Below are 118,888 nucleotides of genomic sequence, written 5' to 3' on the forward strand. Positions count from 1 at the left end.
GCAATCTGTGTTAAGACCACTCCAGTGTGCTGCGGTTGCTTCTCTGCATTTACCATGCTGTGCTTAACGCTCCACCGGACACATAGTGGGTGCTCAGTAAATGAACAGGCAACCTCGAGTCATTTCTTTCCTTCACTCACTCAACACTTACACAGAAATAACTCCGAGGAGCCTTCTTTACCCATTGTCAAGCATTATCTAAGAGCTTTTGATACATTATCTCTTTAATCCTCCCAACAACCGTGTGAGGAGATGCTTTTATTGTCCACATAGTAAAGATAAGGAAAATGAAACACAGAGTCACACAGTTACAGGGAGCCCAACCAGAGGCAAGTGCTCCTGCACAGCAGGCGGAGCCTCAGATGGCTCTCAAAACACCTGGCTCTGGGCTGAAATGAATTACCCAAGAACCCGGGATGGCTTTCCCTGAACTGCAGAGGAGGCTGGCAGGTCACTGGCCTGACTTTTTCATTCACTAAATATTTATTGGCATTGCTGCTAGGCACTGAAATATAAAGATAAATGTCACAAAAGCTCTCCCTTCAAAGGGTCTTCAGTGGAAACAGACATGTTTAATCATGACAATACAGTGAGATAAGTGTTTCAGTGTCTAATGGAGATTGCAGTAGGTTGCCTGGAAGAAGATTAGGTTAACATTGCCTGTTGGATTGGAGTTGGAAACTGGAGATGGGAGATCAAGGAAGGCTTCTGGTGGAGGTGATACTTTCATTTTTTTTTTTTGAAGAACAAGTGAGAGTTCTTTAGGCAGAAAGACTAGAAGATGGGCTTCCCTGGTGGCGCAGTGGATGAGAGTCCGCCTGCCGATGCAGGGGACTCGGGCTCGTGCCCCGGTCCGGGAAGATCCCACATGCCGCGGAGCGGCTGGGCCCGTGAACCATGGCCGCTGAGCCTGCGCGTCCGCAGCCTGTGCTCCGCAACGGGAGAGGCCACAGCAGTGAGAGGCACGCATACCGCAAAAAAAAGAGAAGACCCAGATGCATGGCACTGTGTGGGCCCTCCAGAGAATCATGGATGGCTTGAGCAGCAGAGTTCAGATAGAAGATGTTCAAGGGATGACAACAAAAGGAAAGGAAGGGTCTTATATACCTGGCAGAGCGCCTCCTGAGAGAATCCTCTACCCTTATTATCGTTGGGATAATGTAAATGAATGAACATGGAACATTGTAAAGCTCAGTAGAAATACAGGATACTGTGACCATGGCTTCTGTGTGCTCCCTGAGTTAGAATGTGACAATAATGGAGTCAGAGGCCAGAGTCAGCCCCCAAAGACTTGCCCCTATTTCAGAGCCTCAGATGTACTTTCTAACCCAGTGGTTGTCTTGCTGGTGGGGTTTGTTGGTTAACAGACTTGAAGCCATCATGATTCAAGGATCATAGTTTGAGGTCAGAGCCCCAACGATCAGAAAAGGAGCACAGGGGACTTCCCTGGTGGCACGGTGGATAAGACTCTAAGCTCCCAATGCAGGGGGCCAGGGTTCGATCCCTGGTCAGGGAACTAGATCCCACATGCATGCCGCAACTAAGGAGCCCACGTGCTGCGACTAAGACCAGGTGCAACCAAATAAATAAATAAATAAATATTAAAAAAAGAAAAAGGAGCACAACATTTTGTTCCTTTTTAAGTTTTTACTTTGCAATAATTACAGACTCACAGGGAGTTGCAAAAGTAGTACATAGAGACCTGTGCACCTTCACTCAGTTTCCCCCAATGGTAACATCTTACATAGCTATAGTATAATATCAAAATCAGGAAATCGATATTGGTACAGTGCACAAAGGCTTTTTGAAGACATCCTAGAAACTTCTTACAAAACTGAGTGAAGGCTCTACAGACCCTGCATTTTAAAAAGTCCTCATTGGCTATTTTATTACAAAAGTTATAGCTCATAGTTCAAAAAACCAATTCATACCACTGGACAAATGACAGAAAGCTTACAGAAAAAATCAAGATGGCTTTTTACACTGTAAAAAAATAGTGTCATTTATAACTTTTAAAATATGCAAATTAAACTTGCAATCAGATAACATGTTTTCTTCTCAAATTTAAAAGTCTGATAATACTGTTGATCTGACATTGGGTAACAGGCACTGGAAAATGTTTCTGCAGAAAGTAAATCAGTACAATCTTGTTGCAGGGCAATTTGAAAAGACCCAGCATTTATCCTTCTGGGAATTTATTATAATACATGCATGTGTGCAGAATGACATATTTATAAGGATATTCATTGCAGTGACGCTAATTGTAGTGAAAAGACAGGAATAGTCTACATTCTATCTGTAGGAGACTGACTCAAAAAAGCCACAGAAGGAAGTATTGTGCAGCCATAAAAGTGGAAGAAGCTCTTTATGTAGTGACATGTTAGAAAATTCAAGATACATTGTTAAAGAAAAAGGTGAGGCTCAGAACAGTATATAATGTTTGCTACCATTTGTGTTTAAAAAGTTGGAGGGGGCTTCCCTGGTGGCGCAGTGGTTGAAGAGTCCACCTGCCGATGCAGGGGACACGGGTTCGTGCCCCGGTCTGGGAAGATCCCACATGCCGCGGAGCGGCTGGGCCCGTGAGCCATGGCCGCTGAGCCTCTGCGTCCGGAGCCTGTACTCCGCAACGGGAGAGGCCACAACAGGGAGAGGCCCGCGTACTGAAATAAATAAATAAATAAGAAAGCTTAAAAAAAAAAAAAAAGTTGGAGGGATGGGGAGAAATACACCACATATCTGACCTGGCATGTGCATAAAATATCTCTGGAAAGATGCACAAGGGAATGTGAAGATGGTCGTCGCTGAGGAGGAGAACTCAGGGAGACTAATTTTAAAACATATTGTTTTAAAAGTATGAGCTATTTGTTATATTAATTTACCTTGCATCTTTCTAAAATATTTTTGGCTGCATGGGGTCTTTGTTGCTGCGTGTGGGCTTTCTCTAGTTGCGGCGAGTGAGGACTACTCTTCATTGTGGTGCGTGGGCTTCGCATTGTGGTGGCTCCTCTTGTTGCGGAGCACGGGCTCCAGGCATGAGGGCTTCAGTAGTCATGGCTTGCGGGTTCTAGAAGGCAAGCTTAGTAGTTGTGGCGCACGGGCTTACCTGCTCTGCGGCATGTGGGATCTTTCCGGACCAGAGATTGAACCTGTGTCCCCTGCATTGGCAGGCGGATTCTTAACCACTGCGCCACCAGGGAAGCCCCATCTTTTTGTTTTAAAGAAATAATGCCTCCAATCTCCTTTGCTTCCTACCCTACCAAGAGGTAACCTCTATTCCTGAATTTGGTATTTGTCCTCCTCTTGAATGTTTTTAAACATAGTACATACGTAATACATATTATAACATATGTGTGTATGTATCCATAAACAATATATCACATTGTTTTGCATGTTAGACTTTTCATTCTGCAGTATGCTTTTTTCACTTAAGATCTTGAAAATATTTACCCATGTTGATACATGTAGCTCTTATCGTGGAAAGGTTTCTCTAGGCCAGCGAGCATCAAACATATTTTTGCCACATCCTCTTAGCAGGAAAAATATTTTTGCTATGCACCCCTAAAATATGAATATGTATTTATTTATGAATTACATATGTGAACCACTATTCCAAATTAGTGTGTCCATCATAAGATATACAAAAAGATTACTGTAAAAAGGGCAATTGAAAAGAGAAGGAAATAATATACTACAAATATTTATTTATTTATAGTACAAAAATCATTAGTGAGGGACTTCCCTGGTGGTCCAGTGGCTAAGGCTCCACGCTCCCGATACAGGGGGCCCAGGTTTGATCCCTGGTCAGGGAACTAGATCCCACATGCCACAACTAAGACCCGGTGCAGCCAAATAAATAAGTAAATATTCTTTTTTTTTTGCAGTACGCAGGCCTCTCACTGTTGTGGCCTCTCCCGTTGCAGAGCACAGGCTCCAGACACGCAGGCTCAGCAGCCATGGCTCCTGGGCCCAGCTGCTCCGCGGCATGTGGGATCTTCCCGGACCGGGGCACGAACCCATGTCCCCTGCATCGGCAGGCGGACTCTCAACCACTGCGCCACCAGGGAAGCCAAGTAAATATTCTTTTTAAAAAATCTTTAGTGAAAATAATGTGACTGAATATGCTTCATTACTTTCCCACCTTATTATTTATTATTTTTAAAATTTTTTAATTGTGGCAAAATGCCCATGATATAAAATTTACCATCTGAACCACTTTTAAATGTACAGTTCAGTAGTGTTAAGGATTCATTACTGGCAAGAGTTTCTCTTGAACTTCAGTGATATTCTCACCCATTGACCAGCTGACTCTCTCACTGAACCTGAGTCATTAGGATTTTTGTGTGTGAGTCATTAGGATTTTTTGTAATCTTAATCTTGCTTCTTTGGAGGAATCTTGTTAAGCCTCTTGTTCACTTTTGGGGGCTAGGAAAATCCAAATAGTATAATTTGTAATTCCATTTATCTGAGGATATGTAAACTGTGGAGAACAGTGAAAAACACGCCACCAAACCCTGAAAAGAGAACACAGACAGCCCCTCCAAATATAAAGCTCCCTTACCCTTTACCCAGATAACTCACTTGCTTTACTTCATGACCCAGGATCTCTGACGAGCACAGGGAGGGCACCAGCATCAGTCTGTTTCCTAAAGATTAGTAAAACTTACTTGTTTTTCTTTTGGATAAAAAAATATATTTAAATACTAATGCTTCCTTTTGGCACCTCTGTGATTATCTTGTGTCTGAGGGGTGCCCACCTCTCTTTGGAGACCAGGACATACCTAGAAACAGAATTGCTGAGTTCAAGGGCATAAACCTTGTGGATGTCACCATATTGCTCTCCCAAGGGCTTGTCCCAGTTTGCATTCCCACCCTTGCCTTCACATTTTTACTAAAACTTGCTTTTGATATACTTTAATTTTTGCCAGTCAAAGGGGTGTGAAAGAGCATCTAATTTAATTTGCATTACTCGTTTAATTTGCATTTAACTACTAGTGAGTCTGAGCACTTTTAATACATTTATCTGCCATTAAAATTTCCTCATCTTTGGGCTTCCCTGGTGGCGCAGTGGTTGAGAGTCCGCCTGCCGATGCAGGGGACACGGGTTTGTGCCCCGGTCCGGGAAGATCCCACATGCCGCGGAGCGGCTTGGCCCGTGAGCAATGGCCGCTGAGCCTGCGTGTCCGGAGCCTGTGCTCCTCAACGGGAGAGGCCACAACAGTGAGAAGCCTGCGTACCGCAAAAAAAAAAAAAAAAAAAAAATTCCTCATCTTTGATCAGCTTGATGCTTTGTGACAATCTAGAGGGGTGGGATAGGGAAGGTGGGAGGGAGGCTCAAGAGAGAGGGGATATAGGGATGTATATATACATATAGCTGATTTACTTTGTTTTTTTGTTTATTTCTTAATTTTTATTTATTTATTTATGCCTGTGTTGGGTCTTCATTGCTGCGCACAGGTTTTCTCTAGTTGCAGCGGGCGGGGGCTACTCTTCCTTGCGGTGCACGGGCTTCTCACTGCGGTGGCTTCTCTTGTTGTGGAGCACGGGCTTTAGGCACACGGGCTTCAGTAGTTTTGGCACACGGGCTTAGTTGCTCTGCGACATGTGGGGTCTTCCCGGACCAGGGATCAAACTCGTGTCCCCCGCATTGGCAGGCGTATTCTTAACCACTGCACCACCAGGGAGGTCGCAGCTGATTTACATTGTTGTACAGCAGAAACTAACACAACATTGTAAAGCAGTTATACTCCAATAAAGATACAAAAAAAAAAAAAGAAAATGAGCAAAAGACATGAAGATATTATACCAAATAAGATATACAAGTGGCAAATAAGCACATAACAAGGTGTTCAACATCATTAGCCATAAAAGAAATGCAAATAAAAACCACTCTGAGTGAAAAAAGTCAAAAAAAATTTCCTCATCTTTGAATTGCCTGTTTATATCCCTTGTGGGTTTTTCTATTGGATCATTTGTTTGTCTTTGCCATGCTAATTTGTAGGAGTGTACTGTTTTCTTTTTTCTTAATTTTTTCATTAATTTCATTAATTTTTCTTAATTTCATTAATTTCTATCCTTTATTATTTCTGACCATCTGTAATCTTTGGGTGTACTCTTCATTTTCTGACCTCTCAAGGTGAACACTTAGCTGATTCATTTTCAGTCTGTCTTATTTTCTAATATAGCATATACATTTAAGGTCATACATTTCTCTCTGGTTACTTAGCTGAATTTTACAACTTTTTAAAAGGAATCTCACAGCTTTTGATATATCGTTTTTCATTGTTGCAGTTCTAGATATATTACAATTTCCATTGTAATTGTTTTATTCTCCTATCATGAATTATTTAGAAATGTGGTTTTTTTAATTCCAGAGTAGTGCATTTTGTTTTATCTTTAACAACAACAAAAAAAAACTTACCTTTTTGTTTTTGATTTCTAACTTCATCATACTGTGGTCATAGGATGTGTTCTGTATGATGTCGATTTTTTGGTATTGGTTGATACTTTAGTGGCATAGTATGTCAATTTTTATAATGTTCCATGTGTACTTGAACATATTTTCTAATATTTATATATTAATGTTTGTTAGTTATATCATTGAATCTTTTATATGTTGCTAATGTCATTTTATTTTTGTTTCATCTGTCATCTGTTTTTTGGAGAAAAGTATATTAAAATGTCCAGTATATTTGTAGATTTTACAGTCTTCCCTTGTATTTCTGACTTAAATATTTTGATGTTGTTAGAGTCATATAACTATTAGGTTACTTCGTCCCTGGCAAATTGTTTATCATCAAGGAATGACACCTGTATTCCTAATAATCCTTTATCTCTTGAAATCTATCCTGTCAGATTTTAGTATCACCGTATCAGTTTTCCATTTTGCCCTACACTGAGAGGCAGCAGAGAGCAACGTGAAGAGCATGGACTCTGAAGTCAGGCTGCTGGGGTTCAAATCCCAGCACTGACATCTTCTAGCTGTGTGACCTCAAGCAGGTTTTTAACCTCAGTGTTCCCATGTATAAAATGGGTGCAGTTACCACCTACCTCAAAGGATTATTATGAGGATTAAACTAATTACTATTTTTAAAGCACTTTGAACATCATAGTAAGCACTCCATATGTATTTGTAAAATTAAATAATTAAATATATATCTGTGCAGCCCTTTTCTGTGTCACTATTTTATAGGTATTTGTCTGACAAACACCATATAGCTGCTAGATACTGTAATGCTGCAGTAGATACCTTTATTACATAAGTCATATCCCATATGTCTGAGTGTATCTGTAGAATAACTCCTAGAAATGGGATTGCTGGGTGGAAAGATATGTGCATTTGTAATTTTCCTAGATAGTGCCAAATTGCCTTACATAGGAGTCTGGTGCAACCCCAGTGTAAGGCAATTTGGCACTATCTAGCAAAATTGATCTTTGCCAGGCTGTTAAGTGAAAAATGGTATCTAGTATAGATATAATTTGCATTTCTCTTATTTTAAGTGAGGTTGAGCATATTTGAATGCTCTTTGTATTTCCTTTTCTGTGAATGTTCCTTTACCCATTTTCAATTCGGTGGTTGATCTTTTCTGGATCTATTTGTTAAAGTTTTTTACATATTGGGAAATCAGTCCTTGTTCTATGATATAAGCTGATTTTTTTTTCTAAGCACTTCCTCTCAGGAATCAAGAAAAACAATGAGAGAGAACAACTTGAATTATTATCTCAAAATATTTTTGCCGGGTGGTAAATGCTACCTTTTTCTGTTCACAGACTTTGTGCTAAACATATCTTTAATCTTTAAAACCTCACTTCCTGGTAGATAATATTATCTTCACGTTACAAATGAAAAAACTGAAGATCAGAGAGATTCATTTTTTTTTCACTCATTCAACAAATATTCATTAAGAACCTACTAAATTCTTGGGGCTTCCCTGGTGGCACAGTGGTTAAGAATCTGCCTGCCAATGCAGGGGATACAGGTTTGAGCCCTGGTCTGGGAAGATCCCACATGCCGCGGAGCAACTAAGCCCGTGCGCCACGACTACTGAACCTGTGCTATAGAGCCCGTGAGCCACAACTACTGAGTCCGTGTGCCACAACTACTGAAGCCCACGCATGAAGAGCCCGTGCTCCATAACAAGAGAAGCCACTGCAATGAGAAGCCTGTGCACTGCAGCAAAGAGTAGCCCCTGCTCGCTGCAGCTAGAGATATCCCACGCGCATCAAAGAAGACCCAATGCAGCCAAAAAGAAAATAAATAAATTTTTTTTTAAATTAAAAAAAAAGAACATACTAAATTCTTTACTTAGGGGATATAGCAGTGAGTAAAACAGAAAAGGTCCTTGTTCTATGGACTTACATTCTAGGGCGGAAATATAGACCACAAACAAGAAAACAAATTATATACTTTCTGATAGTGGTAAGTGCTGTGAAGAAAATAAACCGAAATGGTGTAACTGGCAAGGAATGGGGGCGCTACTGTTAGGTTGGGTGGTCTCAGAAGTCCTAGCTGGAAAAAAAATGAGATTTGATCTGATGCCTAAAAGGAAAGATAAGATCTGGGAAATGGAACTGTTAGTGCAAAGGCCCTAAGGCAGGAACGAGCTAGGCTTGTTCAAGACTCAGAGAGGTTTGGTCTGAGGAGCAAACTGGGAAAGCCGCTCAGAGTTTTTGAAAAGGAGGGTAATATGATGTGATTTTGTCAGTGAGGATAAGGTAGGTTCTGGTTTTAGGCCCTTTTCCATTTTTTAAAATGGAGAATGCCAAACAGCTTTTTTGCTTATGTGTGTATTTGTTATCTATTGCTGTGTAACAAATCACCCCAAAATTTAATGACTTAAAACAACACTAATCATTTATTTTCTCTGGGTTTCTGTGGGCCTGCAATTTGGGAGCAGCTTGGCTGGGATTTTATGACTTGGGATCTCTTGGGAGGTCGTAGTCATCTGAACGCTAGACTAAGGATGAAGGATCTGCTTGCCAGATGGCTCAGTCACAGGATGGGTAAGTTGGGGCCAGCTATTAGCAGGAAGCCTCCATTCCTCTCCACGCGAGCCTCTCCACAGGCATACTTGAGCGTCCTCATGTCATGGCTGCTGGCTTCCCCCATATCAGGTGATCTAAGAAACAGCACTACAGATATTGAAATATCTTTTATGACCTAGCCTCAGAAGCCACACATTATTATTTCCTCAATACTCTCTTGGTACCTAGCCCTGTTGGATGTGGGCATGCTATCAGGAGTCGAGGATAGTCAACGCAGGCCATCTTGGAGACCAGCTACCACAATGTGGGTATCTTTAAATTTATACTAATAAATATATTTTATGTATTTGTGTGTATATATATTCTTATAAAATCATATTTCATATTTACCATCTTAGGAATTAAACCAAAACTTTAAAATACTAGTTTGTTCATTTAAAAATAACCCTCTTGGTCTTCCCTGGTGGCGCAGTGGTTGAGAGTCCGCCTGCTGATGCAGGGGATGTGGGTTTGTGCCCCGGTCCGGGAGGATCCCACATGCCGCATAGCGGCTGGGCCCATGAGCCATGGCCGCTGGGCCTGCGCGTCCGGAGGCTGTGCTCTGCAACGGGAGAGGCCACAACAGTGAGAGGCCCGCGTACCGCAAATAAATAAATAAATATAACTATAAATAAGTGCTCTGAGATGGGATAGGGAGGGTGGGAGGGAGGCTCAAGAGGGAGGAGATATACATATAGCTGATTCACTTTGTTGTACAGCAGAAACTAACACAACATTGTAAAGTAATTATACTCCAATAAAGATGTGAAAAAAAATAAAAATAAAAAATAAGATGGACGTAGAGTCTGTCATACAGAGTGAAGTAAGTCAGAAAGAGAAAGACAAATACTGTATGCTGACACATATATATGGAATTTAAGAAAAAAATGTCATCAAGAACATAGGGGTAAGACAGGAATAAAGACACAGACCTACTAGAGCATGGACATGAGGATATGGGGAGGGGGAAGGGTAAGCTGTGACAAAGTGAAAGAGCGGCATGGACATATATACACTACCAAACGTAAGGTAGATAGCTAGTGGGAAGCAGCCGCATAGTACAGGGAGATCAGCTCGGTTCTTTGTGACCGCCTGGAGGGGTGGGATAGGGAGGGTGGGAGGGAGACGCAAAAGGGAGGGGATATGGGAACATATGTATATGTATAACTGATTAAATTTGTAAAAAAAAAAAAAAAAAAATAAGGTGGGGGGCTTCCCTGGTGGCGCAGTGGTTGGGAGTGCGCCTGCCGATGCAGGGGACGCGGGTTCATGCCCTGCTCCGGGAGGATCCCACGTGCCGCGGAGCGGCTGGGCCCGTGGGCCATGGCTGCTGAGCCTGCGCGTCCGGAGCCTGTGCTCCACAGTGGGAGAGGCCACAGCAGTGAGAGGCCCGCGTACCGCAAAAAAAAAAAATTAAAAAAAAAAATAAGGGGGGCTTCCCTGGCGGCACAGTGGTTGAGAGTCTGCCTGCCGATGCAGGGGACATGGGTTCGTGCCCTGGTTCAGGAAGATCCCACATGCCGCAGAGCGGCTGGGCCCGTGAGCCATGGCCGCTGAGCCTGCGCGTCCAGAGCCTGTGCTCCTCAACGGGAGAGGCCACAACAGTGAGAGGCCTGCGTACTGAAGAAAAAAAAAAAAAAAAAAGTACTTACCTGGTGGCGCAGTGGTTAAGAATCTGCCTGCCAGTGCAGGGGACACGGGTTCAATCCCTGGTCTGGGAAGATCCCACATGCCGCAGAGCAGCTAAGCCCATGCGCCACAGCTACTGATTCTGTGTGCCACAGCTACTGAAGCCCGTGCGCCTAGAGCCCGTGCGCCACAACAAGAGAAGCCACCGCAATGAGAAGCCAACGCACAGCAACGAAGACCCAACGCAGCCATAAATAAATAAATAAATAATTTGAAAATAAATAAATAAAAATAAGCCCTCTGTGTGTTAACATAAATGATGCATTTTTAATGGAAATAGAAGAATGGCATTATTGTACATTTCTGCAAATCTCTTTCATACCTGACTTAACAGAAGAGTGTTGGATTCTCATGTTTGCCTCTGCATACTCCACTGAACATTCATGAGAGAAAGAGAGCAAAAATGGATAATGAGCATTTGGTGCCCTAAGAGTGAAGCTGCAGGAGTGGACCTTTCTTGGGATAACCAAACCTACACCAAGAGAACAGGCTGGAGACAGGTTCTGTGGTGTTCTTGGTCACCCATTTATGGAATTTCAGAAGGGCAGTGGAGATTACTGCCAGGCACAGCATGACCTCTGTGCAGACAAGTGAACTGTAGAAATTCATTACTACTCCACCAAGAAGCCCCCATAAAAGTGGTTAACCTGGACACAGAAGTGTGGAACTGAAATCCTCAGAGCATTGTACTTCCTTTCTACTGCCTGAGTATTACTGGATTGAAGAATTGCTGCTTTTTGTTAGGAGGTTCATTTCATTTCCCATTACTCCCAATTTCATACTCAAAAGCACTGAGAATTTCAAGTGGAGTATATTGAAGTAGACTCAGTTTCTTTGCATCATTTCTGTACTCAATTTTTAAAATTCTTTCATAACCCTATTGAGTGTTTTTTAACTAAATTAACATGGCTCAAATGATCCACACAGCTCCTGTGGAAGTCACTTACAAGAACATGAGATTTATTATTACACACAATCCAACAAATGTGACCTTAAACAAATTTATAGAGGACCTTAAGAAGTATGGAGTTACCACAATAGTAAGACTATGTGAAGCAACTTATGACACCACTCTCGTGGAGAAAGAAGGCCTCCATGTTCTCGACTGGCCTTTTGATGATGGCACACCACCATCTAACCAGATTGTTGATGATTGGTTAAGTCTTGTGAAAATTAAGTTCCATGAAGACCCTGGTTGTTGTATTGCCGTTCATTGTGTTGCAGGCCTTGGGAGAGCTCCAGTGCTTGTCGCCCTAGCATTAATTGAAGGTGGAATGAAATATGAAGATGCAGTACAGTTCATAAGACAAAAGCGGCTTGGAGCTTTTAACAGCAAGCAACTTTTGTATTTGGAGAAGCATTGTCCTAAAATGTGGCTGTGCTTCAAAGACTCCAATGGTCATAGAAACAACTGTTGCCTTCAGTAAAACTGGGGTGCCTGATGCCATTGCTTGGAAGTGGAAACTAGATGGGATGGAATTTGTCATATGTGTTAGCCAGCACGTTGTCTTGGTGAAGTCCGATGAAGCTTCCATAGGAGTGTTGAAAAGCAGTTTTACCAGGCCAGAAACCTGGCAGAATTGTAACCTCTGTGTTTGGGTTATGATCAACCTACTTGGACACTTAGCAAAGGATTCTTGCTGTTCAGCATTTAAAATGTGCTTATCATTTGTACCAATTGACCTTTCCTGAAATCATGCAGTATTGAGTCATGTCTTTAAATCTGTTTCCATGCCAGAATCTTATCAATATATAAGAAATTTAGAAAGACTAGGTGCCAAAATACCCAGGACAATACTTGTATATTTTTCATATCATATAGGACTAAAATCCCAGGAACTATGAACACTCTGGACCTTGTGTGGTTTATTCCTTCCATCATTTCAAACATAGAAAAGTAGGGCCTGTAAGGCTCTTTGCTCACAATTCCCACATTCATACCAGTATACATCAGATTTGCTCCTTTTGTTCTTTTTTTAATTAACCAAGTCTTACAGTGATTATCTAATGTCTTTCTGAAATCTCATTTTGTGCTGTTATAGGAGACCTCCATTTTGAAAATCTACATTGTACAGAAGCACATGTTTTTAATGTCTCCAGACAAAAAAGCCTTACAGTTAGTTTTAATGTTTGCACTTTGGGGTGCAACTTACAGGGGGGGCCTGATGAAAGAATGGGAGGGGGCTATTAAGTACTTTTAGTAAAGTGTTGCCTTTGTCTTGTGCAGGACATATAGAACATGCCCTTTAACTTAGTAAATATTTTTTAAAAGGTAGAAATACTTTGTTATTGTAGCTAAAACAATTCTTAATCATAAAATTTCTGAAATTCTTGTAATTATTCTTCAAACTTATCTGAAGTTGTTTACCAACTTAGTTTTGTTTGAAGTGTGATTCCCAACCTCTCTTGCAAAAAAAAAAAAAAAAAGAAGTGGGTTTACATTTAATACTTTATATGCCTTTTGAGCTGTGTAGCTTAATATTTGGATACTTGACAATTTGTTTTATTATGTAATTGATAAAATGGTGATGTGTATTAACATTAGCTCAACCATATATTTATACTGTCCGGGAACATGTGGTTATAGTTCTGTGGGAGAAATAATTTGTCAGTGTTCACCAGCTTGTAAAAATCTAGTGCGAGGGCTTAAACCTTAAATAAATGATGAAATGCATTTATCGTCATTGAAAAAAATGGGTAATGATGTTAATATCACTGTAAAAAGTTTCGACCTCATGGAACCTTCTGAAAGGGCTGAACCACACTTTGACAATCTTGAGCTAGATTCTGATATGGTAACAAATGATGCCCAAATCTCAGTAGGTTACAACAACAAAGGTTTATTTCTTTTTTTCTTCTTTTTTTTTTTTAAGGTGAATGGCTTTTTTTTTTAAAATTTATTTTATTTCTGGCTGCGTTGAGTCTTCGTTGCTGCGTGCAGGCTTTTCTCTAGCTGCGGCGAGCGGGGGCTACTCTTACTTGTGATGCGCAGGCTTCTCATTGCGGTGGCTCTCTTGTTGTGGAGCACAGGCTCTAGGAGCAAGGGCTTCAGTAGTTTTGGTTCATAGGCTCAGTAGTTGTGGCTTGCGGCTCTAGAGCGCAGGCTCAGTAGTTGTGGTGCACGGGCTTAATTGCTCCGCGGCATGTGGGGTCTTCCCGGACCAGGGCTGGAACTCGTGTCCCCTGCGTTGGCAGGTGGATTCTTAACCACTGTGCCACCAGGGAAGCCCTATTTCTTGCTCATGCTACACATCCATTATGGCTTGCCCATGGTTCTGTTCCAGGTACTCTTCACCAAAGAACCCATGTTGACAGGGCACCCTTTGGCTGGACATCACTAGATAGGGGAAGAGAGAACTTGGTAAACCAGCCTGCCTTTTAAAACTTATTCTTGGAAATGATGTGTCACTTTTTTCCTTTTTTCATAGCCAAAGCAAGTCACATGGCCAAGCTGGATTCTTCAGAGCTGAGATGTATACTCTTCTGCAGGGAGAGGCCCCATGGGAAGGGATACCAAGTATATGTGGTATATAGACTTCTACCATGGTGCTTAAAGAATATCACTGGTTGCTCATGGAGAATGGATTATACTGGGAAGAGGTAGGAAGCTATTCAAGAGTAGAAGTATCTTAGGAATTGACTGCAGTACTTCAGGCAAGAAATAACAGTGGGTTGGACTACAGTGGTGGCAGTGGTCTGATTCAAGATGTACTTTGGAATTGGTAGAATTTGTTCTGGGAGTGGGTGGGGATAAGGGAAAGTACTGAAAGATAACTTCTAGGTTTGAACAACTGAGTGGATGGTGTGACATTTACTGAGATGGGATAGGCTGAGAAAAGGATAGGTGAGTTTTTTGGGGGGCTGGAACAAGGGTTAAACATGTTAAGCCTGAGATGCCTATTTTACACCTAAATGGAAATGTCTAGTAGGTACTTGAATATATGTCTGGAGATTTGGGGAGATGTCAGAACTTGGGCGTTAGCATAGAGCTGAATTGTAAGGCCATGGAGTTGGAAGAGATCTCCTTGGGAGAAAGTGTTAATAGGGAAGAGAAGAGGGCTGAGGGTTAAGGGCTAAAGCCTTGGCCTACACCCACATTTTTAAATGGAAGTGGCTTTGGATCCAGCAAAGGAGGTTGAGGAGGAGCCATTGAGGTAAGATGAAAATGGGTAGAAATGGAAGCAAAAGGAAGAAAGTGTTTCAAGCAGGAGGGAGTAGTCTGTTTCAATGTTCTATAAGTCAGATAGGATTGGGGAAAATGCAAGTCACAGTTGGTAAGTGGAGGGGTGAGGATCAAACTCTAATTGGGTGAGTTGAAGAAAAGATGGGAAGTGAGGAATGGAGACACCACTTTTGAGAATTTTTTTTTTGGGTGGGGGTGGATAAGTGGAAAAAGGGAGACAAAAGATGTGAAGATGAAATTGTGTGTACGTGAAATCCTTATGTAAACTATAAGCGTTAGGCTTATTTTGTTATTTATTATTGAACTCCTAGGAATTTCAAACTAGCTTAGTGTGAAGAATCACTAAGATGCTACTGCTAGTCTCCAGCTTGCTGGCTATTAAGACTCAAAATATCTCCAGCCTATGAAAAGCCGAGGCATGAAGAGACAGAAATAGAGAACAGAGCGGAAAACGAAGGGGAAGGGGTGGGGGGTGGGGGGGGGGGAGGTTTGCTGAGTTAAATTGTCCTCCCAGGGCCCCCGTAGGGCAGTCTCGCAGCTCTTACGTAATTTTAGAGGCGGAGACGACAGGAAATTTAAACCGAAGCCGCGGCCCAGGGCGCGTAGAGAATGATGTTATAGTTGCAGAGGAACAGCCGGTGCACGGGAAGCTGAAAGAGCTCATGGAACCCGCGAATGTGATACGGCGGCGGAGTACGGAGGCCGAGAAAGAGCCGAGAATTTGAAGAGGGAGCCGGGAAAGGGTACGGATGCCGGGAAGGGGAAGCAGGGGTGAGAAGCAAGCGGAAAGGGTCCGAAGAGTTAAAGAAGGGTACGGGGTTGGGAAGTGGGCACAGGAATTGGGGAGCAGATAGGTCCGGGAGCTGGGGAGAGTAGAGGGACCGGGAAGGGGTCACGGGAATAGAGGGGATAGAGGTCTAGAGGGGGCAGAGGGACTGGGGGGACAAGAGCCTGGAGGGAGGCACGGGAATTGAAATGTAAGGCAAGGGGTAGCCAAGAGGCCACGGGAGTTGAGGGAGCAGAGTGTGAAAGGGGGCGGAGGGACTGAGGGATAAGAGCCTAGAAGGAGGCGCGGGAGTGGAGAGGGGACATGGGTTGGGATGGAGTTGAGTCTTGGGGTTCCCGGGACCCTCGGTGGGAATTGTGCGGGGTTTGGGAGGCGGGAGGAGGGGATGATGGAAGGTCGAAGGCTAGTGAAGGTGGTTCAGCTGCTGTTTTGTCCTTCTTTTTCAGGCAACGATTGCCTTGAACTGGAGAGTTCAATGGCTGAGAGTAAGCTCCGGGCTCCGGACCTAGGTGGGTAACAAACAGGTCAAACCTAGGGATGCGAGGTCACAGTTGCAACTCCTGCCCCAGAGTGTCTTGGGAAGAAAAGGCCGAGAAATGTTAGCTCTCTTAGGGTTTTCTAACTACTTTATGTGGTGGAGGGGGAGTGGGGGAGTGGAGTATGTGTTGAGAGATGTCATGGATCATTTAGGAATTCATGATAAAGGTCAAACAAGAGCTTTCAGTCAGATATTATGAATAAGATTAGAAGACTTGCTAATTATTAACTTATAAAACCCGTATTCATGGTTATTTTTACCATAAAATTCTTAAAGTTATAGATAAACGTAAACGGCCCCACCCAATTAGATATATTTTAGCATGTAGTCACTTCCCTCAGTACTGCCTTCTCCCCTCTTAGCATCACCTAGTTTGAGTTCTGGATTGTTACAGATATGCCATTTGTTTGTTGCCTTTTAAACAGTGATACACCTCACTAAATTATTTACTCTCCCTTCCCATGTCTTGTTGCTTTCTTCTGGATCCATTTCTCTTTTTGCTGATGAACTTTCTCCAAGAGTGTTTTCAAAAGGGGGCTTTATGTGATAAACTTTCTGAGGCTTGTATGCCTGAGAACATGTTTATTTCACCCTTGTATTAAAATTCTTGAGTCAAAGTTTTTTTTCCTTCAACACATTGAAAAATGACAGTGGTTTCTTCTTGCAAGAAGTAGGTGCTGTTGAAAATTGATGTCAGTCCGATTCTTGTTCCTTAGTTTGTGACCTGCTTTTTTCTGTAGAAGATTTTAGATTATTCTCTTTATATTTGTTCTTAAAATTCACTATACCATAACCATGTGTGAATTTTGGAGGGTTTTAGTTTTCATAAAAATAAAATGATGAGAAATGAAAGCAAAAATTACAGTTTTATGCTTACACAGTTTATTTTTATTTTTTTAAATTTATTTAGTTATTATTTATATTTGGCTGCATTGGGTCTTTGTTGCTGCACGCAGGCTCTCTCTAGTTGGGACGAGCAGGGGCTACTCTTCATTGTGGTGCGAGGGCTTCTCACTGCAGTGGCTTCTCTTGTTGCGGATCACGGGCACTAGGTGCACAGGCTTCAGTAGTTGTGGCTCGCGGGCTCTGGAGCGCAGGCTCAATAGTTGTGGCATGCGGGCTTAGTTGCTCCGCGGCATGTGGGATCTTCCCGGACCAGGGCTCGTACCCATGTCCCCTGCATTGGCAGGCGGACTCTTAAGCACCGCACCACCAGGGAAGTCCCTATGCTTGCACAGTTTAAAAGGCCAAGGTATCTCTCTCTCTCTCTCTCTCTCTCTCTCTCTCTCTCTCTCTCTCTCTCTCACACACACACACACTCACACACACACACACACACACACACACACACACACACACACAAGAATGGGAGTTGCTCCTCCTTTCATAACTCCTGATTCCCACTCCCTAGGCTACAACCATTTATGCTCTTTTAGCTATTTCTTCTAGTATTTACCTTCTTATTTCTAAATAGCATGCTCATACTGCTTTTGTTGTTTTCAATTTAAATTATATCTATTGACTTTCTGACATAGAGGATAAAGAGGTTTTTCTAGGCCCCTCTCCTCTACACCACACATAAACACATACACATTTCCCTCCTCCCATTCCCCCAATATATATGTAGTAATTTTTGTTGTCATTTTTGTATTTACATTATGATGATATTAGCTGAGCCATGTAGCAAACTGAAATAAGCTTTGTTTTCTGTGTATGGATCACTAATTCATGTCTAAACTCTTTGCCAAAAATATAAACCTTCTCTCAATACTTTCAAGCTCATCAGAGAATCAGTTACTTCTTTGTCTGGGGGACATACCTCCTGAGACCATTTGTCTTAGTACTACAGTCTGGTCCAGCTGTGCACTAGGCCTGTTGCACTGATTCCATCCTAGGATCTCCCTTCATCATTCTGTGGAATTCCCTTTGCCGCTTTCCTCTGTAGGGTTCCCTGTGTTCTAAATTCCGTGTTTTCCTCTCTGTTTGTTTACGTCCTCATTTTGGTCGAGTACATCTTCTAGTATAGCTTCCTGAGAAAGGGTATGTGACAAATAAATTTTTTGAGACCTTGTAGGTATGACAGTTCTTTATGCCACATAAAGGTCTAGGCTGGAAATAGTTTTCTCTCGGAGTTTTGAAGACATTTCATCTTTTAGCTTCCACTGTGCTGTGGCAAAGTCTGATGTTGTCAGTATTTCCACCCTCCTCCTGAACACTTGACTGCAAGGGCCTAGACCCCATGTGCTCCGAACCACCCCTGCCCCATCCAGCATGATTGCTGTCCAGCAACAACACTGTTGTTATTGTCTCTCCTTTTTACCTCCGAATTAGTCGTCATGATTGTTTTACACAATCAGTGATTGTTTAGATTTATACATATTTTTACCAGTTTGGGGACATTTCAGTCCTTCCTTCTGGGTTCAGTTTCCTGCTTTCCAAAGTATACCTTTTAGAAGTCCTTTAGTAATAATTGGTTGATGATAAACTGTTTGGGCTTTTGTTTAAAAAATGTGTTTAGTTTACCCTCATTCTTTATTTAATCAGATGTAAAATTCAAAGTTGACGTTTATTTTCCCCCAGCATTGTAAATACTTATTTTAATAAAATTAAAGTATTTAATAATTTAAATACTTATTTTATAGTCTATGTCTGATCATTCTGTTTGAAGCTCTTGGGGATCCAATCTTGCTGTCTTTAATTTCTGCTGATTCTTTTTTTTTTTTTTGCTGTACGCGGGCCTCTCACTGCTGTGGCCTCTCCCGTTGCGGAGCACAGGCTCCGGACACACAGGCTCCGCGGCCATGGCTCGCGGGCCCAGCCGCTCCGCGGCATGTGGGATCTTCCGGGATCGGGGCACGAACCCGTGTCCCCTGCATCGGCAGGCGGACTCTCAACCACTGCGCCACCAGGGAAGCCCTCTGCTGATTCTTATCCATGATGGTCTGTTTTCTTTGTGTGTTTTTTAATGTTGGAGTGTGAGCTAATGTTTGATGATGCTTTTTTTTTTTTTTTTTTGCGGTACGCGGGCCTCTCACTGTTGTGGCCTCTCCCGTTGCGGAGCACAGCCTCCTGACGCGCAGCCTCAGCGGCCATGGCTCACAGGCCCAGCCGCTCCACGGCGTGTGGGATCTTCCCGGACCGGGGCACGACCCCGTGTCCCCTGCATCGACAGGCGGACTCTCAAGCACTGCGCGCTACCAGGGAAGCCCACCATTGACATTTTATTTGTTGTGTGTGTGTGTATGTGTTTTGGGTTTTTGTTTGTTTGTTTTGTCTTGTTGTTTTTTTGGCCACACCACGCGGGTCTTGGGATCTTAGTTCCCTGACCAGGGAATGAACCTGGGCCCTGGCAGTGAAAGCACCGAGTCCTAACCACTGGGAATTCCCTATGACTGACATTTTAATACATTTGTTTTATCACATATTTATCCATCTTATTTTGATACACTTCAAATAATTTGTAGACATTATAATAACTCAGCATGCATTTCATTGACCAGAATTCCATATTTGTTTGTATTTTTTTTCCTTTTAATGTAAAATGTGTATACAATGAAATGCACAATTCTCAAAGGTATGTTCATTGAGGTGGGGTTTTTTTTAGCTTTATTGAGTTATAATTTACATACTGTAAAATTCATTTGTTGTAAATGTACACTTGCAATGCTTTTTAGGTAATTTACAGAGTTGTGCAATGAACACAACAATCTAATTGCAGAACATTTCCATCACCCCAGAAAGAACCTCATGCCAGTTTGCAAACACTCCTCATCCCCACCCCCAGCCCTAAGCAGCCACTAATCTAACTTCTGTCTCTATATATTTTCCTTTTCTGAACATTTCATAAAAATGTAATTTACAGTATGTGGTCTTTTGTGTCAGGCTTTTCTCACTCAGCGTATTTCTGAGGTTCAGAACTGTAGCCTGTTGCTGTAGCCTGTGTCCATAGTTCATTCGTTTTTATTGCCAAATAATATTCCATTGTATGGATAGACCACATTTTGCTTACCATTTTATTTACATTTGAATTGTTTCCACTTTGGGGCCAAAATGAATAATGCTGCTGTGAACATTCTTGCGCAAGTTTTATTTGGAAGTATGTTTTCATTTCTCCTGGGGGTATGCCTAGGAGTGGAATTGCTGGGTTTTGTGTTAACTCTATACTTAACCTTTTGAGAAACTGCCACACTGTTTTCTAAAGTGGCTGCACCATTTTACATTCCCACCATCCATGTATGAGGGTTGGGTTTCTCCGCATCTGGGCTTCCCGAGGACAGGAACACAAATCTCGCGTCCACCTTGGTGGACGGTTGCCCGAGGCCTGGCCAGGTGCCATGCAGGAGCTGTTTGTGAGGGCTGATTGACCTGCAGGACTCTCTCTTACCTCAGGCTTCTCACTTTGCTCCCCTTTGTTGTTGTTTTCTAGGGGTTCAGCTAGGAGTTTCCAGTTGTCTGGGAAAATGCCAGAAGAGCTCACCAGATGCTGGGAGGCAGCCCTTTTCTGGAAAGTCCTTTTACTTGGATCTGCCCGCTGGCAAGAACCTCCAGTTTTTGACGGGGGCCATCCAGCAGCTGGGTGGGGTATGTAACCTGCTTCTCTCCTGTGGTACCATGTGCCTTTGCGCGTTGTAGGGCAAGAGCTGGAGAGGGATTATATCTGTGACCTCCAGGTATTTTCAGGGGTATCACTACATTTTCCAAAGCAATTTAAGTATAAACCATTTTTTAAAAATAAAGTTAAATTTGTTCCCTAATTGGAAAAGTAATATCTGTTCATTCTAGAGACTTTGGAGAACATGGAACTGTTCAAGTAACAACCATCACTGTGATAGATTTATTTTCTTGTGGATTCTTTTCTTCTTTCCCTTCCCTCCCCTTCCCTTCCCTCCCCTCCCCTCCCCTCCCCTTCCCTTCCCTTCCCCTTTCTTTCTCTCTTTCTCGTGGCTTTATTGAGATATAATTCACATACCATACAATTCACCCATTTAAAATATACAGTTCAGTGGTTCTTAGTATATTCACAGAGATGTGCAAATTGTGTGATTACACAGTCAATTCTAGAACATTTTCATCAGCCCCCCCAAAAAACCCACGCCTATCATCAGTCACTCCCCATTTCCCTCAACACTCCCAGCCCTGTATAACCACTCATCTACTTTATTTTATTTAATGCTTATTTTCTGTGTAGCTATGATCATGAATACATTTTTGATTGCCAACTTTTTGCCCATAACCTTAAAGCATTAGCACTTTCCTATCATTCTTACCCCTCATGGACATTTGTAATGAGTATATAATATCCTTTTGAGTGGATTATGAATTTATTTAACAGTTAACCCATGGGCATTTAGATTATTTCTAAACTTTAGCTCTTATAAATAGTACTGTGATGAACAACTTTGGGAAAAAAGCATTTGCTGTATCTGAGTCCATTACAATATTTTCTAGAGCACATCATACAGTACTTTTCGTAAGGGGTTGACAGGGCTATTTCTGTGTTTAGAAAATAGGATGGTAACACTTGGCCCAAAAGAGGCAGGTAACTGGGGAAATTGCATGAATAGGAACAGAATGCAGAGGCTCTTTGCCATCAAACGAATGGAAACTCAGGGATGTAGAAACTCAGCAATGGGGATGGACAGGATGAGGATTATACACCCAAACCGGCCCAAAATTACATGTTGAACTTTCAGTCTGTTCTTTCATTTAGGCTTTGCTGTGTAAGAAACCACCCCAGAACTTGGGCTTAAAACAATTTATTGTTTCTCTCTGTTCTGTGTACTGGCTGAGTGGTTTCTCTGCTGCTTTCATAAGGGCTCACACCTGCAGCTGCATTCGGCTGCAGGGTCAGCTGGGCTGGAAGGACCAAAGATGACCTCACTCACACAGCTGGCAGTTGGTGCTGGCTGCCTCTATGTGACTTCTCATATATTGTATGAGAAGTGTCTTACATACATCATATGTATATACACCATCATATGTACATACAGTGAGCTAGACCAGCTAATTTACAAGGTGGTCTTAGGGCAACTTTCCCAGAAGATGAAGGGAGAAGCTATAAGGTCTCTTGAGGCCTAGGCTGTAGAACTCACACGTATTACTTTCATCACATTCTGTTGGTCAAAAGGAGTCCAATTCAAGGGAGTGGACAAATAGGCTCCATCTCCTGATGGGAGGAACAGCAAAGTCAAAGGAGTGGGTTTGTTGGGATGGGAGGAATGTGTGGCCCTGAAATCATCTATCTTTTTGCCATATTACAGAAGATAGACACACTCCTTCAAGCCATAGCTTTAAAGATTTTTTAAAATTGTGATAAAATGTATATGACATAAAATATGCCTTTTTAACCATTTATAAATTCATTCTTTTAGGTTCATTGGCATTAATTACATTCATCCTGTTGTATAACCATCACTATCTGTTTCCAAAACTTTTTTCACCCCAAACAGAAACTCTGTAACCTTTAAGCAGTAACTTCCCATTGCACCTCCCCCTAGCCCCCGTAATGCAAATCTACATTATGTTTCTGCATTTGCCCATTCTAGATACCTCATATCAGTGGAATGACTGATGTTTGTCCTTTTGTGTCTGGCTTATTACACTTTAGCATAAAGTTTTCCAGGTTCACCCATGTTGTAGAATAGATCAGAGCTTCATATCTTTCTCATGGCTGAATAATGCTCATTGTATGGATAGACCACATTTTGCTTATCCATTCATCCATTGATGGACACTCGGGTTGTTTCTGCTTTTTAGCTATTATGAATAATGCTGCAGTGAACATTGGTGAACAAGCATCCATTCGAGTCCCTGTTTTCAATTCTGTTGAAATTGGAATTGGAATTGGAATCGGAGCGGAATTGCCGGGTCATGTGGTAATCCATGTTTAGCTTTTTGAGGAACATAAACTTTTTTTTCTAAACCTAAGTGTCAGTTTTCTCATCCGGTCACACTTCAGAGAGACCATCCATCCTTACTTTCGCAGGTGTGCTGGCGCTGGCAGCTACTGGCTCCCGAGAACCAACTGTTACCATCTCTTTCCAGTCCCACATTCATTGATGTCATCTGGCTAACTTGAAATCAGCCACAGTAGTATTTTACCCCACAGAAATCGGCAAATGCTACAAAGCAGGTTTTTTCACCCAGAGAGTTAGTCAGTAAGCATTTGCCAGCTCACTACTGCTTATTTCCATCTTTTCTTCTTCCCACAGACCTGAGTTTTGTCATTGTGTTTCCGGCACTGTGTTGGGTTCTTGGGATGCAAGATGAGTCAGACCCTCTTAGTGCCATGATGGGCTCACAGGTAGGATGAGCAGATACTTAGGCAGCTGAGTCATAGCCAAAACCCATTTTTGTTTCAGGCTCCTTTTGGTAGGGTGGTCAAGATTACCGATGCAGCGTCTGGATGTCCCAGTGTATCTTTACAGCAAAATCATGGCTTAGCCAAGCTCTAATCTTCTCCGATCACTTTGGTGTGCTCTCACGCCATGCAAACTCAAACTAGTCAGATACTCAGAGCCTCCGGGCTTCTGCTGCTGGGTCAGGAGGAGCTGCAGTTCTGGAGACAAGAACCTGTGTTATAAACCCTGTTGTATTTCAGGATGATGCTTCTTGGGGGCCTGGCACTGAACTACATTTGGTCTATTTAAAGACATTGATTCTAGAACTTCTGGCAGCCAAGATTTCCTTCCCCTACCTCTCGATATTGATGATTCTACTTCTGCCTTTTGGGTTTTAGCCACCTCTGTGATCTGGTTTCAGGTAATTGAGGGGTTTCTGAGCAAAGAAGTAAGTTACATCGTGTCCAGCCGCAGGGAGGCGAAGGCCGAGAGCAGCGGGACAAGTCACAGAGGCTGCCCCAGCCCCAGCGAGGTCACAGTGGAAACACTGTCCGTAGCCAACCCAAAAGGCAGCCGTGCCAGCCCCGCACAGAAAGCTGTGGACTCGGTAAGAACCCATGGGGCAGGAAGTGTGTGTCCGATAAACGAAGGAAGTAGGCCTTGGCGAGCCCGCTTCGGCAGTTTCTGGTTTTAGTTTCATCTAGGTTTATTTTAATCTCATATTTGAATTCGGGGGCTGAAACTATCTTATCATAGCTCTGGATCCACACACCTCAGCGACATGCTATCCCCACACCCTCCCTTCTGTGATAAACGTTCACTTTTTCTGGGACTTCAGAGTCTGAGGTTTAGAAACAGTAAGAGAGTCCTCTGTAAACCAGAGAGGGCTTGTTGGGTTGGCTGAAGCTTGTCTGCTGGGGAGCACGGGCTCTTCAGGCGAGGTCTCAGGACATTTGTAACTCTTGATCTTGGGTGAATTCAGAATGCCCTTCACCAGGCTCCAAGCTGCCTGGGCTGCAGCTCCCTGTGGGTGACCTGAACTTGAGTGTGGCTTTACCTTTACCTCTGAAAGGTTCTCCGGGCTCTCACTTCTGCCACTCCTCAGCTGTCACTGCTCTCACCTCTCCGAGGGATGTGACTCCCAGACGTCCTTGCCAGCTCCCGTGGAAACATCTGTTTGTGCACAGGTGGTCTCCACAGCTGCCCCCATTGCTCTTCTCTTCCGCCAGGTGCCTCTGAGCAGAGGGAAGGAGCTCCTGCAGAAGGCTATCAGAAACCAGGTGAGCTGAGAGGGACGGGCTGGAGGCCAGTGTCTCTGGCACAGGGACAGAGTTAGCCTTGCCTCCGGAGGCTCTTCTGAAGCACTAACACAAAAGGCACACCCGGGCAGACGTGTAGAATTGTCGAGATTTTCTCCTTACAAACGAGGAAATGGGGCTCAGAGAAGTTCAGTAATCTGCCCAGAGTCACCCAGGGTGGAGGTGGTGGAGCCAGGATTTGACTCCATGGTCTTTCCAACTCCAGGGCCTCCCAAGAGAACTTGGGAGAAACGCTGTGGCACATGTCAGACTTTGTACGGCTTTCACAAGTAGCTGTTTATCCTTTTTGTGGGAATCCAGGGCCATCACAGTGAAGTGGCAGGAGGAGGAGTTAAGGTGACCTTGCAATGGAGTAGATCAGGTGCCATCAATGGGCGCCTTGGCTGTGGCTGCGACGCGGGAGGGTGGTGTCGCCGGACTCGGGCAGCCAGCGTAGTTTCCTGCTCGATGATGGTGACTGTCACCGGTGTTTATTGTGTCCTTCTGGTCCCAAGGTGGCCGGAGCAGAGTCTATAGGCAGATCAGCAGTCCGTGCCCTCCCGATGTGGCCAGCCCGTGCGGAGGACAGGGTCTTCCCAGGGGTTGGGGTCAATTGTCCAGGCTCTGTGCTCTCGCCCCTGTCCGCCCCCCCAGCAACAACCCTGCACATGGATGACCCGGAGCTCCCAGAAGCCAGGCTGGCCTGTCCCCTGATGGTCAGGCCTTGGGGGGTTGCATGCTCCTGCCTGACCTGGCTTGTCTTTCTAGGGCAGCAGCGGCGGAGGCGGTGGCGGGCGCGGCAGCAGCCTCCTGAGCAACGCCCGCTCCTGGGGGGTGCGGATTCTCCACGTGGATGGTACCTTTCCTGCCCGGGGCCTGCGGAGGGGAGGGTTGCCGACTTTGTCTGGGAACCTCGGCTGTGATAGGGACCAGAGTCGTGTACTAGTTGAAGCCAAATGTACTCAGTTACTTACTGTGTTGCTCTGCTAAGGTGGGGGGCGTGGAGAGCAGCACTAGCAATAGCAGAGTGTGGGTGCTGGGAGATGCTGCTTTGTTTAACCCGCGCGACAGCTCTCCTCAGCTGGAGGGACGATCCTGTTTTACAAATAAGAAACAAATCCTAATATCCATGACCCCTTATCAGGTATTTACGCTGTGCTAGGAATCGCCTTATTTAATCCTCACCGCAGTCTTTTGCCCATTGTACAGATGAAGAAATTGAGCCTCAGAGAATGGATTAAGTAAATTATCCATAGTCTCACCAGGAGTGAATAGTGTGGCTCACATTCCCACCTATTTTGGCTCAACTAAATTTCATGTTCTTTCTTTCCTCTACCGTTGCCTCACACTATAACCCCCTGTTTGCAGGTTATAATAAATTTACATGAGAACAGCTGTCTTGAATCGGCAGCTGCACTTTGAGTCTGGGGTTTTTTCTCTGACCCATTGAAGGGGGATGGTCCAGATCCAGCCCTAGATCTGTGGTCAGTGCGGGGGTGCGGGTGGTAGGGAACTGTGCTGGGCAAGATCCTGGTCTGGGATGCTGGGGGGTTCCATCGCCACTGGAAAACCAGTCATTTCTGACCTGACCTAATTTCCTGCCTCTTCCGTGTGTTAGAGAAGCTGCAGCATGTGTAGCCCGTGCTGGGTCTGCCACCTAAGGGTGCATCTGAGTAACTGCCACGGCTTGGTCTCCCCCACAGAAGCCGCTCTTCAGTAGTACCTTAAAGCTCTTTATGGGTCATAAGGCACCTCCTGTTCAAGACTTGTATTCAATGCTCCAAAGGAGCCTGAAGCCAGCTTAGGTACTTTTCCAGGGATAGGGGACCCAGTCCTCTCTTTTATTATCAGCAGGTGCAGAGATGACACGTAGCCAGAAGGTGGCAGGCAAGGCTGGTGTGATCCAGTGAGCCAGGCCGGGTGAGAAGCTTAGTCCCCCAGCCCCAAGATGGGGCTGTGCTGGGGAAACGAGGAGAGGAAGCCTTTGGCCGCAGCCCTCTGTTTCCTCCCCAGAAATGATGATGCATGTGCAGCAGCTGTCCCTTGATGCGCCATGTGTGAAGAAACAAGGGCCAAAGAAGCCCGAGGTAGGTCATTCCCCTGCACTGAAGGGCAAGAGTAAAGTCTGCGACAACGCTGGTAAACCCATGACCCACTCCAGCCACCTCCTTCTGGCCTTGACCGAGGGGAGCTCGGCCTCGGTCAGCTCGTCCCTGGTGCTCACAGCCCTGCGTTGCCCTGTCTTCTCTCCTGCCTGTGCTACCTGCGCATCCCCCATGCTACACTGAGGCATTCGTTGCGGCCTGGGCTGTGGACTGCCTGCGGGTAGTCCTGGCCTGGATAAAACAAACACTCATGGCCTGCTGGCCAGGCTGCCCTTCTGGGGATGGCTCTTGGCCGGGGGATGAGCCTACAGATTGCACGGGTGGCGGCAGCGGGGTGATGGTGTTGGAAATAGCTGCCATATTCCAAATTCTTGTTTGGCTTTTCCTCCCTTTGCTGGAGTTAGAAATTGATGTGTACCACATCAAGAGAGCCGGGCTGATTTAAAGCCATGGTGTATTCACCCAGCCTGAATCCGAGGAAAAATTAAGCCCTACAGGTCCATCCAGGGCCTGATACCCAGGAGCAGAACCACATCCAAACCAGATGGCGCGCTCAGCCTCGACACCCCTCGCCCCACCCCCTCTGGTTTGGGCATCTTTAGGGTCTTGCTGCCGCTGCTAAATAGATTTACATTGCTCGCATTTGGGAAAAGTATACAATGAAAGTCTCGTTCCCCTCCAACTTCTGCTCCCCAGCCACCGAGCTCCCTGCCTGAGGTCCACAATGTGCACAGTTTCTCAAGTGTCCTTCCAGGACTCCAAGCATCTACAAGCAGATACGTCAAAATTCCCCCCTTTTACGCAAATACACAGTATTTTTACTTTGCTTTGTTCGCTTAATAATCTCTTTTGTAGTTACTTGGGATTCTTTCGGAGCAAGTTCTGGGTGCAATCTGCTAATAGTTGAGGGCAGGTGGCAGGCTTCTTCGGGCTGTGTTTGCCCCGGCAGTGTGGCCTGGAGGAGAATCTGGAACCTCCTCAGGCCCAGAGGCGCAGACAGTCATGGAGCCGTTGGATCTCTCATCCTATCTGCACCCTCCCAACTCTTTAACTGATTTTTAAAAATTTGTTCCATTTGGTTTGTTTTTTTTTTTTTTTTTTTTTTTTGCGGTACGCGGGCCTCTCACTGTTGTGGCCTCTCCCGTTGTGGAGCACAGGCTCTGGATGCGCAGGCTCAGCGGCCATGGCTCACGGGCCCAGCCGCTCCGCGGCATATGGGATCCTCCCGGACCGGGGCACGAACCCGTATCCCCTGCATCGGCAGGCGGACTCTCAACCACTGCGCCACCAGGGAGGCCCTCCATTTGGTTTTTAATATTATCTTTGTTTGACCTTGGCCTAAAAGTTGGGTTTTTTTGAGTTTAGTTTATTTATTTATTTTTGGCTGCGTGGGCCTTCGTTGCTGCATGCAGGTTTTCTCTAGTTGCAGCAAACGGGGGCTATTCTTCATAGTGGTGCACAGGCTTCTCATCGCAGTGGCTTCTCTTGTTGTGGAGCACGGGCTCTAGGCTCACGGGCTTCAGTAGTTGTGGCACATGGGCTCAGTAGTTGTGACTTGAGGGTTCTAGAGCACAGGCTCAGTAGTTGTGGCGCACGGCCTTAGTTGCTCCTCAGCATGTGGGATCTTCCCGGACCAGGGCTCAAACCTGTGTCCCCTGCATCGGCAGGCGGATTCTTAACCACTGCGCCACCACGGAAGTCCCCTAAAAGTTGGTTTTGACAAACACAGTCAGGGTATGCAAGATAGGGCACCGTAAGCAAGAGGCGCTGTCTTCACCCTTTTCCTATCAGCTTCCCTGAAATGGCAGCCATGCCTAGAAACTACAGGCTGCCGTTAGCAAGCACCTACTCTGCATCAGGACGTTACCTGCTGGAATTTCATCTGTGCCACATCCAGAGAGTTAAGTGGGAACTCCGCACGTCGGCCCCCTAGCCCTTGCTCTTTGCTCTGCCTTGCATTCCCTGTACAAAGTCAGCTGCCGTTGAGACTCAACGCACAGTGTTCACCACACTTCAAGTCCCCGGGGAGGTGGAGGGAGCCGTGGTGCTCAGGTCTGCTCCAGCTCACAGTCCAGCCGTGGGCAGGAAGCTAAGTGGGGCAGACTGGTGGCAACTCGGCTCACTGGGCCCAGTTCCTCGACCCCCCCCTCCCCCTGGCTGCCTCACATCCTTAACCTATTTTCCCTTTCCATTTAGGGAACGTGTCCAGCAGAGTCAAGAACGCGGAAAGGTCAGTGTGATAGCTCTTCCTCGTTTAATTGCCATCCCTCCCTCCCTAAATGCTTCCCCACGACTCCCTCTGTGGCAGCATCTGCTCACTTTTCTGCGGCAGGAAGCAAGTCCAGATTGTATTGCCCCATCCTGTTTCCGGGGCCTGAGCTTTGGAGAGGAGAGTGGTGGGAGAGAGGCCTCCACGAGCAAGTCCCGGGCTGCTGGGCCGGGCCTTCTCTTTAGAGCCAAGACCTCAGGCGGTCGCTCTGGCTCCTGCATCCTCTGGCTGTTCCTGGTCATTGATCGAAGTTCAGCATCCTTTTCCTTCTGATTCAGGAGCGGTTTGGGGTGGGCACTTTGACAGCTGCCTACCACTTTCAGAAATGCCAGACTCCCTGAAATTGACAAACAGGCAGATTGATAGGCCCGGCTCCCAGCTCCTCTTGGACAGCAGGAGAGTTTCTCCCCCTGGATGTTTCTCCCAAAGATGCTCTTTAAGTGGCATTTATTCGTGCACAAACAGGAGCTAAGAAAAGTCACTTGGCACCTCTCACGTTTGAAATTCAAGGAAATCTGTAGGGGAATTGATTTTAATTACTGTCTCAGTTAATTAGAAAGACGAGAAGTTGCCCCAAAAAGTAATTAATGGGAGCTGCTGCTGCACAAGGAGAAAGGCTGCATCTGTTTGGGCACTGGCGGCCTGGAGCGGGTCTGGGAGCTGAGAGGGGCCAGCCTCTTTGGGGATTTGGTGGCTGCTAGTTCTTCCCAGGCTTCCAGTGCCTTGGCTGACCCTTTGACAGGACTTCTGGTCATTGTGGAAGCGTGGAAGTGGTTTATAATGCCTAAGAGAGTCTGTAAACTGTGCAGATAGGCAGCTAGTAGGGGATGAACCTCTTGATTAATTGACTCCAAATTTGTCTTCTCAGCACCCCTTTGCCCTGTTTTTTCAGGAACCAGATTTCACTTCTGATATTTTTTTACTGTCCTTCTGCCAAGACCTCGAAACACTCTTCAGCTCCCTTCCTCACTGCTCCTCCCCTTAAAGAAAAACCAGGATCCTCGTGGAGAATTCTGTCTAGGAGCTGTTCTCAGGCCCCCTGGGATTCTGAGACACCAGGAGTAAAGGAGCTGAAGGAGCTGAGGCTTTTAGCAGAAACCAACAGGGGCTAGGTTTCTCCCACGCAGCCAAGTTTCTGGTGGTCGAGGTTGACAGCCGCCAGCCCCCGCACGCAGGAGGCTGCGGGCGGGCACACCTAGGACCCCGGGCACCCCGCAGCCTCTCCCCCCACGAGTTGCTGCCTCTCTCCCAGGTAGAGGCTGGAGGAATTAGGAGTGGGTGCCTCGCTCTGCAAATGGAAAGGTGCACCTCGGGGCGGCGAGTGTTCCAGCTCCAAGAGCCTTTTAGGCTTTGGCAGAGCCTCACCTCCCTGAACATTTCCTGCACGTAGAGCTCAGGCCCCGCACCGGAGCAGACAGATGGCTAACGGGCGCACTCTTCCTTCCAGTGGCCAGACTGAAGGCACCGTTCCTCAAAGTCGAAGATGAGAGCAGGTGAGTGGGCTACCAGACGCACATGGAGGAGAGGTACTCGGGGGCCCCAAGCTGCCATGGGGACATGGAGCCCCTCAGCCCTGAACTTTTGTCTTCCCCGGAAGCCCCTTTGTCCCCTCTGTCATGGAAAAGTCTCACACCGTGCCTCTCAGGAGGCACCGTGCCTCTCAGGCACTCCTCTTGGTCATGAGTCAGAGGTTAATGATCCTGTGTGTGAATTCCCTCCTTTTAATGCTCTGCTTTTATGAGTCCATGGTGTCCCATCCAGGCTCAGTTTTGCTCCTTGTTTCCCCCCACATGTACACTGACACTTAACACCGAATCGTTGCTGGTATTAGTGCTCGTACAGTCTTGGATGAAGTTAAGATCTCTGGGGTGATATTGGCGTTCCCTTGTCAGACCACCTTGTACTTGATGAAGCCTTTCTGTTTGGCTGTGTAAAACCCTTTCCTGGTACATGTTATCTTGTGACAGCCCTGGGTAAAACTGGCATGAGGAGAGTCCATCCTCTTCCCAGTGGGGAAACTGAGGTCAGAGAAATTAAGGGACGTGAACACGGCCACTTTCCTAATGAATCTTAGCCCAAAGCTAGAATCCACATCCAGCCTGGCGCCCTCTCCACTCTGCCCTGTTTGTCCCCGATGAGGGCCCCTTCTTACCTAGAGCAGGAAGGTCACATCGATGATAACCTGATGAGCTGTTAGCCACCTGGGTTACCACTGACTCTTCCGTAGAAACTAGATCAGAGTCTGTGAGAATCTAGAATTAACCCAAGAAGTTTTTTAAAAGAGAAAAAGCCCACATGTACCCAGCAGCGACTCCTGCACCAGAATTCTCTGTGTCCCTCAGCTCAGGTGGGCCAGCTAAAGACCCAGCCCCAGGGCTTCCCCGGTGGCGCAGTGGTTGAGAATCTACCTGACAGTGCAGGGGACATGGGTTCGAGCCCTGGTCTGGGAGGATCCCACATGCTGCGGAGCAACTAGGCCCATGAGCCACAACTACTGAGCCTGCGTGTCCGGAGCCTGTGCTCCGCAACAAGAGAGGCCGCGACAGTGAGAGGCCCGCGCACTGCGATGAAGAGCGGCCCCCGCTCGCCACAACTAGAGAAAGCCCTCGCACAGAAATGAAGACCCAACACAGCGAAAATAAATAAATTAATTAATAAACTCCTACCCCCAACATCTTCTTTAAAAATAATAATAATAATAATAATAATAATAATTACCTTTAAAAAAAAAAAGACCCAGCCCCAGGAGCCTGGCCTGCCTGCCCTTCCTCCAGATGGCACTGGCACACAGTACAGAGTTGGCTCTGGCAGCTCGAAAGCCAGTAGAAAGAACACAGGGATGGAAGGAGGCCTCTCGTCTGCTGTTCCAGTGGGCCAGGAGGCACGTCCTTCACACTCAGCCCCTTCAGAACCAGCTAAGTCAAGTAGTCATGACTCCAACGCAGTGGCTGAGACACCGCCAGGGCCTCAGTATCTCTGCACATGGCATGCACAGGCCGTGTCCCTGTTAACCGGAGCAGGGTACATGGGTTTGTGTGCCTCTGGCATCGTAGGCAAGATCCAAGTGGAGCTGAGCTTTCTCACAATCCTTTTTTACGTGTGGTTCTAAAGCAGGCGGTCTTCAAAGCCCAACGTAGCCACACCAAACTCAACTTTCCAGGCTCCTAAGCAGGAACAAAGAAACATGGAGGAGGCGAAAGGCGGGTACCAGGGCTGTGAAGGGCGCCTCCTTCTCCTTCAGGGTCCAAGAAGACTTTTTTTTTTGGCTGTGCCGCATGGCTTGTGGGATCTTAGTTCCCCGACCAGGGATCGAACCCGAGCCCCCTGCAGTGGAAGCACCGGGTCTTAACCACTGGACCACCAGGGAAGTCCCCGAGAAGACTCATTTGTTAATTCACTCCTGAGGCCATGGGGCTCTTACTGTGCCACCCAGCAACCCAGGGCCTGCTCTCCTCTGGCGCACTGGCCACGGCAACCCAACACGGTGAGCCCAGGGTTTGCTGAGTATCCACAGATCACCACATCTGGCTCTGAAAGTCTCCTGAATCTGAGCAACTTGAAGCCAACCCCCCAAACCACTCAGTATAGGTCTGACTATCCAGAACCTTCACTGTGCCTGTCTTTTCCTTTCAGAGCACCACCCCTCAGATAGTACAAAGGACCAGCCCAGAGCAAAGATGTTGCTCTTCGTGGAACAGGAAGATCACTGTTCTGGTTTAACCGTCCTTGCATTTAGATTCTGCCAGGCTAGAGTCCTCAGAGGTCACTTGAAGATCGAGAAACAAAATGGAAAGATGGGAGGAACTAGATCAGGAGTTGGGAGACGTGGCTTCCCGTCTGGACTTGGCCACTTACAGGTCGTGAGCCCTTGGGCAAGTCACAAAACCTTTTGGGCTTCGTTTCCTCTTGTGTAAAACAGGGTAACACCACTGTCCCGCTCAGCTCAGAGGTTACAGGATTCAGGGGAGGCAGTACGTGTAAACAGTCTTGGAAAGTCGACAGGAAGAGTGTTACTTTAAAATATGAATCTAACCTAGTAAGGCAGATGAGAGCGTTGTTCTAGAATTTAAAAGTTGGGCAGGTGAGAGTGGAATTCTTGGGAGCTGGGCCCAGCCCCCCTTCCCCACCCTTTCCACTTGCCCACTGTAGTCAAAGTGGAAGTTTTCTGTGTTTCAGGAAGTTTCGTCCTTTCCACCATCAGTTTAAATCCTTTCCTGAAATTTCTTTTCTGGGACCCAAAGACGCAAGTCCCTTTGAGGCCCCGACGACTCCGGGCAGCTCGCACCATACCAGGTGGGTCTTTCTGGTTTCTGAGTACCAAGAGCTGGTTCCAGGCCAAAGTCCTCCCCGTCAGGGGCCTGCTGGTCAGGTTTGGGAATGGCCATGTGTTAGCTCCTTAGGTGAGGTCTATTCCGGGAACTTAGCCCAGAGGAGAGAGACACCAGGAGTGTTCATCCGTTTTATTTGGTGCTCTCCATCCATACTGAAGAATTTGACTTGTGTCCAGAGGGCAAGAGGCCGGTTTCTGAAACTCGGATTATAGACCACCTTCATCAGAGTCCCCTGGGATCCCTTTAAAAATGCAGGGTCCTGGACTCTACACTCATAGAATCACAGTCTCTGGTGATGGAGCCTCCAAACCTGCATGTTCATGGGCTCCCCATGTGATTTTAGTGCACATCAAAGTTCGAGGCCTTTTGGGCTAAACATGGGGGCAGGGGATCTGGGGGACCTGCCTCACCATGTGGTCCAGGGTGGCTTGTAGGCTGGTCAGTATTCCTACTCTGCAGATGGGTGAGAGTTTGACCCTTCACTGACCAAATCACAGAAGGAAGGCGGTTCGGGTGATGGCCTGGACACCTTCTCAGCCCCTTTCTAACCTGTGGGCCACAGGGTTAGTTTACAGACCAGGAGAATAGAAGGCAGATGTTCAGCCCGAGGGTCCCCAGGGCCAAGGAGGACCCGTGGCTTCCACCAGCAGACAAGGGCCACGTGGTCAGGAAACAGTGCTAATGGTAAGAAAAACAGAAAGGGAACGTGGCAGTAGGTGGAAAGCAGAGGAAGGCAGGAACAGGCTGGGGTGAAGTCCAGGTGCCTTTCATCCCTTTCCCAGAAGGTGCAGGGGACAGCAGAGAGGAAGTCATGAGGCCGCCCGGGCTGGGCCTGGGCGGGGTGCTCGGCCTGAGACGGCCTGGGGATGGCAGAGGAGCCGACAGGTTGTAAAGGGAAGACAGTGAAGCAGTGAAGCTTTGGTGACCAGATGTGAGGAACAGAGAGGGGGTAGCCCAGCGTTCTGGGGGTGAGCATAGAAAATCTGTGGGAGGAAATGTGAATTTTTTTTAAAATTTTAAAATTGTTATATTTTGGTTCAAAATTCAAGAGTTACAAAGGGTTTAAAGTGAAAAACCTATATTCTACACCAATCTCCAGACTGTGAGTCTCTCTCCAGAGAGAGTTTATGGGAAGAAGCACATTGTGACCCTTTGTTCCCTCTTGTCACAGTATTCTTCCCTGTGCTGGATCTTGCTTCTCCACTTAATATATCTTAGATTAATTTCTATTAGTACCTAAAAAGCATCTTCATTCCCTTTAATGGCTGCAGGGTATCCCATGGTATGGATTTACCGTATTTTATTTAACAGACACGTAGATGATTTCCAGTCTTTGGCTATCATAAACAGTGCTGCGGTGAGTAGTCTTGTTCAGAGTAAATTTATGACTGTTCAAGTATATTTGCAGGATAAATTCCTAAAAGTGGAAATGCCAGGTCAAAGGGTGCTTACATTTGTAATTTTGAGAAGTGCGGCCAAATTGCTTTTCGTGGAGGTGATGCCAGGGTACGCTGTCACCCGCACTGGACCAGAGCCCGTTTCCCCATCCCCTTGGCTAATACTGTGAGCTGTCAGACCTGTTGACTTCGGCCAATCTTATAGATTAAAAACCGTATCTCAGTGTAATTGTAATTTTAATTTTTTTTCTTTTTATGAATGAGCTTAAGTATGTTTTCCTATGTTTGATCATTTGAATTTCTTTTTGTGTAAACCTTTTTCATATCCTTTGCCCATTTTTCTATTCAGTTATTGATCACTTACTGATTTGTAAGGAGCCCTTTGTGTTTCAGGGAAATGAGCCCCTTGCTATGTTATTAGTTATAAATATCCTCCCCAGTTTATGGTTTGTGTTTTAACATTTCTTATGTTTTCTGCCATGCATATCTTTTTTTAAATTGCATGTAGTTTTTCAGCTTTTTTTCTGTTTCCTGGGTTTTGTGTCATACTTAGAAAGTCCTTAGGGGAATATTTTGGACCCGTTGAGTTTGCTGAGACAGCCAAATACCAATACCCTACAGGCTGTTAAAAATGCAGGACTGACTACAGATAGTAAATGCTGGAGAGGGTGTGGCGGGAAGGGAACCCTCCTACACTGCTGGTGGGAATGTAAATTGGTGCAGCCACTGTGGAGAACAGTATGGAGGCTCCTTAAAAACCAAAAATAGAGTTTTAGTTTTGATGCCACATATGATCCATCAGTCCCAAGACATGGAAGCAACCTAAATGGCCATCGACAGATGAATGGCTAAAGATGTGGTGTGTACACACACACACACACACACACACACACACACACACACGAATACTGCTCAGCCATAAAAGACACTGAAATAATGCCATTTGCAGCAACATAGGCGGACCTAGAGATTATCATACAAGTGAAGTCAATCAGGTAGAGAAAGACAAATACCATATGATAACACTTATATACTGAGTCTAAAAGATAATACAAATGAATTTATTTACAAAATAGAAACAGACTCACAGACATAGAAAACAAACTTACGGTTACCAAAGGGGGAAGGGGGTGGAGGAGGGATAATTTAGGAGTTTGGGATTAACAGATACAAACTACTGTGTATAAAATAGATAAACAAGAAGGTCCTACTGTATAGCACAGGCAACTATATTCACTATCCTATAATAAACCATAATGGAAAAGAGTATGAAAAAGAAAAAATACACATATATATATAAACTGAATCACTTTGCTATACAGCAGAAACTAACACAACATTGCAAATGAACTATACTTCAATTAAAAAAAAAATTCAAAAAAAAATAGAGGACTGAAATTCAGAGGAGAAGTCAGGTTCGAGAAAGATGTGGAAGTCCTCAGCGAAGGTGCAACCGTGCGGGTCAAACGAGCGTGGGTTTGGCTGTGCGCGCAGAGCTGGAACGTCCTCAGGGCTCCTTGCTGCCACTCATCAGTCGTCCTCACGTGTGGTTTGAGATGTGTGGGCAGGGACAGGACAGAGCTCAGAACGGGTACTCACAGGGGGGCCTCGCCTTCCTTGCTGCCTCTCCTGATGCCAAGTGTAGGCTAGGCCAGCCCGTGCCTGCCCGGCTCTGGCCATTTTGGTCCATCCCCGCCCTGGTCTGGGCTCCAGGCCCCGGAGCAGCAGTTCCCGCTCTGGGGGCCCCAGCAGTGACCGCTTTCCCCCACCCTGTCCCCTCCCCAGAGAAGCCAGGGACCAGGAGCCAAGCCGGCGATCGGCCGCCTGCACGGTGCCCAGGAGGAGGAAGGGGTACTGCGAGTGCTGCCAAGAGGCCTTCGAGGAGCTGCGCGGGGTGAGCTCCTTCCCCACCACACGCAGCAGCTCCCAGCCTGTCCTGAGGCCGCCCGCCCCACCCGGTCTCTCCCGCCTGGTCCGCTTGTCTCCTGCCCTGGTCTGGTCTAATGCCCCTGCCTCCTCTCACCCTGGGCAGCATCTTCAGAGCCCCCAGCACCGGGGCTTTGCCCTGGAAGCCCACCCGTACGCCGAAGTGGATCAGATCATCGCCCAGCTGAGCCACAGCTTTGCGGACATCCCCTTCCAGGCCAGCCTCCCCGGGTGAGCGCCACCGTGCCGCCCTGCCACGGGTGGCGGGCACGACCGCCCTGAGGTGGAAAGGACCCTCAGGTTGGCGGCAGCAGGGACCAGGCTATGGCGTCCCTTCCCTTTCTTACTCCTTCCTTCCCTCTCTTTCCCACCATCTTCTGTCCTGTTTGTTCAGGGGGGTTGGGATGGGGGAAGACCTCCATTTGTGACCTCCAGCTGATCAGGTCAGGATGGGCCCTGATCAGAGTGTGGCTCCCTTTTTAATGCCCGGACATCGCCACCGTTGGGGGCACAGGAGGAGCAGTTCAGCTGCTGTTTCCTGGCATGTGCCTGGTCCTGTGCCTTTCTGGCCTTCTAGAAGTGGGGAGGGGGATTCCTGGGTCCTTCCCAGGTGGGTGAAGCAGCGGATCTTTCTGCTGCTCTAGACGTTTACCCCCAGGAAGGACTGCAGGGGCTTCAGCAGGATCCCAGGGCCCTCTGAGCCCCAGCTTCCCCCTGCTGCCCACCAAGGAGCTGTGGCTTCACCTCCCACCCCAAGTCTCCACCCCGGGCAGCCTCCCTGTGCTCAGGTTGGACAGCCAGGACCTGTGCTGCTTTCTCCCAACCACCAAAGGGCACAGCCTCCTGTGTGAAGTTAATAAATGGAACAGCCTCTAACCTGTTCCTCTGGCCAGCCCCGAGCACAGGCCACAGAGCCAAGAACAGGCCTCTCACAGGGACCCAGAATGGCCAGCTGTCTTCAGCACAAGCAAAACACAGAAGGCCCCCACTCTGCCCTCAGCCCCAGCCTCAGCCAGGGAGGACCCCAGCTTGCCACTTGCTCTGGAGTTGAACGCTATGGCCCGCTGGGTTCTTTTATCCCCACAGGCAGCCAGGCTCCTTGGCTTCCGATTGTGACCCTCTGTGTCCTGAGATTCCGCCTCCCAGCCAGCCCTCCTGTCTCAGGGCAGCATCTCCCAGGAGGAGGAAAGAAGAGGATCACCAGGCCCCAGGTGCCTCAGAGCACGACGGGACAGTGGGCGGCATGAAAGCACCAGCTGAACCTGTGGAGGCTGGCAAGATACCTGGACCAATAGCAAGCCACCAGGAGCCGGGAGGGTCGGCTGATGTCTTTGTGGACCCCCGAGAGACACCAGTGTCCAGGAGCCCTGCCTGCCAGTGCCTGCTGACCAGCTCTGGCTTTGCTGAACTCTCCTCTGGCCCAGACCTGGCACTTGTTGGCCACAAGCGGAAGGTTCAGTTCCCCAGTGGCAATGCCGAGAAGAGGCCAGGGGTGTCCTGGCCACAGGCCTCATGCTTCGTCCCGAGAGCCCCCAGCCCCTGTGGCACCCGGGCAACCAGTGGCAAGCATCTTCTCTCCCTTGCCCTTCCAGGCCATGAGCCCAGGCCTCTGGCCTCCCTCCAGCCCGTGTGCCACCAGGAGACCTGCCTCTCCCTCCCGGGCCCCTTTCCCGGGCAGCCCACAGACAGGCCAGCAGAGTTCTGGGCCACACAGGCCCCCTGGCCTGGGGGAGGATGGCCCCCAGGATCTAAGGATTCTGAGTGCGCAGCCTCTGGCCCTGTCTCCCAGCAGGCTGAGCAGCTCCCCAGCAGCCCCGCAGCTCCAGGCCAGCTGCCAGCCCAACTGCACTCAGCTGCGGGCCCACAGACCCCAGGAGGACCTGCCGAGAGCCAGGCTACCTCTCTGCCCCCGCCCCGTCCAGCCAGCGGGGGGGCCGGCCACTCCCGATGGTTCTGGACCCCCCAGCCTCTCCCTGTCTCCCAGTCCCAACCCCAGCCCCGTGCCAACAGAGAACTACTCCTGTGAGTCCCCCCGGGTGCGCAGCTCTGGGGCCAGACAGCTCCCGACTCAGGGCAAATTCCACGTCTGCTGAGTGCTGCACACCCAGCCCAAGCTGACCAAGCACACGAGGAGGAGCTGCGCCTGGGGCCTGGCCCTTGAAGTCCACGTGAACAGCTGTGGTCATGGCCAAGCTCGGGGGGGTTGACGGGGCCAGTCCTCCCACCCGCCAGGTGTTCAGGTGGGACCAAGAGGGTCTGGGCTGGGGGCTGCCCTCTCCCCTTCCTCCAGCCATGGCTCGTGCAGCCATGGCCGGCTGCCCAGGGCAGGGGGCAGAGGCACAGTTGGGGCAGGGAGGGCCCACAGAGAAGCTAGAGCAGCAGGCGCCCTGGCCTGGCTCACCGTCCCTCTGCAGGCACTTGCTCTGCAGAGCTGAGAGGGTTAGTTGTCGGTGTTCACACCCCCCAGCCTCCTTTCCCACAAGCCTGTGGCTCTCCTGCTCTCTGAGATGCCTGCGTGTTGTCCCCTCCCCCAGCCCCCCACGCTGGTGCACACAGATCCTCGGGAGCATATGAAGCAGAGGAGGGGCGCGGCTGCGCCACTTCCAGAGCCCCCTCCCTGCTGCACTTCGTGGGGGCCCGGCACGGACCTCTCCCCTGAGCCCAGGATGGAGCCAGAGCCCCCTCTGGGGACCCCTCTCGGCTCTTGCCTGCCGCTCAGCTCTGGCTGCCCACCCAGAGTTCGGTTGGCTCACCTGCCAACTGCTGCAATCACCCTCCTCCCTCTCTCCTTCCCCAAGGACCCCCCCCCCCATTTCTTTCAGTCAAGCCATTAATCTGGAGACAGATGAGTTTGCTATCGATTCTTTGGCCACTTTTTTTTTTTTTTTACATTTTGTACTGTGGTTCTCACCCTTCTCTGCCTCTGTGTGTTTGTCTCTTTAAATGTGGAAGCTACCAGAAGGCTGGTGCTATTCTGTATCTCATTTTGGAGGAAGAAAGGGGTGCCTACCTGCGGGTGAGGACCTGAGTTGTTAGTTTGGAAATAGAACAACTATGTGTACAACCCTCATAGAGGTCATGTTTGTCCCTTTTATGCCATCCTGTTAAATTTCACAATTAATCTTGGTTCAGGAGATGTAAAATAAATTTGTTAATAACAAAGAGCAAAGAGAGGGGGGCTGGAGAATGTGTGTCGGGCCTTGATCTCTCCTCCAGGGACCTGAGCAGGCTGACAGCCCAGCAGATACAGACAGAACAACTGGTAAAAAGGACGGGTGCCTCCTGCAAGTGGGAGAGCATGTGTGGGTGCCACCACCCTCCTGAGGGCTGTGGGGAGGTGGGGCCGTGCCTGTCCAGTCTCCTCGGGTCACTCACTGGCCCTGCTGCCCACTGAGTGGTCGCCTGCCGAGGGCATGCTCGCTGCCCACTCCCAAAGAAACTCCTTTGCCCTGATGAGCGTTCTGCTCCAGGCCCTCTCCCCTTCCCTGGGGCCCAGACAGTAGCTTCCTTCTGAGCTCCCTGATGGGTGCATCCCTTTCCTTTTGTGACACATGGGCATGCCTCATCCCCCACTGCTTTTCCCATGACACTGCCACTCTGGGTGGGGAGCTCCCCTGCCCCTTTCTGAGACCTCTGATAGCCTCACATGCTACTCACTCGAAGACCGATGCACCAGGTCCTAATGCCCTCATCACCATCTGCCCAGGACCTCACATCCAACTGTATGGAATTCTCCTCCCATTTCAACAACTTCACGTGACCTTGGACATCACATCTCTGCCAGGTCAAGCCCCAAGGTAACATCTCTCCACAGCCATGTCTCTGTTCTGGCCTCCAGGGTATAAGTTGAGAGGAACCCAGGACGTCTGAGATCCGAGCCAAGACAGGTAGGTGCTGCTTGACATAAATTAGGCCCCTTGGTGGCTCCTCCACACGGGGACTGTTCAAACCTCCTTCCACTCCCTCCCTCTCAGCAGATGACCTTGGCCCAGACTCAGCAGCCACTGCCTCGTCCTGCTCGGCCTCCCCCTTCAACATCTGACTCTCAAAGGATGCAGTGTCCCTCCCCGCGCTCTCCAGCCCACCTCGCCAGCCTTGGCAGTTTCCTCCTCCAGCTCGCCACCTCTCCTCTCTGCCCAAACATTCCAGCCTGGAAAACACTTGCATTGATTCAGCAGCTGAAAGAAAGCTCCCTCCTGTTCTCCGGCTACTTCCTGCGGTCTACAGCCACGGCCGCCACGCCCGAACCTCCTTCCCTAGCCAACCTCTGTGTTGGCTCTGCTTGATGCACTCCACTGGGATCTAACGTTCCAAGGTCACCGGATAACCTGATAATGACCAAAGTCAGGTTCCTTCTCTCTTTTTCCACCTTGTTGAAACCGGGCTCCCCCGCCTCTGCTGACTGCGCTTTAGCCTGGATCCCCTCCCTCCCCAGCCTCTGCCCTCTCTACCATGTGCACTGGTTCCCTGAGCGGCACAAGCCTCCAGCCCTCACTGCCTCCCCAGATGTGAGCCTAGGACCTTGTCCTCGCCTCCGAGCTCTGGTTCTTTCGGGCGAATTGGTAGCTCCACCCCTGACTCGCTTCTGAGTTCCAGTCTTCACCTGTGCCGGGTGGGAAGGCAGGAGATTTAGCCGCATTCAACACAAGTCCCTTTACTACTCTGGGCCTCGGTTTCCTCATCTTTAAGTGAGGGGGCTTGTTTGAGATGATTTCAAGGGTCCTTCCTCCGATAATAAAATACCATAACCTCCTAGGAATCCCTGCGTCCCTCCTGTCCTGCTGCACCACAGAGGGACTCTGGTCCGAGCCTGGATCCCCTGCCCACTTAGTCATACGTCTCTCCTGTTTCCTCTGCCAGCCCCAAGGCCCTCCTGTGTGCTCTCCCTGCTGACCGTGCTCCCCTTAACCCACCCTGCCTCCCTGTCCTCTCCGCCCCCTCCTGCTCGGACCCCGTCCAGCCAGACCGTTGCGGGCAATCCAGCCCCGCGTCCTCACTCTTGGGCCCTGACCTAGAATGACCCTTCAAAACAGCCGGAATGCCCACTCTTCAAGGCACAGCTTCCATATTTTCCACGAACCCTGCAGCCTTCAGGCCGCGCAGGCCTGAGTTTAAATCCAGGTCCTGCCACTTTGTGACCTTGGGCAAACTCCTGAAAGTCAGTTTTCTTAATCTGAAAAATGGAAGTCATTGTCATTGCCACGTCACCAGGAAGTAAGAATTAAATCTTATGTCAGCGAGGTGCTTGGCATGTTGTAAACACTCAGCAAACTAACTTATTATTACATCCCCCCACCAACACACACACCTGCGAGGCCTCCCTTCTAGACATTTCACCAGAGATGAATTTCACTCCTCTCCCACCTCATGATGGCTCTCTGACCCACAGCCCCATCTCCAGTGTAAATTTGTGGATGAAGCTGCTAAGGGGCTCTGTGAGACACCCCATCCCTGGGCGCCCCACTTTCCAACAGCCGGTTCCCCAGAACTCCAGGAGGATCCCTTGCATGGGACAGGAGGGGCAGTGAGGTGGGCATACTGTTGGCCCCCTGGGGGCACGACTGCATTTGTGCACTGTGAACCTCTCAAAGGATGGGTGTCCCCAGGATTCTGGCACCCCAGGCACCTCCAACTCCTCCCTGAGGCGAGGCCTCAGAGCTTCAGAGATTAAAGGAGGGGGCCACCCAGACAACCAAGAGGGAGGAGCATGAGGCTTCCCTCGGAGGGATATTCAGGTGACAAGAACCGTCCTCTCCTGGTGGAAAGGACAGGGCACTGGGTGGGACCTGGGAGAAAGCAGAACGAACTTCTTATTCCACCCCCCAAGCCATAAAGGAGTCCCTTGGGTCCTGGACAACGGCCAGGAGCTGGTTTCCTCCTTGGCACTGTAAGGGCAACATGAACAGTGTGAGCCCAGGGTGAGTGAGCCCTTCTGTCACCAGGCACTGCTCTGAGCACCTGAGGCTCATCCACTCATTTATCTCCCCCGCAACACCACGGGGAAGACTTTTTACCCCCCATTTCACAGATGAGGAAACCGAGGCTCAGAGAGGTTGCGGGACTTGCTCAAGGTCACACAACGGTTAACCAGGATTGGGACCCCAGTGGGTTACCTGGAGCCCTGAGCCCTACTCTTACCCAGCTCACCACCCTGCCCCCTTGCCTGGCGTGGTCTCTGCTGCAGGCCTCGCAGACTAGGCAGGGGGCCTAGACTGCCTCTGTTGGCAGGAATCCCTGCCCACCATGCCACCCCTGGGCACGGGCAGCAGACACCCCTCCCTTACCTGCACCTGCTGCTGGGACTAGGTCTTGGTCCCACATAAGCCCAGCTTCGCCCCTGTGCAGGAAAATTTGAGGGGAAAATTGGCTGAAGGGCAGGAAGAATGTACAGGGAAGGCGGCCCCAGCCTCCTGATGGTAGGGGGGCTCCTGAGAGAGGCCTGGGGGTGGGGACCAGAGCCTAGCAGCTCCCCAGAGGGTGGCCCGAGGATGGCATCAAGACAGCAGTGGCCACCAACCTCTGATTTCTTCCACGTGGGGAAACAAGTGATGGGCAGAGGGTCCAAAGGAGCCCACCATAGCCGTGGGGTTAGGGTGGGCATTCCCCCAGGGAAACCAACCCCTGTTTGAGGGGGAGACACAGGCCCCGCCCTCAGGGGCCCCATCTAAGGAGAAAACCATCCTTGCTATCAGGGGCCAAGTAGGATGGGGCGGCAATCCCTACTCTTGTGAAGTCCCAGTCTGAGGAGAGGCTGTCTACAGCCGCCCCCCGACGTCAGGCGGGAGGTTGTGTGAGGGAATTGAAGCAAGCCTCCTGCTTGGGAGTGATGTGCGGCTTGCAGCAGAGCTGCCACTGAGGACAAGATGGGGAGGAGGGGCCTTGGGCGGGGAGTGGAGTATGGTCGAGGGAAGGTCAAGCTGTCCAGCTGGGTCCGCTCAAAGCTGGGAACCCAGGGAGATAAGGGGCTGTTGGAGGCCAGTGGGCCCTACAATTGAGCTCCAGGGGAGCCGGCCCAGAAAGCCACGGGAGTCATGTCACTCAGGGCCAGCAAGATCTCCCCACCAGGAAGACCAAGGAACCAGGGCCACAGAAGTTGTAGGAATGTGCTTCAGCCTAGGAGGTCCGGGCCACAGATTGGGGTCTCTGTGTGGTCTTGGGCATGTTGCAGGTGGGGATCCAGACTCCCACAGGCCCAAAGCCCTCCATGGTGAAATGAAACCCCACCTATCCTGGGAGGCCCTGTAACATGGTGAGGGTAAGGTAGGACAGGCTCACCCTGGTGGTGTCTGGAGTGCCAACCAAAGGGGTGGAGGACCAGATGGGCCCGTCCCTTCTAGGACCCAGATAGAAGGCAAAGGTGGGGATAGGGGTGGCCAGGGAGGAGGGGGACCCTGCAATATGGGATGTACCTCTCACCGACCAGCTGTTTGACTTTGGGAGGCTCACGTAGCCTCTCGGAGCCTTAGTTTCCCCACCTGTAAAATGAGAAACACAGTCTCCCCCTCCTGGATAATTGTGGGCTTCCAGGGAATATCACACAGTAGGTCCTAATTCCTCAGAGCCCCTACACCCTGGAGGAGGTTTCCAAGATGTCTCCAGGATGAAGGAACCATTGACTCAAGACTTGCTGAGCATCTGGGTCTGGAATGGCAGGTGGTTGGATGTGGGGGAGGGGGAGTCACCCTGTTCCCAGCATTGATGTCAGGGCCTCCTGGGAAATCGCCTTCTCACCTCTCCTGGGCCTAAAATAGAGCTGGGGGGGCCTGTCACGAGCCAGAGGCAGCTCCCTCCCTGGCAGAGGCCCTGGGTCCCTGGGGAAGCAGAGGGCCCAGCAAGGGGATCCCTGCCTCCACTCCTGCTCCTCAGTGATCTGTGGTCTCCCAGTGTGGGTGCGAGGATGCTCTGGCTTGGGGCACAAAGTCAGGGTGAGGCCTCACCAGCGGTGCTCACGTCTTACCACACCTTAACCCATCACTGACTCTTAGGATCCCTAGCAGGGATCAGAGATCCCAAGTGCCCAGTGTGGGCACCCACCTTGCCCAGGAACCTGGGAGCTGAGCTGAGGGCACAGCTGGGGAGGTAGGTTGGGAGGCCAGATGGTCTATAGACAGGGCAACCTAGTTTGGCGAGAGAAGGGAGGCTGGGGCTGCAGAGGGATCTTCTGCTCAAAGATGTGGTCTGGCAAGGGAGGGACAGAAACTGGACATGCTAACCTCGTGTAAATTACCTGGCTAGTTTATATATTTAGGGGAAGGGGAAAGAATTGGGGTGTCCTGTGTGAGGGACTCAGCCCAGTGAGGGGAGCCACCCCCCCGTGACAGCAATGCCTGAAGCCCTCCTGGAGGCAAGGGCATCATTCGCCCAGAGAAGGAGGCTGCTGGATGGAAAGGGGTCTGGCCCAAGCGTTTGAGAGGACCCAGCAGTGCCCTGCTCCACCGGGAGAGATCCCAGAGGCACTGAGTCGGGTTGGCCGCAAGAGCCCCTGCCCCTCGCTTCCATCCCTGGGGCCTCAGCCTTCCCAGCTCCAATAGCCTTCAGTGGAGCAGGGCTCTGGGGGCTGGGTCCAGGGAAGCCCTCTCCCGGGTACGAAGCCAGAGGGGTGACCCCAGGCGGGGCAGCCACGCCCCCGCACCTCGATCGCGCGGGTCCCCAGAAGAGCCGTCACCAGATCAGAGCCCGGGGGTCCCTCAGTACCCTGCCTCCCTCCCCCTATGAATCGACGGGTCCTCGGAGCTCCCCAAGCAAGTGCAGCCGAGGAGGGGATCTCGAGGTGGACACCGCGGGCGCCCAGCCCTGCACCTGCCGAGGGGGCCGAGGAGGGCCGGGAAGGCTGGTCCCGGGCGGCGGCTCTTTTGTCCTCCCGTCGCGGCGGCCCCGGCCCAGCCTGGCTGGGGGTGGGGGTGGGAGGCCGCGTGGGGCGGGGGCGGGGGCGAGGGCGGGCCCTCGGCTCACGTGCTCGCCGCTCGGCTCTTAACTCGGCCCGCAGCCCCGCCGGGATGGCCGCGGCCGGAGCGCGCTGAGCCGGGCGTCCTCCCTGCCGCCGCCGCCGCCGGCCCGCGCCCCGCTCCCGCCCCCCTCCCGATTGCCCGGCGCCCCCGCCCGCGGCTCCCGCATCCCGCGGCTCCCCGCCCTCCCTTCCTCCCGCCCGCGCCGCGCAGCTCGCCGCCGCAGCCCCCGGACCCGGAGGATTATGAGCGAGCCATGAGGCGTCTGCGGCGCTGGGCGTTCGTGGCGCTGCTGCTGCTGCTGCCGCTGCTCCCCTCGTCCGGTGAGTGACCCCCGCCCGGCCCGGCCTCGGCGCCCCCTCCCTGCCCCCGCCCCGGGTTTTGCGGCGGTTTCTGCTGCAGCCACATTTTCCTGCAGTGCTCGGGGTGACAGCAGGTCCAGAGCGCGGGAGGGCGTGTGGGGGGAGGGAGGGTGCGTGCACCCACCTGTCCACATCTGCCCCCCACCGCGGCCAGCCCCCTGCCGCCGGCCGGCGGACTCTGCAGGTCTCTGAGGCTTTGGTGGGGGGGCAGTCGTGACGGTCGGGCTCTAGTGCAGCTCCTGGCCCCCTCCCCATCGTGTTCTTCCCTCTGCAGGGCAGCAGATCCTCCCACCCAGATCCCCCCAGCGTTCCAGGGGCCACATCAGAGTGGGGGATGGGCGTGCCGTACCCACCCCCTTCCCGTCTCTTGCCCCACGGTGGGCATCTGTCTTCAGCTATGGCCTTTTCTCCCCAGGTGTGGGGACCCGGGATCCCGCCAGAGCTCTGCGCTGGAGGGTCTCTCCCCCGTTGCGGGGCCCGGAAGCCCCGCAGGTCACAGAGCCCAGCCGTCTGGTGGGGGAGAGCTCCGGGGGAGAGGTCCGAAGGCAGCAGTTGGACACCAGGGTCCGCCAGGAGCCTCCTGGTGGCCCGGTGAGTGGGGCCGGCAGTGAAGCCAGGGGGCTGGAGCAGGCCTTAGAGCCCAGGGGAGACCACGGGACAGCCAGGGCTTGGGCGCCTGCCTCCCCAGCAGCCGACTCCTGCAGCTTCCCCTTCTGTACAATGGGCTACCAAGGGGGTGCTGGAGCCCACTAGTGGGAGCACCCACCTGCCCCTCTCCAGGCCCCCTCCCATCAGAGTGGGGGTCCTCTGTCCTCAGCGGACCCAGAAGGCCCAGGGCTCAGTCCAGCCTTGGTCAGCTTTCCGCCAGCCCCCTCTCCTGCCAAAGCAAGCCGTCCTACACCAGATGGGGCTTGGGGAGGGCAGTGAGAGGCAGGAAGAAGCAGCTAAGAGGCCAGTCAGGGGTTAGGGCTGCTGGGTGCCCGCCACAGCCACCCTCTGGGCTTTTTTGGGGACCAGCTTAGTGCTTGCTTCTGCCTCAGTTTCCCCCTGTGCCCTGATCGAATTGTTGTTCTCCTTTCCGGTCTTGCTGTGGGTGGGGCCTTGGGAAAATGTTTGAGGCCCCAAGCTCACTCACAAATGCCCACTCCACTCACCTGCTGCCCCTTTCAGCTGGGAAGGTTGGGAATGAAGGAGATTAATTGCAATTAATAATTAATTAATATCATGTGAATAATAATCACCCAGATGGAATATTCATTCAGCATGCCTAGGCTCTCCAGGAGCTCGAAGCTGAAAGTTAGCCAGGCTAAGGGGTCAGCGAGGGCGGGACGGCAAAGGCCTGGCAGAAATAGGAGGAGGAGAGAGACTCAGAGGAGGGGTACAAGCAAGGTCTGGGAAGTTTTGGCAGCTGGGAGTGGTGGGAGGTAAATTGGGCTGGGCAGAGGGAGGAAGCAGGGAAACGGAGGCTAACATTGCGGACATCTGTCAGACTGGCATCTGGCCCTGCCTAATGTACTTGGTTAAAAGCCCTTAGGGGGGGTGGAGGGGGCTCTGGCGTTGTGGGGGGGGGGCGGGGGGGCGGGGGTACTCGGGGAAATGGAATGGAGCAGGAAGGCGGCATGCATAATAGATGGACCATCACTCAGGCAGTGCGGAGCGGGGGAGGGGGTGGTTAATGGTCCTGAGCGGGCAGGCCTGGTGAAGATGGGGAGGGGCTGGGGGAGGTGGGCTGGGAGGAGGGGAAGGCGGTGGAGGCTGCCTTTGGGGCCTGCCCAGGCTCCCTGGCAGATGGTAGATGGGCAGTAGGGATGGTCCCAGGGCCAGAGATAGGGTGTCCCGGCTGGGTTTGGCCCTTAGTCTGACTTTCTTCCTTGGTGGCCCCCTACCTGTGAACTGTGCACCCCAAGCCTGTGTTGGCTGGGAGTTGACTGCCGTTCCTGGCTGCTGGGACTCTGACTGGTGTTTTAGGGGATGTCCAGATTGGAGGATGGGGTGGTGCCACAGTGGGGTCAGAGGACAGGGATGAGGGAAAGCCGGGGGCCCAGGGAAGGATGAAGAGTGGGTGCTCCTTCAGCTTAGTCCTTCCTGAAGAGAGAGAGTGGGGGCAGGAGTCTGAGGTATGGTGGTGCCTGTGACGGTGGGGAGATGGGGATGGGTGCGCTTGGACTGGATGGGTTGAGTATGCAGAGGATGGGGGAGTCTCTCTGGGTGTCGCTCTGCTGGGTGAGTGGGTGGCATGTGTGCATGTGTTACATGTGTGAGTGACCAAGTCTGAATAAGCCCAACCGGGTGTCTGGAGGGTGGGAGTGGAGCTCCTGTGGAGCCGTGGGGCAGTGGTCACGGCCGCTCCCAGTGGGGACCTCTCTGGGACTGAGCCTTCCCTGGGACCTCCCTGCAGCCTCCCAGTGAGGCTCACTCATTGTCCTGACTTGTCTTACCCCAGTTTCCCCTGGGGTGGAATTCTTACAACTCCGTAAGGCAGGTAACTTTTGTCTGCCCATTTTGCAGATGAGCAAACTGCGGCTCAGAGAGATTAAGTAACTTGCCCAAAGTCAATGAGATCTTAATCAGTGGGGTGATTTCCTCCAAGAGCAGGGCTCTTCCCACAGTGCCGTTCTGCCTCCAGGCACTCTCTGGGTTTTGGCACGGGGTGGGGGTGGGGGCATTTCCCAACCCCCCTCCCCCACCCCAGCACAAGGTGGAGGAAGACCAAGGGAGACAGAAAGACATGTCCAGAATATTCCCACCTGACCGGAAGGAGGTCCCTCTAGCTCCCACTTGGCACTTCTCCCTGGAGCACTTCTGGCCTCAGAACCTCAGGGGCCGATGGTGGAGCCCGTGTGGCATTGAGCCCAGTGTCCCAACAGGAAGTGTCCCACCCTGCCGCTGTGTGGTTTTGTCTCAAGTTCTTGCACGCATTTGGGATCTCAAGCCAAACAAGGTCTTGGGTCAGCAGCAAGATCTCCATCTGCTGTGGGTCATGTGACAAGTTTGGGGGCACATGCTGGCCGGCAGGGCTGGGATGGTGGGAACCAGGGTGCTCACCTGCTCTGGCCTTGGGCCGGCACCTTTCTGAGCCCGGATCCCTCAAATCAGGATGATGAGAACATTGATCTCAGACCCACCCACTGCCAGGAGGTAGTGATGGGGAAAGACTCCTGGCTTTTGTGAGGGGGAACCAGGGAGAGCGAAGCTGTCCAGGAAGGAGTTCGAAGTTAGAGAAATAACAATTTGCTGGGCCCTTAATGGGACAGGCACTGTTCTACCTTTCTATGTTATTAATTTATTTCATCCGCATCACAATTCCAGGAGGTGGGGCTATTATTATTGCCATTTCACAGATGGGGAAACAGGCACAGAGAGGTGAAGTAACTACCCTAGGTCACTCAGCACTTAAGCAGCATGGTCAAGATTGATTTTCAGGGCAGCCCTCTTAGCTAGTGCATGCCGGCCCCTCGCTCAAGGGTACAGCAAAGAGAGGCCCAAGGGACTCTGCCCTCTTTGCCACGGCTCTCAACATCTCACTTCTGTCCAGTTTGGAAACAGGCTAGGCCTGAGGCCGAGAGGTCGGGGAGCTTCTGGAAGTGTAGAAACCTGGGATCACAGGGAGCCTGCAGCTGGGTGTGAGGCGGAGGAACAAGCAGGGCCACAGTGTACAGTTGGGCTGGTTGTTCACTGCACAAGGGTGCCCGGGCCAGTGGGCTGAATGAATCGGAGGACTCAGGCTGCATGTGTTCTGAAGGGACCCTTTTTCTAATCCACACAAAGCGGCTGTGCAGGTTGTACCTCCCCCTGAAAAACCCAGCCTCCTTCAGAACCAAGGAGAGGGCAGGATGTGAGTTAGTGAACGGGGGCGTGGAGGGTCCCAGGCCCAGGAGTCAGCTGGCAGAGGGGGCCTCAGTCACTGGGTTGAGCTCCCGTGAGAGCTGCCCAGACTAGCATGTACCACCTGAAAGCCCTTAACCGAGGGCGTGTGCTGTGGTGTTTGCGTTTTCTTGCTGAGGAGGAGTGGGGGGCAGTTAGGCAAGGCTCAGTCCCCAGCCCCTTGCAAGATGGCAGTCACGGGCAGGAAGCCACAGGGTCTGTGCCTGGAGCCCTAGTACCCGACCTGGGCCAAGGTCATCAGAGGCAGGAGGGGGTTCCTGGGAGGGGGCCGGTGTCTGGAAGGATTTGTGCTGGGCCCAGCTTGCTCCAGGGTGGGCCCTGAACCAGCCCTGCCATGAGGTTGGGCAGAGGGAGAGTTCATGCAGGAAGCTCAGCTTCCATTTGAAAGGCTGTACCTGTGGCTTTGGCGCGGGACAGCCTCCGTGGGTCCTGGCTCCCCTGCTTCTGACTGAGTGACCTGGGCAAGCCTTCTGAACCCCACCTTCCCCATCCGTGAGATGGGGGTAACAGTAGTCTCTACTTCGCCCAGGCTGCTGCGAGGATTAGAGATGATGGGTGTCAGGTGTCCTGCCTGGGATTCGGCAAGAGCAGATGTTCAGCATCCAGCCTCCTGAGTGTCCCGGGCCGGGTGTGGCATGAGGGCTGGGTGTCAGGAACAGGAGCCAGGGCATTTGGGGTTACCTGTCAGACTCCGTGCAGGGTTGGGGGAGGGGCAACGCGGCAGGAGTCTTGAGTCCTGGGGAGTCTTGGGTCCTCTCCAGCCAGACTGCAGCCTGTGGGCTTGGCCTCACCCAAGCACCCCTCCCGGCTGCCTGGAGGGACCCAGCTGCCCAGAGTCTGTCCCCAGAGAGACTAATGACCCTGTAAGGAGTCACTCTGTCCTCAAGCATTTAGGTCAAATCCCATTATCGGAAGCTGGTCCAACTGTTCTATCTGGGACTCCCGCTGTCCTGCCGGAAAGTGGAGTCTTGGCGCATCTTGGGGGACCAGGGCTGGGAAGGCGGGGATTTCTCCCAGGTGGGGCTCCTGCCTCTCTGGCTCCTCCCCCTCTGCCACCACCAGCCCAGGCGGTTTCTCCAGTGCCTCAGAGCCCTGTTCAGCTGGAACATTTACACTTCCTTTTTCATTTATTATTATTATTACTAATCCTTGTGAGAATAACACATTAAAAAGGGCTTTCATTTAGTCCTCATGACAACATCGTTTTACCAGTGGGGAAACTGAGGCTCAGAGAGGGTAAGCAGCTCACTCGTGCCTTCTGATGCCTTTCCTTCAACAGAAGTGTTGAGCCCCTGGGCAAGGAAAAAGGTGGGGGTAGCCCGAACCCCAGGGGACTAAAGGCCACCCCTGTGAAAAATTGAATCAGTGACCAAAGAAATCGATGTGCCCGAGGTCCCAGGGATAGAGAGGGGCCAAAGCCCCGTCAGGTGGGGTGGGTGGGTGCATCCCCGGTGGTCGCAGACGAGGGTGAGGAGAAGGTCCTGGGAGGAGTTGGAGGCTTGGGAGGAGGGATTCAGGGTGACTGTTTGAGGGGTCGTGCCTGCATGTTCGAACTTTCTGGGGTGTTTGGGAACCCGGAAGATCTTTAGGCTTCCCCTTCCCGAGACCGGGATTCTGTAGGTCTGAGGTGGAGGCCTGGCATCTGTATTTGTGATTCTGGGACTTCACTCGTATCTGGTGGGGGGCAAGCAGGTGCCTGGAGAGTGGACCAGCTGGCGACAGGGGAGGGTGAGGTCACCGCAGCCAGGTGGTCACAGCAGCCATGAGAGACAGGAACTCCGGCCCGAGGGTGAGCCTTGACCCAGCTCCTCCCCAGCGTGGCCCTGGGCCAGTCACCTCCAAGTGTCCCTCCCTGGCGTTTATAAAATGAGCACCAGGCTGCCCGGGCAGGTTGAGATCGAGTGAGCCCGAGCACCTAGAGCCAGTGGCCGGGGAGCAAGAGGCGAGCACGGGGCACAGGGTGGAGGCCCGGTTTGCCGGTCCCCAGCAGCGCTGAGCTGGGCGCAAAGGAGGGCAGCAGTCGGGGACAGAAGGGGCTCCCGAGGGAGGGACCGAGGGATAACGAGAGAGGTCAGGGACAGGTCCGGCAGGAAGCAGGCCAGGAGCAGTTTGGCTTTGATAGAACATGGGCTGAAAGCTTGGCTGGGAGTGTGTGGGTTAGTGGGGGGCGGTTAAGACTCTGGTGCCAGCAGGAACCCCCTACCCAGGCGCCTGGGGTACAGAGGTCCTGGGGACTGAGGTGGCTTTGCCTGATCTTTCTCTTCCTGCAGACAGGGGGTGTCCCCCCCAGCCCCCCTGCATCGGGCCAGGTTAGGCAAACGTGCCCCATTATCTACTTTCCCTCCTCCTCTTCCCATAGCCTTTGGTGGCTCCCCCAACCCCTCCTGGGCTTGCCTCCCAGTCCCAGCAGCTGCCCTTGCACTGCCCCAGGATCCTACCTGGCCTGAACCCTGTGTCCTGCTGGGGAAGAGGGCCTCCCAGCCCCACAGTTAGGCCTTGCCAGGTAAGGAGAGGGATGAGGCCTCGGCAGGCTGCAGGAAGTGGTGGGGACAAAGGCCACCTGGTGTCTGCTCCCGCATCGGCCCGGGCTTTACCCTGAGTTGGGGTCAGCTTGGTCTGCAGAGAATGGGGAGGCCAGATGGGTTAGCTCGCTGACCTTCTGAGTGGGGGAGATTCTGCAAGCACCAGGGTCGGCTCTTCCAGAATCCTCCAGGCCCAGGACAACCTCTACCACACGAGGCAACCTTGCAGCCTTGCATCTGGGCTCATCTTACCATTTTCAGTGGGAAAATCTGAGGCTCAGAGAAGTTGCTGGATTATCCCTGAGGCTACCAACTTTAGAGAGTGGAATCAAGGCAAGGGGCCTGGACAGGCTGCTCTCCTGGGTGGCCAGCATAGGGGCCGGGATAGAGGCTTGTCAGTGGGGGCCAGAAAGAACAAGCAGGAACAGACCTGAGGGCAAGAGAGGGCAGAGGTGGTCCAGACAGGGATGGGTGGGGAAGGCAGAGATAGTCCAAGTCCAGGAGGGGAGAGGGAGGGCAGGGATGGTCCAGACCAAGGAGTTGGGGTACTGGGGACAGAGCTGGTCGAGGCCCAGGGGCAGGGGGAGGGCAGGGATGGTCCAGACCAAGGTGGGGAGAGGGAAGCAATGACTCCTTGTCCTTGACTTTCTATTTCAAATCTGGTCGACGCTCTAGGGGCTCAGGATGGAGCTTGGAGCCTCGGTCAGCCTGGGGTGGGGTGAGTCAGTGTCCTTGGGGCTCAGAGGGCTGCCTACCTCACCCTGACTCTCAGGGCCTCTCATGGACACTGGGCCGTTTCCATCTTACCTCACCTTTGAGGGGAGAAGGCCCTAGAAGCTGATTCCCTAGGCTTGAATCCCTGCTCTCCCACTTCTTAGTCCTACGACCATGGGCATGTTAGTTAGCCTCTCTGTGCCTCAGTTTCCCCATATGTTAGATGAGGGTAACATTAGTATCTATCCCATTGGGTTGTAGTGAAGATCAAATACGACGATACTTGTAAAGTATTTAGACCAGTGCCTGGCACATACAAGCGCTCATGAAGATTAGAAATCTAGGTGGCTGATCAGGAAGCCGACTAGCACCAGGCTATGGAATTTTGTGACATCGGGGCTCCCCTCCGTCTTGTAACCTGCTCCCCCCGAAAGAACGGCAGCCAACAGACTTCCTCACATCTGTACAGCCCAGCGGTGGGCCCCTCATCTGGGGATCTGGAGTTCAGTCTTCTTAAACGGACGGGGGTGAGCAGAGGGCTCCAGCCCCTCTCGGGCCCTTCCTGTGCTTTGAGATCTTTTGTAAGACCTGAGGCTTGGGCTGGGGACGTGGGAGCCGAGAAGGCTGACGTCTCCTCAGCCCAGACTCTCCTGCCCCTTCTTCTCTTGGGGTCGCTTTCCCTCCAGGCACACTAGCACCAGGTCTGGAATCCGCACCCGCTACAGTAGCTGGGCACCCAGGCCTGGGAGGGCAGCCATCTTGCTCAGGCCTGGTACGTTGCCATGACAACCTGGAGCCTCCCAGCCCCACTGCAAAGGCCCCTCTGAAAAATTTATCAGGAAAACTTCCGTGTTTAAAAATTAACCATGGGATTGAAATATCAAAGATGAGCTGCTTTGGGCGAGGCAGAGGGCAGTGGACTTGCCGGTAGAGGAGCCACGTTCTCTCCCCCCCGACAGGATGGCATTTGCCCATCATCCCAGCTTCCAGGGGCCCTGCGATCAGTTCTAACCCATTCCACCCCTGTCTGCAGCGTACGAGGCCTCCTCCATAAGTTGAGGCTAGGGCCAAGGTAGGAGGACAGGAAGGGAGGGGCCTGCTTCAGCAGGGCCCTGGGGTCACACTGCACCCCATCTCCTGTTTGCCTCTTTCCCGTAATACTTCTCGGGGCCTCCCTTTAGTTCACCTGTGGGTGAGCGTGGCCCTGCCAGCAGCAGGGAGGGCCTGGCGTGAGGCAGTGGGCAGGCTGAGCTGCCCCTACCCATCCCTACCGTAGCCTGGCCCCAGGGAGGCATCTACACCAGAGAGGGTGGGCTGGCACCCAGAGAGCCGGGAGGCCTGTGCCCCGGGGTTGCGTGCTCCTGCCCGTCCCCCCAGGAAAGGAACGGGGTCTTGGAGGAAGATAAGCTTGGGGGAAAGCATCTTCCCCCTAGGTCAATGGTACCCACAGCTGCTGGGCCTGGGCCCTCCCCTCCCCAGGGCTACTCCCCTTACTGGGGTTTCGCCAGTCCCCCCAGTTCCCACCTTCAGGCCTCCCCAGGTTGACTCCCCTTCTGCCTTCCCCCCCTTTCTCCCAGCCTGTCCACCTGGCCCAGGTGAGTTTCGTCATCCCAGCCTTCAACTCAAACTTCACTCTGGACCTGGAGCTGAACCAGTGAGTGTGGCCTTGAGTCTGGGGGCAGGGCCGCAGGCGGGCGGGCAAGGCATGGCCTGGGCTTGGCTGGCTGGGGCAGGGCACCTGGATCTGAGCTGTGGTGGGGCCCAAACAGGACCCAGCCCCACTGTGACCCGCTCCTTCCTCCTGCCCACTCTGTCTGTTCCAGCCACCTTCTCTCTTCGCAATATGTGGAGCGCCACTTCAGCCGGGAGGGGCCGACCCAGCACAGCACCGTGAGTGCCTTTGGAAGGGGATGGGGAGGTGGGATGAGGGGACAAGTGGCCGGTGGAGATGGGGTCTGGGGTATATTCTACACTCGGGTTGGGCCTGGCCCCTCCAGGATTGGAGTCGGGGTGGCCTGTCGAATGGCATGGAGCCCTCAGCTCCCCTCGCCCAGCTCCAGAGGGCCGACCCCCAGCCAGCCTGTCTGCCAGCATGGAGACATTCCAGGACCCCCACTGCTCCATGCCCAGAATCTTCTGGCAGGGGGCGGTTGGGGGAATGCCCCTCTTGCTCAGCACCAAGGCCCTGGGAATTCCAGGCTGCCTGGGACCCCAGGGTCCCAGCCCTGAAGGCCCAGGGGTGCAAGCAAAGATGAATGGGTGTCTGTAAATAGCCTCGGCCCTCCCCCTCCAGACTGTTCAGTAACTGGAGCACAAGTAATTCTGCAGGAAGCCGAGGGGAGGGGGTGCTTGTCCCCTCTGACCTGTGAGCCTGGCCAGGAGGACACACGCTGCTCACATTTCCTCCGCCACAGACCATGCGTCCAGGGGTGGTCCACAGAGGCTGTAGCGTCTGTGAACACACGCTGTGTGAAATGGTGTGTGTGTGTTGGGGGTGAGTCCATAGCTTTCATCTGATAAAGTGAGCTGATCCATGGTAAGTGCTTAGAACGGTGCCTGGCACCCAGTAGGTGCTGTATGAACGTCAGCTATTCTCCTCAAATGAGTCTGTGATCCGTGTACCAGCCCCAACTCATGGTTAAGAGCCACTGATGTGCCCCAAAGTCCTCACGTTGTAGGTGAGGTAAAGCAGGCCCAGAGAGGGCTAGGAACTTGACCAAGGTGAAGCAGCAAATTAGGAGCATAGCCAGAGCAGAGCCTGGCTCCAGATCCCCAGGTGTATCCAGGGACCGCAGCCCTGCACACGGGGCACCTTCAGGGGCCCTCACCCGTCCTCCTGCCTTCATGCGGGGAAGGGAGCATGTCCACTCACGCTCTCTGCTCCCCCAGGGGGCTGGAGACCACTGCTACTACCAGGGGAGGCTCCGAGGGAACCCGCACTCCTTTGCTGCCCTCTCCACCTGCCAGGGGCTGCAGTGAGTATGGGGAGGGGCTGGGCGGCCGGGATGAGCCTCCAGCCCTGGGGACAGTGGGGAGCTGCGTCTCTCTCGCTGCAGCGGGGTCTTCTCTGACGGGAACTTCACCTACATCATGGAGCCCCACGAGGTGGCCAGGCCTCGGGAAACTCTCCAGGTGAGCCCCTCCCTGGCCCCTCTGACAGCTCTGCCGCTTGTCCCAAGGCTGTCACCGCAGTGCCTGTTGCTGCCTCTTCCTCCTCCTGCCTTGGTAACCTCAGCCTCACTGCCCTCCCCTGTGCCCCCAGCTCCAATGTCCCCTCTGTCCCCCAAGTAACCTCCCATCGGGCTCCAGTGTCCTTTGCCCCTGTCTCTCAGGGTGCCCCCAGGTCTTGACCCCGGAATCTGAGCATCTGGGAGATCAGATCCGACATGGGAGCTCTGGCCAGTTCTGGGTCACCCTGGGGTGGGGTGGGGGGAAGGGCTGGAGATGTTCCCCCGCAATCGGGCTCAGCGCAGATCTGGTCGGCCTCCCCAAGAACGAATTTCCCCTCATTGCAGGGACCCCTTCCCCACCTCATTTACCGGACCCCTCTCCTCCCAGCCCCCCTTGGATGCAGGGAACCAGGTAAGGGAGGGAAAATGGGGCTGGGGAGGGGGCCGACTGTGCCCCCCTCACCGGCACCCTCCCCCCAGGCTGCCTGTTTGCTGCCCCTGCCCATTCTGCTTCTCCGAACCGACCAAGGCTGAGAAAGAAAAGGCAGGTACGGGGGCCCGCACAGACCTCCTGCTGCAGAGACCTCGGGCTGTGGCCCGGAGCAGGAGGACACCCCCATCCATAGCCGGGGCAAAGGAGGGCTCAGACTGATGTAGCTGGAAGCCAGGGAACCACCTCTGGCAGGAAGCGCCCACCCTAGGCCCTACCACTAGTGTCTAGGCAAACCGAGGCTGCCTGCCCTGGTACCAAGGCTGGATGGGACCCGCACCAGTGGGGAGCTGCCACTGTCTCTGGCTGGAGTCCAGCCCCCCCTTGAGTCTGTCTGTGGCTTGGCTACGATGCCAGGCATGGAGGGGACTGATTCCAAGTGCCCACCTCCCTGCCAGGTCCGCCGGGGCCACCCTACAGTGCACAGTGAGACCAAGTATGTGGAGCTGATTGTGATCAACGACCACCAGCTGGTACAGTCCCAGGCTGGGAGTGACGTTGGGAGGAGGGGCTGGAAGCAGACTGGCCCTCGGCCCACTGTCTTCTCTCCCAGTTTGAGCAGATGCGACAGTCGGTGGTGCTCACCAGCAACTTCGCCAAGTCCGTGGTGAACCTGGCAGATGTGGTGAGCAGCCCTCCCTTCCCTTCCCTCTCCTCCCACCCCCCACGCCACCGCACGCATCCTCAGGGTGAGCTCTCAAGGGCACCGTCAGCCTCTGACCCCCACTTCCTGGAGGGACACATTGAGACCTTCCTCCAGCCCTGTTCCCCCACACCCACTCCCACCCTCCAGCCCCCTCCTCATCTTCCCCCCTCCTGGCCCAGATGTACAAGGAACAGCTCAATACCCGCATCGTGCTGGTTGCCATGGAAACGTGGGCAGATGGGGACAAGATCCAGGTGCAGGATGACCTCCTGGAGACCCTGGCCCGGCTCATGGTCTACCGGCGGGAGGGCCTGCCTGAGCCCAGTGATGCCACCCACCTCTTCTCGTGAGTCCCCCACCCCATGAACCCTGCCAGCCTCTGCTGGTGGCTGCGGTGCACAGGGTTACTGAACATGGCTCTGGGCCAGGCACGCTTGCAGGGTGTGAGGACTGGGCTCCCCTTGTACCTACTCCCAGCCATTTGCAGCAGTGGCTGGGCGTCTTCCCCTGCATCTTAGGCTCAGGCCCCCTTTCCCCACCACCGGTGGTCTTCCTCTGCCCATAACCTCCCCTTCGTCCCCTCTTCCCGTTTCAAATGGTCCCAGCATCCCTTCCTCAGGGCATCCCTTCCAATGCCCTGGTAGGGAAAAAAAATCTGATAAAAAGTCCTTGCAGTTAGAGATGATCTATTAGGAATCCCTCATTTGGCTTAAGGGCAAATGAATCCAAAGAAGGGAAGGGGATTGCCTCAGGTCACACAGACTGACATGGAGGGGGGGCTCACCTGTCTCCCCATCGGAGCCCAGGGGAGCCACCACGGGGAAGGCAGTGGGTTCTCCTGACAAGCCTCTCCCTTCCAGGGGCAGAACTTTCCAGAGCACCAGCAGTGGCGCTGCCTACGTAGGGGGCATCTGCTCGCTGTCCAGGGGTGGGGGTGTGAACGAGGTGAGCAGTGTGGGGGGGCGTGGCTGGGGTGCGGGGTGGGAAGGAGAGGGGCTGCGAAGGGCATGAGCCCCGTGCCTTTGGGAGGGATGAAGACATCTTTGTGTTCCATCTTCCTCACCCCAAGTATGACAACATGGGGGCCATGGCGGTGACCTTGGCCCAGACGCTGGGGCAGAACCTGGGCATGATGTGGAATAAACACCGGAGCTCGGCAGGTATCAGTGAAGACCCTCGCACCCCGCCCAGACCCACACTCGAGAGATGAAGAGGGTGTCCACGGGAGGGGGGCGGTTCTTCACCCTCCCTTATATTCACCTGGCTCACCTCTCAGGGGACTGCAAATGTCCGGACAACTGGCTGGGTTGCATCATGGAGGACACTGGGTGAGTTCTTGGGGACAAAACGGGGGAGGATCTTGGGCAAAGGGAGTCCTAGAGCGAGCACTGGGTGACATTCTGGACCCGGTGGCTTCAAGAGACCCAGCTCTCTCTCGGGACCACTCAGAATTCCAGGAAGCGCAGCTGTCTGTGGACACTATAGGGAGACGCACATTCCCCAGCCGGACGCCCAAATTGTTCAGGCTTGTAGTGCGCACTGTTGCCACTGGGCGCCGCCAAAGCCTCATTTGGAGGCACCTTCCCTCCTTGGCGCACAAACCTCCGACTCCCGGAGTCCTGAGGTTTCGGGGAGAAGCCAGGAGCGGCGTCCCCTGCCCACTTCCCCTTGATGGGCAGGCGGGAGGATTCTCATGCAGTTTCCAGGCACATAGATCTTCATCCTTCTCGAGATGGTGACCGAGTCCGCCGGTGCACCCCATACCTGTCTTGAGAAGGGGCGAGACAGTGGGCTGGCGGGGACTTAGCGGCACGGTCCCCTCATCCCTACCTAGGTTCTACCTACCCCGCAAGTTCTCGCGCTGCAGCATCGACGAGTATAACCAGTTTCTGCAGGAGGGCGGCGGGAGCTGCCTCTTCAACAAGCCCCTCAAGGTACCAGCCCCAGGGCTGGGAACGTGGGAGCGGGGCTTGGGCAGGGTCCCGGCCAGACTCCCGACACCCCTTCCCCGTCCAGCTCCTGGACCCGCCTGAGTGCGGGAACGGCTTCGTGGAGGCCGGGGAGGAGTGCGACTGCGGCTCAGTGCAGGTGCGAGACTGGTGCTGGTGCCAGGTGGAGGGTAGGGAACGCAGGGGTGAGTGCGAGGGAGGGTCCGGGTGGGGAGGGTCAGGGCTCGCCCTCTCCCTGCGTCCCTCAGGAGTGCAGCCGCGCGGGCGGGAACTGTTGCAAGAAATGCACCCTGACTCACGACGCCATGTGCAGCGACGGGCTGTGCTGTCGCCGCTGCAAGGTGAGGGGGACCCGCCGCTGGGACGGGAAGGAGCGGGGACCGGGAAGGACTGGGCTGCGGACGTCCAGATAGGGGGCGGGACTTAAGGAGGAGGAGCCGCTGGAGGCAAACCTGTAGGGGCGGGGCTTGACGCGAAGAAAGCGCCAATGGGGAGGGAGGAGCTGGGCGTGCTGCCCTCTCCGTTCTGTTGAAGGCGGAGCTACGGGGAGTGGGGCGAAGCACCTGCTGAGAAGCAGCGGGGTGGGCGGAGCCGTGAACGGACCTGGGGGCGGTGCTGAGTGGGCAGGGAGCGGGCAGGGAGCGGGCAGGGGCCGGGCCGAGGAGGAGGGAAGACGAGGGGTCGGTGGTTCTTGTTTGAGCCCCGCAATGCATCCCTTCCCTAGTACGAGCCGCGGGGTGTGTCCTGTCGAGAGGCCGTGAACGAATGCGACATCGCGGAGACCTGCACCGGGGACTCGAGCCAGGTCCGTCCGTCCCGGCCGCCCTGCGGAGTCCCAAGCGAGGCAACCACTATCCCTATCCGTTTGGCTCTGCTGGGTGACTGTTCTGCGCGCCCCTCCTCTCCGCTGCTGTAGTCGCCGCCGCTGATCAGCCTCAGTTTCTCATCTGAGAAAGGAGTTCTTCATGCCTTCTGGCTTTGCTCCTCCAGTCGTTAAACCAGTATTTATAGTCTAGCTGGTGTTCCCAGGGCCTGGCGCAGTGCCTGGTGTCTACTAGGGATCACAGTGGATAATATTATTTAACCTCTAAGTCCTTATTACATACCAGGCATTCAGTCCTCCCAGCCCTGTGAAGGAGGTGCAGGAAACTGAGGGAGACTGGAGAAGCTATGGGACCTGCCAGTCCATGTGGTCTGAGTTCCCTCCTCTTGTCCTTGACCTGGAGGAGCCCTGTGACCTGAGCCCCCACCTGGTGGGCCTTTGGCACCCCTTTATTCTTCCCTGGGGCTGACCTCAGCTCACAGTCCTGGGTCAGCTCTACTCAGTCCAGCCCCTTTCTCCGCAGTGTCCCCCCAACCTGCACAAGCTGGATGGTTACTACTGTGATCACGAACAGGTATGATGGGGTGGAGGTTCCACCCCCTCTGGGTCTCTGGCTCAGTGCAGTCTCTTGTCCTCAGTGTCTGTGTCCCTTGTCTCCTGTCTGTCCCTCAGGGCCGCTGCTACGGAGGTCGCTGCAAAACCCGGGACCGGCAGTGCCAGGCCCTTTGGGGCCATGGTGAGTCTTTGGCTAGAGATGGGAGAGGGGACTGTGGAATACCTGGAATTGAGAGGCTGGAGCGGGGGCAGGCTCTGGCTGAAATGCCTTCCACCAGATGTGCGGCTCCCCAGGATCTCAGGGACCCAGCTGGACTTGAGGTCAGGCCAGTGTTGGAGGTGCAGGCCTGAGGTCCCAGGTGGGCTCTGGAGTGGGTGGGGTGATGCCTGGCATCATCTCCCTACAGCGGCTGCTGATCGCTTCTGTTACGAGAAGCTGAACGTGGAGGGAACAGAACGTGGGAACTGTGGGCGCAAGGGGTCAGGCTGGGTCCAGTGCAATAAACAGTGAGTAGTCAGAGCTCCTGGTTGGGCTTCCCCAGTTTTGGGGCTGGGCAGGGTTTTTTCAGAGATGGGGCGGGCTATGAGTCCCAGTGGGAGACTATGTGAAAAATCAGGGGATGGGGGAGAGGGCAGATACGAAGTCAGTTGTTGGGTCTGAGGTCAGACTTGGGGTCCACTGTCTCCACACTACCCCAACAGGGATGTGCTCTGTGGCTTCCTCCTCTGTGTCAACATTTCTGGAGCTCCTCGGCTGGGGGACTTAGGGGGAGACATCAGCAGCGTCACTTTCTACCACCAGGGCAAGGAGCTGGACTGCAGGTGTGGGCTGGGGCCATGGCTGGGGAAGGGGAGGTTGCAGCCGTGATGGGGTCGGGGGCAAGGGCAGAGGTCGGCTGTGCTGTTTCCCCAGGGGTGGCCATGTGCAGCTGTCCGATGGTTCAGACCTGAGCTACGTAGAGGACGGCACAGCCTGCGGGCCCAACATGCTGTGCCTGGACCATCGCTGCCTGCCAGCCTCTGCCTTCAACTTCAGCACCTGCCCTGGCAGCGGGGAGCACCGGATCTGCTCCCACCACGGGGTGGGTGCCTGGAGGTCAGGGGTCAGGGGAAGGGCTTATAAGTGGGGATAGGGCCCTGCTCACCTCTACTGGCCCCACCCCTCCTCTAGGTCTGCAGCAATGAAGGGAAATGCATCTGTCAGCCAGACTGGACGGGCAAGGACTGCAGTATCCACAACCCCCTGCCCACGTCTCTGCCCACAGGGGAGACGGAGAGATACAAGGGTGAGGCTGGAGCTGGCCAGGGTGGGGCTCCATCTGTCCTGGCCTCCATGACTGTCCCTGCCAACTGAGCCCTGCCCTCCTCCCTAGGTCCCAGCGGCACCAACATCATCATTGGCTCCATCGCCGGGGCTGTCCTGGTTGCAGCCATCGTCCTGGGCGGCACAGGCTGGGGATTTAAGTAAGACACACACACACAGCCCCTGCACCCCCTGGCATCCTCTGGGGTTATCAGAACCCCAGGCTGTTGGAGTTGAGGGGGCCTCCCTGAGAGGTTAGCCAAACCGGAGCTCGCCTATCATAATCCAAGCCAGCCCACAGTGTCTTGTCTTAACATTTAAAAAAAATTGGTTGCTCACATTTAAAAAACCAGGAGATTTTATATTAAGAATCCTGATTTCCAGCTTCCCTTGAAACGTGAGAAGATGGGGGCCCCCTGTGCTTCAGTGCATCCCAGCCTGGCCACAGAGTGGAGCTGAGCAGGGGGCTGCCCGACGCCTCAGGCCCCAGGCCCCACCCAGCCTACGGTGCTCTGTGGGCACCCGAGTCTGAGGCCCTCGAGCTGGTCTAACCCCTGAGTGTACAGAGGAGGACCTGAGGCCCAGGGTCATGCAGTGAGTTAGTTGCAGTCAGGACTCAAACCCAGGACCCAAGTTCAGTAGGTATTCCTGGTAGCTCTCCCTGGGCCTGTCATTAGCATCTAGGTCCCGGGACCCCTGGCCCATCTCTGGGGCAAAGGGTCTCCCGGGAGCCAGAAGGCCCCTCCCTGGGAAACGAAGGTCACAGATGGCTCCTTTTCCTTTCTCTGCCTGTCCTCTCCTTGGATCCTGAAGAAACATCCGCCGAGGAAGGTATGACCCGACCCAGCAGGGGGCAGTGTGACGCCGGCCACGCCATCCCTCCCGCTGTCCCTGTCTCCTCCATCTCATTCGTCACCTCGCATTCTGTGGATGGGGAGCTGAGGCTGGTTCCTCCACCCTTGCTGTCACTGCTCTCACTACAGGGGTGGGAGAACCCCACTCCAGGAAGAGTCCTCAACCTGCCCCTTGCCCCTTCCTCCAGTCCACCCACCCCCTCAGGCCTTGGTCGTTTAACTCCTGCCCCTCCTATGGCCAGACCACCTCTGGCCCCGTGGACCCTGGAGCTGTGCCCCCGCCCACACAGGCCCCAACCCCTGGGAAGGGAGCCTACCTCTGCGTCCCATCTGTTTTGTCTTTCATGTCACCATTGTCTGACCTCCCGCCAGATCCCCTCCCTGGCCAGCCTGTGACTTGCCGTCTCCAGGGCCCAGCACTGACCTCCCGGGGCCCGGCTCGAGGGCTCTCCTTCTGGGCCCTGCCTTATATCCTCTCCTGATGCCCCCTCTCCATTCCAGGTCTGGAGGAGCCTAAGTGCCCTCCCCCTCCCTCCGAGCCTGGCGTCCACCATCTCGGCCCTGAACCAGGAGTCTGCCCCGCCCAGCCACGGAGGGAGGCATCATGCAAATGTCTTCCGGGCTCAGCCCTTCAACCCCTGGCCCTGCAGGGGCTTGGGCCCCGGTTGTGGCCCTGCCCTCACACCACCAGGGTGGACCAGGCCTGGAGGGCATTTCCCCCATGGTCCCCCACCCCACCTCATGCAGCTTTGGCCTTGCACACCAACTCTCCCTGTGTGAATGTACCTTCCATCATCACAGATTGCCACAGCTCAAGTTGGGCGGGGGGAGGGCTAGAGGGGTGCCCCAGTGGGGCAGGCAGCCACCAGTGGGCATGGCCTGGGATGGCCCCTCCTCAAAACCAGGCAGCTGGGACCAGGCAGGGTTTAAGCTCTCTGGGACCTAGGGGGAGAGGGCTGACATCTACATTTTTTCTTTTTTTTTTTAACTGAATCTCAACTGATGAATGTAACTTCGGGGGTGCTGGGGCCAGGGCAGCTGTGGGGATGTTTTGACGTTTGCAGGAAGGACTGGAGGAGCTGAGGTCTGACCATCCCCCCCGTCCCTCCCCCGGGATGGTCACACCTGGAATCTTCTCACTGAACACAGACGTCCCCAAGCCAGGCAGGGGCCTGGCATCCCTGCTTGCCCCCTCCGCCCAGCCCTGCTGAGCTTGGAGAGAAGTATGAGTGCTGATTCAAACCAAAGCTGCCTGTTCCGTGCCCAAGGCCTAGGTTATGGGTACGGCAACCACATGTCCCAGGTTGTCTTCAATTCCAAAACAACCGTCCTGCTGTCCCTGCCAGGACACACGTATTGGGGGGACGGTCCTAGAAAATACAGTCCCTAAAATAACATGGCACCTTCCCCCTTTCAAGAAGGGTGATTCTGACTCAGGGTTTAGGTGCCCCCTGGCGTGGCCTGGAGGTTCCAGGCTGGGCCATCTTCCCAGGGAGCGCTCTCCCAAGGAGGGAAGGCCAGGGGTGGCCCAGTGCCTGGAGGTTAGGGGCTCTGCCTGTGATGTGCAAGAGGAAGTAGGAAGAGGCAAGTCTCATGTTTGATCCTCAGCTTCTAGAAAAGTCCTCAAGTCCCTGTCAAACCCATTCTGCTCCTTAACCCCACTCCAGGGCAGAGTAGTAAGTTTACAGTCGTTTTCCCCATTAGTCCTCTGATCCCCGCTGCAGCTGAGCCCGAGACCCAGGCTGGCAGAATTCCTCAGTCCCCCCACAAACACAGTCCTGCCCAGGGCCTTTCCTCATGACCCTCACTCGGGACAGAGGGGCTGGCTCCTTAACTGCTGAAAACCAGCCGGCAGGGGCAAGCCGGGGGTCAAGCTCCCTTCTGGATGAAGGCCACAAAGGAACGGAGCCCCACTTCCCAGGGATACCCCCACCCAGACCAGCAGGGGTTTCTGAACACCCCAGGGCCTTTGAGCTGCCTCCCCCTGGGGCATCTTTGAGGAGGAATCATGGAAGAAATGGCTCCCTGTTTATTTGCACCACCCCTCAGGGCAAACGGGGGACTGAGGCCCACTGACACCCTTTAAGGTGGCCGGACGCAGCTGCAGTGGGGTCCTTGATACTGAGCTCCAGCTGGTACTGCCCAAGTGAGGGGGGTGGATGGGGCACCCCTCTGGCCAGTACTGCCCCACCAGCCATACAAACTGAGGCAGGGGCAGGAGGCCAAGGGCCGGGCTTTGCACTATCGCTGCGGTACCTTAAGGCATCCTCTGGTGGTACACACGTGCACAGCTGGCGACGCATCTGGCACAAGCATTTGGATCCACATCTCCGCACAAGTCTGAATACCTCTGCACGCACAGGCATGCCTGTGTGTGCGTGCACATGGGGGTGGGGGTGGGCACGTGGAGAACACAAGACTTCCTGTGACCAGTCCACCTGGCTGCCAGCTGTCTGCATCCTCCTGCCCCACCCTGGCAGCGCCCACCCTGGCAGCGCACACCCTGGCAGCGCCCAGGGAGGAGTGGAGGCTGCACTGACCTGGGCCTGGAACTGGCCCCGTACAGCATCCTGTAAATATGTCATCTGGGGCTCGGGGTGGGGAGGCAGGGACAGGAACATCAATTAAAGATCATGTCCGGGGGCTTCCATGGAGCTCACACCGACTTGTGTCTCTCCTTTCTGTAAATGACCGCACGGTGGCCCAGGACCCTTCCCTGTCCTCTCTGGCCCAGGAGGGAGTGTGATGACTGGGCACTGAAGATGGGAAGGGAGCACCCAGGACTGGGCTCTGGGAGGCTGGGAGGAATGGGCGTAGTTTTCCAGTCCCAGACAGGAAATAGGCATCGACTGGGTGGAGGGCCTGGCGCTTCCGCTTCCTTGCTCTCCTGACAAAGATAACTGCCCACTCTGGCTTCAGCAAAGCAGATGGGAGTTGAGTTAGGAAAGCATCTTACCAACAGGCAGAAGACCCAACTTCCCTTTTATGGTTGAAGCCAGAGCAGCCCGTCCCCACCTCCCAAGAGAGTCCAGAAAGCTGGATAAAACCGCTATCTGGTCTCAAGGGAACTGTGCTCTTGAGCCCGCAGAGAATTTTCTCTTTCCTCACTGTGCCTGGGGCAGGAAGGGGCTCAGCAAGGCCAAGGCTGAGAGCCCCTCCCCCACTGGGGGCCCAATTTGAGCCAAGAACCTCTTCCTCCCATCCTCCCCTCCAGAGCGTTGTGGGCCTGCAGATATCTTGCTCTGAAAGTCCTGCCTGTTCAGGGGAAAGATAAGATGAGAGAGGTTGGGGCAGGGATGAAGGAAGGGAAGGGTAGACAAGAGATAAGGGGAGCAAGAAATAGCTGCAGTGGGCAAGGGCCTGGGGAGAGCGCGCAGCTAGAAGCTGACGCCGGAAGGGCAGGATTCCTAGGACCACCTCCACGTGCAGAGAGAGTAGGACTCGGGGCAGTGCTGGCCTAAATTCCTGGTCCCCACCCTGTTCCGGCATCTCAGTCCCCCAGCACATCTGGAACCTCTATCCCCAGACTCCCCCACTGCAGAAGGTCAGCTTTTTCCCCTTGGGTTCACGGGTGAGGCAGCCCGGCAAGAATCGCTCTCAAACCTGTCATGACCGGAAGTCTAGGTTTGCCCTCTCTTCTCTGTTCTGGGCTGGAAACCCTGCTTTTAACTTCATGGCTCTGCGTCTCAACTCTGCCAATCCCCGTGCATACCGCTTCTCAGTTCTGGGTCCGTGGTGACCTTCCAACTCGGTCTGATGTGTAGATACAGCTGATGCTTCAGGTAGTGAAAAGTGTGGCTGCCGACAGGCGGAGGACTCGGGAGGCTCAGCACTCGGCTCCTGTAGGTCAGCGCTCAGCCTCAGGCTCAACCCGGAGCCCCATGTGTTACCTGCGAGGGTGCACAGAGGTGCAGGAGGCCACGGAGCAGGCGCAGGGGAGGGGGGTGGGCAGCGGGAATGCCAGGGAGGTAGCGCCTCTGATGCCAGCGTACTTCCCATCTGCCCGGGTGCCAGGCTCTGTAGGCTGGAATGGAACAATTAGATCTGGTCCAAACAGATAATCTGAAAAGTACGGACATCCCCCGTTTTCTGAAAGTTCACTTTATGCCCCTTTGCTTTTACAAGAGACCTACATTAGTACCTGTTTTCTTAACTGAAAGAAATTCCAAAAGGATTTTTACTTCTATTAAAAAAGATGAAAGGGCTTCCCTGGTGGCACAGTGGATAGCAGTCTGCCTGCCAGTGCAGGGGACACAGGTTTGATCCCTGGTCTGGGAAGATCCCACATGCCACGGAGCAACTAAGCCCATGCACCACAACTACTGAGCCTGCGCTCTAGAGCCCACGAGCCACAACTACTGAGCCCGCGCACCACAACTACTGAAGCCCACGCGCTCTGGAGCCCGTGCTCTGGTGCAAGAGAAGCCACCATAATGAGAAGCCCGCGCACGGCAAGGAAGAGTAGCCCCCAATGGCCGCAACTAGAGAAAGCCCGCGCGCAGCAACGAAGACCCAACGCAGCCAAAAATAAATTAAAAAAAAAGATGAAAGGCGAAAATAGCGTTCAGCTTGTTTGCAAGAGCCCTTACAGAGGCCTCGAGCACCCCAAGCAGAGAGTGGCACCGCCAAGCTCCTTCCCCAGGAACCACACTCAGCACCAAGCTGCCGATGCACTGTGAGCATTGGTGCTTTATCTTGATTTATTTTGTGCATTCGTTAGCAAGATGTGTCCTAAGGTAATTGCTTCTTTGCTGTACTCCATTTTGGCTTATGAAAGTTCTCCTAGGAACGCTCTACTTTCAGATAGTGGGGGAAACTTGTACTTACTTGGGTTTCAGAACATGTCAGGCAGTTCTGGCAGAGTGGTGCCTAAAAAATGTGACGTGGAACCAGAAAGTAAACTTACTGTGAAGACCACCTATCGCAGAACTTCCCTGGCGGTCCAGTGGTTAAGACTCCGCGCTTTCACTGCTGGGGGTGCAGATTCCATCCCTGCTCGGGGAACTAAGATCCTGCATGCCTAACGGTGCAGCCAAAATTTTAAAAAAAGACCACCTATTGCAAGGAATTCCCAGGTATCTGATTTTTCAAAAGTAGAAACTAAAAAGTAGATAAAATCACTGTCCCAGACTGTCTCTGAGTCTCACTCCCTAAACCAGCACCCACCTGTTGAGGATTTCTGGGTGAATCATGGGTGTGGATTTCTAGGTGAATCATGGGTGCAGATTTCAATTCCCAGTTCTATTTATTCAGGCTAATGTGTGGGTCCCCTTGGTGCCCTCGTGAGTTGGAAGTGGCCGGGATGGAGAGCTGGGGACGTTAGCACCTTGAATTTGCTCAGAGCTTACTTGTGGAGTTGAAGAAATGATTACAAATCCATTCTGGCTCATCCCAGTGTCCAACAGAATTGAATGCAGCCCACAGAAACAAGCTATGTATGTATTTTAAAATTTTCTAGTAGCCCCATTAAAAAAAGAAACAGGCAAAGTTAATATTAATACATTTTCCTAAATCCAGTATATCCCAAATAATCTCAATTCAACATGTAATCAACAAAGTCGTTGAGATGTTATATTGGGTTTGGGGTTTTTTGGGGGGTTCATTTGTTTCTTGCCCTCTGCCTTTGAAATCAGGAATGTATTTTCACTTAAAGCACATCTCAGTTTGGACCAGCGGTGTTTCAAGTGCTCAACTGCCACTTGTGTCCAGTGGCTCCCAGAGTGGACAGCGTAGGTTCAGAAAATAACTAACATCACTAAGTTGCAATATCTAAACCCAGGCAACTTGGAAATCAGGCAAGGACAGAAGAGAGGAAACAAATCACAGCAAGAAAGACTTGGATCAGCTGCAGTGGACAAGATCTCGTGAAAGAGGTCAGAGGGTCCTGTGTGTACCTTTCTAGAAGGCGAGAGAGAGGCTAGGATGACTTTGGCAGGATTGGGGAATTTTTTTTTCTTATAAATTTATTTATTTTGTCTTTGTTGCGGTGCGCGGGCTTCTCATTGTTGTGGCTTCTCTTGTTGCGGAGCACAGGCTCTAGGTGCACGGGCTTCAGGAGTTGTGGCGCACGGGCTCTAGAGCGCAGGCTCAGTAGTTGTGGCGCACGGGCTTAGTTGCTCCGCGGCATGTGGGATCTTCCCAGACCAGGGATCGAACGTGTGTCCCCTGCACTGGCAGGCAGATTCTTAGCCACTGCACTGCCAGGGAAGTCCCAGGATAGGGGAATTTTAACTTAACCTAGATTGAGAGATCTAAATGTGTCCTGCCCTCAGAGTGACTCTGGCTCCCGGGCACTTGCTGTAGGTACAGTCAGACTTTATCAACCTGTTCAGAAGGTCAACGGGAGACAGGCAGCCCCGGCCCCGAGGCTTTGTGCTGAGGACGACTCTTCTTGCCGAAAGGACTTCAAGGGTTGTCAGTAATGGCTTCAGCTTCAACATTTGGCCTTTGAAGATGGAGATTAATTCTCATTTCTTGAGATGCTACAGATACATTTAAGGGAATGAGATCTCTGCACCCCAGGCTCACACAGACCCCCAGGAGCTCCCGCCAAGCCCAGGAACCCTCCGCACCCCAACCTGAGCTCCACATTCACAGTGGCTCTTCAGGCCTCCTGGTGTTGAAAGCAAGGTGGGAAATAAACATCGATCGGTGCTGTGGCTCAGACTATCACTGTTCTTTTATGACCTTACGACCTGGACGCCATCCCTGGTGACAGTTCCTGAAAGGTGCGGCGACAGCCCTTGGGGCAGGAGTCCTCAGGAGGGCTTGATGTCGCCTGAACTTGGGAGAAGTATCTCCCTACTTCCTGAGCTTGACGAGGCTGTGAAGCCCTGGATCCCATCCCCCACGCAGTGCTGCATTCCAGCTCAGCTGTAAGGGGATGAGGCACACTTGGTCCCCCAGAATGCCAACAGAGCATCCCTGATGCCGGACTGCCCTTTGCTCTTGCAAAGAGCTCTTCACGTGGTCCGTCTGACCACGAATTGAGACCCAGCCTGACCCACCCCCCAGGAAGTGATGCCGGCCGTGTTCAGTACACTCACGGCCCGAGGGCAGCCCGGACCACTGGGCTCAGGCCTCGCGCCCCCACTGCCGTCTTGGGCTCCGAAGTGTTCCCTGCTGTTCCCTGCAGTTCCCCACCCCGGCCCCTCAGGCACAGTCCTGGCCTTCAGCCACTTGAACCCCTGCCCACTTGGCAGCCTACATGCTTCCTGACAAGTGTCTGACCAACTGCCAACCTCTATTCTCCCCAAGAGCTATCTGCTCCTCCCTGGCAGCTGGAGTGCCCACTTGGGTTTAAAAATAAACTCACGCTCTGCCTTTCTTCAGCCTGACCCCTGTAACTTCCTCCAGGTTAAGCCTGATCCTGGCAGCTGCTGAAAGTAAGGGGCCGCCATCACCCCAGAGGCCACTGCAGGAATGTGTTCCAGCGTCTCCACTGATGACAGACCATATGAAGTTTGTCCCAGAAAACTCTGTTTTGCCATGAGATGACTGTCACTTCTCTGGGGGTCATTCCCAGGTTGAGGTGTGGTTGAGGGCACAGGGGTAGGGTGGTGGGAAGCAGGGCTGATCTTAGGGGGAGAGAGACTCCCAGGCTTGCCCAGGTTGACACCATTACAAAACCGTTGTCTCGAAACAACCTAAATGTCCATTGACAGATGAATGGATAAAGAAGATGTGGTACATATATACAATGGAATACTACTCAGCCATGAAAAAGAATAAAATAATGCCATTTGCAGCAACATGGATGCAACTAGAGATCATCATACTAAGTGAAGTAAGTCAGAAAGAAAGACAAATACCATATGACATCACTTATATGTGAAATCTAAAATATGACACAAATGAACCTATGTACGAAACAGAAACAGACTCACGGACATAGAGAACAGACTTGTGGTTGCCAAGGGGGAGGGGATTGGGGAAGCAATGGAGTGGGAGATTGGGGTTAGCAGACGTAAGCTATTATGTATGGAATGGATAAGCAATAAGGTTCTCCTGTATAGCACACAGAACTGTATTCAGTATCCTATGATAAACCATAATGGAAAAGAATAAAAAAAGAGAATACATATATGTATAATTGAATCACTTTGCTGTACAGCAGAAATTAACACAACATTGTAAATCAACTATACTTCAATTAAAGAAATAAGTAAAATTAAAAAAAACAAAACCGAGAAAAACACAGTAGTCTCCCACCTCAGCTGGGTGCTCACAGCAGCGGCACAGGCACACCTGCATTTGCCTGGTTGATGCTCTTTCCTCTCCCCGTCATTTAATCCCACCTCCTTTGCTCCCGACAAACTCACCCCATCCCACCCCTTCTCACCCAGATAACCACTCACCTCTTACTTCACACTCAAACTGAGACCCCACTCTTAAGCCCTGCCAGGGACCCACTTGCATTCTTACCAGTGCTCTTGAGTCCTTCTCCCCAAAGGTCAATCCCTCTTTACCTTGAACCGCAACCCCTCCTACCTTCTCAGGACATCATTCTGCCATTAATTTTTTAATTTTTAAATTTTTTAAAGTTTTATTTATTTATTTATTTAGGCTGCACTGGGTCTTAGTTGTGGCACGTGAACTCTTAGTTGCGGCGTGCATGTGGGATCTAGTTCTCCGACCAGGGATCGAACCTGGGCCCCCTGCATTGGGAGCGCAGAGCCCTACCCACTGGACCACCAGGGAAGTCCCCATTCTGTCATTTACTAAACCTCTCCCGATATCTTCTACTTCTTTCCAAACTCAAGACCTTTCCATCTTTAAAAACAAAACCACCACCACCAGAACACCCCTGGCTACCAGCCCTGAATCTTCACAGCCACACTTTTTTTAAAAAAATAAATTTATGTATTTATTTATTTATTTTTGGCTGTGTTGGGTCTTCATTGCTGCACGTGGGCTTGTTGCGGTGCGCAGGCTTCTCATTGCGGTGACTTCTCTTGTTGTGGAGCGTGGGCTCTAGGCGCACGGGCTTCAGTAGTTGTGGCACCACAGCCACACTTCTTGATAGAATTGGCTGCTCCTACCTTCACATTTCCTTATCAATCATCCAGTCCTTGGAGCAAACACTGGAGGTTGTCAACTCCAAATCCATCTCCTTCTCTATCCCATCATCCGGATCCTGGCAACGGCCAGCTCCACTCCTCCAGCCATGCCCTCTCCAGTCGCTCCTCAACGCGGAGCTCTGGCTCACCTGCCTGTCCCCTACCTGCCTTGCCAGCTCACTTCAGGTCCACCTTCCCCCTAGACTCCAACCCTGGGCATCTCTTTCAGTTTCTTGAAGTTTTTCAGGACCTTCTCCCCATTTATGACGTGACCCTCGTTTTATCCAGCTAACTCCTATTCATCATTTAGGTCTCAATGGATGTGGCTTGCTCCAGAAAGACACCTGGGTTGGGTGTCTCCCCCACATGTTCTTAGAACACTTGTTCTCCTTCCTAGATCAGAGCACTCAGCACACTCCATCACACTAGCCTGTCCACGCATGCTTCCCACCCCTCCAGACAGCATCAGCTCCATGACGGGTGGGCAGAGCCTGCCTTTCACAGTATCATATTCCCAGCATGTAATCTGGTGCCTGCAATATTCATGGTACTTAATGTTTGTCAAGTTAAAAAAAAGCAGTGCCTCCAAAGACTAAACTGGACTGGATTGGATGGTTGTGGACTGGGCTAGGGAAAAAAAATAGGAAACATACAACTAGACCTGAAAATCCAGACTGGCTCACAACTGTCCTGTTTTTTGTTTTTCTGTTTGTTTTCCTCGGCCACACAGTGGAGTCTTAACCATCGGCCCACCAGGGAAGCCCCTGTCGTGTTGAACTGGGGTTTAATCTGGAATGTGAATGATCTTTGGGGTGTGGAAGCAAAACAGTTTCATTTGAGACATACCCCACAGCAGGTGTTCACTCTGGAAATTTCTTTCCCAATGCACAACAGAAAGAATAACTGACTTGTTACTGTAAAAAAGAATTGGGATTATATTCCCAATCCCACACCCTCTCCCTCAACCATATTTCCTCTGAGCCTTTCCAGGTTTATTGGTGGAAACACCATTCGTCCCACCAAGTACCCTCATGTATGAAGCCTTAGAACTCACAGCCCCTAGTTAGTAAGGGCTTACTGTGGGCCAGGCACTGGCGCAGCATCTCAGGTGATGCTCACACTCGCCAGCCTTAGCCCCACTTGACAGATAAGGAAACCCAGCCTTAGAGGACACGCCCCCTTGAACCCACTATGTTGCTTGTAACGTTCATCTGACCCTGTTAACTTTGATGTAAAGGTCCTATTTTCTACAACTCTGTAAAGGCACTCAGGGAGTCTCGTTTTCCATCTTTTTGCAACTTCTGCAGTTTTTTCTTATGTGGGGCTACCTAACATCCTTGTTGGGGAGGACGCTAATATATGACACCCTGTGCAGTTGCCATGGCCCAGAGTGGAGACAGTGGAGCTATGAGGTAGAACAGGCCTGCTGCTCCAACACAAGAGCCGGCCACTAGCTTCAAAGGACCTCCATGGGTTCTTCCCTTTTCTGAGTAATTCATAAACTTCAAAGATTTATAGTGTTTACTTACTAAAATACTTGCCCAGCCTCTCCAGGAGCTTCAGGAGAAAGAATAAAAGAAAAAAATCCTAATAATCACTGTGGTTGAAAGGGGGATGGAGACTAAAATCTTGTTTATTCAGGCAGAACTGCAGAATCGTGAAATGAGAGGGACTTGAGAAAGTATCTGTCCAACTTCCCGCTTGATTCCTGCTGCAAAACCCCCAGTTTAGCCTTTGTGTGAATTACAATGATGAGAAACACACCACCTCAAAACCCTAGAGATTCTTTATCAGAAAACTTAAATTGTAACCACATTCTGCCTCCCATTCCTCCTTACTAGTGTCCTCTTATCTTCCTAGGACTGTCTTTTTTTTTTCTTTCGTCCCGCTGCATGCGGGATCTTAGTTCCCTGACCAGGGATCGATCTGGTGTCCCCTGCAGTGGAATCCCAGAGTCCTAACCACTGGACCACCACGGAATTCCTAGGCGAGTCCTTTAACTGCGAGGACTGCTCCTACTTCCCCAGTGCAAGTCTTCTCTCCCTCAAGCTAAAGACCCTTTCAGATTCCTTAAGTGCCCTTCACGGGCCAGGGACCCAGGTCTTGCCCTGTCCTGTTATTCTCCTCTGGACATGCCCCAACCTACCCATGTTCCTCCTAAAGCACGTTGCCCAGAAATAGAGAATACTCCAGTGTGTCGCGACCAATAGAGCCACTTCTACAGAAGCAGTAACTGTGCTCTGATCAGACCACATCAGAAATGCATATTTACTGGCCTTCATCCTACCATGATTTGGCCTAAATCTGTAGATGTTAAATCTGAGAAAGTTATGGGGGCTAAATTTAATAATAGCTTTTAGTTTTTAGGAAAGAGCCAAAACTACATGTCAATCCTTGTTCAGAGGATGTATTATACGAAGACACTAGAAATTACGAAATTACGCTTGGAGAGACAGCTGAAGACCCCCCATCAAGCACCTGCATGGTCTTCTCTTTTGGTAAGCATTTGCAAATTCACTTCTGGGAAGCTCTCTCTCCTGTTCTCTTGAGAACACGGTGTTGAGGGTTGCTAGGAGCATAAAGTATAAAACTGAAGGCATCCAGCAAAGTAGGTCTACAAATGCTGGTGTGAAAAGTGCTCCAAGATGTAGGAAGTGAAAAAATAAGACATGGAGGTGTCTATAGGATGACACCTCATACGTAGACTGATATATGCACAGGAGAAACCTGTGTAGAACTCACAAAAACAGACCAGCATTTACACTTGGGGAGAAAAACTATTGGGAAAGGGATATTTACTTTTCAGCCACTTAACACATTTTGGTACTTTGAATTTTTAAGACATGTGCATGTATATTACTTCTTAAAAATATATATAAATGTATTTATTTTTGGCTGCGTTGGGTCTTTGTTGCTATGCGCGGGCTTTCTCCAGTTGCGGTGAGCGGGGGCTACTCTTCGTTGTGGTGCGTGGGCTTCTCATCGTGGTGGCTTCTCTTGTTGCAGAGCACGGGCTCTAGGCACGTGGGCTTCAGTAGTTGTGGCACGTGGGCTCAGTAGTTGTGGCTCGCAGGCTCTAGAGCGCAGGCTCAGTTGTTGTGGCACACGGGCTTAGTTGCCCTGCGGCATGTGGGATCTTAGTTCCCTGATCAAATGCATGTCCCCTGCACTGGAAGGCGGATTCTTAACCACTGGACCCAGGGAAGTCCCTTCTCTTTCTTCTTCTAGCTATTTCCCGGGATCATAGCCGACAACTCAAAGAGCTGGCTTGAGTGGCTGCTCACTGCCTAGGGTCAATTAAGATAAAGGAAAAGCAGTTCCTACCCCACACTATGTGTCTTCTGGGTCAACAAGCCCCCCAAAGCAGACCACCGGAACTAAACACCATAATCACAAGCTGGTCTATAATCACAACTGGTTCAAAAGCTGTAGCTCAGGCTTCCCTGGTGGCACAGTGGTTAAGAATCCGCCTGCCAATGTAGGGGATACGGAGTTGAGCCCTGGTCCGGGAAGATCCCACATGCCGCGGAGCAACTAAGCCCGTGCGCCAAAACTACTGAGCCCGCGCTCCACAAGAGAAGCCACCGCAATGAGAAGCCCGCGCACCACAATGAAGAGTAGCCCCTGCTCACCGCAACTAGAGAAAGCCCGTGTGCAGCAACAAAGACCCAACGCAGCCAACAACAAATAAATTTATATATATATAAAAAAAGCTGTAGCTCCTTTGTCTGTGATCACTTCCCCATCTGAATGTGAAGTAAACAATCCACTGACAATTCGCACTCACTCTGTTTCCAGGGCTTTTAGCATTAAAAGTGTCTTAAGGAGACCAAATCCTTGTGCAGACCACTCTGCAGTCAGAAGTTGAGGCCTGTCATTGCTCTCAACAGCACCTGGGTACCGGATCGAACATCAGTCTCTGCCTGCTGGGCAGAAGCTACAGCTGCAACACGCTTTCAGGAAAATGGGCCAGGCTGAAGGAGCTCCCTGTCAGTGTTTTTCAATGTTTCCAGAGCAAAGATAAAATTTCACTTTCACGAGACTGACTATACAAACCAAAAATAAAATGGAAAAAATATCTAGTTCTGTATCATTTTTCCCCATGGTCAGGTCCCATTCAGGTCACTGGCTATGCACCGAAATCGGTTATGAACAGTTGCTTGGTTCTGCCTTGCCTGGAGTTTAAGGCTGTCAGCCAGCCCCATACCCTGTGATGGCCCCGCAGAGCACAGCAGACAAGGATACTTGTGGGAGGTTCGGCCGAGGGTAAAGAGGGAATCCGGTCAGCTTCTCCTTGAGGCATTAGCAGTGGGCTTCCATAGGTTTTCCTTCACGATCCCCGAATCTCGTTTAAAGTAGGCGTAGCATGTCAAGGGCAGGGCAAGGAAATGCTGTGCCATTTCCTCAGGATTGAGAGGGCAGGAGAGAAAACCAACTGACAGCGGATGCTTGTTACCATGCCATCATCTATTTCCTTTTGTTTTCCAACCCTGAGTCACTTCCTATTTCTAACTTCCACAAAGATGTTATAAAATGTAGGGTGGAGAAACTGAAATAAAGACACCAACTCGTTCATATACAAGGTGGGATGGTTCTTGGTCTAGTCATAGTCATAAGCCGGATGTCCTGAGTGCATATTGGAGGATGTTTTGAAAATTTATGCTTGGGGGGGGGAGGGATAAATTGGGAGATTGGAATTGACATACACACACTACTATATATAAAATAGATAACTAATAAGAACCTAGTGTATAGCACAAGGAACTCTTCTCAATACTCTGTAATGACCTATATGGGAAAAGAATCTAAAAAAGAGTGGATGTACGTGAATGTATAACTGATTCGCTTTGCTGTACAGCAGAAACACAACATTTTAAGTCAACTATACTCCAATAAAAAAAACCTATGCTTAAACATCTAGTTGGAGACAGCAGTTTTCCCAGCGGCCCCCGCCCCTCCCCTAAATCACTTATGGACTGTCCCACTGATTCCAGATGAGTGTCTGGATCATCTGCAGTCCTCCTCCACTCCAGACAGCCACCAATCTGAGCCGGCACATGAGATGACATTCATGTGCTATGTCAGGCTTAAACCTCCTTGAACAGAGATCATTCAAAACAATCCCCCTCTCACTTTTATTCTGGCCCACATTTCACGTTTTTATTTTTTTCCTAAGTGGTTCTCAAACCTTCATATACATAACAATTACCTAGAGAATTTTTGGGTGAAGTTACTATCTTCTGGTGGTAGTTGCTCAACGCATGCCATTTGTAACTATACACTAAAAAGCGTGAATTTTACATCATGTAAATTACACCTTAATAAAAGATTTTTTAAAAAATCACCTGGAGAACTTATTAGTTCTTATTATAGGCCTCAGAAGGGTCCAAGGAACCAACATCTTAATAGGAATTGCCTGTTACTTCTTCATAGGTGGTCCAAGGGTCACATTTGGAAAAAATGCTGTAAACACAGCAAGGTCCACCCAGCTGGATCCACCCCCTGCCACAGTGAGAGCCCCACTAATATCCGCTTCTGCACTTTGCTAGAAGAACACAGGATGCTGGATTAAGCCACTGGGCAATCAATGTGCAGACCTGGATTCTGTTCTCAGCTCCGCCTCAACCCCCCTATCCCTTATGCCCGTGTGACATGCTTCCAACTCGAAATAACTAAAGGAGGCAAACCCTAAAAGTGTTACATGTTAAGATTGGTATAGGCCCGGGCTTCCCTGGTGGCACAGAGGTTGAGAGTCCGCCTGCCGATGCAGGGGACACGGGTTCGTGGCCCGGTCCGGGAGGATCCCACGTGCTGCGGAGCGGCTGGGCCCGTGAGCCATGGCTGCTGAGCCTGTGCGTCCGGAGCCTGTGCTCCGCAACGGGAGAGGCCACAGCAGAGAGAGGCCCGCGTGCGGCAAAAAAAAAAAAAAAAAAAAAAGATTGGTATAGGCCCTTAAAACCTTAGAAATATTGTTTTAATCTCTATGTAGCAAAGAAAACAGACTTGAACTTTGATGCAACACCTTTTCCAGGTACTAATATCTGTTCTGATGGCAAATCTGCCAAAGAATCCACTTTCCAAACTAGCAGTGACTTAACAGCTCCAGCAGCTTTCAAACGGCTCACAAGTTTATTACCAAATATGGTTGGCTGACCAGTTTACAATCTGTGCCGCTGAGGGTGGGCTTGACGCATGACCTATTCTGTCACTCAGTCAGCTATTCTGTGTCTGGGGTAACAGAGGGCATTGTTGGAATAAATGCTACCCTCTCCTCAGCCCTCTCCCACATCCTCTATTCTCACAAAGTGGATTAGTCACACCAAGACTGGTCTAGTCTGTGAGGAGCATCTTTCTCAGAAGGCACTTCTCTTCTCCAGGCCTCGAGAACCAAAGGGAGCCAGAGAGCGGGTATGTTCCCGGTTTCTGTGCTTAGACCTTAGCCTCCACCCTTAAGGCCACCTACGCCTCCCAGATTGTGATGCCAAACATGCCAAATCCTTTTAGCCACAGCCATCCCAGAGGAGTTCTAACCCAGCTATGAAAAAGGGCATCTTTTGAGCCCAAACCTCTACTTGGAAAATTTCCTGCTCATGTATTTCCACTGAGATCAACTTACAGGTGAATGTATGGGAAGAGATTTTCATATCAGGTTTTCTGTGTAAACCATTAAGCTCTTGGGCACTATTTGACACAAAGAATGGGGTAAAAATCCTCAATATGACATTTCCTGGCAGTTGAGTTTTCACGTTTGGAAAAAGATGCACAGACCACAAATGAATCTTCTAAACTGTATTTGGAACTGACAAAAACATCTGGAACTGACAAAAAAATCTTCCTAGAGACAAGGCCCTCAGCAGAGTCTGTCCCCACCATAAAATTTTACATCAACTGTACAGAACAAAATTAGCAACGAGTGATCTTTGGCACTAGGATGGGTCACTCCTTAGCTGTTCACACAATATCCAAACCGCACATCACGTGACATTAAACTGCTGGTTAACAGTTGAATGTTACATTTAAATTATCTTAAAAAGTTGGAAGTCCTAGCTAAGTTTTTTGGTATCAATATGCTAATCATATCTAACACTTAGTGCCTGAGGTAGAGACTTCTGTAAGAGATTTATCGAAGAGAACACAATTGAGAGTACAAAAAAGAAAAACACTTCCAATCTGGGAATCATACAGCCAAATGTCTTTGCTGGCTCAGCAAGCCAACCCTGAAATGCAGAACTCTCACTTCTTTTATTTCTGTAGAGATTTTGCATGGGAGTAGGGCTTTCTTTTGTTTGGACTCCTGAATTTTGGAATACATGGGTTGCTTCTTTCAAAAGTATGATTATTGTGTCTGGAGCCTGTGCTCCGCAACGGGAGAGGCCACAGCAGTGAGAGGCCCGCGTACCAAAAAAAAAAAAAAAAAGATTATTAACATGGAATGTGCATGAACCAAACTCATTTAGCATCATTATTAAAAACAACAAAAACAACACAACTGCACATTAGGGACAACAAATAAAATCTTTTAAACTCTCCATGATATGTGGCCAGAATGAGTGACAAGTATGCAAGTCAACCTAATGATTCTAACCTTGATGGTAACTGTGGATTACTACAGGTTTACGATATACAGGTGAGTTGAAATTTTATTTCCAAACTCTGCACTGTATAGGTGCAGGGGCTTTATTTTCAGGTGGTAAGACTCTTCGTGAAATTACTTGATTTTATAAAGATAAAATTAATCTAACAACTGGAACCTTCCAATCAAAATGGCCAGCAGTTGTGTATCTCCGACTTCAGGTACTTTTCTTCACAGTTGGGAAAGACCTTTCCTTTATGAAAAGGCATCTGTGAAGTAGGTTCAAGTATAACACAACTTGCCTTTTATAAAAAACTGGCTGGCCAAAAATGTATCCTAAACTACAGGTATTATTTTTAGCAGTGTACTGTCTCTTAAATGAGACAGAAAACGTAAAGCCTAGACGTTTACAAGCGTAACGGGTAAAGCCTAGGTATGACTAATAGGAATAACATTTAAGTCCATTCTTGGTATAAACTGCTTAGAGCAAGTTAAGTGTTTTAAACAACCACTGATTCCTGTGACAAAGAGCACGGAAGGACTTCTTACTACATCACATAGTTCTTTCACCTATTTTTTTTTTGAAGCTCCAAGGTCAGACAAATGACCAATAATAATAGTTGGTTTTTTAATACTTTTTACCAGACGCTTTTTCTAACTACTTCATAACACTTCTGAGAGGCAAGTGGCTCCTGGAACTTGGAAAAGTAAAGTGAAATGCCTAGTCTCAGACCATGAAGAAATGACAGTTAAGGTACCTAATGATGACGTTTTTCTTTTTAAAGATATAGGTGTCCTGGGCCTCCCTGGTGGCGCAGTGGTTGGGAGTCCGCCTGCCGATGCAGGGGATGCGGGTTCGTGCCCCGGTCTGGGAGGATCCCATATGCCGCGGAGCGGCTGGGCCCGTGAGCCATGGCCGCTGGGCCTGCGCATCCGGAGCCTGTGCTCCGCAACGGGAGAGGCCACAACAGTGAGAGGCCCGCATACCGCAAAAAAAGAAAAAAAAAAAAAAAAGATATAGGTGTCCTTCTAAAAGACAGATATGTGGGAGCCCTAACCTGTGAGAACCATTTTAGATGGCAAAGTCCCTTTTTATCAAAAGTCTATAGACGTCAGTCAAGGAAAATCCCCAAACTGACTTCAATGAAGTAACACGCTTGTGGTTTTAAATGAACAAATATAGAAACAGGCGAAACTAAGGCCAAAAGCAAAGAGGAAGCCACAAAATGAACCGTGACATTTCCTTAGGGGAGAATGTTATACCATTCTTCCCTCAAATTTGAACTAAGAGGAAAAGCCTATTTGTCTTACAAATCTCTTCTGAATAACAGACTGTAACAAAGATGAACAAAGGACACACCACACCTGAATAAATCCAACTGTATGTTAAGGAATATAACATGTTGTTGACCACATCCTGATTGTAGTCTGTGAAGGACTAAGCACTCAACTTCTATTTAGGGAAGCAAATGTCATACGACAGAGCATGTCTTATACAGCAATTCAAAGGAATGATATAGGGGGAAAAAAAAAAACAACCCTGCTGACAGGTGTTTTATACAAATACCTGCAAGTTCCAGAACAGTAACTGGAACAATATTTTCATAGACTCAATGTAGACCCAATTAATGGGTTAATAAGCTAGACAGCGATAGGGCCGTCTTAATGTAGGTCCATGACAGGTTGTTAGGGGAGAATGGCCTTGGCAAACTCGTATGTTCAGCGGCTGAAAGAAATGGACTAAGAAAGCAGTGAGAGTGGGGAAATCTATGTCATAATTAGAACCTTAGTGAGAGAATAAAAATAGACTTTAACACATGTGAAGTGACCCAGAATATCTTTCTATGTACTTGAGGAAGTTGAAGAATTATCCAGACACAAAAGATAACATTCTCATCAGAACAAGCCCAGATGAAACACCAGGGGCCCTGTTTGTAGAAACTAAGTAGATGCTTCTGGCGCCAAATGTCTGCCTGGCATTTCTGCTTGACTCCTTCCCTCTCTCTCACTCAGATCCCCAACCCTTCCACTGGCAAAGCCACTCTGTTCTCCTTCAGGCTCTGAATAGATGGATGTGAATGTATGTGTATTTTTTCTGTCCTTCAAATAAGAAATATACATGAAGTTCTACTGACATAAGAATTATTGGTAGTTCTTTATCTTAGCTGGCCTGAAGTATTTAAAATCTTCCCTTGTTTTAGAATAATTATTTAAAATTCCTTATTAAACACTTGGTTTCAAGGAAACTGTGCAGGTCTATTAATTATCAAGGATACATACATGTATAAATCATTTTCTGAAATTTCCCCTTCAGTCTCACTGGAGTTTACCTTTTGCTAAGTGTTTATAGAGATCCTGAAGAACTTCTCTAGGCTAAAATTTACAGACTAAAAAAAGCAAAATAAAGGTAAATGCATGGTTAGAAGATAAGCTTAAGTTTTCAACTGAGTGTCTTTTGCCGGGGGTGGAGGTGGGGGAGAAATGCAATGGAGAACAACAAAGAAAAAAAGAACTGCATACAGGACGCTGTTCTAAGAAGAGAGAACTGACATTTAAAAATTAAATCAAAAAAATAGCACTCTTGGAATTTCAAAGTTGGAGGTGGCTTGCAATAACTTTCTGTTAGAAGAGAGTGAGATGCCCAAAATGAAATGCTCCCTGGTGAAGCAAACACCGCTTCCTTTAAATCTTTACCAAAGCTCTTACTCAGAAGGCTCATAAACTGTAAGACAAATGATGTGAACATGACAGGAGAGCAAAGTTCTCCAACATAAGAGAAGGTTGAAAATGGCAATAAAATACTACTGCAAATTACGAGTGTTATGTGAACATTAATGCCTGTCATTAACAAATAGATATGCCTATAGCAAATAAATACTGAAATTCTCTTTCGGTCTATTTACAGATAGAATCCCAGGTCTGACTGGCCTTCCAGGCAGAAACCTACATTGGCAGAAATATGTAAATTATAAAAGTTCCATGGTGAATTATAAAAAATAAGGAATTTGAATTTAGGCCTTCTGCCATATGCAGTTTAAGGTAGCTTTGATTAATTTTTAGCCTAGAAGGGAATTTTCGTATTTTTACTGTTACCATATTAAAAAAAATATCCATCACTGGCTTCTTAAGAAACCAGAGAGGCAGGTTTTTGGATACAGATTTAAGGCAAATCAAACAGGTCCACAACTAAACATCTTATCAGGGCTTACTTTCCAGGTGTGCCTTTGTTTTGTGACAGAGGAACCTTAGAACAGTTCTAGCCAGGGTCTCCACACTGCTACTGGATGAGGACACCTTTGTGCATCAGCCTTTTGAAAGAAATGACATTATATACACACCATCAAAGCATATACTGGCAAGGCTTGATATTTAAAGGACTTCTGCAGTGAATCACTTTATCTTCTTTGAAAACACAAATAGGTTTTCAAAGACTGGATACAACTCTGGACACATGAATGAGATTCAAAGACTTCTCAAGTCAAAGAGAGATCTCAACCTCCCTCTACTATGGACTCTTTCCAAGACTGAGAACTGATTCACCCTCCTCCTGCGGCTTACATATCTGAAATCTTCCCTGCAACACGAGAGGCACTTTTATTAGGTATGTAGCATCTATTAAAACTTTAAATCCAGGGTAGAATTTGCTGAACAAAGTAATAAACACTAGCCTAATAGGCATTACCTTAAGGATTATTTCCCCTTTAATATAAAAGTATAACTACAGTGGTCCAATATACAAATACAAAAAAAAGTTCTCATACTAAAAAAAAAAAAAAAGTACCATAATACTGTACATACAAAAACTGTTCAACAAGAATGATTTAAATATATCTGTTCTCTTCCGGATCTGGAAGACACAAATGTAAAGTTCTGCAACTGTATTATTGCTGGAACATGTGTCCAGGAACACTGTGTTTCCCGTCCTTTCCCCTTTGTCCCAGCCCCACCTTCAGAGTCCCCTGAGCTTGGATCACGAGTCAACAGCGTCCCTGAAAATAACCAGAGCCAAATGTTTACTCAATGGAAGTCACTATTCAGTGAGCCGCTGCTTACCATGAACTATGAAAAGCACAAGTTTTAAGCCCAGCCAAGATTAGATCCAGACGGAGGTCTTCCCGTCCCCCGATTTGCTACTAGCACTGCTTTTGTTGGACCCAGCCTTGGACCCCACTTTGGCTTTTTTTCCCCGGGGACCATGGGGGTTGTTTTGGTGATTGTAGGCCTGGATTGCCAGATCCAGGCGTTCCTGAGCCATTTTGATTTCCCTCTGCAGAGTCTCCAGGTCAGCTGGGAGGTTGTCCTCATGGCTGCCATACTGTTGTTCCTGGGCGATGTTGGCCTTGTTTTGCTTGTAGGCAATCTTAGCGTTGGACAGTTCGGTGTACTGGATTTGATCTGGTTTGACGGCAATGTTATAGCCAGGGGGAGCAGATGGTGTGTTCCAAGTGAAAGGATAATTATAAGCACCCGGATCTTCCAGTTCCCTCCTTTTACTGTTCAGTGAGTCTCGAATTGTCCCAAATCCTAAATGAAGCATCTCCCAAACGTTAAGCAACAGGCAGAGGCCTGTAACACCATACATTATCAGAAGAAAGATGGTCTTTTCAGTGGGTCTAGAAATAAAGCAGTCTATCTTATGAGGGCAAGGAAGTCTGCTGCACACATAAAATGGGTGGACTTGGAAGCCATACAGAAAGTACTGCCCTATCAGAAAACCCACCTCAAACACGGTCCTTGCCAGCAACTGCAGCACATAGATTTTCATGAGCCCATCCTCCCGGATCCGGTGTCGGCCATCATGCTTAGGTTTAGATTGGTTCTGATCTTTATTTTCTTTTTCACTTTCTAATTCCATTTCTGGATACATCATGGGATCCTCTTCATGGTCCTCTTCTGTTTCTTCCAGAGCCCGGTGTTGTTTCCAACGCATTGCATAGGGTTTGCTCCGAGCGGCCTTCTTGTCTGCTTCACCGTGCTCCATTTTGGCAATCTTATGAATGGCATAGCCCAGGTACATCACTGAGGGGGTGGCCACCAGGATGATCTGGAACACCCAGAAGCGCACGTGGGAGAGGGGTGCAAAGGCATCATAGCAGACGTTCTCACAGCCTGGCTGCTCTGTGTTGCACACAAATTTGCTTTGCTCGTCGTAATAGATGGACTCTCCTCCTACAGCTGTAAGGACAATCCGGAAGACGATCAATACAGTAAGCCAGATCTTCCCCACAAACGTGGAGTGGTTGTGGATCTCCTCTAGCAGGCGAGTGAGGAAGCTCCAACTCATGGTGACTGAACTGGTTCACCCTGATAAAAATGAAAAATACTAAAGGAAAATCAGCAAATATTAAAATCTTAATTTTTAAATTGATGTTGAAATTTATCTTCAAGGCTCATACTAGAATGACTGTTAGAATAAATAGCATCTCACTCTACATTACCATCAGGTAGGACCGTTCACCTCAGTCTAAGAGCACTGGTTTGGGCCTACAGGGTCCTAGGAAGTCTGATTAGTTTTTGTGTCTTCCTTAGCTTAAAAGGTAAAATTATAGCTATCATTTGAGATATATTTCTCAAAGTATACTGGATTTTTTACATACAGTATTATTTCATAAGACCTTCGAACTTTGTGGAATATAGATAAGAAAATAGCACAGAAGTATAGCTATTCGGTCACAGTAAGACTGCCACTGAGAACATAATGGGGACACCTGGGCTGGATGGACTCCATTATGAAGAGGTACCTTATCAGGAAAGTTAAATTTTGGACCTGGTGACAAAGTATTAAAAAAGAATTAAGGAGATAGTACAGCTGCAAATAACTGGCAAAGATCAAGAACTAAAATAAAAGAAAGAAACAAGGAAGACACTCCTGAGCTAGGCTGCATCACAGAGATTCTAGCATTCTGTATTATATTTCTGTATTTTGTTTATCGTAGAAGTTTAAAAATGCCTGTAGATTGAATTGTGAGGACATTAAAAATCCAATCAATAGACAAATCCACTTAAAACAGCATTCTGAAGGATAGTTTTATTCTGAGATTCTTAGATCTATGTCTAGAATCCAGGTAAAAACCATCAAATGGGATAATGTATGTAAAATCCCTAATACAACCCCTGACACATAGCTTTTCTCTTCTATCTTCCCTCTCTTGGTTTACTTCTGCAGATAATAGTTGATTATCAGCATCACCAAAGAAATTTAAATATACTTTTTACCTGTTATCCAGAATTTCTGTTATCCAAAATTTTCTTAGAGAAATGATGTTTTGCTTACAAGTTTTCCAGATTCCCTCTGGAAGGGAAAAAGAAAAGAGAAGGTCCTAAGTTTTCTCCCACAGAAAACAATAAATCACTAGAATGCCATTTTCAGGGAGAAACAGTTTTCTATGTACCATAGGAATCAATCAGCATGAGATGGAAACAGGCTTGAGTTTGAATATCACTATTCTCTCCTCCTACACGTGGTAGGAGAAACTATGTAACAGTGACTCAAAAGAGTCTTTAGGTCACTGTAGTCTAAGAAAATATGACAGGAAGATGAGTCATTGGTGAAAATCTGAAGCAGATGAACTCTGGCACCTATAGGAAAAAGCCAAAGTAGAAAATCTCACCAAATTTAAACTGGGTCACTAAAGGCCTTGAAAAAATCTTCACCCTGTGTGCTCTATTCCTGTTCTATTCTCTGGAGCAGCCAATAGCTCCCTCAATGGGATTTGAGCAGCCAACTAGGAGCAAGCTGTTTAGTTAAAACACCCAACAGCTGGCTCTCAGTCACTGGGACACCCATATCCACAGAAGTTGATTTACGGACTCAACTGCTCACAGAAGTTAAACACCTGCATCTGTATTGTGATTAAAATATATATATATATATATATATATATATATATATATATATATATATATATATAGGACAAATTATTGCTCATTATCAATTTCTGCAAACTATGGAATAGCTATGGCCAAGAATCATCCACACTTACTATCATTTAATTTAATAAATGAATGTAAAACAATCCCTGAGTGTTCCAAGTTATTATGTGTTCAAAATAACTTAATAAAAAAGATACATGGGGCCTCCCTGGTGGCGCAAGTGGTTGAGAGTCCGCCTGCCGATGCAGGGGATACGGGTTCGTGCCCCGGTCTGGGAGGATCCCATATGCCGCGGAGCGGCTGGGCCCGTGAGCCATGGCCGCTGAGCCTGCGCGTCCGGAGCCTGTGCTCCAAAACGGGAGAGGCCACAACAGAGAGGGGCCCACGTACCACAAAAAAAAAAAAAAAAAAAGGATACATGAAAAAAACCCAGAACAATTCCCAAAAGGTCAGTGAAGAAGAAAAAAAGTTCAGGCATCTGCATAACATGCAAGTACGAAGATTCACATACAGAATCCAACCACACAAAGATCTCACCATAGGACTTCAAGTACAACTCATTTCCAGCCCTGATGTCCAACTGAGCTCACCACTTCTCTCACTACATACACAAGTTATAAAACCACAACACAAGAAGTAATATGCAGTCTTTAAATGGTGATGTAAGCCAGATTTCCAACACAGAACTCCATAATGATTCACATCCACAAGTCCAGATTCACATTTTCCCCAAACGCCATATCTAAAGCATTTCCCTTAAAGCCTGAAATTCTATTTGTTCCAATAAGCCAAAAATCCTGAAAGTGAAATTGTTAATTAGTTAGGAAGCTCATCCTCTACACTGCCATCCATACCGAAAACAAATGGGTACCTTTTTAATAATTTTTTTTTTAGAAGATGTTGTGGGTAGGAGTTTATTAATTAATTTATTATTTATTTTTGCTGTGTTGCATCTTCGTTTCTGTGCAAGGGCTTTCTCTAGTTGTGGCAAGTGGGGGCCACTCTTCATCGCGGTGCGCAGGCCTCTCACTATGGCGGCCTCTCTTGTTGCGGAGCACAGGCTCCAGACGCGCAGGCTCAGTAGTTGTGGCTCATGGGCCCAGTCGCTCTGCGGCACGTGGGATCCTCCCAGACCAGGGCTCGAACCCGTGTCCCCTGCATTAGCAGGCAGATTCTCAACCACTGCGCCACCAGGGAAGCCCGCTTTTTAGTAATTATTGCTATGAAATAATTTCTCAACAGTTCAGCATCTCATACAATAATCTTTTTTTTGGCGGCGGGGGGGGGGAAATTAGTGACAAACCCTTCAAAGCTTATAAGTTATAAAGCAGCCACTTAAACACATCCAGAAATACACATTGCATACTGGTTAAGCTGTAGGCCTAGACAATGATGAACCCTTAGAGCCTGGTTTTCCGTGGGCACTTATAAGTGCCATAGCACCCTATACCCAAACCTTGAGTATAAATGATGTGTAAAGTAATGTAGCTTCAGCATCTCATAAAATGGGTGACGGGTGATTTTCTTTCTAAAATAACCATGGGCTTCCTTATCAAATGGCAGCATCCCCACTGTGGATCTACTGAGCTGTCAGTAGGTTTTTCTTTGATACTCTTCCCTTTCCAAATCCCTTTCTTCTCCTTGTAAGCATTAAGAGAAAGGCTTAAGTATCAGAGTAGACTCCTCCAATTTGGGGGGTGGGGTGGAAAGGGGAAGAGGGAGGGAGGGTGTGAGAGAGGAGAAAAAACTCAATGAGTAGAATGGTGGGTTCTGGAATTGACATTTCTAAGCAAAAACGTGTCACTGCCAAGTGCGGTCTTGCTGTGTTCTTGCTCCACTAAAATTCCCTTTTCTCAGAAACATTTTTTCGCTCTCCTACCAGAAGCCTAAGAATCAGAACACAGTCTTCTCTGACTTCCCTGTTTCAGCAGACTTGGTTAGAGTAGGGAGTGAGAGCATGCAATTAACCTGTGAACAGCTCTCGTTAAAAAGTAAAAATCATTTCCATACTCTATTTATGAATGGAAAATATGGGAGCATGTGATGAGTGGTGTTGAGAGGTGGGGGGATGCCAAACACCTAAATATTTTTTGCCAATGAGGAAAGCCAACTGATTTAAATGTATTTTGACACTTAACGTCTTCTTGAATATTTATCTATAGACAAATTCTAGGAAGTGCTATTATCAGGACACAAGAAATGTAAGTCTGCGTGGTTTTTGCTCTGTACTGTCATTTGACTTTCTAAAAAGGTCTTAGCAGTTTACAATGCCTGGCAATGAATGAGTACAATTTTACCTCAACCTCATCAGCACTGTCTGTTATGCTACTTTGCTAGGTGTAAAATGGTATTTCAAAATTATGTCAACTTGTATGTTTTTAATACAGCAGGATACCCTTCCCCTATATTCCTCCTTCTTTGTGAACTATTTCTATCCTTTTGCCCATTTATCTGCAGAATGTATTCTTAACACAGTACAGACATCAATCATTTGACATAATATAAATACCTCAGTTTATTGTTTTCCTTAAAATTTTAGTATTTTATATAGTCACACCAATTTCTTGAATAAATTAAAAGGTGGAAAAGTTATTCTTCCTAGGATGGCTTTTTACATAAAGAATTTGCAAAATTCATGGTAGCTCATAACTCAAAAGGATTCTCAATTCTCTCTCCACCCCCCAACACATACTGAAGAAAATCATGTTTGCTTTTATAACATTTACTGGACAGAAATCAAATGTGCTATTTTTAGTCTGTTTTCCAAATAACTTTCAAATCTACCTTGTCTTACACTAGAAAATAGAATTTTAAAAAATACTTGGTATCAACACGGTAATAAATTAAGTAATCCCCTCCCAAATTATTTATATTTGAAGAGTTTTCTATCAGATACATCCTAACAAGATCAAGTCAAAGTTTACTGCATGTCTAAAACTCAGGATCTTTGAAGATTAAATATAAAAGCTCATTATTTGGATTATCTCTGGAGGTGGATTATATGATTAGATCTATTTTAAAGATGAAGAAATGAGGTCCAGAACGTTTATAAAATTTGCCCGAGATCATCCAGTTATTAAGAGGTGAAGCTAGAATCTAAAGTCAGCCAGTCTTGCTCCAGTCTCAGCTTTTAACTACTAGTAAAGAATTACACTCCAGATGAGGTGGAACTATGTACAGGCCCCATGTGAATACAGAGGAGGGCACCTCACCCCAATCTTTGGAATCAGAATTAAACTAAACAATAAACTCACAAAGATCAAAGGTGGGGGGATAGTTCTGCTGCCAAAAGAAATTGGAAAAAAAAAATCAAAGGGGGAAATTTCAGGGTTTAAGATCTTACACATAGAATGAATTGAAAGTTAAAACAAAACAAAACCCCCCAAAACAAACAACAACAAAACATAAAACCCAAAAAGAACTCCAAGGTTGTTTCTTGGCAGTTAGAAGGGAAGAATAAACTAGAAAAATGGTATCTTCAACAAAAATGTTTTTTTTTTCACTAAGAAGGGTAACTTCTTTGGGCATTGAGAACAGTGACAGGAGAAGGTGGTAAATTTAGTTCAGGGTGAAAATGCTTGTTAAAGGGTAGATACAAAGATGGTATACATATGAAGTGCTCAGAGCTGTGCCTGGTCTCAAGGCAAGCACCATTATTACCATTACTACCAGTGTTGCTGCAACTTTTTGTGTTATCACCTCAACTGTACTGGGAGCCCCTAGATGTTAGACACATCTTTTATCTCTGCTTCCCTAGCATCTAGCCCGATGATTGGTCATTTTTAAAAAAACTAATTACCTTATTTATTTATTTTTGGCTGCGTTGGGTCTTCATTGCTGCACGCAGGCTTTCTCTAGTTGCCGTGAGCCAGGGCTACTCTTCATTGTGGTGCATGGGCTTCTCATTGCGGTGGCTTCTCTTGTTGCGGAGCACGGGCTCTAGGCGCACGGGCTTCAGTAGTTGTGGCACGTGGGCTCAGTAGTTGTGGCTCACGGGCTTAGTTGCTCCACAGCAGGTGGGATCTTCTCGGACCAGGGCTTGAACCCGAGTCCCCTGCATTGGCAGGGGGATTCTTAACCACTGTGCCACCAGAGAAGTCCCTGATTGGCCATTTTAAGTGCTAAATAAACATTTGACAAACAAATGAATAAATGCATTCCTATCGGACTTGCCTTACATTTTTCACTGCAATCTCTTCTCTCTCTATATATATTTTTCCTCCTAGATTCCCACTGCATCAGCCTGTCCAAAAATGGAATAAGCAGCCTCATGAAGCAGTGAATCCTGGTATAAATGCAGCAGGGAGGGTAAAGGGATATAAAGGGAGGTGTCTGTACTTCACTGAAATCTATAAAATGTGACACCAATGATGGCAATACATTATGTATGTACAGTGTAATACCTAAAAGAACCACTAAAAAAGCACACAGAGGGACTTCCCTGGTGGCGCAGTGGTTAAGAATCTGCCTGCCAATGCAGGGGATATGGGTTCGAGCCCTGGTTGGGAAAGACCCCACATGCCACAGAGCCCGTGTGCCACAACTACTGAGCCTGCACTCTAGAGCCCACGAGCCACAACTACTGAAGCCCGCGCGCCTAGAGCCCGTGCCCTGCAACAAGAGAAGCCACCGCACCACAACGAAGAGTAGCCCCTGCTCGCCACAACTAGAGAACGCCCGCGCGCAGCAACGAGGACCCAATGCAGCCAAAAATTAATTAATTAATTTTAAAAAAGAAAAGAAAAAAGAATGACCATACCTAGTGTTGGTGAGGATGCGAAGAAACTGGTACTCTCATACAAGTAGGAATGTAAAATAGTATAATCACTTTGGAAAATAGTCTGGCAGTTTCTTAGAAGTTAAACATATACCAACTATATGATCCAGCCATTCTGCTCCTAGGCAAGAAGTAAAACCGTATGTCTATAAAATGACTTGCACATAAATGTTCACAACAATTTTATCTGTAATAGCCAAAACCTGGAAACAACACAAATGCCCATCAGCAGGTTGATGAGTAAGTAAACAAATTGTGGTACACTCATACAGTGGTATACTACTCAGCAATAAACTATTGATATGCACAGCATGGATGAATCTCAAAATAATTAGACCAAATGAAAGAAGTCGGGCAAAAAAAAAAAAAAAAAGGCACACACTGTATGATTACATTTATATAAAATTCTAGAAAATGCCAACTAATCTATAATGACATAAAGCACGTCAGTGGTTGCCTATGGATGAGCTGGGGGTGGCAGGCAATGAGGGACTGGCCAGCCTGATATCAAACTCTCATGGCTATTATTTTTCAGTTTCTACTTCTGTCTTACTTTTCCTTTTCCAAACTTCTAAATACATATCCTGATTTTTGTCCAATCTTATCAGCCCATCCTTTTCAGTGCTCTTTGCTGGTTCTTCCACCAGGATCCAAGCTGGAAATGACGTCCCACTTTGCTCCAACATCTCCCTGAAACTTCAGACTTGAAATTCAACTGCTTCTCTACATCTTCTCTTGGATGTCTAATAGGCATCTGAAATTTAACATAACCCAAACCAGTCCTCCCATCCTCCAAAGAGCTACTCTTACTCTGTCTGCAGTTTTCCCAATCTCAGTAAGTAGTTTCGCCATTCATGCAGTTTTTTAGGCCAAAACCTTCAAGGCAACCTCACTCCTTTTTCTCACTCCATAGGCAAACTATATCAGCAAATCCTGTCAGTTCTATCTTCAAAATATATCCACAGGGCTTCCCTGGTGGCGCAGTGGTTGAGAGTCCGCCTGCCGATGCAGGGGACACGGGTTCGTGCCGCGGTCCGGGAAGATCCCACATGCCACGGAGCGGCTGGGCCCGTGAGCCATGGCCGCTGAGCCTGCGCGTCTGGAGCCTGTGCTCCGCAACGGGAGAGGCCACAACGGTGAGAGGCCCGCGTACCGCAAAAAAAAAAAAAAAAAAGATCCACAATCCAACCACTTCTTCCCACTTCCACTGCCATCACTCTGATCCAAGCCCCCTTCAACTCCAGGCAAGATTATTGTAAAAGCAAGAGTCTTCTAATTGGTCCCCTAGCTTATGCTCTTATGCCTCTCAAATCTCTTCTCCAAAAAGCAACCAGAGTAAAGCTTTTAGAAAGTAAGTCAGATCATGTCCCTCTTCTGCTCAAAACTCTCTTAGAACAAAACCCAAACTCTTTCCTATAGTCCACAACGCCCGTTATCATAGAGCAACTAGTACACTTGTGGGCTCATCACCTTCCGTTCTCCCTCCTGCTCGTTCCGGTTTAGGAATATCTACATCCTCACTATTCCTCTGATCATACCAATCATGCCATACTTTTGCCTCAAGATTTCTGTACTTGCTATTTTCACTGCTTTGAACTTTTTTATTTCATAGATATTAGCCGAACACTCTCTTATTGCATTCAAGTCTGCTCAAAAGTCATCTCCTGGGCTTCCCTGGTGGCGCAGTGGTTGAGAGTCCGCCTGCCGATGCAGGGGACGTGGGTTCGTGCCCCGGTCTGGGAAGATCCCACATGCCGCGGAGCAGCTGGGCCCGTGAGCCATGGCCGCTGGGCCTGCACGTCCGGAGCCTGTGCTCCTAAACGGGAGAGGCCACAACAGTGAGAGGCCCGTGTACAGCAAAAAAAAAAAAAAAAAAAAAAAAAAAAAAAGTCATCTCCTAAACGACTTTCCTCAGGCCACTTTCCTAAAATAACATCTGTCATTCTCTAGCCCCTTTAATTTTCTTTATAGCACTTAACCCTCACATAATTTTTATTTTCCAATTTTATTGTTTATAGAATATAAGCTCCCTGAAGGCACAATTTTGTTCTTTTATCCCCAATATCTAAAACCCCACAGCCTGACAAATGGTAGTAGGTTCTCAATAAATGTCTGTTCAATAAATTAATTCAAACATTTAGAAAAATGCTCCTGATGTATTAACTGAAAAATATAGGATACGGAATAGAATTATCCCAATTTTGGAAAATGAATAAAATTTATGCATTAAAAAATCCTAGAAGAAAAACAAAAATGTAAAAAAAAAACCCACCAAAACCCTGAAAGGTTATAAACAAATACCCACTACTTTCTCCCTCTTCAGCCTGTTTCCTGCATCTCTACTAGAATTCTCTCTCTAAAATGGATCTGTGTTACTCCTTTGCTAAAAAACCACTAATGGAGGTGGCTCCTCAAACCAGTGGGGCAAAGATGGACTTTTTAAAGTATTAGAATAAAACACAGTTGATATCTGTTATAACTCTGGACATGAGAAGAAAAGATGAATCTGAGTACAAAAAATAAAAAGTGTCTCCATGGTTAAAAGAAAACACGACCTAAGCAATCCTGAAAAACAATGGGAACTTCCCTGGTGGCACAGTGGTTAAGAATCTGCCTGCCGGGCTTCCCTAGTGGTGCAGTGGTTGAGAGTCTGCCTGCCGATGCAGGGGACACGGGTTCGAGCCCTGGTCTGGGAGGATCCAGAGCGACTAGCCCTGGTCTGGGAGGGCAGAGCGACTAGGCCCGTGAGCCACAACTGCTGAGCCTGCGCGTCTGGAGCTTGTGCTCCGCAACAGGAGAGGCCGCGATAGTGAGAGGCCCGCGCACCGCGATGAAGAGTGGTCCCCACTTGCCACAACTAGGGGAAGCCATCGCACAGAAACGAAGACCCAACACAGCAAAAATAAATAAATTAATTAATAAACTCCTACCCCCAACATCTAAAAAAAAAAAAAGAAAAAAAGAAAAATCTCCCCCTTATTATTAAAAAAAAAAAAAAAGAAAAAAGAAAAACAAACTTATAAATCTATTAAAAAAAAAAAAAAAAAAAAAAGAATCTGCCTGCCAATTCAGGGGACACAGGTTCAATCCCTGGTCCAGGAAGATCCCACACGCCACAGAGAAACTAAGCCCGCGAGCCAGAACTACTGAGCCCGCAAGCCACAACTACTGAAGCCTGTGTGCCTATAGACTGTGCTCCGCAAGGAAGAGTAGCCCCCACTCGCTGCAACTAGAGACAGCCCATGCACAGCAATGAAGACCCAACACAGCAAAAAATAAAAATTTTTTAAAAAGAAAAAGAAAAGCAATGAACTGGGGAAAAAGGTTTCAGTAACTCTTTTATAAGCAAAGAGCTAATTTCTAATATATAAAGAGTTCAAAACATACATTCTACAGAAAGAAAAACACAAATTCCCCTTTAAAAAAATGCACAACGTGGATGAACCTTGAAAACATAATGCTAAGTGAAAGAAGTCAGACACAAAAGCCACCTATTGTATGATTCCATTTATATGAAATGTCCGGAATAGGCAAATCAGTAGAGACAGATTAATGGTTGTCAGGGGCTATGGGAAATGGACTGTGACTGTTAATGGATACTGGGTATCTTTTGGGGATAATGAAAATGTTTGGAATTAGACAGTGGTGGTGGTTACACAACCTTGTGAGTATACTAAAACCACTGAACTGTACACTTTAAAAGGACAAATTTTAGCACATGTAAATTATATCTCAATAATAAACTACTCTAAAAAAATAATAAACTACTCTAAGATACAATTCTTCTCCTATGACGTTGGCAAAAATCCAAAAGTTGGAGAGGCTATGGAAAAACGGACATTCTCACATATCACTGATGGGAGTGGTACAACCTCTGGTGGCAATTTGATAATATCTAACAAAATTACAAACGTACCTATATCCTCTGACCCAGTAATCTCACTTTTGGGAATGATCAAACTATAACACTGTTTTTATATAACTCAAATGTCCACTGTCAAGGCAATGGTTAAACGCACTATGGTCTATTTACACAACAGAATACCACATGGCTGTAAAAAATAATGAGGAATGCTCTCCTTGCATAGAAAGATATTCAAGGGCTTCCCTGGTGGCGCAGTTGTTAAGAATCTGCCTGCCAATGCAGAGGACACGGGTTTGAGCCCTGGTCCGGGAAGATCCCACATGCCGCAAAGCAACTAAGCCTGTGCGCCACAACTACTGAAACCCGCACACCTAGAGCCCGTGCTCCGCAACCAAAGAAGCCACTGCAATGAGAAGCCCATGCACCGCAACAAAGAGTAGCCCCCCCCCGCCACAACTAGAGAAAGCCCGCGCACAGCAACGAAGACCCAACGCAGCCAAAAATTAATTTTAAAAGATATTCAAAACATTTAATTAGTGAAAACAGCAAGGAAGTGTATATATGTATATGCCTTTTACATAAGGAGAAAAAATACCAATCTGTGTTTTTGCTCATATTTCTATAAAGAAACACAAGGATACATTTTTTTAAAAAAACTAATAAAAGTGGGGGAGGAGACTAAGGAGGATGGGGTAGGATCAAGACTTTGATTATACATCTACTTAATTAATTTATCTGGCTGTGCCAGGTCTTAGTTGTGGCACTCGGGATCTAGTTCCCTGACCAGGCACCGAACCTGGGCCCCCTGCACTGGGAGCACAAGACTTAACCAATGGACCACCAGGGAAGTCCCTGATTATATTAATATCTTTTTACATTGTCTTAATTTTTTTTAACCAAATGAATAAGTTGCCTTTTTAAAGAAAACACCGCTAAAAGCATTCCATGCCCTACAGAATAAAGTCTGCTTGAGATTTTAAAGAAATCCTTTTGCAAACTTTTTAAAGTTAAAAAAAACTTACATATTTTTCAGAAATTAAATGTTTTATAAAAAGATCATCTTGGTAATGAATTCCTTGGAGGTCCAGTGGTTAGGACTCGGCGCTTTCACTGCCAAGGGTGCAGGTTCAGTCCCCGGTCGGGGAGCTAAGATCCTGCAAGCTGCGCTGCACGGCCAAATTAAAAAAAAAAAAAAAAAAGTTCAGCTTAATTTGTTTAACCCCAAATTTAAATACCACCTGTACATTTTTCATCAGCTTACACTATACATTTTCACACATGCATTTGTTGTTTTCCTCCATTAAACCCACTTCCCTTGGACATCCTCACAGTTTACTCCCTCACTTCAATTTATGCTTCTCTTCAGATGTCACCTCCTGTGGTGAGGACCTCCCTGACCACTTTCCTACCAGAACATTCTTCCATCACTCTCTACACCCTTACCACCCTGCCTTTTTCCTTCAGAGCACTCGACACTACCTAAAACACTTTTCATTTGTTAATTTGTTCATTATCTGTCACCCCAATAGAATTTAAACAAGGACTTTGTTCTTGTATCCCTAGCACTTAGAACAACTATTAACTGAGTGATTTAATAAATTTGAATCTCTGCTCATTGATTTTCCTCTGCTTTATATGGTCTTTCCACAATTTCCTACTTGGAAACATTTTTATCCTTTAGGTTCTAGCTCAAAGGTCACTTCAAGTTTTCTTGACCTCCTCACTTAATCTCCTCAGAAAGTCCATAATAATTTTTCATTCCACAAATATCAGGACTTAATCTAGTAGTAGTATCTTAATCTAGTAGTAGTAGGTTAGTAGTATCAGTTTCTTCTGCTGGAATATGAGTTCCTTGAGGGGAAAGTCCATGTTTTTAAAAATTCTCTGAGCCCTCAGGATACAAAAATAACTCAATAAATGTGTGTTATATTTAACAGAAGATCTAAATGAATTTATAGGAGGTAGAAAATATAAAATATGTTCACTAATACAATCATTTCAGGGCAGAATACAAGGAATGGTATAGAAGTACAAAATGTGAAAATACTCAGAGAAGGAAAAGAGACAATTCCTACAAACTAAGAAGTATAAGCTGTCAATTATACCTCAATGAAGCCAGAAAAAAAAAAAAGTATAAGCTTACTGCAGAAGACAAGTGGGTCTCTGAAGAATGGGTATGGTTTCACCAGGCAGAGCTGGGGTGGGAAGTAGAGGCAAGGCAGATGGAGAAAATGGTGTGAGTGAAAAGTTGCACAAGAAGGCTCTTAGACTGGAACATGATGGAGGATGTTTGGGAAGTGGCTGTAGAGAAGGCTGAACGGGGAAGTCAAAGACCAGTTTGCGGAGGGCCTTAGCACACCACGGAACCTGAAATTAAAGCATGTAAGTAATGATGAGTAAATGTGCCTCAAATGTGGTCCACAGACCACCTTCATCAGAATTATCCAGAGTACATGTCCAAAATGCTGATTCCTAGGTCCTACTTACCCAATTCCCACTCTCAGGCCTACTGAATCAGAATTTCACATATCTTCCACAATTAGACATTTAAGTTGTTTACAATGATTTATTACAATACTTATAACTTTGTACACATCCCCAGTTATAGATTTAGGATAAATTTTTCTAAAAGAATTGCTGGGTCAATAGTTGTACAAACTGTGAAAAAATTGTGTGTGTGTTATTAAGAAAAGATCAGCTTCTTTATGCACTATCTCTCCAAAAATTCTAAGGCTTTTAATATGTATTACCAAACCACCCCTGCAAAAAGCCGGTACCTATTTATATTTCCACTACTGAGAGTATGAGAATACTGGTTGCCTCACTCCCTCACCAATGATTTTAATGCATTTTTCAAGAAACAAGGCTTGGGTCAATCTGTGTTTAAACTATAAGAAGTTTTAGATGATCATTAATCATTAGGGAAATGCAAATGAGACAAATAATGCACAGTGGGATACCATTTCATATTCAAAAGGATGACTACTATTAAAAGAAAAGAAGCAAAAAAGAAAAGAAACAAGTGCTAAAAAAGTTATGGAGAAACTGGAATCATTGTTGTGCATTGCTGGTGGGAATGTATAATGATGCCGCTGCTGTAAAAAAAATGGTATGCTTATGATTTTCTCAAAATATTAACTATAGGGCTTCCCTGGTGGCGCAGTGGTTGAGAGTCCGCCTGCCGATGCAGGGGACACGGATTTGTGCCCCGGTCCGGGAAGATCCCACATGCCGCGGGCGGAGCGGCTGGGCCCGTGAGCCATGGTCGCTGAGCCTGTGCGTCCGGAGCCTGTGCTCCACAACGGGAGAGGCCACAACAGTGAGACGCCCGCGTACGGCAAAAAAAAAAAAAAAAAAAATTAACTATAGAATTATTGTATGATCCAGCAATTCTACTTCAGGATGTATACCTGAAAGAAATGAAAGCAGGGACACAAACAGATATTTGTACACCCATGTTCAGAGCACATTATTTACAATAGCCAAAAGGTGGAAGCAACCCAAGTGTCCACTGACAGATAAATAAACAAAATATGGTATATATCCACAATGTTACTCAGCCTTAAAAGGAACGAAATTCTGACACATTCTACAATGCTGATGAACTTTGGAGACAGTATGCTAAGTGAAAGAAGTCAGTCACAAAAGGACAAATATTATGTTTCCACTTATATGAGGGCCCTAGAATAAAATTCATAGAGAGAGAAAGAAGAATGGTGATTGCCAGGGGCTGGGAGGAATGGGGAGTTAGCGTTTCATGGGTAAAGAGTTTCAGTTGGGAAGATAAAGTTCTGGAGATAGATGGTGATGTTTGCACAACAATGTAAATGTACTTAATGCCACAGACCTATACACTTAAAAAATGGTTAAAATGGTAAATTTTATGTTATGTATATTTTACCACAATGAAAAAGTAAAAAAAAGTTTTAGACTAACTTCATTCACGCAATTAGTATTCACCTACCATCAAGAAGCTTGCAATACAGTAGTTTATAGGAAATTACAAACACTTAAAAAAAACCCTACAGTTGTATTCAAGAAGTATTTAATGTTATGTATGCTATGCAACAGAAGACAAGGAAATAACTGGAATCATCTGTTAAAGTTTAAACATATTTTATAGCATAGTGACTCTACAGGAAAATGCTTTTCCAGTTTATCTGATTCATTTTTTCCATTACAATCTCTTTCCTATAACGTTGGCCACAAAAAAACCGTTAATCCAAAAATATCTTTCATATGTATCTTTGGAAAAGTTTCTCATAGACTCATGTTTAGAAAAAAGCTCCCAAGGGTTTCAGATCAACAACTAAAAAAGCGTGTAACTTGTCCCTTGTCAATTTTTAAAAAAATAAACTTATTTATTTATTTTTGGCTGTGTTGGATCTTCGTTTCTGTGCGAGGGCTTTCTCTAGCTGTGGCAAGCAGGGGCCACTCTTCATCACGGTGCGGGGGCCACTCTTCATTGCGGTGCATGGGCCGCTCACTGTCGTGGCCTCTCTTGCTGTGGAGCACAGGCTCCAGACGCGCAGGCTCAGTAGTTGTGGCTCACGGGCCCAGTTGCTCCGCGGCATGTGGGATCTTCCCAAACCAGGGCTCGAACCTGTGTTCCCTGCATTGGCAGGCAGATTCTCAACCACTGTGCCACCAGGGAAGCCCCCTTGTCAATTTTTTAATGCTCACGAAACTAAAATAACCAGGAAATTTAAACATTTTAAATAAGTAGTGCTATTCTAAATGTTTTACAAATTCAACAACCGAGTCCAAATGGGTCAGAGCCGAGTTTTAATCTGCTTCTAATTTCAAAAAAATTTTTAAACCCCCAAATCTATAATAGGTAGACCATATTTAAAAACCTTAATTTCTTTTCTAAACAAAAAATCCAGATGAACTAATATTCTAGAAAAGTGATTCTAACTTTGAATTTTGTGAAACTGAGAGCAAGCACTTAACTAGGAGCCAAGAGACTCTAACAGGCACTTCAGGAATAAATATTTCTTTCCACTTTTTCATTTGTGAGGTAAGTGAAGAATATCAGATTAGATTATTATAAAGGTCCCTTCTACTAACAGTTGATGAAAATCAACTCAGGCAGAGTACTAGTCATAAAACAACCAACAGATTATGTGTAATTCAGAACTCTAGGGACAGGAAAGAAGCAAAGTAAGAGCAGTGAAATTAAACAATAATAAGATGTCAAATTTTCAAAAAGGCACTTCCCAACAGTCATCCCAGAAAATCTGTGGTTGGACTAAAATTAAAAATTTCAATATTGACTCACCGTGATTCTACAGTATTAACTCTCTGGGCATCCCAGATTAGGAGCTGAGCGGTTAAGAATCGTTCTAGTGACTCACATTCCTGAGCGAGACTGCTTTATGTGTAGAGACAAAGAATCAATTAAGGGTTTACAATGGAGTTTTGTTTAACTGGAACGTTTTAAGTGGAAGTTAATTCTGCATGAGTGATAATAGATGTTTAATAACTAGCTAGTGACAATTTCTAAGCAAAAGCACTATGGCAGCCTTAATCTATGTATTACAAACAGTAATCTATGTATTATAAACATGAAAACTTGTTTTTCAAAAGAGCTCTTGGCTATGGACAATATTTGAGAAACAAAATTTGTTGTAAATCAAACTATAAAATAAAGGAGAAAAAGTAGTTTGAAATCTTGGCTCCATTAACTAACAAGGAAACAAAATACACCATTGTGGGTTGAAGTGTCAATCTATGCTGGCAAAAAGCCATTCTATTTGAATGTAAGAACCTTCAGGAACCAGCTGGAGAAGTATGGGGAACCTGGGATAATGTGTTCATTCACAGTGCATCGCAAGTGGTACTGTCTTCATGTAAAAAAGGACAGTATTGGTACACTTGTCCAAAACAGCGTAAGTCAAATCAAAAGGACGACATCAGTCTAGGAAAATGACATGTCTAAGAAAAAATTTAAAAATTAAACATATAACATTACCAATATGACTAGGGTCACAACCCAAAATTTGCAAAAAACATTACCATACACTGATGGTGAGGATGGTCTGATACAATCTTTCTGGAAGGCATTATGGTAATATTTATCAGAAACTTTAAAATGTTTTATGTCCTTTGATCAGTAACACCACATCTAATAATTTATCTTAAGTGAATGCCCAATAAAATATAAATATATTTATGTACAAAATAAATATCTTGGGCCTCCCTGGTGGCGCAGTGGTTGAGAGTCCGCCTGCCGATGCAGGGGATACGGGTTCGTGCCCCGGTCTGGGAGGATCCCATATGCCGCGGAGCGGCTGGGCCCGTGAGCCATGGCCGCTGGGCCTGCGCGTCCGGAGCCTGTGCTCCGCAGCGGGAGAGGCCACAACAGTGAGAGGCCCGCATACCGCAAAAAGGAATAAATAAATAAATAAATAAATATCTTAAATGAATGTCCAATAAAAGAAAAATTTTACATAATTTATGATATAATCTCTATGAGGAAATACTGTACAACCACTGTAAATCTTGTTTTAGAACAGAGATCACAAAATCCAAATGTCTACAACTATATAGAGACAAAAAGTAGATCAGTGGTTGCCTAGGACTGAGAAGAATGGGGAAGAATAGGGAATGACTGATAATACGTATGGGGTTTCTTTTGGGGGGAATGAAAAAATTCTAAAATTAAACTGAGGTGATGGCTACACAACCTGGTGGATATACTAAAAACATTGAGTCGTACATTTTAAACAGGTGAACTGTACAGTGTGTGAATCATACATCAAAAAAGCCATTTAAGACATTTTCTAAATGTCTAGGCACCAGTAAGTGACACAAGGAACTGAAACAGAAAAATGGGGCCTGGACAACACAGGCACCAACTAAAGAGGGGCTACTGATGATTAGCTCCAGCTGTTGTGACCAGACTGTCATATCTTTCAATATAAGTCTTCAACCTGGATTTTTATGTGAAGCCTGATCTGGGGGTAATTCTGTGTTGGGTCTTCGTTGCTGCACACGGACTTTCTCTTGTTGCAGTGCATGGGCTTCTCATTGCAGTGGCTTCTCTTGTGGCGGAGCACGGGCTCTAGGCGTGCGGGCTTCAGTAGTTGTGGCGCATGGGCTTAGCTGCTCTGCGGCACGTGGGATCTTCCCGGACTCGAACCCATGTCTCCTGCATTGGCAGGCGGATTCTTAACCACTGCACCACCAGGGAAGTCCCTGGGGGTAACTTTTTGATTGAAGTATAAAATACCTACAGAAAGGTGCACAAATATAAGTGTGCAGCTCAATGAAGTTTCACATATCCATGAAACTAGCACTGAAATCAAGAGCAAAGCATTTCCAGCCACCCAGAGCCACAGTTATGCCCCTTCCTACCCAAGGGAAACAGTCACTATTGACATCTTGGATAATTCTTTGTTGTGGGAGACTGTCCTATGCATTGTAGAATGTTTTGCAGCATCCCTGGCCTCTTCCAGTTGTGACAACCAAAGATGTCTCCAGACACTGCCAAATACCCCCTGGGGAACAATATTATATCACACTGAGATCCACTGGTTTAAACCGCCCTTGAACTTTACATAAATGGAATCACAGAATGGACTCTCTTGTATCAGATTCGTAAAGAATACACTTAAAAAAATTTTTTTTAAATAAAAGAATACACTCTTGTGTCTGATTTTTGTTCAGCATCTGCTGAGTCACCAATCTTATTGCATTTAGCTCTAGTCTGTTCATTATCTTTGCTTTATTATATTGCCAGTGTGTATATATCACAATTGATCCATTCTACTGCTGATGGGCATTTGAGCAGTTTCCAGTTTGGAGCTATTATGAATAATGCTACTGTGAACACACCAAATGTGCCTTCTGGTGAATATATGTACATTTCTGTTCAATACCTAGACCCAGAATTGCTAGTTGTAGGGTATGCATATGTCAGCTTTAGTAGATCAGTACTTTTCCTAAGGGGGTTGTATCCATTTACACTTCTACCTGTCTCCTTTTTTTTTTTTTTCATGTTGGCAACTAATAGAAAAAAATTTTTTAATAATACTGAGCCAGATATTTTATTGGCTCAGTAAAGCCTGCCAATTTGTGATCTGTTTTTAAAAAAATGTTTCACTATGTGAGAAAATGTTCATATGTAGTAAAGAGACAAAAAACAAACAAAATAACTCCCAATAACATAACATGCCTGAATGGAAATACACCAGCATTAACAATTGCCTATGAATGTTTTCTCTTCTATTTGCTTTTCAGTATCTTCTCCAATAAACATGTAATAATTAAGTTGGCAAAGCCTTCCTATGCAACAAAAGCCCCAAGAGAAATTTAAAAAGTAGGTCGGGGTACAAATTTCATAATATTTGCATACATACATATTTTACATTCATGAAGACCTAATTAAGTAATGAATATATCACAGAAAAGTTAACTATCTCATAAAATCTTTGGTACAATTACTACACGGCTCCTCCATAAGGGGGTCTGCGACAGAACTTATATAAAATTTCACCCTAGAGTAAAATATAGGATGGTGAGAGTACAGGGTAATCCTTAATTTGTAAGGATATATCAAAAGACAGTAGTCCTCTGACATATCTTATACAGCAGTTAGTATAATAATGCTCTTCCCATTTCTTTAGAGACTCCCTCTAAAATGCTCCAGAAGCAATACAGAAAATTAACATACTCAGTACTCCCTTGAAATGCATAGTTGTTGCCATTGCTACCTGCTGGTTATTGAGTGTCTGATATTGAATATTTGGAAAGAGTTACCTCTATTTGAGAAAATGATCATTAAAACAGCCACCAAGGGCTTCCCTGGTGGCGCAGTGGTTGAGAATCCACCTGCTGATGCAGGGGACACGGGTTCGTGCCCCGGTCCGGGAAGATCCCACATGCCGCGGAGCGGCTGGGCCCGTGAGCCATGGCCGCTGAGCCTGCGCGTCCGGAGCCTGTGCTCCTCAATGGGAGAGGGCACAACAGTGAGAGGCCCGCGTACCGCAAAAAAAAAAAAAAAAAAAACAGCCACCAAAAACTTTCCAGTGTCCCTTATGAGTTCTATTAAATGTTTACTTGAGGTGCAAAAATGTTACAAAACTCATACTTCCTGTCCTAATCACCCCACTTCATATCAAGGATTCTGCTGTTGGGTTAAGACTGTGCCCATGAGATTCACTACAAACCCAAAAGATATATCTCCTGAGTCAAGATACTAAATGCTAATATACCGCCTTAAATGGAGTTTTTTAAACCAAAATAACCTGTTACTTTAAGGCTTTGCCAAAGGGAACTATTCTGAGCACTGCTCCCATCTGCATTTTCCTATCAAGGAACTACACTGACATGTATGTAATTATAAAACCAAAAGGCAAAAAACAGTTTTCTGAGGCAAGATAAATAAAAAGCAGTAGAAAATAAAGCTTTTAACTACTAAGAGCATTCTAGCTGGGGTTCAAAATGCTAAGGTTGCTTTAAATTTCTCATTGAACTAGTAACCATAATTAACTGGTAACCAAAATAAATCTATTCAAGCTATGCATACATAATATCCCTCCCAGGATATATGACAGATCATAAACACATTTTCCCATCCTCTTTCCTTTTCAGAGTTCAAGTATGATAGGAGACAATGGCTTCAGATACACAATTCAGTAAGAACTGAGATACTCCCCCAACTCCCAGTAATTTTTCCAAGCTCAAAAAAGAAAGCTTTCCTTTCCAAGTGAATCTGAGAAGTGCACATCTGCTTGAACTGCTCAACCTTTAATAAATGTAAAGCTTTCACTCTGAATAACATGAACATCTAGTACTGAACTGGAACATGAGATCAAAGCAAGCTATTCGAGTTAGACAAGCAAACAAATTCCCTTTCAGAAAGTACTATATGGCTTCTCTCACTAAATCATGTTCTGTACAAATCCAGATAGGCTAGTCAATCAGGTCTTTTAAAAATAGAATAATGAACATTTCTGACATTATAAGCTTAAAAATCATTATCTTAAGAAACAAACAAACAAAGCAAGCACCTTTATCACCCAAATCTTCCACAAACACACTTAACGGTTTCATAGGTTCACACACTATATCAATGGTAAAAGAAATGTTAAGAGATTGGCTACACTAGTAGTAGTCTCCAATTTCTAGAGTCTGAGGACCTTTGTGTAACTGCAAAAGATTTTCCAGTACATAATAGTGGTTATACATTTATTATCTATCTTTGGAGAAAACACATACACTGGTAAAGTTTAAAAATAAATCTGTAGTTTACGTATCATAACATCACTCACATATACATTTGAAAAGGTTATACGTATCTGTAAGACATTACTTATACACTTCACAGATAATACTTGCATGGATTCTGAGGTCATCTTTCAACTATTCTGCAGTGGCCCATTGTCTGACACCATAGTATGAGATTAATATCCTTATTTTACTGAAGAGAATACTAAAGATCATGATGACTTGCTTAAGATCACACAACTAATTAGTAAAACCTAGAATACAACTCAAGACCTACTGATCGTTTTCCTATACCATGTAGATTTAGTATTTAATTTTATTTTAAGACCAAACAGAAGGTCACTGAAAAAACTGACAGTGATATACAATTAATATAACTAAAAAAATGATTCCATTTAAAACAGCAACAAATAGATGAAAAAAAACTTAGGAATAAGCCCCACAAGAAACATAATACCCAGGAAAATACTACCAAGGAACACAAAAGACTTAAATGCATAAAATACGTTAAAGAGTTAAAGCATTCTATGTTCTTGGATATAGTAGCCATCAAAAAAATATTAATTCTTCCTAAATTAATCTAAATTTAATGCAATCTTGACTTCTAAAAATGCCAATAGGATTTCTTTGGAACCAGACAAACTAATTCTAAATTTAATGTGTAAAATTAAATAGTAAGAATGGCTGGGAAATTTCAGAAAGAGAAATGAGGGCATACAAGCTTCTCTCGATATATAATATAAAGTTGTAATAATTTTAAAATGTGGAAGTGGCAAAATGATTAACAAATTGGAACAGAACAGAAAGTCCAGAAGATCCAAATACATCTGAGAATTTAATGTATGATAAAGGTGGCATTTCAAACTAATGGAAAAAAGATGGACTATTCAATAAATGATATTGAACTACCATGGGTAGCTATCTAGAAAAAAATTAAAGTTGGATCTTTAAATTCCAGATGGATCAAAGATTTTAAATTAAAAACAATACAATAAAAGTTAGATGAAAACCTGAACATTTTTTCTTAATAATCTGAGTAGTGAAAACTTTTCCAAAATGACACAAAACCTAGAGGTCAAATGAAAGAAATGACAAATTCAATTATACAAAATATAATTTCTAGAAAGCAAAAAAATACTATAAACTCAAAAGATGCACTAAATGCTTAAAATTATTTGCAATTCTTAGAATAAAAGGATAAGTTCTCTTAACACATAAAGCACTCCAACAGATCATTAAAAAAAAACAAAAACAAAAAACACTCAATAGAAATGTGCAGTGCAGACACAGAAAACAAACTTATGGTTACCAAAGGGGAAGGGGGGAGGGATAAACTAAGAGCTTCAGATTAGCAGATACAAACTATTATATATAAAACAGATAAACAACAAGGTCCTCAACTACACTTCAATTTAAAAAAACGTGCAATGGGGGCTTCCCTGGTGGCGCAGTGGTTGGGAGTCCACCTGCCGATGCAGGGGACACGGGTTCGTGCCCCGGTCTGGGAAGATCCCACATGCCGTGGAGTGGCTGGGCCCGTGAGCCATGGCCGCTGAGCCTGCGCGTCCGGAGCCTGTGCTCCGCAACGGGAGAGGCCACAACAGTGAGAGGCCCGCGTACTGCAAAACAAACAAACAAACAAACAAAAACGTGCAAGAGAGAGAGTTCTCAGAAAAATATAAATGGCTTTTAATAATATAGTATGAAAAGATATTCAATATCACTTGTAATTAAAGATTTACAAAGTAAAACTATACCAATATACTACTTTTTCATTTATCCAATTGGAAAAAATTTTCCAGTGCTCAACATTTATCTAATGAAATGTTCAGACGTACAAAATTATGTACAAGAATATTCACTGCAGTACTGCTGATAATGGGCTGTGAACAATTTAAAGTCTATCAGTAAGGGACTGGGTAAACAACTTACAGCACACACAAAAAAGAGCTCTATCTGCAATGATATGAAACAAAGATATATTAATGAAAAATGGAGGATACAGAACAGTGTGTAGAGTATGCTACCATTTATGTACGTCGGGGGGTGGGGGATACTGAATATATGGATATCTCTAGAAGAATTCACAAAAAAAGCAAACGGTAATTGCTTCAGCAGAGAAAAGAAAACTGAGTGACTAAGAAGAGAATAAAGGAAGACTTACTTTTTTTAAAAAAACATATTATTTGTTTGTTTGTTTGTTTTTGGCTGCATTGGGTCTTCATTGCTGCCCATGGGCTTTCTCTAGTTGTGGTGAGCGGGGGGCTACTCTTCGTTGCTGTGTGGGCTTCTCATTGCGGTGGCTTCTCTTGCTGCAGAGCATGGGCTCTAGGAGCATGGGCTTCAGTAGCTGTGGCATGCGGGCTCAGTAGCTGTGGCTCACGGACCTAGCTGCTCGCGGCACGTGGGATCTTCCCGGACCAAGGCTCGAACCTGTGTCCCCTTCATTGGCAGGCGGATTCCCACCCCCTGCGCTACCAGGGAAGCCCCAGAAGACTTATTTTTCACTGTACATCCTTTCATACCTTTTGATTTTGTATTATGTATACCTATTTCAAAAAAATTTTTTTGTCAGTGAAGTGAAATACTCAAACTGTCAATGTCAGCCTTAATGTATAACTGCATAATATAGCCAGGTTTCTTGGGACATTAATTATACTGACTCTTGGCCCACCAAATGGGGAGAAATTAAAATCAGAACTAGGTACAGTATGTCAAAAAAAAAAAACTAATCTTCAATTTCTTTATTCCATCTGATAGCAATTTCTTTATTCCATCTGATAGCCTGCCTAAGCCTAGCTGTGAATATCTTCCTGGGAGACAAGAGTCTCCACTGTGTATACCACACCATAAGTGATCATTGTATTTTTGGTCTATTAAAACTGCTGAAGCGAATTCCCTGGTGGTCCAGCGGTTAGGAATCCGCACTCTCACTGCCGAGGGCCCGGGTTCAATCCCCTGTCAGGCAACTAAGATCCCATAAGCCTTGCAGTGCGGCAATATGGATGGACCTAGAGATTGTCATATGAGTGAAGTCAGACAGAGAAAGAGAAATATCATATCCCTTATATGTAGAATCTAAAAAGAAATGATACAAATGAACTTATTTACAAAACAGAAACAGACTCACAGACTAAGAGAACGAACTTATGGTTACCAGAGGGGAAGGATGGGGGGAAGGGATAGTTAGGGAGTTTGGGATCTACATGTACACACTGCTATATTTAAAATGGATAACCAACAGGTCCTACTGTGTAGCACAGGGAACTCTGCTCAATGTTATGTGGCAGCCTGGATGGGAGAGGAGTTTGGGGGAGAATGGATACATGTATATGTATGGCTGAGCCCCTTAGCTGTGCACTTGAAACTATCACAACATTGTTAATCAGCTATACTCCAGTATAAAATATAAAGTTAAAAATATAAAAATAAAAAACTGCTGAAGACTGATCAGGCCATGGCTACCAGTAAGTTCATATCAGTAAATATTTACTGAAGACCTAGCACTGTATTGGCATGTAAGACCAAAAATACAAAAAACAAAATACAATAATAAGGCTTCTAGTTAGAACAAAAGCTTTGTCAGAAGTTACTTCATTACCATCAATAACTACAAATAAAAAAGAAATTAGTAAACATCCAAATAATTGCTGAATACCTAAATGAACTATGAGCTAGGTGCTAGGGATACTGGCCATCCTTATGGAATATATAGTCTGGGAATTCCCTGGTGGTCCAGTGGTTAGGACTTGGCACTTTCACTGCCGGGCCCGGAGTTCAATCCCTGGTCAGGGAACTAAAATCCCTCAAGCCACGGCACGGGGGGTGGGGGGGGGCCGTGGGGGGGCGGAGTATAGTCTAATGGTGACACAGGTATTATACAAATAATTAAATTAATTAAAACTGTGATCTGTCCTACAGAAGGGAAGTGCAGGGTGCTATAAGAGTGTATTATAGGGGTCCCTAATCTAATATAGGAGAATCAGAGAAGGTTTTTCTTCAGAAGTGATATTTAAGCAAATTCTGAAGAATGAAGAGCTGCCGTCCAGGCAGAGGGATTAGCTACAGCATGTACAAAGACTGTTGGGTGAGCTTTGAACCTTCAGGGAATAGGGGAAAAAAAAAAGATCAGAATGGCTAGACCATATATAGCAAGAAAGCAAGTAAAAAGAAACGATGCTCGAGAAGCAGGCAAGGCCAGGTCACATCATGTTAAATGAAGAGTGAAGGGAAAACAACAGAAGTTTTCAGGTAAGTGACTCGATTAAATTTTTTTTAAAGATAATTTTAGCTGCTGTGAGAAGTGTACAAGAGGGTATATTGCTTAGGCGTATATAATACATAGTAAAAGTATAAAGAAATGCAAGGGAATAATAAATTCAAGTTGGTGATTACCTCTGGGAAGGACGCCTACAACAGTGGTTGTTTGGGGTGCAGGGGTGCAATCAGGTAGGGAAACAGAGAAGACTTCAACCGTACTGATAATATTGTATTTCTTCTTATTTTTTTTTTTTTGAAACAAGAGTGAACGAGGAAGGACCATTTAAAACTGACCTATAATAGGGACTTTCCTGGTGGTCCAGTGGTTGAGAGTCCGCCTTGCAGTGCAGGGGACGCGGTTCGATCCCTGGTCGGGGAACTAAGATCCCGCGTGCCGTGGGGCAACTAAGCCCGCGCACTCTGGAGCCCGCACAACACAACTAGAGAGCCCTCATGCTAGAGAGAAGCCCGCGTGCTGCAATGAAGGATCCCGCATGCCACAACTAAGACCCGATGCAGCCAAATAAATAAATAAATTAATTAATTAAATTGACTATAATAATTGTCGGGACTTCCCTGGTGGCGCAGTGGTTAAGAATCCACCTGCCCATGCAGGGGACATGGGTTCCAGCCCTGGTCCAGGAAGATCCCACATGCCGCGGAGCAACTCTGCCCGTGCGCCACAACTATTGAGCCTGAGCTCTAGAGCCTGCGAGCCACAACTACTGAAGCCCGCGCGCCTAGAGCTCGTGCTCCACAACAAGGGAAGCCACCACAGTGAGAAACCCATGCACTGCAACGAAGAGTAGCCCCCGCTTGCCACATCTAGAAAAAGCCCGCGCACAGCAACAAAGACCCAATGCAGCCAAAAATAAACAAACAAATAAATTTGTTAAAAAAAAAAAATCGTCTTGGGAAAAGGTGGCCTAGACTAGGATGGGGAGACTAGAGTGGAGAGAAACTGCAAGAATCTGGCCTCAGTAAGTTGTTGATGGAGCCACTTAATGAAAGTGAGTACAGTGAAGAAGGTCTAGGTTTGGAGCCAAGATCAAGAGCTCAGTCTGGGCAACTCAATTAAAAATACCTCTGAGTATCTAAGTGGAGTTGTTGATTGAGCAGGCAGCTTGGATCAGAAAAGGGGTCTGAACTACAGATTTTAAAACGGTTGTATTCAAAATATACATGGGAACTGAAACCACAGAATGGATAAGATGAGAGTGAGAAGGGAGGAAGACTAAGGACCAAGACCTGAGAAAGACCATCAATTAAAGATCTGGTTGGGGGTGGAGGGGACCTGAAGGAATAGCCAGAGATCGAGGAGGGAAGATTCGAACCCAAATAAACACCTACTCTAGATAGGCACTTAGGAATCCGAGGTCCAAGAATGAGTCAAAGGGAATTCCCTATAAATAGACAAGAGTCTAGATCCGCTTTACTCTGAACGTTCCCAAAAGGAATGCTGTAACTCAGTTAAGTAACAATAAATTCCATCAAAACTGATAAATCCTTCCAAGATGTAGATGAAAACTTTTCTAACTATTTGAGACTTAAATACAATTAAGAGGTTAGTCGAAAATAGGGATGGGGAGTTTATTCCATTTCTGTAGAGAAAAAATGAAAACCCCGAAATCCTATACATTTCTTTTCTTTCAAAGATTTTAGATAATTTCCAGATTGCTAAACCTTTTTAGCATGTTAAACCAGGGGTCCCAAATTGAAATCTGGACTTCCCTGGCGGTGCAGTGGTTAAGAATCTGCCTGCCAATGCAGGAGACAGGGATTCAAGCCCTGGTCCAGGAAGATCCCACATGCTGTGGAGCAACTAAGCCTGTATGCCACAACTACTGAGCCTGCGCTCTAGAGCCGGCGAGCCACAACTACTGAGCCCGTGTGCCACAACTACTGGAGCCCGCAAGCCTAGAGCCCGTGCTCCGCAACAAGAGAAGCCACCATAATGAGAAGCCCGTGCACCGCAATGAAGGGTAGCCCCCATTCGCCACAACTAGAGAAAGCCCTCGTGCAGCAACTAAGACCCAACAGAGCAAAAAAAAAAAAAAAAAAAAAAAAAGGGTGGGTCCCCAACACTTGGGCCCCCGACCGATACCTGTCCCTGGCCTGTTAGTAACTGAGCTGCAGAGCAGGAGATGAGCAGCAGGCAAGGGAGGGAAGCTTCATCTGTATTTACAGCCACTCCCCATCGCTCACATTACCGCCTGAGCTCTGCCTCCTGTCAGCATTATGGAGAGTTGTGTATTTCATTATATATTACGATGTAACAATAATAGAAATAAAGTGCACAATAAATGTAACGCGCTTCAATCATCCCGAAACCATCCCCACCCCCACCCCCGTCCGTCCGTGGAAAACTGTCTTCCACGAAACCAGTCCCTGGTGCCAAAAAGGTTGGGACTGCCGTGTTAAACTGTAAGCATTTTGAGAACAAAGCCTACATAACTTTCATCTTTTTTTTTTTTTTTTTTTTTTTGCGGTACACGGGCCTCTCACTGTTGTGGCCTCTCCCGTTGCGGAGCGCAGGCTCAGCGGCCATGGCTCACGGACCCAGCTGCTCTGCGGCATGTGGGATCTTCGCGGACCGGGGCACGAACCCGTGTCCCCCATAACATTCACCTTTGAACTGAATCTTCAGCCCAGTTCAGCGTTTAACGTAAGTACCTGACGGAAAAAACAGTTCACGGAATGAATGGCCACCAGAACACTTTTGTCCAAACTGTGCTAGTGCCACAGCATATATAGCCTCATAGAACAGGCTTTAACTGAGAGTTCTACTCATTCCACGGAAATAAAGATCTCTCATCCTTGTCTTATGGAAAAAAAAACCCATGGGGCAACACATTCCACTGGTCTGAATGATAAATCCAAGTGCTGTCAGCCACTGCAATGCTTGCAAAACTCAAGAATATACCACCAGGGCCTCCCTGGTGGCGCAAGTGGTTGAGAGTCCGCCTGCCGATGCAGGGGATACGGGTTCGTTCCCCGGTCTGGGAGGATCCCATATGCCGCGGAGCGGCTGGGCCCGTGAGCCATGGCCGCTGGGCCTGCGCGTCCGGAGCCTGTGCTACGCAACGGGAGAGGCCACAGCAGTGAGAGGCCCGCATATCGCAAAAAAAAAAAAAAAAAAAATATACCACCATATGCCAACCAGTACTGACTGATCATTCGTTCTATTTTTCTTTTAAATAAGTTTGAATATTTATTTTATTTATTTATTTATTTGGCTGCTCCGGGTCTTAGTTGCGACACGTGGGCTCTTTTTCAGTTGCGGCATTCGGGATCTAGTTCCCCAATCAGGGATGGAACCCGGGCCCACTGCATTGGGAGCACGGAGTCTTAACCACTGGACCACCAAGGAAGTCCCTGATCATTCATTCTTGAGAGCTGTAGAAAACAGCAATGCTCAGACTTAAAACCAAATAGGTCCTTACTTCCACACAAACTAAATTCATCAGTTGCGGTAGTGTGCTTGAAAAACAATTGTTGACGCTTTGCTGATATTAACAGTTCATAACTGTTTTCTATGTGTAAGCTTCAGGTTAATGATAATAGCCAAAATCTATCTTATATGTATTCTCAAAGAAATGGTCTACAAAAGCAAAAAAACCCCACAAAAAACCCATCCTTTCTCTGCCTAAATTTTCCCTAGATATTTTGGATAGGAGCCACACATGTTCTATGGCCACAAGAAAAGCACAAGTTCAGAAATAAGTAATTATACCTCCAGGTGCACTTAACTATCAAGATTAATATTAAAAACAAAACAAATAAAGGAAAACCTCATTTATTTTGAAATGTGAACTGAAAAAAACCCCAGCTTTTTTGGAACTCATCACTTTGCACTGAATAAGTCATGGAACAAACTATGTATTTATTAAGAAAGTCATGCTCTGAATTTTAATTATATGTTTTGTATTCTAGGATCCCAATTAATGAATTGATAGGTAAGCCTGAAGCTAGAGGTGAGGGAGGGTGTAGCTAATCAGAGACCCACCCTGAATCTTTGGCTAATTTATACAAATACGAAATAAGAGTAAAAATGATTAAGAGACAGCGGCATTTATAAGTAAGATTATTATGTTGAAGATATGTTAACTTCTTACATCCTTTCTTTTTTTTTTAATGGTTAAGATGGTAAATTTTATGTTACACATATTTTCCCACAATTTAAAAAACCAAACACATCTATCTTCCCTCCCACTCCCCCGCAGGTGAACTCCTTATCTTGATCCGTATTTAGTTGATGTAACCTGGAGAAAGCTGGGAGTAATTATTAAATCCTTTCAATTAAAGACTGAAACTCAATTCAACCTTCATGAACTGAAGAGAAAGTTACTGAGTCCTTTGCTCCTTTTTAAGAGCGTTGTGGCTACTAGCAGAAGTAGAAAACCAATTCAAAAGTCACACAACCTAAAAGGAAGCTAAAAAGCGTTGACTTTTGGAAAGGATGTTTGAAATGCTCTGGAAAAGTGCACAACAGTTTAAGATTATTAGTAAATAGTATCAAACCATTACAAATCAGGACAAATAATAAAAGGAGAATTTTCACATAACTACCATGTATTCTCTTCAAAATGTCCTTTGCCTATAACACCCTGCTCACAAAGATCTAGTGAAAACTAAGACACAGATTTGTTTACCAGAGCTTTTTACCTTTTACCCAGAACAGTTCATGTTTCTTTAATTCTGCCATTACATAGCACTTAAGAAATCCAAAGCAACTGCAATATACAAAACTCTGCTAAAATCCAAAAAAATAAAACAAAAAAACCCCACAAAAAAAACCAATCAAATGTAATCACAATTCACATACTTTTAATCAGGAGCTCTGCAGTTAAGTTTATTTTTCTGCATTCTTATTCTGAAAAATACTTAAGCCCTCTTCCAGGGGTAAAGGATTTGATCCCTAAATTACATTATGAAGCCTTTTTTCTACAGATATTAATGTACTCCGTTTATCAGGGAATTAAAATCCCTTTCATTTATAGTTTGATTTTTACAGCACTTTCACTGGAACGTATACAGAACACGAACGTATAATAATTTTAGACTAATCAGGCCTACAAGATAACGCTTATCCAGAACTTATTCTAACTTGATTTATTCGATCCCACAAAGTAACCTCGATGCTAACAAAATAAAGCTCGAGCACAATGAAATCTGTACCATTGCTGGTTCTCAACGAACAAAAATTCCTTCAAATGGTAAAAAACCAAACTCGCCCATTTCCCCAAGAAACAGTAATCCCAATCTTGGAAACAGTCGCAAAAAAAAAAGAAATAAATAAAAAAAGAACAAACAATTCTAAACCACACAATCACGTAAATCTTTCCAACTCAAAGCTCCAAAAGCAGCCGCCAACCACACAACTGGCCACAATCACAGCGTTAGCGCCTTCTCGTAATTTTGAATCTGGAGACAGGAGGAAAAAAAACCACAACACACCAGTCATCCAAAGTTTCACGAAGAGGAAAAAAAATCATTTTAAGTAAAGAAAACGTGTTAACCGAGAGGCGACTACTGCATTCCCCGTCCCCCACTACCAGCCCGCGAACTAAATCTCTCAAACATTCAAGGAGTTAGAAGTCCCGGCAGGGATGTTAGAGGAAAGAGTCAGACGAACCGCACGCCGCCCGGAGAGATGTCAGGAGCCGAGCATCGGGAGACAAAGACCAGCCCGCGAAGAGCCCCGGCGCGGCCCTGCGCCCCTAACCGCTCGAAGAGTTGCGAGCACCGCCCAAGTGCGAGCCCAGGTCCTTCGGGCTCCCCGCCCACCCGGCGCCGCCGCCGCGGCCCCAGCCCACCCTCGAGCCGTTTTCCCTCCCAATTTGGGAACCGCGCGCCTGGGGACAAAGGGGGAGGGCGCGCCGGGGGCAGCGGGTCGCGACGCCCCTCTGGGCTCGAAGGGAAGCCCTCGGTGGCGTCCTCTCCCTCCCCCCTGCCCCCGCCGCACTCTCCGCCGGCCCACCTGCCCCTCTCGGGCCTCCCCACAAGTTCTCCCCCACCCCACCTCGGGCCCCGCCCCTGGTCCGCCGCCTCTCAGCCGGCCCTGTGGCCGCCCCTCACCTGGCGGCGGGGTCCCCCGGAACCGCCTCCTCCGCCGGGCCTCGGCCCGTCCCGCCGGCCGGCGCCTCATGTGCCCCGCGTCGCCATCGCCTTCGCCGCCACCGTCATCTCTCCTCCTCCTCCTCCTCCTCCTCCTCCTCCTCCTCCACCGCCGCCTACGCTTCAGTCTCCGGCCGCGGCCAAAGCAGCTCCCGCCGCCCAGAGCCACAGGGAGGCGCCTGCGCACTGCGCGCCGCGGTGGGGGCGGGGGCGTCCCGCCGAGGTCTGGGATCCCGGGATGAGCTGCACGTGGAGCTCAGGTAGGAGGGGGCGTCCGGAGCGCGGGGGCGGAGGCGCGGGCGTCCAACTTTCCGCGGTGGGGTCCGCGCGCTCCCGGACGGGGCAGAGGCGCGGCGCTTGTAGGAACTACCGAGGCGCGTGGAGCCTGGGCCCTGGGTGGGCGCAGCCTTCGCCTGCCGGACAGTTCATTCCTCCAGCTTGATCCTCAGGACAGGAACTCCGCCGTGGGCAGTGCCTCACTTCAAGCGGGCAACTAACGGCGCAGTGAGGACACGCCTTACCTGGGTATCCTGGGGTGTTGGTCCAACGAGCCCCGGAGTTGTATTCTGTGCGCTCCGCCAAGGCCTCGGTCCCAGTGTAACGCGGGATGCTGATTCCCCGTTCTAGGTTCTGCTCTACAATTACTCGAGGATCCTACTGGCCTTCGTCGGGTAAGTCGTCCTCTGGGCTTTTAGCGTTGTTCTAGATACTTTTGAAGTCCTGGACTTCTCCGATTAGCCAGACCCTAATGGGCCATTTCCTTTTAACCCCTTGCATCCCAGCAGGATCCCATTTTCAAAGGACTTAGTATGCATAGGAATCTCCAGCCTTGAATGCCTCGTAGGAATATGAAAACTCCTCAAATGGTTTAAGTAGAGGGAGTCCGTGCATAACAACAGAAGTCGTACTAAGGAGATGGGAGAATACTTTACTTTGTAAAGTGCTCCTGAATTATCTTATTGACCATCATTATGCGGAAGGATAGGTTTTCATTTTTACCCTTTTGACCACAGAGGAAATTAAACTCTAGTGAGGTGACTTGCTACAGTTCAACCCCACCCCCTCTACGGAAAGCCAGGCCCTTATGGCCAGTCAAGTGGCTGAAAACTTGAAGGCTGGGCATCTGGCCCACTGACAGATGTTTTGTTGGGCTAGTACGATGCTTTCCAAAATTATGAATTAGTTGCCAAATTTTTAAAATCGTCTTTTTGACTTCTCTCTAAAAAGTCAAAAGTTTTGCTCATTTTGAGCCTCTCTTTTCACATGACAGTTACTTCTGAGTAACAGCTGTCCATCCAGGACAGGCACTGTCTCCACTTAGCTGCCTGACTGATTTTCATTAGCTGCTTGGCCTCTGTATTTAGATTATCTTCCCCCTATACTTGCCATGCCCCAGTCTCTGTCCCCTCCCCATTATCACGTTACCTCTCTACAAATGTATTTAAAATGACAAGTGTGAAGACCCTGTAAATATGTGAAAATAGGAATAAAGAACATGTTAGCTAAGATGACACAGGAGACAACATCCATACTGACTACAATATTAAAACTCTCATCTATTGCTAGTACAAGTGTAAATCACTACAGATCACTTGGGAAGACTGGCGATGTCTACTAAAGCTGAAACTAGGAATGCACTTTGAATCTGAAATGTCACAGAAATGTGTACAAAATGCTTGTTCTAGAATATTCATGGCAGCACTATTTGTAATAGCCAAAAAACTGGGAACTACCCAAAATGCCCATCCACCATAGCAAGGATAGATAAAATGTTATATTCTGACAATGGTACATTATGCAGCAATGAGAATGAATAATCTACAATTACCCGCAGCGATAGATGAGTCTCACAAGACTTTCCATTTATATAAAGTTCAAAAACAGGCAGAACTAATCTGTACTGTTAGAAGTAAGGATAGTGGTTATCCTAGGGTAAGGATAGTTATCGGAAGGGAGCCTGAGGGGGCTTCTGGGGGGCTGTTCCAGTTATGTTCTTGAGCTGGATGCTGAATACACGATATACAGGTATCTTTAGTTGCCACATTTGAGCTGTTTTCTTGATAGTGATAGTACACTTTTCTGTGGCATGTTGACTTCAATCAGAACCTTTAAAATATTTGGTTATATATGTATATATAATATTTATAAACAAATATGTATTGTGTATTTTATATATATATATATATATATATATATATATACTCAAATGTTTATTAGGTATTATTTTCCTATAAATTCATGGATGAACCTGCCAGGGAGTGTGGAGTCCGAATCACTGGACCGCTAGGGAATTCCCAAGAGCAACCTTTTAAAGATGGAAATGATGTGTTTCCCTGGTGGCTTCCCTGGTTAAACATCCGCCTGCCATTGCAGGAGACACGGGTTCGATCCCTGGTCTGGGAAGATCCCACATGCTGTGGAGCAAATAAGCCCGTGCGCCACAACTACTGAGCCTGTGCTCTAGAGCCCGTGCTCCGCAACAAGAGAGACCACCACAATGAGAAGCCTGCGCGCAGCAACGAAGACCCAATACAGCCAATAAATTTAAAAAGTAAATTTTAAAAAATAAAATAAAATAAATAAAGATGGAAATGAGACCCAGGGAAGCTAAGTTGTTTTAAGTGCAGATAGTTTAAAAAACAGAAATGTAGCCAAAGACTCCGTCTCGTCTCCTAGTCAGGACTCTTCGTCTGCTCCTCTCTCACCTTGCCAGCTGCTGACATCCTTTAATCCAGTTACAGGTGGGGAAGCTGAGGCCAGAAACCTAAGCCAGAGGCCCAGGCATTCACCATGGTCCGGAGCAAACCAGGGCATCTGCTAGAATGTGAGCTCCCTGAAGGCAGGGCCACTGTGTCGCAGCCCCTTGAGCCCAGCCCAGCACACAGTAGGTGCCCGGCAAGTGTATGCAGAGTGCATGAGTGAAGGAAAGCTTGCCATTGCTAACATAAGAAAGGAGGGAAGAGGGCTTCCCTGGTGGCGCAGTGGTTGAGAGTCCGCCTGCCGATGCAGGGGACACGGGTTCGTGCCCT

At 48.1% G+C, this 118,888-nt stretch overlaps 4 protein-coding genes and 1 long non-coding RNA gene across 14 annotated transcripts; 4 read left to right on the forward strand and 1 right to left on the reverse strand.

The window, feature by feature from the left end:
* The first annotated feature begins 11,615 nt into the window (after positions 1-11,615).
* Positions 11,616-12,137, forward strand: LOC132478605 (protein tyrosine phosphatase type IVA 1-like). 2 transcript variants are annotated; one of them, XM_060081874.1, is made up of 2 exons: positions 11,616-11,951; positions 12,009-12,137. In XM_060081874.1, exons 1-2 carry the CDS (start codon positions 11,616-11,618, stop codon positions 12,135-12,137), a joined length of 465 nt encoding a protein of 154 aa, XP_059937857.1. The 2 variants fall into 2 exon arrangements, with proteins under 2 accessions (XP_059937857.1, XP_059937858.1); XM_060081875.1 differs by having other exon boundaries at positions 11,625-11,720; positions 11,814-12,137.
* Positions 12,138-14,679: 2,542 nt separating this feature from the next.
* DBF4B (DBF4 zinc finger B) lies at positions 14,680-40,012 on the forward strand. 2 transcript variants are annotated; one of them, XM_060082156.1, is made up of 14 exons: positions 14,680-14,864; positions 15,449-15,636; positions 16,127-16,189; positions 20,645-20,799; positions 23,980-24,165; positions 24,788-24,838; positions 25,625-25,712; positions 26,870-26,943; positions 29,158-29,191; positions 30,621-30,723; positions 33,407-33,523; positions 36,744-36,852; positions 36,991-37,115; positions 37,971-40,012. In XM_060082156.1, exons 3-14 carry the CDS (start codon positions 16,156-16,158, stop codon positions 38,908-38,910), a joined length of 2,016 nt encoding a protein of 671 aa, XP_059938139.1. In that variant the 5' UTR covers positions 14,680-14,864; positions 15,449-15,636; positions 16,127-16,155; the 3' UTR covers positions 38,911-40,012. The 2 variants fall into 2 exon arrangements, with proteins under 2 accessions (XP_059938139.1, XP_059938140.1); XM_060082157.1 differs by having other exon boundaries at positions 14,682-14,864; positions 30,678-30,723.
* Positions 40,013-46,072: 6,060 nt separating this feature from the next.
* Positions 46,073-65,686, forward strand: ADAM11 (ADAM metallopeptidase domain 11). 2 transcript variants are annotated; one of them, XM_060080357.1, is made up of 26 exons: positions 46,073-46,152; positions 46,607-46,782; positions 54,890-54,966; positions 55,136-55,202; positions 56,202-56,287; positions 56,369-56,444; positions 56,828-56,894; positions 56,963-57,030; positions 57,371-57,445; positions 57,526-57,597; positions 57,798-57,964; positions 58,479-58,563; positions 58,688-58,778; positions 58,895-58,946; positions 59,453-59,552; positions 59,635-59,706; positions 59,816-59,908; positions 60,292-60,372; positions 60,914-60,964; positions 61,063-61,126; positions 61,353-61,452; positions 61,648-61,767; positions 61,859-62,027; positions 62,117-62,231; positions 62,319-62,409; positions 63,062-65,686. In XM_060080357.1, the coding sequence occupies exons 1-26, from the start codon at positions 46,086-46,088 to the stop codon at positions 63,108-63,110; spliced, it is 2,331 nt and encodes a 776-aa protein (XP_059936340.1). In that variant the 5' UTR covers positions 46,073-46,085; the 3' UTR covers positions 63,111-65,686. The 2 variants fall into 2 exon arrangements, with proteins under 2 accessions (XP_059936340.1, XP_059936341.1); XM_060080358.1 differs by lacking the exons at positions 46,073-46,152; positions 46,607-46,782; positions 54,890-54,966; ... (1 more) ...; positions 56,202-56,287; positions 56,369-56,444 and having other exon boundaries at positions 56,881-56,894; positions 56,963-57,026.
* Positions 65,687-80,755: 15,069 nt separating this feature from the next.
* GJC1 (gap junction protein gamma 1) lies at positions 80,756-116,549 on the reverse strand. 7 transcript variants are annotated; one of them, XM_060081811.1, is made up of 4 exons: positions 115,821-115,956; positions 91,367-91,505; positions 85,951-86,026; positions 80,756-85,038 (listed from the first exon to the last, which is right to left on the reverse strand). In XM_060081811.1, the coding sequence occupies exon 4, from the start codon at positions 85,016-85,018 to the stop codon at positions 83,828-83,830; it is 1,191 nt and encodes a 396-aa protein (XP_059937794.1). In that variant the 5' UTR covers positions 85,019-85,038; positions 85,951-86,026; positions 91,367-91,505; positions 115,821-115,956; the 3' UTR covers positions 80,756-83,827. The 7 variants fall into 7 exon arrangements, with proteins under 7 accessions (XP_059937794.1, XP_059937790.1, XP_059937795.1 ...); XM_060081807.1 differs by lacking the exon at positions 91,367-91,505 and adding an exon at positions 97,393-97,616; XM_060081812.1 differs by lacking the exons at positions 91,367-91,505; positions 115,821-115,956 and adding an exon at positions 116,381-116,549.
* LOC132478573 (uncharacterized) lies at positions 115,987-118,504 on the forward strand. The gene is made up of 3 exons (XR_009530403.1): positions 115,987-116,119; positions 116,309-116,530; positions 118,233-118,504. It is a non-coding gene; the product is annotated as an uncharacterized LOC132478573 (long non-coding RNA).
* Positions 118,505-118,888: the final 384 nt, after the last annotated feature.

This window comes from Mesoplodon densirostris, chromosome 18, assembly GCF_025265405.1.
Source record: "Mesoplodon densirostris isolate mMesDen1 chromosome 18, mMesDen1 primary haplotype, whole genome shotgun sequence".
Lineage (NCBI taxonomy): Eukaryota > Metazoa > Chordata > Mammalia > Artiodactyla > Ziphiidae > Mesoplodon > Mesoplodon densirostris.

Bases quoted from the DNA above. Each gene is read 5' to 3' on its own strand.
- LOC132478605 (XM_060081874.1), top strand. From the start codon at position 11,616: ATGGCTCAAATGATCCACACAGCTCCTGTGGAAGTCACTTACAAGAAC. The intron at 11,952-12,008 runs GTGCTTGTCGCC...GATGCAGTACAG, and splicing joins CAGGCCTTGGGAGAGCTCCA to TTCATAAGACAAAAGCGGCT.
- DBF4B (XM_060082156.1), top strand. From the start codon at position 16,156: ATGGCTGAGAGTAAGCTCCGGGCTCCGGACCTAG. The intron at 24,839-25,624 runs GTGAGCTGAGAG...TTGTCTTTCTAG, and splicing joins AGAAGGCTATCAGAAACCAG to GGCAGCAGCGGCGGAGGCGG. The intron at 33,524-36,743 runs GTGGGTCTTTCT...TCCCCTCCCCAG, and splicing joins GGCAGCTCGCACCATACCAG to AGAAGCCAGGGACCAGGAGC.
- ADAM11 (XM_060080357.1), top strand. From the start codon at position 46,086: ATGAGGCGTCTGCGGCGCTGGGCGTTCGTGGCGCTGCTGCTGCTGCTG. The intron at 57,598-57,797 runs GTGAGCAGCCCT...CTCCTGGCCCAG, and splicing joins TGGTGAACCTGGCAGATGTG to ATGTACAAGGAACAGCTCAA. The intron at 62,028-62,116 runs GTGGGTGCCTGG...CCCCTCCTCTAG, and splicing joins GGATCTGCTCCCACCACGGG to GTCTGCAGCAATGAAGGGAA.
- GJC1 (XM_060081812.1), bottom strand. From the start codon at position 85,018: ATGAGTTGGAGCTTCCTCACTCGCCTGCTAGAGGAGATCCACAACCAC.